This window comes from Pinus tabuliformis, chromosome 6 (assembly GCF_031772625.1).
Source record: "Pinus tabuliformis cultivar Carrire ecotype Pingquan chromosome 6, CPIR1, whole genome shotgun sequence".
NCBI classification, from domain to species: Eukaryota; Viridiplantae; Streptophyta; class Pinopsida; order Pinales; family Pinaceae; genus Pinus; species Pinus tabuliformis.
Window position 1 is genome coordinate 1,536,911,543 of NC_142292.1, and position 144,179 is coordinate 1,537,055,721.

Sequence of the window (144,179 nt, forward strand, 5' to 3'; positions counted from 1 at the left end):
CAGTTTTGATGGATTTACAAATACAATTAGAAACTTGCAACTACATCTCTTAGAACAAAAAATTTCTCAAGAAAAAAGGTTATCATAGGAAGGAGAATGGTTTTTTAAAAACATGCATCTCAAGTAGAAAATATGGACTTCCTTTCTTGAGAATTATAGAAAAGTTGTAAATTGGACCAATGGTGTTTCAAGGAGCTGGCTTCAACACCTCTAAAATGAATTAGTACATTTTATTATCAAATATATAACATGTGAAGGAAGATACACCATTGTTTACTTGTATCATAATAGATTACTTTAGCACCTTAGAAAATATAGTCCCATCAATTTACCCTTCCACCTCCACAACCATCCTATGAAGATGGCCAAGAATGTACAAAGATAGACAACAAATGAAGAAAGGAGCTTATACCACTATATATTGATCAATACGATTGATGGTCCCCATTAATAGGTATATTATAACACTCATTCTTTTATATGATAGGGCTTTCGGAATAAATCACATTATTAATCAATTGTCGACGCGTTTCGAACCAACAAGTGTGGTTCATCATCAAGACAAGTTGAAGAACCAGATCATGGTTTCATGTTAAATAGAGAGAGAGAATATCATCCAATAGCTAGCTATATTTCACTAGAAACAACTATAATAGACCAGGAAACAACCATATTTGACTAGATTGGACCAAAGGATAGGGACAACAGCTATATTTGACTTGACTTGACTGAGGGATAGGGATCAAGTAAAATATAGCCATTTTCCCTATCCTTTGGTCCAGTCTAGTCAAATATAGTTGTTTCCTAGTCTATTATAGTTGTTTCTAGTCAAAAATAGATGTTGGATGGTCTTCTCTCTCTCTATTTAACATGCAGCCATGATCTGGTTCTTCAAATTGTCCTGACGATGAACCACACTTGTTGGTTCAAAACGCGTCGACAATTGATTAATAATGTGATTTACACTAAAACCCCTATCATATACTTGTTATGGATCACATAAGCCTCAATTCTACAATTACTCATTCTTTTATCCTCTAACCTATAATTTCTTCTTTTCTCACATTAATAAACATATTTTTGTCTATAATATGCTTAATAGGGAGACTAAAGGATGTTTGTCATACTTCGTAGCCTAATGTGGTTAATGTGAAGGAAAAAAGAGAATTTTTGAGTGCATTTACTATGAAAAGGCACGTTGGAGGCATCTAGAGGAGATGTAGGAGGCTTCTCCCCTACATTTACTTCCCTTCAACTCGACTTGATCCCTAAAATCACTCACTTACAACTTGAGGTATACTAGTAGCCAATGCACTCATGTAATTGTGTGCATCTAAGGGATATAGATCCACTTTTTTTTAGATTATGGATGGAAGAAGTCCTATTTCCAAGGAGGTTTCTCCTCATTCATCTTTGAATAAATAAACAAGCCTAAGGGATCAATAGGATTCAAAGTTTTGAGTGGGGAAGAGCTACTAAGAGCTAGGAGCTTGAGACTGACATTTTCATTTTCCTTTGCATGATGTACCTGAACTTTATCTTATGTCAATGAAACATTTATTGTTTTCTCACATCTGAGTTTGTTTCAAAGGGCTGAGTCCCCTTCGGTTAGGGCCCAACCCAGAGGCTCCATCCTCTCTTAGTGTATACTATCTATGCATTACTTTTTGTAGTAGTGTTTATTTTTTTCTTAATAGAAGTTTACTCACAAAAAATTTTGTCGCGGGACTGGTTAACACCTCTCTTGTGGGAAGTGTGGTTGAAGAGTATGCAGTAGAAAGCCAAAAGTATGTCGTTATCTTTCTTTGTAGATTGTGAAGCAAGTGACTTCGTTGGGGTACTAAATACGACCTTTATATAAGTATTTATATAACCTTTGATATTGGTTTTCTCACTTTATATTATACTCTTATCCTTTCTTTACTCTATTGGATCAATAAGAAAATGTTAGTTACTTACAATACCAAGTTATGGAATGAGGATCCTAGAATAGATATGGTATTTACAGTTTGACCAAATGCTTTCTATTTGAATGGATTGTATTTTCCACTCAAACATCATTTACTTTAAAGATATGTAAACCTAAGATAGAGAAGAGGTAACAGATTAGCCAGGCATTGTTCATCATCACAACTTCCCTTTTCAAGTTTTTCCACATTGTCGTTTGAGACAACAGGAGCATATTTCATGCAAAGTTTTACTAAACAAAACAAAAGGAATATACATTACAAGACAAAAAAACAAAACCGAAAAACAAAGTAAATGCAGGCATGGCTTAAAACAACATGTAGAATATACAATAAGAAAACAAACAAATGCAAAGACATGATGGAGAGTAGGGTAGAGGGTGGATGCAATGCAAGGGAAACTAAATGCAACTAATACTATTCCTAACCTAACAGGATAGAAGGTCAGGGCTAAGTGTAATGATATTTCCAATGAAGCCATCGTAATTGGTCCTGACCTGCAAACAGAAAGATAAGAGAAATTAGATATGATACATAATAATGTGCAACAAACAAAATAAGAACTTCAAAAGCTTGCACAAAACACTAAATGGTTTTCTTAAAGGAAGAAATATGTGTCATATTACCTTCCTTTACCCAACCTGCCACCTTACCTTTTTTATAAGAACAAAGATCATACAAACCTCTACAACTCCTTGTGAAATCACTTGCATCCGCGTTGTTCTCCTTAGAAAACATCAAGAAAAATAGAATTATGTTATTAGCGTAAGGGCTTGCTAGGTAATATGGTCTTAACTAATGATAGATTGGATCATGGAATTCAAAAAAAATCTCTTGAATATCATGAAATCCTTGAGAGAAATAATTTTCAATTAATATTGCGGAATTAGGATGAGAAACTTGCGAGGGAAAATAAATCTGATCATATTCATAAATCTTTTCAAGATAGTGAGGGGCTAACATAACCATCACTGAAGGATGAATTTCCTCAACTACTTGATGAGTTTCTAAATATTGATATGATGAAACATAAAAACCAGCTTATGTAAAAAAACCATCATTAGGTACACTAGTGGGAAAATAATCAATTGAATGATAGTTGTTAGCACAAGAACCATGATCAGATGGACTAATTAAGGCATAATATTCTCGGTTAGGAGACATCAAACATACATCATTTTGAAGAGCTCTACAAATTCTTTGAATGAAATAATCATATTCCTCATATGTTGAATATGAAAAACCATCTACTTGTGACTGGATACAACCAAGACTAACATCATAATCATTAAAAAGGAATGCCAATATGGCAAGCACATGAAACCAATCGAGATGTAGTGGATGAAAAGGAGAAACTTGATCCAGCAAATAACACAATCATTCATTAACATTGAAGAGGATAATTGGTGCCATGAAGAAAATAATCAGCATCAAAATATTCACAAGAAGGATTAGGAGTTTTTTACTTTCAAAAGAATATGACATGTAAGAATGTGGCTGCCAAAGATAATTTTTAGCATGATAAACTTCATAGCTTCTCTCATCCATGAAAGGTATGCACTCCAAGCTCAAGTTTGATACAAGAGATTCACTTGAGGAATGATCAATTGAAGTAGAAGCTTCAATCTAGCTGGAAACAAAATATTGAAAGTTGAAAGAGCCATATTCAAAATAACAAGAACCTTTCAAGAAGGGATTTACATGTAGTGAAACCATGCAAAGAAAAGAACAGTGTGAGAAATTCTAGATTTGACTTAGCTCAGGGATCCTACCATAGTCATGAGAACCTAACATAAACATCAATAGAAGTTGAAGTGTCTCGACTCCCTGATGAGTCCCAAAACTTTCAAGAATTATAGAATTTCATTTTGAATATTGAATTAGACCATGCATAATGTATGGACAACGATCATCGGTAGTTTCAACAATATCGCTATTATCCAAATGGCATACATCTACGTCACTGATTTGGTCAAAATCTACATCTTTGACAAACAAATTACCCAAGTCAAAAGATACTTCTAATTGCACATCTAAAGATAGATAAGTCATACAAATCTCATGAATAACCTGGATAGAAGAATTTTCTTCATGCAAAATTAGAAATGATAAGGAATGGAATGGATACTTGATAAGCTGTTTACTTTCTTCTGCATCATGGATGACCTCACTACCTTGTGTTAATTCAAAATCCAACTCATTCTATAATAACTTTGAAGAGCATGGAGTATCTCCTTCAAAATTTAATGCATTAGAAACAGTAGAACACAAGGGATAGTGAGATGAAGAGGAAGTTTCCATAAGAACATCTTCTTAGACTGAACCAGGTTTGAGGTCTATATCTTGCAAAACAAAATCTTCTTGAGAAATTGAGGGATAAAATTGTGCACTTTTTCAACCATCATCACATACATTAATGAATTCAAAATCAATAGAATGAAGTTTATCCAAGCCTGTAGATTGATTGGGAAAATCAATTCCATTTTATTCTTCACCAATATTCTTAGATTCAAAATCACTCAAGGATGGAAGAACATCATCTTGATAGGGAGAATTTTGAAAGAGAAAAGAAAGATCAAAATAATCCTCGCTCTCCTGCTCCTCTACAGTGAAGAGTGATTGCCTTGCACCTTATCACTATTTGGATTTGGAGTAGGTTGATAAAGAAAATCATGGGGCAAGGGACCATGAGAAACAGATGATAGAGGATGACATGAATTTAAATTAGATTTAGGACTATAGTTAATAGTGTCAATACCTCCTCGATAAATCAAGGGATTAGCCTTCACCTTGGGCTCCATGAACCATTCCAAGGTTTCCTCCATTAGATCTTAATAATGGAAAGTGGGAGAAGGTTGGAAAGATGGATTAGGAATTTGGTTTCTAGATTTCCCAACTTCAACATTATCACGAGGAGGCACCCAAGTTGGTACTAGAAAAGGAGGAGGATAAGGAACAAAAGGAATAGTAGGTTCCTATTCTGGAATTAGAGGTGTCTCACAGTTTACAAAAGTTGGTGGAACATAAACATTAGGGGGTTTAGATTCACCATGTAAAGAGATTCGAACCAAACTTTCAAACTTCCTTTTAAGGAAATCCCAATCCAAATATTCCCCAAGAAACTCATAACATAAGTGAATGAATCAATTAGAAAATTCCTCAATTGATTCTTTAGGGAACATTCTTAGTTGATTGATCCTTTTAAAAACATCTCGGTAATTAGACCTATCAAAATCTTGATGAAGATTCTTGAGGAATTGATGGAAGAATATGGTAAGGTATGACAACATCAATTAACATGACCTTCAAGGGTGAGGAAGAAAATAACACAAACAATATCTTCATCTTTGATTCCATAAGATTCAAAAAAACTTTAAAAACTGAAAGAAATGCTCAATTGTGGATATTTTAACCTCACCATTAAACTTAAAATGAGACAAGTCATAAAGAGAATCATCGGGTATTAAAAGTTGACCATTGGATAAATTAGAGAAACACCCTAAGAGTATGATTTGAGGATAATCCATTAAAGATAAGAGATTCAAACATACTCAATGGGCACAACTTGTCATTTGGCCCTCCTTCTATTGCCGGAATGTTGATAGTTTTGGATACCGCCAACATACAAGGGGTCTACCTGATGTGAAGTTCTAATTAGACCTCACATCTTTTGGAGTAGGAGCCCCATCCAGAGTATTGGTCCAGCCATCGTAACTGTAAGGTTTTCCTTGGTTTCAATGAATAACATAAGAGATTATATACATAACCCTTGAACAAGCAAGTAAGTTGACATTGTGAAACACCAATTGTAATGTGTAAAAGGAGACTTTCACGAGGGGGGAGACAAAAGTGAGCCTCTAGAAGGAAGTAATAGTACTAACCTAAGAGAGACATGCGAGCAAATAAATATTTGTTAGTTATCTAGCGAAATAGTTCACTTAAACACAACAATCATTAAACCACATACAATACACCTTCAACAAGATAAGTACCGAGGCCAACGAAATAGTTCAATTTCCTTAGAGCATGTGAAAAAAACATATATAGAAAAAATCCAAAGAATATTCCTAAGATATTCACAATACATGCATGAAAATGTGTTGGCTCATTAAGCTTCAATTATAAGGTGAAATATCTAAGTACAAAGCTACAATGATGAGACATTGTTTCCAATAGTGGAACATTAAGTCACTTCTTACTTCTCCAAAGAATAGTTTTATCTCCTATGCCAAGTGGAGAAGAAAAGACTAGCTTTCCAAAGCTTAAGCCTCCAAAATCCTTTTTCTTGATTTATGAGATTGGTTTTATAACAAGAGGCATGACCGTTCATATCCTCAAGACTCTTGAACTTCTAGTATGTCCCTTGGACTTCTAAAAAACTCTTGAACTTCTAAATAAATTTTAGACTTATTCAGTCTTTGTCCATATATGATTATGCGACTCTTCATGTTCCAAATATAACTCTTAGACTTCCACTCATCACATTTTTTCCTTTCTTGAGAATACATCATTACATTCCACATGATGTGTCATGACACGTAGACACATATTGACCATTATGATGATACTTTTACAAGTTATAACTTGACAATGATGGCATGGAATTCATGATGAGGTGGCAACGCCAAGTTTCCTTCCTTGCTACTTCATCTTGCATTCTTGATCATGAATCTGATCTATGCTTCATCTTCATGGATGATCTTCTATGTTTCTTATCTTCACCCTCCAAAGGGTATTTGATCACTATCAGAATCCTCTGAGTCATCATGAAATTTCTTCTTTCTGTCTTGGTCCATGAACTGCTTCATGTCTTCATGATTGTTATTTTTTGTTCTTCTTCTCCGCAAGTGTTTCTTTATGCTTTCTTCTTGCTATCCCCTTGAGCATCTCCTTGTCATGTTGATATAGTACTCCTATGAATGAAGATCATTCATGGAAAGTCAAAATCAGACTTAAAACATCTGTTCTATCACTACTGAGCTCATGGAATGGTCAACTCATGATAGGCCTATGAGAGGATTAAAAGAAGAATGCTTGATTAAGAGGGCATAATCAAACTCATCAAGCCTCAGAAGACGCCTTCAAGGTGAACTTGTGCACTCAAGAAAGAGAGAGAGAGAGAGAGAGAGAGCTCAAGGGCGCAGGGGCGCACTCCGAAGAGATGAAGGAGTGAGGCTTCAGGCCTTCAGGCTTTCAAGGTGCACTCATGCACTCAAAGAGACTAAGAATGTGCAAGGGCACACTTTGAAGAGACAATGGAGTGAGGCTTTGGGCCTTCAGGCCTTCAAGTAGTGCTCAGGCGCTCAAAGAAACGAAGAAGGTGCAAGGGCGCAATCCAAAGAGAGAAAGGAGTGATGCTTCGATCCTTTAGGGCTTCAAGGTGCGTTCATGCACTCATGAGGAAAAGGAGGGTGCAAGGGTGCATGCCAAAGAGATGAAGGAGAAACACTCAAGACTTCAAGGTGTGCTCATGTGCTCAAAGAGGGCACAGTTCTTCATTTTGAAGGAGTGCGCTCAAATGGAGCCTTTGTGCTTCGTGATTGCGCCATGCGTTCTAAAAAATATATTATTTTCATATAAATATATAATCATTTTTATTAATTTTTTCATTCGTTTTCTTATTTACATTTATTTTCACTATTTTATTTTTATTTTTTCCTAAATTAAATTTCTATAATGCATATATTCTTAAATATATTTATTCTATATCATTTTAAAATGAAAATACAATAATATATTGCTAACTAAAAATAATTTGTATTCTCATTAATCAGTTTCCTTTTTACATATTCATCCCCTAAGTTATTCTTATTCCTTTTTCCTTTACACATTTACTATTACAAAAAGTTGTAATATATAAACTAATTTAAAATCATATATTCATTAATCTTTCATTTCCTTTATGCATCTATTCCTTTAGTGTTTATATTTCCGTTGTACAGAGATGAAATCATTGTCCAGAAGACTCACAATAGAATAATTCGGACTTCATAATTGTAATATTTTTATATGTGTTTGACAGCCACTTTAATTTTGTAAGGATGAAAAGGAACAATAATGCGACCTCTTTATTATGCTCTGACCCTCATCCTCGAATAAACTTTACCCTTTTTTTAATTCAACCGCCGACATAGTATCGTAAGGATTAAAAAAACAATAATGCGACCTCTTTATTATGCTCTCACTCCATGCTCGAATAAACTTTTCAGCACGAAAAAAGTTATATGGTTATATTATATTCCTCTAACACATATGTACAGTAATGTTGATATGGAAAATATCTAATATGGAAGATGAAATGTGGCTCATCTATATTGAGAAGATATATAGAGCCGCATTAGATCTATTACATAATGGTTTTAAGGAAATATATAGATAATTCGGAAATTCAGTCCCATGAGCCAAGATTATGTATGGAAAAAAAATAGACAAAAATATGAGTCAAATGTTGGGGAAACAGAAAATCATACCAGATTTGACTACACAAAATAGAAAAACTATGTACCCGACATGGAAAAGTCTTGGATCTGGTGGGTGATGTTGTCCAGTGTAATTTGCATCCTCCATATACCCTGTGGCCCTGTTTAGATAAAGCATCTACTCTCCGATTTTTATCCCTAACAATGTGGGAGATTGTGTAGTCTTTTATGTTGCACCATAAAGCCTCAAGCCTATTCAACCAACCGGTGAGATGTATATTTTTTATAATATGTTTAGACAACACATGGTCGATGGTGACTTTCGAGTCTCCAAAAATATGAAGGTTTTGAAGGCCAAGGAAGGCAGAGATAGAAAGGAGTCCAGCCAGGGCCATAATTTCTGCTTTGTTGTTTGTTCCAGGTCCTCCATTCCAATGAATGTCAAAAGACTGTCCTTCTTCTGGGATTATGAAAACTCCACAGGCGCAAGTATCCTGCTAGGCAGCACCATCAAAAAAAGCGCAGGGATATCCATAGGCATTGTTGGGCTGATTGTTCCTTCCTTGTCTGTTTTTGGATTGTCGTGGCCAACCTAGCTTTTCATATAAACAGAGGATTGATTCGAAAACTTTAGAAATCGGTTCCCTTTTGGAATCGAAAATCATCCGGTTTCACCATTTCCATATGGCCCAGATTGTTAGCAATGGAATGGGTCTCCACTTGCAGTACATATTGCTCCATGCTTTGAATGCCTCATAGATAGAAGGGGCGCTGACGTAGGCGAAACCAAAATGAGCAGTTAAGTTCTGCCAAATCAACTGGGCTTGAGGACATTGTAGAAAAATATGCAAATTATTTTCAGAATTTGTTCTGCAAAGGGGGCATATGGCTGGCCCACACCATTTGCGCTTCTGGAGATTCTCCCAAGTGAGATTCCTGTCATGAAAAACCAGCCAGGCAAAAATAATGATTTTTAAAGGGCATCCAGTTTTCCAAAAAGCTGGCGGAAAGATATTATCACTTGTATCAGATTCTGATAATAGAATTTGGAGATATATATGCTTTGCATGTACAACCGATGAGCCACCGAGGCCTTTCCAAGTGAGGCAATCCCTATCCGACGAGCGAAACAATCCACACGATTGCAGAGAAGCAGTGATAGCATTCCATTGGGATTCCAAAGCACTGTGTAATTGCATTTCTGTAGCAGATTTCCAGATTGGAATCGCACCATCCCATTTTTTATAACACTGGCCCAAAAGAAGTATCCCCTTCAGTGTAAATTTCTCAAAAGCTGCGAGGTAATATGGATCTTTTCTCCCACACCTGCAAATTCATCTAATCCAATGATAATATTGGATCGAGATTGGACTTTCCAAATCAAGTTTTCTATAAAGAACGGCTCCAATCTCTGAAAACCTCTCCATATATATGAGCCGATGGAGGATCCTGTGGAGCGCAGTCTATACCAATATGTCATGTCTTGATCGTCCATGTACTTAGCTCTAATGGTCTTGCTCCAGTTGGATTCACCCATGATCGCTTTCCACATAGATTTACATAGAAGGGCTCTTCTAAAAGAGTGTAAATCTAGTATACCCCATCCCCCCATATTTTTTGGCCGTGTCAGCGCTCAAGTGATATTTTTTCTTTTCTTTTTGTCCTCACCTAATTCTGCCATTGACATAATATCTTAAGGACTAAAGGAACAATAATGTGAACTCTTTATTATGATCTCACTCACATGCTCGAATAAACTCTACTTTTTTAAATTCTGCCGTCAAAAATTTTGACATGGTCTAAAAATATGTCTTTTTACTTTGAAAATTATAGAAATTTTGGTCATATTTTAAAAACTTTCAAAAATTTTTTGTAAATCTAAATAAAAATTGTTAAAATTCAATTTTAAATATTTTAGAAAAAAATTTCCAGTAAAATTATCTTTAAACCACGTATTTAATAGTTAAAATTTTCAATTATTGTATACGTCAGCTATAAGTAAATGTCACTTCCATGTGAATTTACTTTCAAGAGAATGCAGACGATTCCCTTGCTTTCGTCTCCCGAAAACGCTCTACTATAATCAAGCATCTGTTATTTACTAGCTATTGTCCCAAAAGGTACAAAGAGAGGCCGATAGGATTATTAAATTGGAATTGTTGAACTTTTATAGAAGAGTTAATTGGTTTGTGGAAAACCTTGTTTTCTTGCACTGGATCATTGTGCAATTACTTTTTTTTAGATGTTTTGTTTATATCTATATTACAAAGAACACATTGAATGTCTTATTTCATTTTAGAGTAAGTTAATTACCCAAAATCAAGAAACCTCTATAGATAGCCAAGCATATACGAAGCTTGCTAGTGACCAAGGCAATAACCACCATGACTATCCCCTACCAATATATTTCATTGAAAACCATAATTGTATAGTGCATTTAGAAAGTCAAAACATAACATTAGAAAACATGTTGATATATTGCCATTAAAAAGTTAATTCCATTAGAAACCATGATATTATTATTATATTTTATAAAGAATAATAAACATATATAGAGTGATACTACATTGAAAACCATAATCGTATATTGCGATTAGAAAGTCAAAATATAATATTCGAAACCATGCTAAATATGACATTACAAACCTTAAATGTCAAAGGGAGAACTTAGAAGTTGGAAATTAAATGACCACAGCCATTTCGAAGACCATGTCTATAGAGACGTTAAAAAACCATGGTCAATGCCAAATTAGGAGGCCGGAAGGCAAAAACAAAAATAAGAAAATACCAAATCGTTGCTAACATTACATGTAGCAAGAATAAAAGAATCACTTCTTCCCCATAGACGCCTTACAAAACGATGCGTGATACTATAATTTAAATGTGCAGATTAGCTGGGCTTCGCTTCCTCTCAAACAACCTGAAATTCGAGATTTTGCCTAAAATAAGACATTCAAATCCAAAATTTGAAAAATGTTCTATCAGTTTAGTTCAAATACGATAAGAAGACTAAATATGGAACACTCATCCCATAAAAGTATCCAAACTGGAATTCATCATAAACAAAGCATATTATAAATAGAGACTTTAGGATATAAGTATTTTTAATGAGGCTTTCTGACAAAGTTATCCAAGGGAATTGCTTCCTTGCAATAGTTGCAATCATGAAATTGTAATTCCAAAGGGAAATGTAATATGATAAAAGATCATGAGTAACATTTTTTAAATCGTTGTCTAGCCTTTAGTGACTTTGAAGTATAAATCTCAAGATGAAGGTTGGAAATCAGAAAAAGAATATTTTGAATAAAATACTTGGTCTGTGTCCATGAGAGCATGGTTTACCATGTATAAAGCCTCAAATAGGAAATGCAGTGAGCGCTTATATATTAAATGGGCAAGTGGCCTGTAATGCCTTTTGGGAGGAACCTCATTATGGTTAAAGTGGCTTTAAACATGGTCAATTTGGAGACAATTTCAAGCAAATGAATGTGAACAGGGAATCCCCGTCATAGCTTAAACAATGTTTTATAGCATTACTAACGTGTTATTAATAATAATTATAAATACGTTCATACAAGTGAATGTGAACATGCAATCTGTACTATAGCTTAATGAGTATAAATACAATAGATGATACATACTGACAAGCTAGGCATAATGTTTTTCGATTGTGTTTCTCTATGATTAACCATGCAATGATTATAATAAATTAAGACTGAGATTTGTATACCCAACAACATGCTATGCTTAAAACTTGCATCATTTTTGGCATACATAACAAAAAAATCCGATGTTTACTCAAACTCAATGTTACAATAAACAGCTTACTGTTCTTGGTCTTTAGAACTATTACAAGAACAGTGCAATACCTTTTGATTGTGAAGAAGAATGAATACAAACACTCAAATTGTACAGAACAGGCAAAAAAACAAGGACGCATTCTCTGGTACAATGTCCTAAAGAGTAAAAAGGAAAATGTCAATACCAGGTAGATGAGATGCTATTTGAACTTGAATTTTAGACAAAAAAACACCCCAGCTGGCTTTGCCCTCGTAATTTTCAAGCAATAATCTTCAATTTGTCAAGAATGCTCGTAATCGTAGATAGAAAAGCAATACTAAGAGCTAGTTCTGGCGAGTTGCTCCAACCATGTAGCCACATCTGACATGGTTGGTCTTTCGTTTGGGTCTTGCCTCACAGAAAGCTATGCAATATCAGCCATTCTGAGCAAAGGTTACACATTTCGTGGTAAATCCACACTACGGTCTAGGATGACTGCTGCCTTTCCCTGGCTGATCACGGGTGCTGCCCATTCGACAATATTGGGTGGATCAAAATCTGTATCATGTGCTTTTCTCCCACTCAGAATCTCTAACAAAACCACACCAAAGTTGTATACGTCACTCTTCTCTGTAAAATTCTGAGACTTGTAGTAATCTGGATCAACATAGACAACATCCCCTTTCTGGATAGGGGAAGGAAGACCTCTTTCTCCAGATATAGTTAACCCAAAATCTGCAACCCTGGCTCCCCATTCTCCATCCAAAAGAATATTGGAGGCCTTAATATCTTTATGGATGATCGGAGGCGATGCATCTTTTTGAATGTACTCAATGCCTCGTGCTGCTTGCATGGAGATTCTCAACCTCAATGTCTGACTGAGAGGAGAGAGATCTCCATGCAAATGATCGTGAAGAGTTCCATGAGGCATGAATTCATACACAAGAAGCATTTCCCCCATCTCCTCACAATAGCCCAAAAAATTAACCAAGTTGTCGTGGCGGAGTTTGCATATAATTTCAAGCTCTGTTTCAAAATCTCTATTGTTGCTATGGATTCTTCGAGCTGCATTAGCTCTTTTAACAGCAGCCTGTCTTCCATCTGGAAGAACAACTTTATAGACAAATACATAGCTTCCTCGACCCAATTCGTTGAACTCTTTGAACCCATTTGTAGCATCTCGAAGCTCTGCAAGACGGAAGGCTTGCATCCGTATTAAGTCATTTGCAGTAGGCCAAGAAGTGGTAATTCCAGACGAGGGTGTTTGGACATTAAGATTTGGCTGATTTTCAGTATCTGGTTGCCCTATGCAAAAGGCACATTCACTTTGCCCCCTTTTTCTCCTTATTATCAAACAGAGAACAAAGCCTCCAATGAAAGCTAAAACAAACCCACAGGAAATTGACACCCCTAGAATAGTAACAAGATCCATATGCCGCTCCTTTTGCTTTGCAATACTTATTTGCTGTTGCTCAGTTAAACTAGATGGAGAGACTGCAGAGACAGGTCCATGAAATCCATCTCCACAAGCTTCTTGACAAGAACTATTTCGACATAGAGAGCATGCCGTGCAGACACGATCAGCGTTCTCAGAACAAAGATCTGAGAGAAAAAATCCATTTGGGAAATTCTCCACACAAGGGGAACAGATATGCTCTTCTTTCTGAAGGCACAAACTCATCAAATCAGGCAATCCCATACCGCTAGCATTGAAGAAAAACTCCCCACTATGACAAGGCTCCCTGCTGCACAATCCTGGGCTGAAAAGCTGCAAAGGAGGATTATAACCCGATCCATTTCCCCAACAATCCACGATCAAGTTATCTTCCCTAATGCCACAAGTCATGATATTTGTGGAAGCTATGCCCAGAAACCCGACATCTTTTGGAATTGAAGACTGATTGAAACTTCCCCAGCATTCCACGCAATGATTATCTTGGCGGATACCACAAGAATGTTTTGAGCCTCCTGCGAGGGCTATAAACCGAGTTTTCTCTGGTGGGCTTCCCTCGTTCATGGAATTATCCCCCCAGCATTTGACTTCTGAAGTTGTTTTCACAATTCCGCAGACATGATTTCCTCCAGATACAAGGTTTTGAAATTTGTAGGGGGGAGGGGCAGTGATATTGAACTGTGGAGATGGGGATCCCCAACAGAATGCCATTCCGTCCTGGTCTAATCCACAGGTGAGATCATCGCCTACAACAATGGATTGCAGGGCGATATTGGGATGCGGCCAGAGTGATCGATATAAGGATCGTTGTTTTGTTGTATTTTTCATAGACCAACAGTCCATCATACCGGGATATTGATCCAAATGACTACGGATTCCACAAGCATGGTTTTGCCCAGATTCAATATTTGAATAACGCCTGTTTTGGTTACTTGGGGGCACAAGATTAGTACCTGTTTCGTTGTTCATCCGGTAAAATGGTCTGAAAGTGTTAGCCTGCAGTCCACAAAGGAATCCACCTCCACCGGAGAGTGCAGCCAGAGATGGGCTTGAAGTAGCATCGGTAGCTGGTGAAGTGTTGTTTCTCCCCCAGCATGTTATATGCTGCTTCCCACTTGCATCAATGGTACAGAACACGTTCTCGTCTCTGAAGGATGCTGCTATGGGAGACATGGCTCCATTTCCACACACGCCGTCAATGCAAATGAGCAGAAAACAGATCAATACTGGTCCATAGATACTGCTACATGACCACCCACATGACTGAAATTGCCCTGATAGGCCGAGCGATCGCTCAAAAAGAATGGGAAACAGCAGTAAAAATATGTTGCCATGCTAAGAGATGCTAAGAGGGCAACTCAATCGATATTTGGAAAAAGCAGTCACACTTCAAAATCAACGGTGGAAAGTGTCTCCCCTGATCCAACGGAGCAGGGTAAAAGTGTTTTATATTGATAATGTGTTTTGGCAGTGTTTCAACAGGAAAAAGCTGTAAAAATATCTTGCCATGCCACAGAGGTGAAAAGCAACTCAACTGATATTTGGAAAAAGCAGTGACACTTCAAATCAACGGTTGAAAGTGTCTCACTTGATCGAACGGAGGAGGGTAAAAGTGTTGACAATTGTTGATGATGTGTTATTATTTGTTTTTAAATTTTATAATTAAATATTTATTTTTAAGGAGATTTTTTATTGGTGCTCCAGCACACTAATTTATACAGGCCTTCGGAGCTTCATAAATTTGCAGGATAACAACCCATCAACCAGATGACTAAATCTATACTTTCAAGTTTCTACCAGACTAATTATCAATTTAGTTGTTTTTGTGTGGTTTTTTTTGAATAGTTTGGTGTTGGAATTTAGTTTAAAAATTTAAAGAGAAATTTTGATTTGTATTATTTATATTGGTTTTTTGTTATGAATTTAGTATTTTGAAATTTTTTGGATTTAGTATTTTGAAAAAAATTTGAGCACTTCCATTAATAGTGAAGGATTAATGATCAAACTTGTAATTTCAATAAATTCTTATCATATTTTCAAAAAATTAAATAAAAAAACCGGAAAAAAAATTCTTTTATATACCTTTCCACACTATTAAAGAATAATTTAAATGCACATTTGTCTAGTGACCTCCTCAGCAGAGTTCAGCCAACAAACAAAATTTTATGAGTCCGATTGATGTGTATTTCAGATTTTTTTAAAGTTGTGAATGGTACAAAATGTTTTGCTAACCACGTCTGCCACCATGTCCATGTCCACCACAGCAGTGGGCCTTTATTCCGAACGTCCCTGACATTTGCATCAGCGTCTGTGCAATAACTTGGACTTAATACAGAGAATGCTACAAACAAAACAACTAGTTAATCCTGGCAATGCAGCAAGCGGAGTATGCTAAAATATCCTGTTCAACTCTCTGACTTGGATAAAAAAGACAAACAACTACATAATGCTGCTAATGCAGCAAGCGGAGTATGTTAAAACATCCTGTTCAACTCTCTTGGATAAAAATGACAATGATTATCCACTATAAATATCAATTGGAAATTCTAGTGTTTTGATATGATCATATCATCGAGTAAGAATGACAGAATCAAGATGACGGAGAGGTCGCACCGACACATTTGCGGGCCAAAGAAATTGAAACGACATTTAAATCCAAAATAGTATCTTTTTACAGTGAAATCAAAACAAAGGTCTCAGTAGTTTGGAAGCATTAGACACTTTTCAGTAGGAAAAACTGGGGGAAGGAAATTTTAAGCGGAAAGTAGTAAAAAAAGAATACCTAAATCTTCAATGGAGTTCAAGAAAGCAGGCTTCTGCACAAGAAATATGAATCTGAGCATGATTCTCTGCCTGAATTTGAAGCAGGCGTTAGCCTCATTGAAAGCCGGAAATGACATAAGCCTCGGACTTGACAATAAAAAAATTCCATGAAACTGCCTTCTCACGGCCAAGATAATAGAAACCTACTAGCTAAGGGCTTCGAGCCTCGAGGTTGAAAGAAAATATTTCTTGCATCAAGCGTTCTATTCAAAATAAATTCCTACCGGGGTTGAAGCCGCCGGATTTATAAACTATTTAAAACGTCGATTGAAGGGAAGAAGAAGTTTCTCGGTATACAAGAATTTAAGGCGAATTTAAAGCTATCGACTCAGCTTAAAAACTTTTACAGTATCAGAATCAAGCATTGCAAACGTGTTCCGGATGAAACATATTGAAAAGATCGGTCTGGATATGGAAAGATTAGAGTTCAAACCGGGAGTGCTTAAAAAATAACGGAAAATGTATCTTTTGCAGAGCTCCGGCTTGCATTCCCCGCCGAGAATATATATATAGAAAGAAATCCGATTTTTCGAAGAAAGAAGTTAAAACTTGCAGGCATCGACCAAATGTCGAAATCGATACTTTCAGCCGGACTAATTCTTAAACCTTTTATGCATAATTTTGCGCATTGTTAAAGAATAATTTAAATAACGGGATACGCATAAAACATAACGGCAAATGTATCTTTTGCAGAGCTTCGGCTTGCATTCTCCGGCGTGTATATATATATATATATATATACACACACGATTGTTCTGCTTCTGTTAGGTCACTCAGCTTTCGCTCGCCGAAATCGATGCTTTCAGCCGGACTAACTACTAATCCTTTTATGCATAATTTTGCGCATTGTTAAAGAACAATTTAAATGAACATTTGTCTGGTCACCTCCTCGCCAGACTCCCGCAAACAACCAAAATTTGGACTCGGATTGATGTGGTGCATTTCAGCTTTTTTCGAAGTTGTGAATCAGTCGAGAATTGTACAAAATGTTCTGATAACGACGTCTGCCACTATTTCCACTTTTGAAGTCCCCGGTCTACGAACAAAGAAGACGAAATCGGCGTGGGATATGTGCATAAACTCTGCATCGCATTTCCACCAAATTTTTGGTCTGAATCCGGTATGAAAATTGTCAAATCCATAACTAGTAATTTTCCACAAATTGTAATTTTCATACACAACAGTAACAGTGAAATTGGTTTATGGATGGATTCAAATGATGAAAATCACGATCCTGTATGATGGATACAAACGATGCTGAATTTGTCACATTTTAGAGAAATCCGTTAGGGCGAAGCCATACCGACAACCAATATCAAACACCGACAAAACAGAGCTGGAAAATACTGTAGTAAAGTCGATCCCTGGCCTGGCATCTCTTGGGAAACGCTCGACTATGATCAAGCATCTCTTGAGTAAAATGTATTTTTAAATTTCACTTCCGATGTTTCATTATTTTTTATTTATTTAATTTAATAATTTTTTTTTTAAAAGGTAGATTATATATATATATATATATATATATATATTTTTGTTATTTTTGAAATGATTTAAATGGTTATATATAATTTTATGTACACTTGAGATGGGTATTAAATCGAATTTTAAAATTTAAATCTTAAAATATTAAAATAATATTTCATTTTTTTAATTATTTTTTATAAATATTGTTTATTTGGAAGGCTAAAATTTTCACAAATTTTATTAGATTCAATATTTGATAAATAGAATTTTAATCCAAATACAGAGTGCAAATAAATATTTATTTGACTAAATAAAGTATAAAAAAGGAATTTTAACAATATGAAACACCTTTAAGCATTATAAACTTTTGAAGAAAACCAATATAAAAAAAATAATTTTAACCATATGAAACACTTTTAAGCATTATAAACTTTCGAAGAAAACCAATATAAATAGATATTTTTTGTCTAGTTATTATAATATGGGTGGAAATTAGAATTCAAAAAATTTATAATACAATCTAATCAATTAACAAATTTTAACATTGAAAAAGTTTAGAATAGTCTCCAAGCTTCTAATCATCCAAGTAAACATGTTAAACCTTCTATAATCTCTCCAAGGAGAGTCATTAAGAAGCATGCACACTTAATATTTGTATCCATCAAAGTGATCTCCATACAAGTTTGAGAAAACATTAACATAATTTCTTCAATAAATAACATTGCCATGGAGAGGGTTGCATATAGAGTTATGCAATGTTAAACATCACACCTCAAACATAATATTTACATTTCAAAAATATTTAGATCATAATAATTTGTAAGATATTCAAAATATAAAGATAAATGATGAAATAGAAAAATATTAAAAAATAAATATAAACCGGGATTAGAAGTTCGATAGGGTTTTTTTTTCCTAGTTCTTTTTTTTCTTAAAGAACTTGTACATACTCTTATGCTTGGGGCCTAGGGCATGGAACTAATAATCAAGAAGAATTATACACCCTCTTGGAATGAGTCAAAATGGCAACCTCTTTGAAGCCTCTCTCATTATCCTGGATAAGAAAGAAAGAGAATAAGGAGGATTAATTAGACATTATAAGAATAAAGGATACCAAAAAAATGTGAAGGCTTGGGGGGTGGGTGAAGAAGGGTTAGGATTGACATTAGAGGACAAAAAATGGATAGTGGGCTTCCAAGAATGACTTAATTGAAATCCATTTTCTTGGTTGAAGTTGTTAGGGTGCCTTTTTATTTCAGGAGCTTCCCTAATGACACAGTTTGAGTAGAGGGAGGCAAAGGCCAACATTTTAGTTTTGTCAAAGCAGATTAAATGTTTGGTATTGTGGGAGTGTTCCATAATGGAAAATTTTACGATTCAGTTGTGGTAGGTGTCAACCATATGCTCTTTAAAGAGCTTGAAGAAAACAATTCCCTCCTATTCCTTGATGTCCTTGTCTTTGTTGGGTGTGGGTTTTTACCTATTTTCTGCACATTCTTTCCCCAGTTTTGACCTTTCTGTCTTCCAAGCCTACGACTTTACATGATCAAATTCCTTGTTTTCTTAACTTTTTAACCTATTCTACTGTCATGTTACTTTGATGTATTTTACCAAATAATACGATGCTTTATTCCATTTTGTGGCTAACTAGGAGAGTATTCAAGAAGTATTTTGGGAAGCTCTTCTTTTCAAGAGATGGCTTGCAAAAACAAAGCTGTGAAGCAGACAGCTAGTGTGGATTAACTGCAAAAAGGGGTAGAATGGTTCATTGTTACACCCTGGATGGTGTTACAGGTTGTTGTTACATATCGGATGATGTTACAGGTTGCTGTTACACATTGGATGTTGTTACCGGATGTGTTTACACCACACACTGATACAAGAATCCGTCGTCACACCAAAAGTGTTGTCGCCAGTGATGTTGTGTCATCCCGAACCACCATTCCCTTGATGTTGTTGCACCGAAGCTAGCAAATGTAGGTACTATTCCACATAATAGTTGTTGGCAATAGGGATTGTTTATTTTTGAAGCAACAAGGCTCAAGCAGTTGCAATCATAGTTGATGTATATTTGTATTTAGCAATAGGTTGTAACTACTTTTATTTTTTATCAGCATGAGAATCGTGAGATTCTCATGACTGATCTGTTTCTAATTTTGGGTTGTAATTACTATAAAAGCACTCATTTTTTCATGTATAAGGACATGGCATATAGAAGAGCACCGTTAGTTTGCTTCTATAATTTCGAGTTTATTTTTAATATCAATCAGCACGGGCGTTATTATTGTTCTTTAGTTAATTTGTTAAGCACTTTTGTGTTATTCCTACACCCTGTTAAGGAGGAAGGGCCCTACTCTTTGGTAGGGATTGCAGTGATATAGGTAGTGTACATTCTAGTTTAGTTAATTGATTTATGGTTTCTCATTGTTGCTGTGCAAATCGTGGATTACATGCGCTGATGTTTCCATTTATATTATGTTGTTACACTAAGTTAATCAACAGAATGGTAGTAACCAGGTGGAGTAGATATTAGTTCCTGTGTGGTGCGCCTTTACTTTGATAGTTGCGACTTGTGATTTAATTTTGTAGAGTGTTTTTATGTCTACACGCATGGCTTGATTCATTAATTTAGATCGGCGACATCTTTTACAGTTTTCTACATTTTCTTATTCTTGGCTGGAGAGTATCGGCACAAATTGTGTGAACTCCATTGAAACAACAAGACCTACCCTGGATTGACCATTAACGTTGCAGTCTCATTCAATTAAGATTGATTAAAACAGCACTACATTTTGGCGTTGTTGTTGGGGATGGCAATTGACGATACATTCAACCAAGTTGTTTGTTTGATATAAAGTGTTCCTAGTCCACATTTGTTGGGCGGTAAGACGAGAGGTAAGAACCTGCGCATTGCTCTAACATACCTGGGTAGGCTCACCATTGTGATTACTAGGACACTTAGGACATTTTGATGTTTTGTTAGTGTGTCTTCAGCTCTTTAGTCGTTGGGTAGTAAGACGAGAGGTAAGAACCTGCACATCGCTCTAACATACCTGGGCGGGCTCACCACTGTCGAATACTGAGACACTTAGAGTGTGATTTAATACACATAGGGTCCATGTGTGCACTTGTAGGAATTACAGAGATACTGAAATCACCCCCACTCTAATAAGTCACAGGAACGATGGGTCGTAAAAAGGAAAGGAAGGGTGAAGATTTGGGAAGGAAGACATTTATCCAGGAACTAATCTCCAATTCAGAAAAAGAACAGTTTAGCTCTTAAAGGAATGCAAGGAAAATAGGGTTGTAGAAAGTTGTTACTCCCATGGAGAAAGCAGAAAACTCTAATTCCTCCATCTCGGGACCATATCATTCTAAAGCTAGCACTCATACCCCCAAGACCAAGGATTCAATTCATGAGCAAGAAGGGGAAGCTAGTAGCCAGAATTTGAGGACTGAGGGGCAAGGGGAAACTGAGGGGGAACATTGGACACCTGAGACAGAAAAGCACCTATTGGTTTATCAATATCTAGATACAGGTAGTGCAGTGAAACAACTAGCCCCAAGGGTATCTGAGGCACTAATCACATCTACAGGGCCATCACAAAAACAATTTGAAGGACATCTACTACAAAAAGGGTTAGAAGAATTAGTCATGGGGGACAACAATGATAACAATGCTAAAACAAATTCCACTGTCACCACCTTTGAGTTCCCAATCGGGAATATCAGAGGTGAAACTCCTATGAAAAATATTCCTCTATCATCCTTACCATCCTTTAAGGGGATGACTGTGGAAGATTGAGACACCTTTCTATTTGAGTTTGATGTCTTATGTAGAAGCTATGATTATACAGCAAATGCTCAGAAATTAAACCTATTTCCTGCTACGTCAAAAGGGGCAGCCTTGAGATGGTTCATGGGATTGGGCTTCGCTTCTATTTCAACGTGGAATGATATGAAGGAGACGTTCTTATCAAAGTACTAGGACTATTGCAGGACCAGGGACTTAAGGGAATAAATATTTAGAATGACATAGAAGGAGGATGAAAGCCTAGAAGATTATATGCAATGGTTCCACTATAATCTGCACAGGTCTAAACACAGTTATTTAGACTAGGAAAACTTGAAGGCTATATGCATCAGAGGAATGAGGGATGACTACCTTGACACCCTGAGCATATTGGGAAAAGGGGATATATTGCAAGAGCCATTCATTGAAATTGTAAAGCTTTGCTAAGATGCTCTTGAGGATCATCCAAAGGAAGGAGTACAATTCGGGATGCCTTTGTTCACATACAAAAATCTGCAGGCAGAGGAGTAACCAAAGCAGAGCTCAGGATTTGTTCGAAAATTTCAAGACCGATATCCTCAGTACTCTCTCAGTCCAGATAACGACAACACAGATCAAGAAGACACGAGCAGAAGCTGACACACCCCTGGTTGTGTTATGTCCAACTTGTCGGAAGAAACAACCTTTCAGGAAATGCGAATTGAACAACATCAACCTATGTAATATCTGCAAGCTAGATCATTCGACAGAGCAATGTCCAGAGCTTCCTAGACTAAAGGGAGTACTCAGAGAATCAAGTGAAGAGGTGCAGTCCTCTTACTTCATCGCACCAACAATATCCATGATAATATTCTACCCCTCCTTCAACACAGTTTCCTTCACCTTGGAACCAATGGTCTCCATCTCCTCCTGTTCAATATCCTCAATCCCAACCATACCCTTGGAACCAGAATTGGAGAGGAAATGCCCAGAATTTATCTCTACCTAGACCACCCATGCAACAACAGCTGCAGTTACCTCCTTTCTAAGCTCTTGCTCCTCCACCACCTATGCAAATCCAACTACTTGTGCAACCTAACCCAAACCCAAACAATAAAGCAGCTCAGGGTGTAGAGGTTACAACGACCTTCCAGACCTACCTTATTACCCCCGTGGGACTTAATGAAATAAAATTATGATCGGGCACGGTAATTAACCCAAGTCACTCCCCTATCATTATAGAGGAGGACTGTGAACCATCCAGAGGAGATGTTGGAGGCTCTGAGGCAGCTACTGTGCCTACAACAACTGATATAGAGGAAGTTGTTACATCTGTAACAGCCAACCTATGAAGAACTGTTACTGTTGTAACAACCAATTCGAGGAAGGTTGATACACCTGTAACTTCTGATTCGACTGTTGTAATGCAGGACCCCCCGTATCCTCAGAGATTGGTCGAACCTAGGATGACTTCATAGCCTGAATCTGATTTTCTGAGGGAGTTGCAGAATTTGCATGTACGAATTCCTCTGTTGTAAGCCCTTAAAGAAGTACCCATCTATGTGAGAGATTTGTGCATCAAGAAACCTGGGAGGAAGCCTAAAGACCCTGCCACCATACATGTGATGGGAAAATTATCTGAATTAATGTCTGCTCAGCCTCTCCTAACTAAGTACAATGATCCAAGAAATCATATGGTCACTGTCTACATTAATGATCAACCCATAGCCAACACATTGGTCTATCTTGGGGCTATCATTAATGTAATGACAAAGGATCTCTTTATCGCTCTCAGGCTACAGGGACTCAAACATACTCCTACTGTGCTTGAATTAGCAGACAGGTCCCATGTTAAACCTGAGGGGATGCTAGAGGATATAGTGATTAGAATAGCTTCTTGGAGGTATTCGGATGATTTTCTTATCCTACAGCCCAAATCCAATTTGGGGGCGCATCCTTTGGTCCTAGTGAGACCTTGGATGGCCACTGCATGTTGGGTGTGGAGCCTGATTATCTTTTGTATTCAAAGGTCTCAACCAGATGTATACCCCAAGAAGACTGTACACCCCTCCAAGCAAGGGGTGCGGGGGGGGGGGGGGGGGCTTGTCCCCCCCGTGGGGGTTTGGGGGGGGGGGGGGGGTCGATCCCCCCCCGGCTAGGGGGTCCGAGGGCCAGCGGTCAGCCGATGGGGTTTTGGGGGCAACACCCCTGAAGCTAAAAATAGATGTAAAATTGCCTTGTAAAAGTCTAGTAATTTCTAGTCAATCTGCGTCGTTCATTAGGCAGATGATCTGACGATCGAAGTTATGTTTAATTTAGGGTTTTTTTCCCTAGAAGGAAACCCCCTCACTATATATGAGGGAATTGTGTTGCGTCTATGTATATCTATATTCTAAGTGAGGAAGAGAGAGGAGATTGAGAGTGAAGAGGGTGTTACAGTGGACCGGTTGTAGGTTGTTTCTCTTCAGTTTGCTAGATAATATAATAAAATAAGGATTGGTTGTTTCTCCGTGGATGTAGCCCAAACTAGGTGAAACACGTATATCTGTGTCTCTCTTGTTTTATGCATTTTCTGTGTTTATATTTCTGCAATATTTTATCTGTTGCATTGCTCTGCAATATATAATTTTCTAACAACTGGTATCAGAGCTGAAGGTCTATTTGGTTGATAAACTCGCAGGAGGTAGAAGGGTTCCTAGTTCGAGTGGGAGCAATGGCAGAAGATGGTAGGTTTAGGGTCGAAAAATTTAACGACCAAAACTACCAGCTGTGGAAGATGCAAATGGAAGATTATCTATATCAGAGACATTTGTACCTACCATTGAGCAGAAAGACAAAGAAGCTGATGAGTATGACAAACACAGAATGGAACATTCTTGACAGAAATGCACTTGGAACAATATGGTTGTGCCTAGCGGCATCGGCAGCGTTTAATATTTCAAAGGAAACGACAACAAAGGGTTTAATGTCGACATTGGCCAAACTATATGAAAAACCCTCGGCCTCAAATAAGGTATTTCTTATAAAGCGTTTATTTAATATGAATATGTCAGAAGGTGGATCTGTTGCAAACCATTTAAATGATTTTAATACAGTTACAAGTCAATTAAGTTCTGTAGGGGTAACTTTTGATGATGAAGTTAGGGCTCTGTTATTTCTGTGCTCATTGCCAGAAAGTTGGAATGGTTTAGTTATGGCCATTAGTAACTCTGTCTCTGGATCTAGTACTTTAAAGTTTGATGATGTTGTCAGTGCAATCTTTAGCGAGGAAATGCGACAGAAAAGTTCCGGTTAGACATCAAGTAATACTTTGACTGTAGAGACTAGGGAAAGAAAAAGGAAAGAGGAAAGATACCAGATATCACAGTAAGTCAAGAAAAGGCATATCCAAGTCCAAATCAGGGATAGTGTGCTGGAAATGCGGGAAGAAAGGACACCTGAAGAAAGACTGCAAGTCTCGGAAGGGAAAAGAAGGAGACGCACAACAAGAAACTAATCATGAAGTGAATGTAATAGGTGATGTGTTGCAAGATGCTTTGATTCTTTCACTAGAAAATATTATTGATGTCTGGGTAGTAGATTCAGGGGCCTTGTTCCATGCCACAACTGATAAAAAACATTTTCATGATTATGTTCAAGGAGATTTTGGACAGGTTCGATTGGGTGATGATAAACCCTGTAAAATCGTTGGAATGGGTACAGTTTTCATAAAACAGTAGAATGGAAATCAATGGCTATTAAAGGAGGTAAGGCATGTTCCAAATCTGAAGAAAAATCTAATTTCAACTGGGCAGTTAGGAGGTGAAGGTTGCGTAACTACTTTCACAAATAAAACCTGGAAGGTCACTAAAGGATCCCTAGTAATAGCGAAAGGAGAAAAGGTTGGTACATTTTACTTATGCAATGGTATTTCTAATTCTGTTAATGCTTTAACCTCTACATGAGAAGATACGGCATTGTGGCATCATAGGCTCAGGCACATGAGTGAGAAGGGGATTCAGATTCTTCACTCAAGAAATTTGTTGCCAGGTTTGAAGCATGTTGATTTAAAATTATGTGAGAATTGTGTTTATGGAAAACATAAGAGAGTTAGATTCCTTAGAGTTGGGAAAGAAAAGAAGACCGAAAAATTAGAGCTTGTGCATATAGATGTATGGGGACCTGCTCAGGCATCATCTCTTGGTGGCTTTTGTTATTATGTTACTTTTATTGATGATGCAACCAGAAAAACCTGGATTTATTGTATTCGAAATAAATTTGATGTATTTGATACTTTCAAGAAATGGAAATCTTTGGTTGAAAATGAGACAGGAAAAAGGTTGAAGTGTCTCAAATCAGATAATGGAGGTGAATATTGCAGCAAAGATTTTGGTAGTTACTATTCAGAGAATGGAATTCATAGAGAGAAGACAGTTCCAAGAACACCACAAGAAAATGGCGTGTCAGAAAGGATGAACAGGACAATCATGGAGCATGCAAGGTGCATGAGATTGCATGTAGGATTGCCTTTACAATTTTGGGCAGATGATGTAGATACTATTGTTTATCTAATAAACAAAGGGCCTTCAAGTTCCTTGGATGGTGGTATTACAGAGGAGTCATGGACAGGTAGAAAGGTAAACTACTATTTTTTAAATAATTTTGGTTGTGAAGCCTTTGTCCACATTAACAAAGAAAATAGAACAAAGCTTGAGGCAAAATCAAAGAAATGTACCTTTATTGGATATGGTGTTAACGATTTTGGTTATCGCTTTTATGATTATGAAAAACACAAAATCATTAGGAGCAGAGATGTCATATTCAATGAAAAGGTTTTGTATAAGGATCAGCTGCATGAAAAGAAACAGGAAAAGGAAAACAGAGAATACACAGCACTTGACGATATCACAGGAAAAGTGATGGTGCCTGAAAATCATAATTATCAACAGCCATAACAACAACCACAAGAGAAACAAGCACTTCAAATACCTGAAAGTGGTGTTAGAAGATCTACCAGGATAAGTAGACCCCGTGAACAATACTCTCCTTCATTATATTATGTATTGTTTACTGATTCTAGTGAACTAGAATGTTATGAAGAAGCAGTGCAGGTAAAAACTTGGAAGACGTGGGAGCAAGCCATGAAAGAAGAGATGGACTCCTTAGAACATAACCAGAATTGGGACTTAGTCAGGTTTCCTGCAGGTAAAACAGCATTGCAGAATAAATGGGTTTACAAGTTGAAGGAAGAAGATGGAGGGAGGAAAAGGTATAAAGCTAGACTTGTGGTGAAAGGGTTTGCACAGAAAAAGGGCATAGACTTTGATGAGATATTTTCTCCTATTGTTAAAATGACTTCAATTAGAACTATTCTAAGTCTAGTAACAGCTAAAGATTTGCATCTTGAGCAGTTAGATGTAAAGACAACCTTTCTCCATGGGGATTTGGAGGAAGAGATATATATGCAGCATCCACAAGGATATGAGGTAAAAGGGAAGGAGAAACTAGTGTGTAGGTTGAAGAAGAGCTTGTATGGCTTAAAACAGGCTCCAAGGTAGTGGTATCTAAAATTTGACAGGTTTATGTCTGAACAAGGTTATACTAGGTGTCACTCTAATCATTGTGTTTATCTCAAAAGGCAAAATGATGGAAACTATATTATATTGTTATTGTATGTAGATGACATGCTTGTTGCAGGTTCTAACATGTAGAAATGAATGTGCTCAAAAGGAAATTGGCAAACTCATTTGCAATGAAGGATTTGGGTGCTGCAAAACAAATCCTTGGTATGAAAATAACTAGAGACAGGAAGAATCGCAAATTAACATTGTCTCAAAGTGAGTACAAAGAAAAGGTGTTGAAAAGGTTTAATATGCAGAATGCAAAACCATTTAGTATACCTTTGGCTAGCCATTTCAAATTAAGTAAGGAGGTGTGTCCCAAGACTCGGGAAGAAATGGCTCATATGTCTAAAGTTCCATATGCATCAGCAGTTGGAAACTTAATCTATCCAATGGTCTGCACAAGGCCTAATATTGCACATGCAGTGGGAGTTGTAAGAAGATACATGAACAATCCAGGAAAAGAACATTGGATGGCAGTGAAGTGGATTCTTAGGTATTTGAGAGGTACCACAAACCAAGCATTATGCTTTGGTGGTTCAAACATTTCTCTACAGGGATATGTTGATGCAGATATGGCAGGTGACAGAGATAATAGGAGGATCACTATAGGATATGTATTTACTGTAGGTGGAGCAATTGTCAATTGGGTTTCAAAAATCCAAAGTGTTGTTGCACTTTCAACAACAGATGCAAAGTATGTTGCTGCTACAAAGGCTAGTAAAGAAATGATTTGGTTACAAAGGTTTCTAGATGAATTGGGTAAGAAGCAGGAGTTGGGCAGGTTATACAGTGACAGCCAGAGTGCCATACATCTTGCACAGAACTCTGCATTTCATTCCAAAACTAAACATATACAGCTCAAGTACCATTTCATACGGTTAGCATTTGAAGATGGAGAGTTGAAGCTGGAAAATATACACACTAGCCAGAATCCTGCAGATATGCTAACAAAAGTTGTAATCAGGGAGAAACTGAGAATCTGCTCAGTTTCAATTGGTCTTCAAGTATGATGAAGAAGATAAGAAACAGCCAGGTCCAAAGTGGAGCCGTTTTCTAGTAAATGAAGCAGTGGTGGAGTTGCTATAATCAGTCTCCAAGTGGGAGATTGTTGGGTGTGAAGCCTGATTATCTTCAGTATTCAAAGGTCTCAGCCAGATGTATACTGTAGGAATACTGTACACCCCTCCATGCGGGGGGGTGCGGGGGTTCGGGGCAGAGCCGATCCCCCCCAGCTAGGGGGTCCGGGGGCCAGCAGTCCCCTGGCGGGGTTTCGGGGGCAACACCCTTGAAGCTAAAAATAGATGTAAAATTGCCTTGTAAAATTCTAGTAATTTCTAGTCAATCTGGGTCGTTTATTAAACAGATGATCTGACGGTAGAAGTTATGTTTAATTTAGGGTTTTTTTCCCTAAAAGGCAACCCCCTCATTATATATGAGGGTATTGTATTTCATCTATGTATATCTGTATTCTGAGTGAGGAAGACAGAGGAGGTTGATAGCGAAGAGGGTGTTACAGTGGATCTACTATAGGTTGTATCTCTTCAGTTTGTTGGATAATATAATGAAATAAGGACTGGCTGTTTCTCCATGGATGTAGCCCAAACTGGGTGAACCACGTATATTTGTGTCTCTCTTGTTTTATGCGTTTTCTGTGTTTATATTTCTATAATATTTTATGTGTTTGATTGCTTTGTAATATATAATTTTCTAACACTACAAATGCATTTATAGGCTCCAAGACAAGATCTATGGTGATCTCGGATGGCTAGGCAACATAGAACCTTAATCTTATCCCCCAAAACCAAATATGGATGTGTACAACCCTTGGTGGGATGAGTTTGAGCCTGACTCGGATCTTTCCCTACCACTCCTCACTCTAGGGAAAGCCCAGTATTTCAAAAATGAGACAGAAGATGATGTCATTAACGGTTTTATTAGTAACTCACTTTCAGTTACTTCTGTTAAAAATTCAACCGAGGAAGAAGAGGTGGAAGATATAGATTTTGAAAAAATGAGAACCGCTCTGAATATTGCTAGCAGTCCAATTGAGATCGAATCTAGAAAGTTTTTGAATGTTAATCCCAACCTGATTGTTGAACAAAACCAACAGCTATTACAATTTTTCCAGAAGTATAAAAATGCATTTGCATGGGATTATACGGATATGAAAGGGATCCACCCTAACCTATGCACTCACCGTATTTATTTTAAGGATGGTTGCAAACCAGTCAGATAGCCACATCGCCACATGAGCCCTACACTAAAGGAGGTGGTGAAAGAAAAACTACAAAAACTCCTGAGTTCTAATTTTATTTATCGAATATCTGACACTCAATGGGTGTCATTGCTTGTCATCGTTCCTAAAAAGAATGGCAAGTGGAGAGTCTATTTTGATTATAGAGAACTCAATAAGGCCACTCAGAAGGACCATTTTCCCTTACCATTTATAGATCAGGTCCTTGATACTCTCTCTGGAAAGAAATTCTTTTCATTTTTGGATGGATTTAGTGGCTACAATCAGATACAGATTACCCCAGAAGACCAGGATAAAACAACCTTTACTTGTTCTTGGGGAACCTACGCATACAGAGTACTTCCTTTTGGGCTCTGTAATGCACCAACAACCTTTCAAAGGGAAATACTGGGAATTTTCTCTGACTTGTTGAATGACTGCCTGGAAATCTTCATGGACGATTTCACACCTTATGGAGATGCTTTTGAAACAACATTAGTCAATTTGGAAAAAGTGCTGGAAAAATGTGTACAGACTAATGTTGCTTTGAGGACTACGAAATGTCACATGATGACGACTGAAGGGATCGTTCTTGGACACTACATTTCTGCTGATGGAATCAAGGTAGACCCTACAAAAATAGAGGTAATTCTAAAAATTCCAACCCCCAAAATGTGAAAATAGGTACGTAGTTTCTTAGGGCATGCAGGGTAATATAGGAGATTTATAGAAAAAAATTCAAAAATTGCATCGCCATTATTTTCCTTGCTCATGAAGGATGTTAATTTCTTGTGGACAAGGAAGAATGAGCAGGCCTTCTTAAAGCTGAAATGTTGTGTATCAGAAGCTCCGATCTTGCAAGGACTTAATTGGGAACTATCATTTCACATAGCTACGGATGCATCGGATATTGCTATAGGTGTTTTTTTGGGCCAACTGGAGGATAAGAAACCTTATGATATTTACTACATAAGAAAAAATATAACCCCAGATGAGCTCAACTACACAGTGACCGAGAAGGAGTTCTTAGCAGTCGTGCATGCCATCAATAAATTCTGACATTACATCACCGAGTATCAAGTATTTGTACACACTGACCATTCTTCCATTCATTTTTTAATGAATAAGCCAATTACAAATGGTAGGATTACACGCTGGTTATTGTTGTTACAAGAATTTGATATCACTATTGTAGATAAGCCTAGAAAAGACAATGTAGTAGCTGACTTTCTTTCTAGGATAACTATTGATGATAGTTGCACTCCCACTGAAGATTCTTTCACTAATGAATATATTTTTTCTATTTCTACTTACTCGTCTTGGTATGTAGATATAGCCAATTATCTTATTGCAGGGAAGCTTCCACAATATTTGTCCTCCAAGGAGAAAAGTAAATTCATACAACAAAGTGCTACATATATCTGGATAGATGGGAACCTCTACCACACTGGACCAGATTTCCAGATCAAATTTTGTGTTAGAGAAGATGAGGTCTTTGATATCCTTAAAGCCTGTCACGAGGAACCCTATGGAGGACACTTCACAGACAAATAGACAGGATACAAAGTCCTTTCAACAGGGTATTATTGGCCAACAATATTTCAGGATGCCAAGAAGTTTGTGAAGGGATGTGATAGTTGTCAAAGGATGGGACAACCACTAGAATCAAATGAGTTGTCGTGATAGCCCCAAATCGTTTTAGAACCTTTTGAGAAGTGGGCTCTAGATTTTGTTGGACCAATTAATCCTTCATCTAGAAAAAAATCTTACATCTTGGTCTGCACTGACTATGTCACAAAATGGGTTGAGACGAAGGAACTAACCAAAGCCACAGAGCAGGTTGTCTCAGACTTTCTGTTTGAGGACATCTTTGTTTGGTTTGGCATACCCAAGGAGATAGTCATAGATGGAGGGCCCCAGTTCACATCTCATAAGATCCAGGAGTTGGTTGAGAAGTCTAAAATCCATCACGGAATCACAACACCTTATCATCCACAAGCAAATGGCCAAGTAGAAAGCACTAACAAATTCATTGAGGGGATCCTTACTAAGACTCTGGTCATTCATCGAAGAAATTGGGCTGACAAACTTCCAGAAATGTTATGGGCATACCGGACTACATGGTGGAATACCACTGGATTCTCACCATAAGAATTTGTGTATGGTAAGAACCCTTTATTCCCCATTGAATTTGAAATCAAGACACTAAGGACAGCATTGCAGGTCAATTTGGATTTGGCTACAGCACAAAGGCAGAGATTGAACCAGCTCAATGAATTGGAGGAGAAATGGTTGGCTGCTATCCAGCAAAAAGAGATTATCTAGCAGCAAAGAGCTAAGTGGCATGACAGATTTATAAAGAAAAATAAGTTCCAGAAAGGAGATTGGGCTTTCTTATATGACTCAAGGTTTAAATACTTCAAGGGTAAGATCTGCACCAGATGGCTAGGTCCTTATGAGGTAGATGCAATCTTTGACAATGGGACTATAAATTTGGTGACCATTGACAATGTGAGGACACCATTACTTGAAAACGGGCACCACCTTCGGTTGTAACACAAACCTACCTTAAGGGATTCATTTGTCAACATTGTCACAAATTCGGATCTACAGATTACGGGAGCAGGGGAAAGCCCCCTTGTGCTGCAAAAATTTCAATTTTTCCAATAAGTGTAACAGATGAAAATCAACTTCGGTTGGCAAATATTACATCTTCAAACTTATATATATATATATATATATATATATATATATATATATATACCTGGCTGTGAAAACCACCCGGTGGCGGCTGTTACACACTCTGTAACAACATTTGTTATTCCAAATCATATCTTACAATAAGTACTGTTACATGATATTTTCTTCTTTATATTTTTGTAGAAATTAAACTAATATATATCAGTCATCTTGGTTGTTACACCTGTAACAGCCGACGACTTTTCAGGAATAGATGAGATATTTTATTGTAATAAGTAGCAGAACATCACCATGGTCCTCGTCATCAGAATTAAGTTGCGCATCTTGTTGCCGAAGATTGGTTCGCGTGTCGCACCGCCTATTACTTCGCCCCATGTCACTCGAGTATGTCGTCAAAAGGTAATAATGAATTCATTTTATTTTGTAATTTTGGAAACTTAACATGACTCTTGACGACCGAGGATGGTTTTCATATTTAAGCTAGGGGGGAACGAATCATATTGCGATGTGACCGTCGCATGATTTTTTATTATTTGAAAAATATTTCAATCAAGGCATGAAGACCTGGTAGTTATTGTTACTTAATGATGACCATACCATAAAGGGTAAGTGTACCATCGACGAGAACTCCCCATGACTCACCATTAAGGAAAAATTCATTGTGCAGTATGAACCATGCGTGCCAAATCCCAATTCGAAATCCTCACTTGCGCCATCGTCCCAAACCTACCATTTACCCCTACTGGAAGAACTGAATCCCCATTCAGACTACTCAGAGAATAGGAAGATAGCAGTGTAGGATGAAACATCTAGATTGTGTGTCGACTATCCCAGAGAACTTAAAGGGAAGGAGGAGCAGGTGGAACATCACTGAATTGCATAAGAAATGGGAGGAAGAGCAATACGGCACGAGCCAAGGTCCACAGAAGCCATGGAGGTTGCCTAGAAGCATGCCATATTTTCAAGGATGCAGACTAGTTCGAATTCTTCCAGAGGTTGGAAGGATTAGATGGTGGTGTTGCCATGGAATTTGCAAATAATCTGGAGAGAAACTAGACAGAGGTCAGAACTTTGAAGTTGGAGGTCACGAAAGAGGTGATTGCTAGAGTAACAGGATTGCTAATGGAAGGGATGAGATGGTTCAATAGGAAGGTCAATGACCCCTCACTGAAAGGGGATTTCCTCCAAGAAGAAGAGTCGCTGGTAAAGAAAGGAAGGGGAATTGATAGACTGTCACTCCCTCAGCCATGGGCAGAGGTTGCCCTCTACCTCATCAAGTACATTACTTGCGAGGGAAGGGCAACAATTGTGTTTAATTATCATTTTCCATTGTTGAACCACCTCCAACATCAGAAGCTAATCAACCTTCCTTATTTCTTGCTGGGCAACATTAGGCACATGGCCACAGTTGTGAAAACAATTGTGCATCCATAAACATGTGTTACCAAACATGGCATTATCAAACTCATTGTGTTGAATGCTTTGAGAAGACAGGGCAAGAATTGGGAACAATTCATGCATAAAAGGCCCAGAACCAACCGCAGAAGGAAAACCGAGACATTTGAGGAAGCTCCAGAGGTGACAAAGGAGTAACCCCAACCCTCGACCGTAAGGGTCAATAAGAGGCTAGTTGATAAACCAATTGGTGACAGGAAGTCGAAGTAGAGGATAAGGGTTAGTGGGCATCCAGAGTCCCCATCCATGTCAAGAAAGAACAAAGAAGCAGTAGAGCAGAAGGATGAGGAGTAAGCTCAGCCAGAGGAACCTTCTTCACCTGGTAAGAGCGAAACCCAATCCTTGCTGTCAAAAATTGAAATTCTAGAGAAAGAAATTAGAGAATTGAGGGAACAACTAGCAGAAGTAAAGGCAGAGCCAAGAGCCCCAAGGCTAGATAGTTTTTCAGAGGCTGTAGTCGGGGCTAGAAGGGGAGATGTCCTGGGAACTGTGTGTGTAGCCTGTGCTGAGAAGTTTGTGGCAATAGGATTTAAAGTCTGTGCAGTAGACACTACCTCAATGGAGACTCAAACTAAAATCTGGGAAGTTGTACATAAGAACCCGTCAAGGATGTTGCTGTTGCACAAGAACCAACAACCGAGATGGCACAATCCATAGGAAGTGATCAGGTAATGGATACACAAGAACCCTTGGCTGATACTGTTGTTTCAATAGAACCAACAATGGAGGAGGAATTTAGCCAAGGGTAGGAAGGGAAAGATAAGATCCATGAGCCTACAGTCAACACTACTACTACACAAGAACCAACAGTGAAGACGAAAGCCGATCTAGAGAAAAACGATGTACAGATTTATGTGGATAACACTGCTACTACATAAGAACCGGCAGTGAAAATGGAAGCTGGCCAAGAAGATAAAGAAATTGTGACAAAATCCACTGACAAAGTTGTTGTTACAAAAGAACCAGTAGCCGAGGTGGAACAGTTTCACCCTCAGGAGGTTGCTACACCCTCAATTGATAGTGCATGTGGAAGAACACCAGGTCCTGATGAAGGATGGTGTTATGAGAGATTGTTGTTGTTGCCAGAGCTGCAAAAGTGGAAGAAGTTGGTGCTCTCTCTACAGGAGGGAGTGATTTCACTCAAAATGCATAAAATAATGATGGATTCCTTGAGAGAAAAATGGATAAAAGAAGAATGGGAAAGAGAAGAGGAGGCACAGAGGCACAAGGAAGTTATAAAGAAGAAGGATGAATAGTTGTATCAGCTGGATCGACAAGTCTCAGACTTGATGAATGACAAGACCAAACTCTGTGACCTTGCTCTAAACCTACTAGAATTCAAGCGATCGTCCCTGTCATACCGAGTGTTCCTTTGGGACTGTATTACTTATTTCAATTAAAGGCAATTTTTGAGAATATGTCCTATTTGGGTTCTTCAACCCGTACTTTTTTGGAAAATTTTCGCTCCTGTGACTTTGATGACTAGAGCTTGTTGTGCGAGTTGTTCTTGCACAATATCATGTGTGAATATGTTAGCATGAAGATGGTGGCGAGTGTCCTATCCTACATAGGTGACTTGCAGTTGCGGGCTTCATTCATGAGGAATCAGATTAAGTGGCACTGGTGAAGAAAACAACAGAAGCCAACGACGAAAGGACATCATTGTGGGTCAAGGCTGAACCAGGAATGGCTTACGAACTCCGGCGAGAGTTTAAACTATTCCTAAGTACTCCAAAAATCAAAGAACAATCAGCGATCTACAAAAAAAGAATCGTGGGGATCTGCCTCGACCTATTTACAAATATGAAAAGCCGAGCACTAGCCGGATGTCTCAAGCACACTGAGGCCTGTAGCGTGGAGTTACAGGAAGGGGACCCCTTTGAGTATAGGAACTTCATGGTTGTTGTTACACGGATGCCGGAATATGCTCAGAGTGTGCAGACATTGGGGGCGTTCTGGATTGGCCTCGTGTTCAAATTTCCTTTGATATGGTTGCCATTAGATGAGTATCAGCCTAATTACCATTTATGTAAATACAAAGAGGAATCTTGGCGATGTCAATTGATGGCCATTCAAGGACTCAAAGATCCAGGCAATGATACTGTTGGTGCCTACAATTTCACAGACATGCATCGGGGGTACAGTAGAAGGAAATGAGATTCTGCATGGGGACATGAAGTTGCTTCAGTCGGGGGGAGATGCTGTGTGTGGTTTTTTACCTATTTTCTACGCATTCTTTCCCCAGTTTTGACCTTTCTATCCTCTAGGCCTATGACTTTACATGATGAAATTCCCTGTTTTCTTACCTTTTTAACCTATTCTACTGTCATGTTACTTTGTTGTATTTTACCAAATAATACGAGGCTTTATTCCTTTTTGTGGTTAACTGGGAGAGTATTGAAGAAGTATTTTGGGAAGCTCTTCTTTTCAGGTGATGGCTCACGAGAACAAAGATATGAAGCAGACATGCAATGCAGATTAACTGTAGAAAGGGGTAGAATGGTTCATTGTTACACCCTAGATGTTGTTACAAGTTGTTGTTACATATCAGATGTAGTTACACATTGGATGTTGTTACCGGATGTTGTTACACCACGCGTTGATACAAGAATCCATCGGCACACCAAAAGTGTTGTCACAAGTGATGTCGCATCATCCCAAATCGCCATTCACTCAATGTTGTGGTTCCGAAGCTGGAAAACGTGGGTACTATTCCACATAACAGTTGTTGGCAGTAGGGATTTTTTATTTTTGAAGCAACAAGGCTCAAGCAGTTGCAATCATAACTGATGTATATTTGTATTTAGCAATAGGTTGTAACTACTTTTATTTTTTATCAACATGAGAATGGTGAGATTCTCATGACTGATCTGTTTCTAATTTCAGGTTGTAATAACTATAAAAGAACTTGATTTTTCATGTACAAGGACACAACATATAGAAGAGTAGTGTTACTCTGCTTCTGTAATTCTGGGTTTATTTTTAATATCAATCAGCACGGCGATGTTTTTACTATTCTTCAGCTAATTTGTTAATCACTTTTGTGTTATTCTTGTGCCCTGCTGAGGAGGAAGGGGCCTCCTCTTTGGCATGGATTGCAATGATATAGGTAGTGTACATTCTAATTTAGTTAATTGATTTATGGTTTCTCGTTGTTGTTGTACAAATTGTGGATTACATTTGCTGATGTTTCCATTTATATTATGATATTGCACTGAGTTAATCAACAAAATGGTAGTAAATAGCTGGAGTAGATATTAGTCCTTGTGTTGGATTCCTTTACTTTGATATTTGTGAGTTGTGATTTAATTATGTAGAGTGTTTTTATGTCTACAGGCATGGTTTGATTCAACAATTTAGATCAGCAACATCTTTTACATTTTTTTGCATTTTCTCATTCTTGGCTGGAGTGTATCAGCATAGACTGTGCGAACTCCATTGAAACAACAGGACCTACCCTTGGTTGACAATTAATGTTGCAGTCTCAGTCAATTAAGATTTATTAAAACAGTACTACAATCTCTCACCTCCCCAATGGCTCTCTTACCCAACAATTCTATCGAAAGAAGACTTATGCCAATAGGTACCTCCATGTCAACTCTCGCCATCAATATCACCATCATCCTTCTCAAACTTCTATTGTGCTTAAAACCCTCGTTACCCAAGCCATTTAGATCTCTTCTTCTTAATCCTTTCCCAATGAAAAAGAGCATCTCATCAAAGCCCTTAAAGCTAATGGGTACTCCCCTTTCGGGATCAAGCCAATCCCATAAACCTTTCCAACAATCTTCCCTTGGCCAAAGTCCCCCTTCTCTACATTCAGGGAGTTACTAATTATATTTCCAAAATCATTTCTAAAAGGAACATCAAAACTTTGTTCAAGCACTAGAATACCCCTAGCCAACTCTTCAAATCGACAAAGGGCAAGAATGATCCTATATTAGGCCCTCGAGTCTATGAGATCCCTTGCTCCTATGGAATGTCCTACATAGGAAAAATTGAGAGGTGCTTCAAAATCCACCTTAAAGAGCAGATGGTTGACACCAATCATAACTAAATCATTAAAAATGTCATCACATAACACCCCCACAATACCAAACATTTAATCTATTTTGACAAAACCAAAATATTGGCATATATCCCCTTCCACTTTAACTATGTCATTAGGTAATCTTTTGAAATAAAAAAGCACCCTAATAACTTCAATCATGAAGATGAGTTTCAATTAATTCATTCTTGGAAGCCCACTATACATTTTTTGTCCTCTATTATCAATCTTAACTCTTCTTAAGCTCTCCCCACTTTACCCTTCTCCCAATATTCTTTAGCCTTCCTTTTTTCTTTTCTCCCTCTCTTCTGTTGTTCTCTTACCTATTGAATCCATGTCCCCCTCCCTCATTTACCCTTCTCCTGAGCTTATTTTGTCTTCATTTTTTCCCTCCCCCCTCCCACCTTCTTCTAGTCTCTTAACTATTGAGCCCCCTCCCTCACCCTCCCATCCTTCTTCTGATCTCTTACCTATTGGAAACCACCCCCCCACCCCCCATTGTGAAAAATACTAAGAGGAGGGGATGAATCAGTATTTTCAATTTCATATCCATATTTATGTATGCGACTTTATTGAAGGGAAACCTGCCTATGTACCGATTATTATTTAGACAACTAGCGTACATCCAGTAAACTTATTTTTTCAATTAATTAATCTTTTGTTTATCTTTAGCCAGTGCATTAGTACTTCGTTAAACATTAAACAGATAGTAACCATGTGCAGTAAGAATAAAATAAACCATCACACATAAGCAACACACATGAACACCAGGATTTAAGGTGGAAACCCAATGTGGGAAAAAACCACCATTGTTGTCATCTTTGTCTTCTTTTTAATATAAAGAAAAACTTCTTACAATCTTGTACTAGTTCAGAATCAAACCAGCACGCAAGTACCCACCTGCAGAAGACTACAACTTTCGCTCATTCTCCAACACCTACTAGAAGGGAGCTCCAACTCCCTGATCTCGTTTACTAGCACCCACCGAAAGGGAGCTCCAACCCCCTGATCTGATTTACCAGCTACCACTGGAAGGAAGCTTCAACTCCCTCATTGAAGGTTCCAACCCTCAACACCTTCGGGGACCACGTTTCATAAATTTTCATACTGGATCCAAGTGCTACAACACATCACAACTTGTAGGCCACATTTCATCATATTTTCAGACTGGACCCACTAGCAACATTTAAGCTCAAAACCAATTATCAAAACTGAAACTAATCTTAATACTCAATCATCAATTTATGACCCAGATGAATCAACCATCAACTGAAACCCAATCACTAAATCAACTAAATCAATCAAAACTAAACCAATCAACTGAAACCCAAATCAATAAATTTAAATAACCAGAACAATCAGATCATTGTAACGAGAATACCAATCAACATACTGCACATCACAGAACCAGATTCTGTTACTGCAAGCCCTGATCAACCATATGTCAAAATATATATGCTACTTTAAGGTAGAAAACATGTGTGTGTATGTGCTTTCCATGAAGCATACCTGCGTATATATCTTAAATCACTGATTTCTGAAAAATGAACTACTGTCATTCTGAAATAAACACTATGTTATACACAGAACCATTACATCATTCTGAAATAATCACAGAACCTTCACTAAACTTCAATCACAAACATAAGTTATCATCATCATTCTTCAATCAATCAATCCTTAATAAAAACATCATTGTTCAAGCCTAGATAATCAAGAAGACTTCATTGATAGACAACATAAACACAGTAAGACTGAATAAACTATTCAGACATCCTTCTCATCAAAAACCTAGTTTCTGTACATGCTTTCCTTAAATCATATCCGTGTCTATACGCTCTTTTCAAGAAATAAACATGCGTATGCGCAACTTACGAGTATCACACACATGTGTACACGCCTTTTCAGCTATAAAACCCACATACATATATGCAATTTTTGATTCAGACCTTCACTGCAACACAGAACTTCAGACATACCCAGATCTTGACATACACAGAAAATCGCACGTTAAAACACTATCAACACAAATCAAATTACCTCATAATCAAGATTGTCTTCTCATATCTATTAGTTCTGATCCATCATCAAATTACTGGGTGCATACTTATTTTTAGATCGAGCAAAGAATCAATAGCCCATTACATGCATATTTTCTTTAGTTCTAACTATTCATAAAATATTCATCACTTGCACACTTCACTACCACTTTGATCTTCATCTCCTTATATAGCTTAGCCCTTATCCAATACCACGGGTCAAAAGCATACTCCAGTTGATGGTTTTCTTAGACGATATCAAAAAATCCATTGTTGGGCTCAATGCCACAGGGCAATACCATGGTAAGTACCCTTGGTATTTGTAATACCATGGTGCAAAAATTGTATGCACCTTTGCTTCTTCATACCCACATGTGTACGCGGTTTTTCTTAACAAAACATATGTATACTTCTTGAAATTTCAATTTTGTAATTCCTCTACCTCTGAACTACTATGCCTTTGTCAAAAATATCTGTCACATCTATAGACACATCTTGTTGACACCTGTATCAAGTAGGTTTACATCCAAGGATAACTCATCAAGTAGGTCCTTTGATCAAATTCTCTGTCATGTGTAGACACATCCTATTTTACATCTTCATCAAGTAGGTTTCCATCAAGGACAACACATAATTCATAATGCCAACAATCTCCCCCTTTGGACTTGATGGCAACCACTTTGGTGTTTGGTCACCACAACCTAAAGATACATATAAAACAAATCAATCCAAGCACTAAGATTTTCAAACACCAAGTTACTCTCCCCCTTTGACATCAAGGGAAAAGGGTTGACCAATGTTGAATGAAGGCTTCTCTCATGAGTGATCTAAATCTAAACTGTTGAGTATTGAATATTGATCACAGCTACCCCTGAGCACATGCTAAAATTTCTGAAGGTTGTACAATGAAGTACATGACTCTATGACTCTATGACCCATATGACTTGTCCTATCACCAGGGTGTTATGAAACCAGCTTCAAAAAAAGATAGAAAAGATAGATCCACGCCTTAGAATTCAACGTCTTCAAGGGGGCATCCTCCTTTACATTATATAAATGAACAATTCTTGGATGATTCAAATGACAAAACCTCCTTTCTATATATAGGAGTCTAAGGAGTCACAATATAACCCAGCCGACCTAACAATAATAATATAAAGCCACAAAAATAATAATAGAGGGATTCTATGGGGCACAGTAATAACAATATGGGGACAATAGGGTCACAACAATATTAATAAGGAGTACAACTACAATAGTAATGGGGTAATCACTAGTATTATAGGGACCCAACATTCCCCTCTCCTTCAAAAAAGTGTTGTCCTCAACGCTTGAGTAGTTCTGGATGCTTCTGTATAAAATTCTCATCCTTCCATGTGGAATCTTCAGCGGATAAGTTCTTCCACTTGATAAGATACTCTGTAATTGATCGATTTTGTAGCTGTCAAGTTCCTGTTTCTGTGACTGCTTCTGGTTCCAATATAATTTTTCCTTCCTCATCAAGTTCTGGCAATATTGCTTGAACTGGGAGCTTGTTGCCTATAACCTTCTTTAAACATGAAACATGGAAAACTGGGTGCAATCGAGAAGCTACAAGAAGCTCCAATTTGTATGCCATAGTACCAATCTTTTGCAACACCTTATACAGACCATAATACTTTGATGATAATTTATTATCCTTCTTAGCTTGCTTGACAGACATTTTCTTATATGGTTGTAGTGGTAGGCATACCCAATCACCTACATCAAAACTTCTTTCACTGCGATGTTGATATGCTTGTTGTTTCATTCTATTATGTGCCAACACGAGGTTATCCTTTAAGAGTTGGAGGACTTGTTATTGATGTTCGATGTGATGTTCCACTGCTTGAACCTTATAATTTTCTCTTAAATATGATGTGATGGATGGTGGCTGATATCCATAAAGTGCCATAAATGGGGTCATTTTGTTGCTATATGGAAGGAAGTGTTATACCACCATTCAACCAGAGGCAACCATTTGACCCATTGTGTCTATTTATTAGATACAAAGCAACGAAGATATCCTTCCAAACATTTGTTTACTATCTCAGTTTATCCATTGAGACCTCCTCCCAATGTTGGCTTGGAATGGATAAAGGTTGTAATAGACCCGGTGTCTTAATTGTTTCAACTTTATTTTGTTGTCAAACCAAACATTCCACCACAAACTTTTGAATATCTGATTTAAGGACATCCCAAAAAAATTCCTTCTTAACCCTGTGGTAAGTGTTAAAAAATCCTGAGTTCCCTCCTAGGGAGAAGTGTGCAATTCCATAAGAATATTTTGTTTTAGTTGGGAATTCTTACAGAGGTATAAGTGATGTTTGTACCATAACGAATCATTTTGCCAGCTAAATGTATCAGACGTACTAGAATCTTGTTGTAACTTTCGAATAAGTGCCCACACTTCTTCGTCATTCTTCCATTCCTCCCTTCCTTCGTTTATCCAATCTGGTTGGATAATAGAAATGGTGCACAACAATGCTTCCACATCCTTATTCTTTCTTGAGAGTGCATCTACCACCACATTTTGCTTCCTTTTTTTGTAGATGATTTCAAAGTCATATCCCAACATCTTTTTGACCCACTTTTGTTGCTTTTCAGAGGATAATCTTTGTTCTAAAATGTATTTAAGGCTATCATGATCCGTTTTACCTTGAAGTGTCTTCCCATTAGGTAGGGTCGCCATTTCTTAAGTGCATGGAGTATTGCCAACATTTCCTTCTCATAAATAGTTTTTTGTAAAAACTTTCCCTTGATTGGATGACTTTCAAAAGCAATGGGTCTTTCATCCTACGTTATAATAGCACCAATTCCATTTCCTGAAGCATCACATTCCACAATAAAGGTTTTTGTGAAGTCCAGTGTAGCTAAGACCGGTGCTTTTCACATTGTCTCTTAAAGATGTTCGAAGGCCTTTGTTGCTTTTGGAGTCCATGAAAATGCATCTTTCTTCAATAATGTTGTTAAATGTGTTGCTATTCTCCCATAATTCTTAACAAACTTGCGATAATACCCTGTCAACCCAAGAAATCCTCGAAAATTCTTTATGGATGTGGGGATTTTCCATTCCTTAATGGCTTTGATTTTGCTAGGGTCTACCTTAACTCCTTCATGAGATACAATATGACCTAGATATTCCACCTCTTGTACTCAAAGAAACGTTTGGATCTTTTTGCATATAATTGTTTCTCCTCCAATAGTTGTAGCGCCCTGTCAACATGTTCAACATGATCCTTCCAAGACTTGCTGTAGATTAGTATATCATCAAAAAATACTAACACAAATTTTCTAAGGAATGGTTTGAAAATGGAATTCATCAAAACTTGAAATGTTGAAGGTGCATTGGTAAGGCCAAAAGGCATGACCAAAAATTCATAATGACCCTCATGAGTTCTAAATGTTGTTTTCGGAATGTCTTCAGTCTTCATTCTGATTTGATGATATCCTGAATGAAGACCCAACTTGGTGAAGTAAATTGATCCATGCAATTCATCCAATAATTAATCAATGACAGGAATGGGAAACTTATCTTTAATAGTGAGATTGTTGAGCTCCCTATAATCCAGACACATGCACCATGATCCATCCTTCTTGTGCACCAATACTACTGGAGCAGAGAAAGAACTTTGACTCAGTTGAATTATACCAGCCTCTAGCATTTCCGCAACCATATGTTCAATTTCACTCTTTTGGGCATAGAGATATCTATATGGCCTGATGTTTGGAGGAACACTTCCTGGAATCAGATGAATAGCATGATCATGATCACGAATAGGTGGGAGACCTTTGGGAGTCTCAAATACCTTGGAATGGTTGTCCAAGACTTTTTGGAGATCTGGAGAAATAGATGATTCTAATGTGGAAACATCTAGTGAACATAATTGGCAATTACCCCTCTTTGTTCCTTTTTTAGAAGCTTTGTCATATCGTTAGAGTTGATTACCTTTCCCGGTTTCCCTGTAATACCCCTTAATTCAACTTCCTTTCCTTCCATAGAAAATTTCATGAAAAGTTCTTGAAAATTGAAAGCTATTGTACCCAAGGATTGTAGCCGTTGGACTCCTAGTACAACATCAGCACCTCCCATTGGAACGGAAAGCATTGGGCTAGTCAATATATATTCTCCCATGGATAGCTTGATATTATGGCACTTTCCAGAGAAATTTATTGTTCCTCAATTTGAAAACATCACTTGACACTCTGGTGCTCGATAAAAGAAGCAATTCAATTTTTTTACTACCTTACAATGAATAAAATTGTGGGTACTTCCTGAATCAATCAACACTATTACCTTTTTCTTCTTGATTTGTCCTTCTATCTTGATGGTTTGAGGAGTGGTAATTCCCACCAATGCATTACAAGATATGGTTGGAATCATTTCTTCTTTATCTAGGCTTTGTTCCTGGAGTATATCCTCTTCTTTTGACCTTTCTTGCTCCTTTTCTTCTTCCTCTTCACAGTCTATGTAGAATAATTTCTTCTCATCACACTTATGACCTTTAGTGTATTTTCTATCACAACTGTAACAAATCCCTTTTGCTCTTTTTTCTTCCAATTGTTGTGGTGTCAACCTTATAGGTTGTGGAAGGCTAGGGGCAACAACACTTCCATCTTTATAGTTGTGAGTGGTATGCTTCCGGGTTGCCATAATTTTGCTTTCCATTTTTCTTGCTAACTTGAATGCCTTCTCTAATGAATCGGGTTCCCAAAGGCAAACATCATGTTGGATATTATCCTTTAAAGTCCCTATGAACACATCAATCCTATGCTCCTCTGGAATATTTTTTACCCTTATGTTCAATTTTTGGAACCCCTCAATGTGCTCCATTATTTAACCCTTTTGTTTAAGACTTATCAATTGGCTAAAAAAAGTGTTTCTTTTTGTATCCTCATAATGTGCTGTCAATTCTTCTATAAAAATTTCCCAAGTGATAATTTGTTTACGAGAGAAAAGCCATTGATACCATACAAACTGATTTGGTTCCAAATATAAAGTTTCAATACATACCTTTTGTGTGTTTTGCACATTATTGAGATCGAAAAATTGCTCCATCTGTAATATCCATGTTGCGGGATCCTTGCCATCAAACTTCCTCATATCGATTTTTGGAATATGGTGGGTCTTTGATCCCACATTAGAGTCTATGAAATCATGATTAACATTTCTTTTGTTTGCATCATGAGACCATTAGTAAGTATTTCTTGTAGAAAATTTGTCAAATCTGTCTTCAAATCTTCCATGTCTATCTTCAAATCTGCCATGTCTCTCTTCAAATCTGTCTTCAAATCGTCCATCTTAGCTTCTGTTAGTTGTTGTAAGAGTGATATTTTTTGCACTTGGTCTTGTAATTTTGATATATCATGTAGCATTTCTTCCTCTTCTTCATGAGTCATGCTAGAGATTTGATGTTGCTTGCTAGGTGTTAGCATTTTCTTTCCTCGGGGCATCAGTTACTGATAATAATGCTCTACTATGCCCTTTGAATTCCTTCAAAATAAATTTTTAAACCAAGCTCAAGCAAAAATTAAAAAAAAAATCTACACACCTTTTTTCAATTTGTAGGAGCTCGATATTGCCTCTGATGTATCTCTATACTTTCAGGTCATCCAGTTCTGAAATTGTGATTTTTAGTAGCCCTGTATTTCCTCTTTCCAATGCCACCAGTCTAATCCAAATTGGATTCTCCAAGGAAGAGTTATGCGAAATCTCCCACAGTGACCTGATTATAGACTAGTTCAGTAGAGCGAACTTGTACGACATGCCACAAGTCACTATTTCGACCTTTGGCTCTGAAATGTTCGTCCTCTTTCTGTACCTTCTTACGAAATTTCAATCTGATGCTCAGAGAGAAAGTTATTATGATTTTCCCCAGGTCACCTGTTTGGAATGTAATTCAGGAGTCTGCAAAAAGACCAACTTCCTCAGATCATATCTCCGCAAATATAGTGCGAAAGGATCTTAAATTCGAACCCAAGGTTCAGCATGATTTCTTCTAAAATGGATATTTTTTTTTTAGCTTCTGAAACATCGCAGAAAAAAGTTATAGTGAAAATGCCACGATGACCTATTTGGAGCAGCGAAACCCTAGAATCCAAAGCTTTGATACCAAATGTTATGAAACCAGCTTCAAAAAAGCTAGAAAAGATAGATCCACACCTTAGAATTCAGCCTCTTCGAGAGGGAAACCTCCTTTACATTACATAAATGAACAATTCTTGGATGATTCAAATGACAAAACCTCCTTTCTATATATAGGAGTCTAAGGAGTCACAATATAACCTAGCCGAGATCTAACACTAATAATATAAAGCCACAAAAATAACAATAGAGGGATTCTATGGGGCACAATAATAACAATATGGGGACAATAGGGGCACAAAAATATTAATAAGGGGTACAACTACAATAGTAATGGGGTAATCACTAGTATTATAGTGACCCAACACATGGACTCAAACTTACATCAATCACCCAATCGCAGTGGGTTTACATATTTGTCTGCAATATTACATCAACTTCCCAAGCACAGTGGGGTTACAAATTACATCATATGTCCAGAAGGACTTGACCATAATAATCCATACATGACTGAATTTTACAATGATTACATCATAGGTCTTTACATGAAATTACATCAAATGATAGATATGACATTTATAACCAAGATATAGAAGACCTCAATAAGACCATGATTGTTATCGGCAACTATACACCATATATAATCTACACCACAAGCATCTGTCAACATCACTAAGAACAACAACATGTATATTTCCATCATCAATTTGCAAGATAAGACAATGTAGCCTCAATATCATCAACTTGTGACCAAGTATGCAGCACAATATTTTCCATAGATATATGTTATCAACTCATCCTCTTGACCTCATCAAGGCCAACTTGTTATTTTCCCTTGGTAGGAAAAATCCTTAATCCATGTTCATTAGAGCATAGATTTTCATGCATCAACTAAGCATACGCCATGTCTCCAAGTAGTAAGGACCATGTCATATCATGTACATGTGTAAGTACCATAGTCATCATCCATGACAACAAAATTATCATCAAATAATCAGAGCAATAACTACATGCTCTAACATACATGTATCATCACTAGGGAGTTTTCTAACATCCCACATCTGATAAGCATCAACCATGATTATCAACTCATGCATAAATCAACATATGTGAGAACCAATAATACCATCATAAAGTAAGATAGGGATAAGTATCATCATTCCTTATCATCATCAATGTGTGGTTAACTATGCCATGTCTCCAAGATGTAGCAGTAGAATTAATATCCATGTCTTCATGAAAGTTGCAGTAACACCATTCTTCTGGCCTATTTTCTTCATACAAGAATAACTATCACACCAACATCACTTCATCAAGATGAAACTTAAGTAATCATCCATAAGATCCTTATATGTAATTCAACCATCGTAGAGATAGGAGTATATATCTAGCTTCTCATCAATGAGAAAAGCAAACCATGAGCTCACAATCATAACTCATCGCCTTGATAACATCAAAAGCAACAATCCCCAAACAACATACCATGTGCAACTTATCATGTACATGTTAGAGCCAAACACTATAGGCATCATCATCCATAATTGCACCATATGCAAATTATGCATCTTTGAAGGCATAAGGAAAACATCATAAAAGTAATGAGTGACACTCATCATAATCAAATAATGAGGTTGTATAATCAAGCTTTGTTTATCTCCTTGAAATTATGAAGATCACCATGTAAGAAACATAACATATATACCATATGCATCATCAAAAATTAATGATCCATAAATATGATCAGTAGTATTATAACAACTATGTGGCTCAAGAAATATATAAGTATCATCCATGATTTCATCATAGGAAACTTATGACCATAACATAACATGATGCATCATTTAAACACTTCAAAAACATAAGCATCATCACCATTGATAAGCATCATTACGTACCAAGGACTTCTAAAGAAAACATAATGCCAACAATGCATTATTAGAAGCATAGCAAATGCTCCCCTTGAACCTATGCCAATTGTTCATTGTTAGATCTAATCACATAAACTCATCCATTAGTTAGGACATCAAAGTATCTTCTTCAATCGATTACTTATCAAGCCATCAAAATAGAAAAGTCAATCAATAATTGACTGAAGCATATTAGACCTTTTTCCTGAGTCTGTCCCACTGTTTCTTTCTCATACCAATATATAAGCAACTGTTCGGTTTAGAACTCGCGTATACACACGACTTTTTTTTATAGGATTCATGCACAAATAATGAAATATTGAAATTTCACACCTTCAGCTCCCCCTGAGTCTGTTATGTCTGTCCATGTTTGCTGTTACTACACCAGAGGCACTGTTAGTAGTATAAGCAACATGAAAATATAAAACAACCATGGGAATTATCATCGAGACAAAACATGTATTACTCCCCCTACATCATTGATTCTAAGGACTTGATAATCATCTTCTATTTTCATGAGGTCAAGTACCCCTCACCACTTCTGAAATCAATGTTAGAAATATTCATTTAAGAATAAAGGACTAAAATAGGCACCATCTTCTTTTACTCTAAGTCTGAATCTTTCTCATATCTATGAGAATTTTGTCCTTAAAACACACATAATTTGTTTGGGTTTCTATATCCTCTTGATATGAATTTTCCAGTTACTTCATTCATAACCTTACATTTGGTTGATGTAAACACAATTATATTTCCTTTATCTGCCATTTGACCTACACTTAGAATATTCTTCTTTAACCCTTGAACTAATAAAGCATTAGTTGATCCTCTAGTTTTATTAATTCTAGATTTACCTTGTCCTAGAAATTTTTCTAAAACATTAGTTCTAAGAATACCATTAGCATGTTGGTTCTTCCTGAGAGACTCCATTTTACTCTTATCTCCAGCCATGTGATGAAAACATCCACTATCTATGTACCATTCATCTTCATCTTCAAATGAACAAAGAGCAAGACCACACCTTATATGTTCTTCTTTTTCCTGCTTATTATGAAAAAAATTGGTGGATCCATCTTTTTCAGGTCTTCTGACATTAATGTTCTTATCTGGTTGCTTACCATGATGTCTACAACGATCCATAAATTTCCTTTTCTATTCTTTAGCTACATGCCCAAATGATCCAGGTGGATATTGGTGGCCACCCGCTTATTCCACTTGGACCCCTACCATTGTTTCTTTCAGTTTTTCAATTTCCTTATTTGTAGCACAATTTACTATTTTTGGTAGTTTTTCAGGTCCCGAACTTCCGGAGCCATTTTAAGGCCCTAAACAATGTTTTCTGGGAAAATCGTGAGCAACATGGGTCATAAACCAATGTTGCTCACTCAAAAGTTTTAGTCCTCAAATAGACTTTTCTAACGGGGTATTGTGCGCATCAAACAAAGATCGTATGCCAAAGTTACGACCCCAGGAAGTTGATGCACCAATTTACCCAAACGGGGCCCATAGTTTGGCGCTTCATCTCCTAGGGTTAGATTTTTGGAGTTTTAGGGTTTTCCATTGTTTCTCAATAATAAATAGGCCTTGGAGCCTCATTGTAACACAACCTAGAGGCATGTAGCTGCCACATCTCTTCTCAGAGATAAGCTACCATCACCCGAGCTAGTCTTATTTCCATTCTGTTTGTAAGCATATTTCAATATTTGATATTAATGAAATGAAGCGTTATTTCTACTGCATCTTTGTATTTATGGTTGTACCTGTAATTTGTTTCATTCTTGTTTAAATCCGGATCACCAAACTTGTTACAAGCATAACATCTTATATGTTTCATATTCCTTCTATTGTAATCAATGGATTTGTGACCAAACATATTGCAAGCAAAACACTATCCTTTAAAGTACCTGGAAGCTTATGACCTTTCTGTGAGATGGTTATTAGCTTGAAACATTTTACTTTTGCAATTGGTTGCAACATGTCCATAATTATGACATATAGAACATTCAATATTATTGTTCATAGGAGAAAATCGATTAGCACTTCTATAGTTAGGAGTAAATTATTTCCTTTGAAGATTGTATTTCCTTGGTTGTTGATGAGGTTGACTTCTTAGCTATTTGTTGAGGATTTCATATTTTGGATTAGAATTCCTTGCCTCATCTTGTGAACTAGATTCTCCTTCAACAGTTTCATGAAGACCAAGACCAGATTTTATGGTAGGAGACCTTTGACTACTAAGAATATTATCCAAAATATTAGTACTATCTTGAAATCACAAATGTTTATCTTTTTCTTCTAATTTACCTTTTAGGATATTTACCTCAACCTTTCTTCCTTCCTCCATTTGTTGTTTTAATTTGAGATTTATTATTATTATTATTATTATTATATAGATAGATATAGATATATATATATATAGATAGATAGATAGATAGATATAGATATAGATATAGATATAGATATAGATATAGATATATATATATATATATATATATATATATATATATATATATATATATATATATATATATATATATATATATATATATATATATATATATATATTTCTCGGTAAAAAACTAAACTATTAAATTATGTACAGAGGTCGAAAATACATCATGGTGAAACCAGTGAGAAACAAGCTCTGGGTATGACACCCGAGAGCCGATGATGCACCAAACACAAAAGCAAGAGCACGCCCACGCAGGGGCACCAGACTAAAACCGAAACTGACCACAGGAGCAAGCCCATGCATGGGCACCAGACTAAAAACCGAGACTGACCAAAGGAGCAAGCCCACGCAGGGGCATCAGACAAAAAGGAGATTGACCACCAGAGTAAGCCCACGAAGGGGCATCCGCCATTTCATCCCTTGCAGGGGAGACTGTCCTTACCCGATCCATTAACAAAAAATCCAATACATAGATGACAAAACAGAAAGCAAAAGAGACCATAAGCTTTGAGGTTAAAACTGAACGAAAGACAAACAGCAAATAAGACCAGTAGACCAGGCGAAAAGCCAAAAGAACCTTGTGTGCGGGCATCTTCATTCGTCCATTTGCTCTTCCTCAATCCGGCACCAGCCATAGGCTTCTCTTTCAGCATCGGTGGGAAAAGTCACTACCTCTTCCCCAGTTTCTGTCCTTTGAACATTCTGAGTTTTCTTAGCATTTTCCGGGTCTGAAGCTGGTCCCTTTACCTCCTGCTCCTTTTCAGCTTCAGGAGCCTGCGCTGCTTGCCCCGGGTTGACATTCATCCGCTGCCTTTGTTCATCCAAGGAGTCTTCATCGTCTTGGGAATTTTCGATGAACAGGATAGAGACGTGCGCGCTGATCCGTGAATTATTTGTGGAACTGGTGAAATTGAAGATGGCGGAGCCGAAGGCTGGCAAGGTAGCCGAGCTCGAAGCCCCTGCATCCAAGAATTGACTGGAATGGAGGGGGTTAGCTCCAGTAGAGCGAGCAATATTGCAGTGGCAGCAATGGCCAACATTGTCCCCGTCATGCCTGCAAGAGACTCCCCCTCTATAAGTGCCTCGACGGCTAAGCATACGCTGTCGAGGTCTCACCATTGAGGGAAAAGAATTCCAACAAACCTCGGGATAAACCAGACTCTCTGCTACCAGAGTCGAACGAGTGATGAGACCGTCAGACAGAGAAGATATCCCTACGAAGACAGAGAGGCCAGTCGTCTGCATAACCACCAACATTCCCTGTTCATACCCTATTTTATCCCTATCGTCCTCACCTACCCTACTCGGGATCACATCCGCCATAATTGTTGCCATCATCTAGGTCAAATTACCTCTCCAGGCATTTACTGTCCCATGCCTCTTTACCTTAAACCGCCTGCGTCCTTTCCTGGTGTTTACCGCGGGTGCCACGTGATGGCCGAAGGTTGACATGTGTCCAGCCACCAATGCCTGTCCCATCTCATATATCACCCGCATCCGGGGGAGTTGCATCTTTTTGGACCAGTCGAGAGCATTCTTGAGCTTCAACATGAGTTAATATAGTGTTCAGCTGCCCTGTGATTAGAGAGTGATTATTCACCACCCCCACATTGGCCATGAAGTCCGCAACCCTGTTGCCCTCCCGTCTTGTGTGAGTGAAGGTGATGGCTCTATTGTTGTGAAGCTCACGTTCTATGGCTTCCAGTCTTGCTTCAAGCCGCCAACTGGTGGCTATTTTCCTAGCCTGAGATCCATTTAGGATTTTTTTGGCCATGTAGATGAGGATTTGAGAATCTCCTTCCACTTCCAGAGGGTGGAAGTTGAGTTCCCCAGCAAGTTGTAGTCCCTGCCATAAACCTTCTAATTCAGCTGAGTTGTTGGTGTCCCATCCGATGTTTCCGAAATAGAGTATCAGGGGATCACCTTCATGATTCCTTATTATTCCGCCAAAGCCTGCTAGACCGAGATTCCCTTTTGAGGCACCATGAAAGTTGAGTTTGAATGTGTGCTTTGGCGGGGGCTTCCATGCGACCTGATTTTCAGCGCTGGTTTCAGAGTGGTCCTGCTAGTGTGAGCTTTCGGTGCAGCGTATTTGCCAGTTATCCATGATAGTTTTCCCGTTGGCTAGTGTAGGCCAGTCCTCCTCCTTCCAGGGTCTTAGCATCAGAGTTTCTTGAAGATTTCTGCACAGCATGTTCCAAATATTGTCCAGCGAAGAGCGCTGATTTTTAAAAATGCGCTTATTTCGCTCCTTCCATATGCTCCATAGAACTAGCCCGGGAATCAATCTCCATAGATGATTGAGGATTTTGCTCTTGTACGGGTCCTGTTGCCACTGACGCATGGAATTCGTGATTTCATTTTCAAGTCTGCATCTTCTTTGACATCGAAAGCTTTCCTTTTCCCATAGCTGATTGGCTAGGGGGCAAGAGTCCAGCAGATGTTGGAGAGTTTCCTCATGGGCGTTGCAGTTGAAACAGATGGATGGGCCATGAAAGTTTCTTCTTCTGAGCTTGTCCCAAGTTAGGATTCTCTGATGCCCTACCAACCAGAGAAAGTGACAGATTTTGGGCCAAGAGCCAGAGTTCCATATTTTGCTCCAGATTGGATCCTGGGGAGCCGAGTCATTGCACATGATTTTGTATGCCTCAGACGTGGTGAAATCTCCTTTTGGTTGATATCCCCACCTTAGGATATCTCCACTTTCGTCATACCTGATTTTCCTTTTGCTGAGTTCCATTTCCAACGCTATGGAGATTTGGTGATGTTCATTTGTGAGGATTTGGTTATCCGGTTTCCAGATCCTAAAGCCCTTCTCAGTTTCCTGGGTCCAGTATTGCCTGATTTTAACTTGTTGTATTTCCTCCTCAATGATGTTCGGGGGCAGGTTCAGAACATTGCTGAGAGTAGGCATTTGATTCCATGCGTCTGTCCAAAATATAGTAGTATAGTCATTTCTTACCTCCCAAAAACTATGTTGCTGGATCATTTGATAGTGTTCTTTGGCTGCATTCCAAATTAGCGATCCTTTATCGCTGGGCTTTAATCTAATAAGCTCTTCCCGGGGTCGATGATTGGCATACTTTGCCGTCCATAATGTGACCCATGGCTTACCTGGATTGGTAAGCCATTGCCACCATATTTTGGCTCCCATGATGGCGTTGCTGTGCTCCGAATCTCTTAGACAAATTCCTCCTTTTTCCTTCAGTTTGCATATTGTGCTCCATTTTACCAGAGCCCATTTGCGGTTAGTTGCATTGCTTCCCCAAAGGAAACCTCTCTAAATATTCCTTAGTCTTTTTAGGACCCACTTTGGCGCCGCCAGGATGGAGAAAAGGTACAGCAGCATTGCTTGAAGAACGGCTTTTATGAGCACGGCGCGGCTGACTAAATTCAAAGCTCTGTGTGTCCATTGGTTGAGATGGGATTCAAGCTTTTCGATAAGATTGCGCCAAGAGGAATGTTTGATGGCAGTGTCAGTGAGGGGAGCTCCGAGATACTTAGAGGGAAGGGTGGCTATGGGGAACCCCAGAATGCGGACTATGGCAGACTTGACGACCGGGGGGTATTAAAGAAGAAGATCTGTGATTTGGAGCAGTTGATGCTAGTTCCAGAAGCTTCGGTAAAATCATTAAGCACTGCTTTATATCTGGAGGCTTCTTGAACATAGGGGTAACCAAAGAGCATAGTGTCATCAACAAATTGCTGATGGGAAATGGCAGGCAATTGATGGATGGAGATACCTTTAATCTGGTGTGAGTGGAGGGCGTTTTTAATGTGACGTCCCAGGCCCTCAGCCATTAATACAAAGAGGAAGGGGGAAAGAGGGTCACCTTGCCTGATACCACAGAAGGGGGAGAAGGGGCGAGAGGGGATCCCATTCACTAGAATGGAGAAGCTGGTGGAGGAGATAAGGCTCATAATCCATCGAATCCAAGTGGGGCTGAATCCGAAGGCAGCTAGCATTTGTTGTATATAATCCCCGCTGAGTTTATCAAAAGCCTTGGAAAGATCAAGTTTTAGGAGCATACCTGTCTGCCTTGAATGCTTGAGAGTGTGTGTGATCTCATGCGTGAGGATGATGTCATCCAAAATCTGTCTTCCTTCCACATATCCTGACTGTTCCGGAGAGATGAGCATTGGAAAGAGAGGCTTTAGCCTGTTTGCAATGACTTTAGAGATGACTTTGTATATTACATTGTAGAGTGCAATTGGCCTGAATTTGTTCGGTTTGAGCGAGTCCTCCTCTTTTGGGATTAGGGCTATGAAGGTGGAGTTGAGCGAGGGAAGCAGCCAGTGAAAAACGCGCGACTCCTCCGCCACTTCCCAGACTTCCAACTTTATTAGTTCCCAGAACTTGTGAAAGAAAGTAGTGGTAAAACCATCCGGGCCGGGAGCTTTTCCTTCTTTAAGCTGAGCCATTGTTGTATCCACTTCCTGAGTTTGAATTGGGTTGAGGAGAAGTTCATTGTGCTCCGCTGTGATTAATTTTGGTACATTGTGAATGATTCTTTCAATTGCAGGATGTCTGTTGATTTCAGGCTCTTGATGGACCTGCTTAAAGTGATTGAGGAATTCCTTCTCAATTTCCTCGTGTTGTTCCACCCTTTCTCCTCCTGATTTTTGAATGTAAGGGATATTGTTGCCCATTCTGCGTTGCACAGTGGTTCTATGGAAGAATTTGGTTTTTCTTTCTCCCTCTTTCAACCATCTGATCCTGGATTTTTGCTTCCAGTATATTTCCTCCTGCTTTCTTCTTTCCTCAAGCTGATTGTGGATGCGCTGCTCCTGTTCAAGGGTTCTCTCTGTGTGGCCTCCTGTACTTACTTCTCTTTGCAGATCCACCAGGGCTATTTGAAGATCGTGTTGCGCCTTGAAGATGTTTCCGAAGGTCTCTCTATTCCATCGCTTGAGGCTAAGCTTTATATGTTTGAGTTTCTATTGAAACTGGAACATCTTGGATCCTTCTGGAGGGCTGAAGGATGTCCACGTAGAGTGGACGAAGTCTTTGAGTGAGGGATGGGTGAACCAAAACTCCTCAAAGCGAAAAGGTCTTCTTATGTTGTTGCTTGGATGTTGCCATTGAAGGGCAACCGGCCAGTGATCAGATCCAGAGTGTGGAAGGATGGCCGCCGAGAAGTCTCCCCCTAGGTGGACCGAATTGTCTGAGATTAGAAAGTGGTCCAGTTTTGAGGCTATTTGATGTTTTCCTGCTCTGCGATTGCTCCACGTAAAAGTGCCATTGCAAAACTGCAAGTCTATCAGGGATGCATTCTGAATAAAGTCTTTAAAGTGGGTGTTTTCATGTTCCAACCTGTTTCTGCCACCAATCTTTTCCTCTAATTTTGTTATCATGTTAAAATCCCCTCCAGCGATCCAGAGCGGGTGCCTTCTATTGGAGTTAAGAGCTTCTAGGGTATGGAGGAGAGCAATTTTTTCCCTGGCTTCCTGAGGGAAGTATACATTCGAGAGATTCCCATGAATATTTGTGCCAACTATGTGGAAAGCAGCCTGAATTAGACTGTGTGAAGCATGAAAGTCTGACAGAGTGAGTGCTTGAGAGTTCCACGCAATAGCTAGTCCCCCAGATCCGCCAGATGCATCTACAGCAACTCATTGACATCCTAGCCAGGCTTTAGAGAGGATCATTTCTAGAGTTGTGCTGTTACATTTTGTCTCTTGGAGAAAGCATATTTGCGGCTTTTCCATTTTCACCATATTTTTTAGCATTCTGAGTTTTCCTGGGCTGTTGAGCCCCCTTAGGTTCCATGAAATGATCTTCATGAGTCACTATTGGTAGAGGGCTTGTAGTACTTCGTAAGCTTAGCATACCTACCGGAGTCTACCAGGATCTTCCCGACCGCTATTGTTCTTTGGAGGTCAGTTCTTCTTCCCCTTTTTTTGGAGTCTTTTGGGGTTTGGCTTAAATCCCATTGACTTCCTGGCTGGATGCCGAGCTAACTTTGATGGTAGGCTCTGGAGATGACCATTTCCAGTTTGTTGAGCTGTAGCTCTGGGATGCTTTCATACGCTTTCTTCTTGCATGCTGCTTCTAGTTCGAGTATGTCTAATCCATTTAGATCTATACTTTCCGGTTCTTCCTCCATTCGTTGCACCTGGTTATCTTCTTCCGTGGGTATGTCTGGACTCTGGAAGGGGCCTGAGGATCCATCAACCTCCATTTCGATGTCTTTTTCCCGCTGCTTTTCCTTGCTTTTCGTAAGGTGGTCTGGGGCATCTTTGGTAGGATGGGGATCTGTTGAAAGGGCTGAGGGGGGTTGCTGGGTGGAGGAGGAGGGGAGATTAGAGTTGGGAGGAGAGGATGTGGTATGCTCATCCGTGGAATGAGCCAAGATTTCAAAGTTGTTTCTGACTGCATGGTCAGAGGCGCTATTCTGTTTGGGTTTCTTCCCTGTTGATGGTTTTTTATGAGCTCGCTTGCAGGTAGGGGCTTTGGTGAAGCCATCATGGGTCTGAGAGTCGGAGGGGGAGGGGGCTTTAGCTTGAACATTTAGGGGGCAATCTCTAAAAGGATGCCCTATGGCATGGCATTTACGGCAGTGAAACGGGACATGTTCATAGTCTAAAGGTTGGATCCATTCATAGTCACGGTGAGAGAGACTTACCGATTCTGGCAGAGCTTTGTCCAGGCGCATGAAGACGCAGATGTGGGCGTAAGATGTATATCTTCGCAGTTTCGTTTCTTCAGCAACCTTTATGTATTCCCCCAAACCATTTCCAATGTTTCTCAGAATTTCCTCATCCCAGTACTCATCTGGCAATGAGTATAGTCTTATCCAAACTGGAGCCCATGTGAGATCCTCCTGATCCGGGTTGAATCTGGGAGCCCAGTCCCGTAAGTATAGGCCAGCTGAGTTGAAGAAGTAAGGTCCCTCAACCAGGATTATGTATTTGTCTTCCAGAAAAAAGAAGATCGTTGTGAAGAATCCTTTTGGGCCTAGCTGCAGAGTCACATCGCCCTTAGGCTTCCATTTCGCTGCGATCCAACTGTGCAGGGCTTTTTCCGTCAGCCAAAACCCTATGAATTTTCCAATGAGCGCATGATCCATCATATATTGGATTCTTGCTTCTATTTTTTCCCCCGGCAATTCGATTTTGGGTCGATTTGTTGCTATTGGTTTGCAGGTGGTCGAGGAGACCCTCGGGGTTCTGTCTGGTTGGTTATTCCTCCCTGTTTCTCCATCCACCTTAGTTTCTAGGTTTTCTTTTCACTTGCGCTCATTTTGGCGCGGGATTTCTTGATTGATGACATTCTTGTTGATCGATCCAAAGAGAATTGTTCTCTCATTTGGTGCTGCGATTTATGTGCTTTGGGGGAGGTTACCGAAGCCCCCCCTGGGGGTCGCCCATTTTCCCTGCGACCTCTTACAACGCAGTTGAGAGATTCCTGGGCGCAGGGTCAGGTCCTTGATGATTGTCTGCGCAGATCAGTCTGCGCCGTCTGAGCGTGGTGCAGAACCCTAGCAGTCGTCTCCAGAGCTCCGTCCTTACCTCTCCTTCGTCCATATATATATATATATATATATATATATATATATATATATATATATATATATATATATATATATATATATATATATATATATATATATATATATATATATTTATTTATTTATTTATTTATTTATTTATTTATTTATTTTTATTTTCTTCAGCCCATTTTCTTGTTCTTCAAATGCTTGAAGTAGTTCTTCATTCCGCTTATCTGACTTTTCAAGATTTTATCTTAGAGAGACAACCTTAGCTTCAATACCTTCACAATATTGGTTAGATATTATACCATCATGAGCCTTGTTATCATAAGCCTGCAACTTATCTTTAAGATTAACAATCTTTTCAAAGAAAGAAGATCAAAATTTTCTTTTAATATGTCTTCTTTTGAATCAGCAACTCCATTTGTCATTTTGGACACATTGTTAGATATAATATTACCTGAGAAATATTCCTTTGGGAATTCTTCATGTATTTCTTGTAGCTTATCCCACACTTGCTTTGCAGTAGTATAATGCATAACCTTATTCAATATTGAATCAGATATGCTACAAAAGATGTTACTCAAAGCCTTATTGTTCTTTTGCACTTCCTTATCTGATGGAGGAAACTTGGTGTAACCATTGCACACTAGATGCCATAAATAAATATTCATTAGATTATACTTCATCTTTCCTTTCCATTGTTAATAATTATCTTTGCTTAACATAGGCACATATGCTTTGTCCATTGATTCTAACTTGTCTTGATCTGTTGCTTCAAGAGACATCATTTTTGAATTTTTTTTTCTCTTTAGAGTGCTTACTTTCACTTTTACCCATAAGTGCAAGCTCAATGGTTTCACTATCATCATCACTATCATTGTTGCATAGACAAGAAAATGGATCACATTTTGAACAAAAACCCATACCTGATGATGCTTCATCTTCTTCATTCTTGATTAATAGAAAGTGGGTTTCTCCCAAGCTTGAACATTTGCTGACATCTGTAACTGTCACTGCATTTGATATATTCCTATCAAAGTTTTCAATAAAAGTACCCTTTTCTTCAAGGTCATCAAACTCATTATTACTTTTATCTTCAAATTCCATAAGTGAGTGGCAATCTTTATCAGACTCACCTTCTTCATCATTTGAAATACCATCATTGTCTTCATGTGTATAAAAACTTCTTTTGTTTTGAAACCTCTTCCTATATATTTTTGCAGCTTCTTTTCCTTTCTCCTGATTTTCTCTATAGGGACACTTAGCAGCATAATGACCAACTCTAGGAAAAACAAAACATTTGAAAGGAAGATTACCTCTGAATCTTCCAGCACCCACTTGGAGTTTATTTACGAAGTTTGCCTCTTCTTCTTCTGATAAATAACTTGATTCTTCCTTTTCTTTTCCTTTTGTAGCAGCTTTGAAGGTTGCTTCTCTCATGTTTGAAGGACCAGCTTTCCTCATCTCAGATGCTATCAATATTCCATGGAGTTGATCAAGTGTGATACTTTTTAGATCATGCATTTCTTCAATAGCAGAGACTTTGGAGTCAAACTTCGGAGTGATATATGTCAAAATATTTTCAATAATAGTAGCATCTTTTATTCTTCACCAATATTTCTCATGGAATTAACAATTTCATCTACTCTAAGAAAAAATGCTACAATGCTTTCATCATCATGCATTTTCAATGTCTCATACTATATTTTGAATGTTTGATGTTTAACACTTTTTACCTTGGTGTCGCCCTCATAACTTTGGATAATCTTATCCCACATTCCCTTTGTTGTGTTCAGCTACATTACCTTCACAAACTCAGACTCAGCTAGACTTCCCAAGATGTCATTTATAGCTTTCCAATTGGTTTCATACTGTTTCTTTCCTACAGTATCTGAAGTAATAGAGGTTGGATATTGATATCCACTTTCAATGATTTCCCATACATCAACTCCTAGTGCCTGCAAGTATGCTCTCATGCTAACTTTCAAAAAGACAAAGTTAGTTCCATTAAATATAGGAGGTCTGATAGAAAATACTCCTTCGTGACTACTCATGTTGACAGATCTCCTTCAAGCGATCAAGCTTCTTCCAAAGGACCTTATCTGATACCAATTGTTGGGAAAAACACTGAGAGGGCATATGAATCAATATTTTCAAATCATTAAAATTTTCCATTTCATATCCAGATTTATGTACGTGACTTTATTGAAGGCAACCTATGTATGTATGTGACTATTATTCAGACAATTAGCGTACATCCAGTAAACTTATTTTTTTAATTAATTCATCTTATTTTTATCTTAAGACAATGCATCAGTGCCCCTGGCAAGGTAACAATATCCAAGAGGCTTGGAACTCATGGTGCCTTTCTCATAAAGGCAAAGCCCTGAACTTGCCTCTCCTTGTCAACTGGGCCATTTGGATAGCCAGGAACCAATCCATTTTCAATCTCAGAGAACCGCACTGGCCATCCATCATTCAGCACATAATCGTTGATTATGATCTCCTTCCAGAAGAGGACCCTGTTGCCCCTCAGCGCATCATTTCCCCGGAAATTATTGACAAATATAAACCATGGGCTTACTTTGATGGCTCTACCCAGGAAGCTGGTTGTGGAGGGGGACTGATTTTACACCTGTATGATAATCACAACTACAAAATACAGGCTAACTTGGGGATGGGAATGAACAACTTTGTCGAACTATCCTCTGCAAAACACCTCATACATTTTGCATTATCTCATCATTGCACTCATCTGCAGTTATTTGGTGATTTAAAAATCATTTGCAATTGGCTCAACAATACATCTCAATGCAATGCATATACTCTCAGACATATTCTGGAGGAAGCACACATATTGATAAACATTTTTTACTCTTTTTTCTGTCGTCATATCTACAGGGAGCAAAATACGGAGGCTGAACAACTTTCAAAAGAGGCAACGCATCTTCAGAACAATGTATGACTGATACAGGAAGAGATTGATGGTATCCACCATCAATATTACCACAGACCGTTTATAGAACAGGGACAAAATTGAGCTCTAAGCTCAAGTTTTTGTTTGGGTTAATTATATAAATATGTATTAGTTTTTTTTCTATCAGTCGACTGTAAAAACAGTTTCATATGCAGACAGTCTTAGCACTCTCAATGTACAGAGGACAATATATAATTTTTGTGCTTCTCTTTTCCCTCTAACTGTAGAGGGCAGTTATGATTAACACTGAATACAGACTCCCTGCGAGGAGATCTACCACTCTGCAGTCAAATTTTTGTAATCAGACCTATATGTCTCCTGATAAGGCAAGTAAAGCCTCCATATGCATATGCCTCGGCATCTAAAAAATGTAATTTCTTAAGTTAATAGAAATTACAACTTTTTCCAAGGGAAAAAAAAAAAAAAGACAATGCATCAGTGCTTTATTAAACATTAAACAGATAGTAACCATGTGCAGTAAGAATAAAATAAACCATCACACATAAGTAACACACATGAACACTAGGATTTAAGGTAGAAACCCAATGTGGGAAAAAAGCACCGCTATTATCATCTCTGTCTTCTTTTTAATATAAAGAAAAACTTCTTAGAATCTTGTACTAGCGTGGAATCCTACCAGCATGCAAAAACCTACCTACAGAAGGTTGCAACCTTCACTCATTCTCTAACACCTATTGTAAGGGAGATCCAACCCCCTGATCTCGTTTACCGGCACCCACCAAAAGGGAGCTCCAACCCCTTGATTTGATTTACTAACTACCAATGGAAGGAAGCTTCAACTACCTCATTGAAGGCTCCAACCCTCAACACCTTCAAGGACCACGTTTCATAAATTTTCATACTAGATCCACCTACTAAAACACATCACAACTTGTACACCACGTTTCATCATATTTTCATACTAGACCCACTACCAACATTTAAGCTCAAAACCAATTATCAAAATTGAAACGGATCTTTGTACTCAATCATCAATCTATGACCCAATTGAATCAACCATCAATTGAAACCCAATCACTGAATCAACGAAATCAATCAAAACTAAACCAATAAACTTAAACAACTAGAGAAATCAGATCACCATAACCAGAATACCAATCAACATATTGCATATCACAGAAACCAGATTCTTTTGTTGCAAACCTTGATCAACCATATGTCAAAATATATACGCTCCTTTACAGTAGCAAGCCCACGTTTGTACGCGCTTTCCATGAAGCATACCCACGTACAAATCTTAAACATTGATTTTTGAAAACTGAACTATTATCATTTTGAAATAAACACTATGTCATACACAGAACCACTACATAATTATGAAATAATCATAAAAGCAACAAGTATCATCATCATTCTTCAACTAATCAATCCTTAATCAAAACATTATTGTTCAAGCCCAGATCATCAAGAAGACTTCATTGACAGACAACCGAAACACAGTAAGACTGAATAAACTGTTCAAACATCCTTCTCATCAAAACCCTAGTTTCTATATGTGTTTTCCTTAAATCATATCCACGTCTATACGCACTTTTGAGGAAATAAAAATGCATATACGTGACTTACCTGTATCACACATATTTATGTACATGCCTTTTAGGCTATAAAATTTGCATACATATCTAAAATTTCTTATTCAAACCTTCGCTGCAACACAGAACTTCAGCATACGCAGTTCTTGGTATACACAAAAACATCATGTGTTAAGATGCTATCGACATAGATCACGTGTTAAGACGTTATATACAACTGGAGAATAAATGTCATAATTTAGAAGTCCAAATTAAAAAGTTTCACAAAAAATTTAATTCATTACATGTAAAAGGACTTCCAGGTCTGCAGGGTATAGGTGATAAATTAATTCCACTGGAAGAATATCAGTAGAGATTGCATGATATAGCAATAGATAAAGCTAAATTTGCTAAAATCAAAGGAACCATCATTGGAAAGGCTTTCATGGAAGGTCTTAGTTATGATTTATTAATTCAGCATGAGATCAAGCATATGTTCATAACTAAGCCTAATTTTGATAAAATACACTGAAGTGGATGAATCATACAGAAAATTATTAAAATTTTCTATTCTTGATGAAAAATGATGGGACAAATTGTGTGAACTCATCGAATGAGAGACAACATATTTTTAGCAGCAAAATACCAAGTTTTCAGGGAAAAAGAATAGATTTCCAGGAACAAGAAACAAAACAACAACTTTATAGCTCCAGTCACCAACAACAATCCTCAAATTCTGTGCAAGATGTCAAATCAGTTTAAATTTCCTCTTTTCTAGTTCTATTTTTGTAATAAATCCAAATTAGTTTGGAAAAGATATTTTGTAATAAATTTTGATTTTAAGTCTAGATATTTTGAGAAGAAACTCTATAAATACTTTGTAATTCGAAGTATGAAGGGTTGAACCCTTGTGATAAGCCATTGAGCATGATTGTAATTCTCTAAACTATTTCTGAGATTAATAGAAGGATTATGGACTCATTTTGAAGCAGCTTGTGTTTTCCTATGAGTTTTCTAGTTTCTTATTATGTTTCCATCTTTATTTATTTCTACACATGTTTAAAGTTAATAGGAAATCTGGGTAAGATAAGATTGAATATCAATCTTTCTGAAATCCCCTATGAAGTTATAATCAATTAAAGAGATTAATTAACTAAAACTATTTGTTTGAGTTAATTCCTGTACATAATTTAATTTTTGCTTCATGTTATCTTTAAATATGCTTTGTTTGGTTGTAAAAGGATTTTACACGCATCATCTATATATGACAAGTTAAATACTCTATTTGAATGTTTAAGGAATCATATATATCATCTTAAAATTCTACCTTTCATAAACATTTTAAAGCTTAATTATGTTAAATGTCAAGAATAAACCCTCTTATTATATTAGAAATAATTAAGATTTGCATTTGTTTAATAGTTTAAAGAATTGGTCATCTAAACCCAAATTAAAAAAACATTTTAGACACTTTGACATAGTTCCATAGCCTAGAACTGTCTACAAAGGACAACAATGCCCTGGTACCTTCTCTATTTGGTTTTGACAATGGATACGGCCTCCCTAGAACTCCACTATTTCAAAAAAAATTAACTCATAGTCCCAGGTTCACACAAAGTTTGGGGTTTCTGAAAGTTTGGGAAGGTATTATTTCGGAAATGAGGTGGGCTCCTAATTTCCTTCTTTCGCCCACATATAGTTCTCTCTGTTTCTATTACAGGGTTTGTGGTTCATACTGTATTGGGGTGTTACCATACCTTTTCTCTGTCCATCTCCATCACTCAATTTTCTAGGGTCATCTCTTCTTGTTCTGTTTGTAGGTTATATGTCTATATGGCTCCTCGGCAGGGATCTCACAACTAGGTCATCCTCTTCATGACGCTAGCATCTATTTGTTTGGGTATTCATGGTGAATTTTTTCAAATCGACTCCTCTAGAGGTCAGAAACGAAATTCTCCACTTGGAGTCCAAGGAGTTCGATGATCAAGAATATTATTCTAATTCAAAGATAGGAGGCAGTAGCCTCAAGTGGGTTCCTGATCCAGGGAAGCTTCATAAGAAAAGACTTCACTTCTCCCATTCTCTCACCTTGCATCATCAGTAGGAATCTCTACTAAGCATGGTAATTCAAGATAAGCAATAGACAACTATAAGTTGTTTGCAAGTCAGGAGGAAATTAAGAGAATCCTGAGGGATATCAGGTATAACTTGGATGATATTGCGGTTAGGTTGACTCGAGTGGAGTGCTTTGTAGTCTCTTATTCTGAGAGTATTTCAAATGACCATCAGGACTTTCCTGCTATGATCAATGCTCCAACTCAGACTACTACTCACATAAACTCTTCTCCTCATTTGCCAGTTATCATTTTGGACTAGTAAGTCCACCATGCACACCATATTTGTGTTTACTATGGGTCAAAACAAGCTTTTTGCAAACAATCTTTTGATGTTTTGTCAGTATTGGCATTGGCATGGATATGTATTACTGCATTTGACTTCAAGAATTTTACATGGATCAGTCAGAGCCTTAATGAAATTGGAAGCTCGTAGTTGACTTTGTTGTAGTTTCTAAATTTCCTGTAGCTGAGCAAGGTAGTGCCATAATGCTAATTTGTTCTACTTTTAGTGTAATTTGTGTTTTTGGTTATCCCTAGTGACAGTTATGATCTCTCAGGTCACTCATTTGGAGGTATGAAAGGTTACCAAAGTAACATCTTTTGCTTTTAATGGAAATCAATCAAAGAAGCTTACAAAAAAAGAAAGAGTTTAATCCAACATTCACAGACATGTTTTTTTTGTTTCCCTTACTTGGAATCATGGATAACTTGAGGTACATTTGGTAATTGCTAATGATTTTATGTTAACATTTTACTTGGACTCAAGGTACATTAGTAATTACAATTGAACCGCTAAGTTATTTTTTCTTGTTTTTTTCTTTTAAGGTTAACACCTACATGGGATTTGAACCTCTAACCATTTCTCGAGTGCCTTAACAGTACACCAATTCACCATTAATCCAAGTCATGTGAGTTATTACAATTTGTATTTAATTTTACTTTTAAATTCCAATTATTTAATCAACAGCAAAAAATTAAAACTTTACTATTTATGTGAATTGAATTTTTTAATAAAAAATAATAAAATTCATTAAAAAATTAAATATTTTAAAAATAATATTATATATTAGATAATATATTATATTTAAATTTAAATTATTAAATTATTTCTTTCTTTAATACAATTATGAAATAATTTTAAAATATATGTAAAATTTTAAACTTTATACATAATTATGTTGATAGATATATTATTTTTTGGAATAGGGGTTCCAAAAATTATCAATAATTAGTAGGTAGATGGTATAGATTTAACCTCCATAGAACATTCTAAAATATTCTCAATAATATACACAAATCAAAGGATGGGATTTGTTTTCAAAGTAGTTATGTCTTTTTCCCTTTTAATTAAATTCATTAATTAAAAAAAAGTCATATGAACAAGCCTCATATGAAATAACTTATGGTTTTATGGGTATATAGTGTTGATAAGCCATAGTATTGGCCCATGGTATTCCAACAAAGTCTATTTACAATTAAGAATCTCCATAATAATGTGGAGTGAATCTCCATAAGTAAGAATCTTGCTACATTTTCTTTATATATATATATATATATATATATATATATATATATATAACTTTTTTTTCTTCTACATGGTTCACAAACCCTAGAGATCAATGACCGCTACATCCACAAAATATTTGTACTAGACATGTCTACCTGAAGGGATCGCTTCATGCTAGCTCAACCACAGACCCTAACCTTGAGGGTGTCAAGAGAATTGAACCTCTGACCCCTCAATATCAAAGGTGCTTTAATTACGGGGACTTGACCAATGAAGCTAACGCTCGGAGCTCTATATGTTTAACTTATATATGAATTATTCTTATCATTCTTCTTCTTTGTAGGGTTTTTGTCCGGATGAAACGTTGACAAAAATATGGCTACTGTGGAATTAATCCCAAACATTAAACATACCCAAGATACCCACAACAGAAATCTTCAAACAATAATAAAGTAGTTATAATATAAGTAATTCTTATGATTATTTTAATTTTAGTAACTCGAAATATGTAATGAAGTGTTTTGGTGTTTATAATGAATTACCGACCATTTAATTTATATGATTGCACTAGTTATTTTCATTTACACAAGAAATCAAAGTCATAAATAGTATAATAAAATTATTCTTCTAATTATAAATATTTCAATAAAATTACTTAAATATATAAAAGAAATTACTTAATTATCATAATAACCAATATGTTCAAAGTCCATATTACATAAACCAATTTGTTATCGAAACCTCATCTTCCATTTTCATCTAAGAGTCTCAACTACGATTAACATGGCATTTGAAACCAATATGTTTTCTTATATGATTTGGTATATGCATTATTATAAAGTTTTTAATTTAGGTGTTTCGATTTATTTTAAATAATTCATATAGAGCACTAGATGGGGTAATGGGGCAACATGCTTGATAGAGGCGGGAGCATAGAAATGCAGCCCCACCTAGAAAATGTATGTGGTAACATGGTGTTATTCCCATGGGAATGAAACATCATGCATGAGAAGACTTGGTACTAGACAATGTGTGGAATTATGGCATTAGATATGAAGAAGTATGTGCGATATGAGTGTGATGATTTGAATCGATGTGATTGTGTGAAAGGGTAGGAGGGGAATTATGTCAAACCTGCATCAACAATTACAATGGGAGATGGAGAGTGTGAAGTGAAGTGGATCTAAATGGCCATGGAAGGGTTATGAATCCATTGAACCATAGGGAGTCTATTACCTGCAACTTGGGAAGGGGAGTGCTGGTAGAAGTTGTTTGAAGAGATTTCGGGATTCGTGGTTTGCAGTTTCCCTGGTGATTGGGAGTTCCAACGTATTTTCTCACTTTGTATGTTAGTAAACTTTCCAATTGGATGGACTCGTCTAGAATTTTCTTTGCATGTGCCTTAATAATCCTTCTCTCCCCTATAAGAAAGCTATACTCATCCATTTAATTTTTAGGCTTTGGGTCCTATTGCAGAGTTTTGGTTTTGGAAAGTGACGAAGTTAGGACCGTGGTGTCGATAGCAAGTATTCTGCTGCAGACTTGATAGGTGACACATATCCCTTTGTTTTTTTTCTATATTAATGTCCTTTCTGGGTGGAAGTGTTTTTCTAGGTAATTTTTAGACGAGTTTCGACACCAATGTATTATGTAGGGGGAAATGTTGTGAGTGGGATCCTAGAGGGAAGAGGACATTATCTTCAATGATTTTTGTACTGAGTTGGGTGAGGTTGACTGGGTATGGTAATTGTAATTTTTAGGGTTGCATCTATGATGACACATGGACCCATCTCTATCAATTCTTTCAAATTGGGCCTAAATGTGTTTGCCTTCATAGTTAATTGGCTCTATCTAGTTATATGTGAAGGTGAAAGTCAACTCTTTGGGGTTTGTTTTCATGTCCTCATAATTTTGCATCAAGGGCATGCCCACTATCTCAATAAAACGGAATTAAATGTTTTGTGTGTTATCATTTAAAATTTTCTGATTAATACAGAGGTTCATCCTATTTTGTTGATGTGGAGATGCGTTGGGTGCCCAATGGGAGAATGAGCATTGTTTGTGCCACCTAGGGGAGTCAAAATCCAAGTCTCGTGAGAATTGGATAAACCATGTTGGAGATGTTGTGTGGAGGTGTGTTGTTTGGGTTCTGGGCTTAATAGCAGTAATTATGTCTTGTATTTGCCTCACTGGAAGTTTGGATCACATAAAACGGAAGAAAACCTAGCTAGGGAACTACTAGTTCATATTGCTTCATGTTGTTAGAACAATATGGGCTAATATTGGGAGGTCTAGTTATCTAGCATGGACAATATATTGGAACCACCCAACCATAGAAATTATGTAATTTAAAAGGGTCAGAGTTTGAAGGGACATTTCCTATTATCATGAGAGCCTATTATCATGAGAGAGACAAAAGGGGGCATCCTCATAGGAAGCAGAGGATACAGGACTTTGAAGGCCAATACAGGGCACTTACTCCATGTCTGATTAAAGAGGAAATTACTAGAGCATAGAGTGAGGCCCCTTCCCTCGGGCCTCTCCCTAAGAGACTGAAGTGATATTTGAATGGGCCAAGTGGATTCCAGATACAAGGAAAAATAGAGGGTGCTTCACCCAATATATGCATACTATTGATTTATATCAGCAGTTGTTCATTTTGGTGCATACTCTGATGGAAAAGCAAGAGAATATGGATGATGTATTCCACTCTCTCAAACATATGCACAACCGTCTAAATATCATGGATCACATATTCATGTGAATCGAGCAACAACTTGGCCTTCCTCATATGGGAATATCGTATCAGGAGAAGGGCAAAACACCTATTAGGATTGTTGTCTCTAATTTAAAGCCTTCAAAGTAGCTTTTTATGTTAATCTCTAACATGTGTTTTGTTATTACTTTATGTAATCAATCTATTTCAGGGTAGTACAATGGATATAGTGAGTTTTTTGTATGGATTTTTTTTTTTTTATATCTCGAACCTCCCTTCGAAGGATTATATTTTGGTTGTGGTCAATTCTCCCTAGTGACACACTGACATTGACTTTGCATTTAACAATGTGATCTCTTGTTCCTCTAGTTAATACAATATTCACCATACAAAATAAGTTTGATGGTTAAAAATATGTATTTTTCTTTTAAATTTATAGGCTCAAATCAAAAGGAAATAGAGTATATAAAATTTTATAAATTTTAATCATCAAAGCATTAAAGTGTTTGTGATTTGGTTTGCTTACTCTTACATGAAGTTATTGGTATATTTGGCTTGTAAGTTGTTGAATATAGTCTTGGTGTTATAGTGGTAACATAAAATTTTGATTTGAGTGAGGCCATATTACTCAAGTTAGCTATTCATCATGCTTATAAAAGAACAAAAATAAAAATTATATCATATTATATTAATTTAATTGTAGATTACTTTGAAATTTATTAAGTATTATTAGGAATTCAAGTATAATTATTTAAGGTGTAATGAATTAAAAAAGATTTATATTTTTAAGGATTTATTTTTCCACAACTTAAAAATAAAATGGATTTAAATTATTATTATATTATTTTTATTATATTGAAAATATTAATCATTTAAATAATTATGACATATTTGTAATGTTAAAACATTAAAATATGTAAAAATAAAAATGGAAAATTACAAATTTTAATAACAAAAAAATTAAAAATGAGAATTTGTCAAACTATGTTTAGATGTTAACATACCATGTTTTTCGCAGTTGTTTGACTTATGTGTTGTTGAAACCCTAGGTGAACCTGCGAGATGGCATCCTTGGAGGGGGCTCCTCCCCCTCTACCTGATGAGGTTGCGGATTTTCAAACCCTGGTAGTCGGTCTCCCCAAAAAACATTGACGAAAAATGTGTACACAAAATTCGTAAAAAAAGAAGAAGAATCCATCCCATTTGTAGCTCTTCTAATGAGGTTCCGTATAACTACATTTGCCTTATTTTATTGTGCATTGGTCGGGAAGCTCATCGAAATGGGGTGATCTCTACGATCTACGGATCTCTAGATAGAGAAGACTTGAAATTTGATGATGAAAGGGAATATTGGACTATACACATGTGGAAATGGTTTCTTCACTTTCCTGTTTGAAATCAAGGAAGAGAAGGATGTGATCTTCAAGAATGGACCTTACCTTTTCGGAGCTAGAGGGATGTACCTGAGCAAATGGAAATTTGAATTTGATCCATATGAAGACATTCTGATTGTTATTCTGATTTGGGTTAATCCCCCAAGCTTCAGCTCTCTTGGTGGATTGATAATTGTTAACGATCTATCATAAATGGGGTGGAAAAAAACTTGAACAGGGTTGATCCCAAATGATCGTAGTTTGAATGCACTAATATCTATGTGGAATTGGATGTGGATAAGGGTATTCCCTTAGAGATAAAAGTCACTCAAGGAGATTAGACTCACTGCCAAAGTTTAAACTATGAAAAATTATCGTTCAAATGCAAATACTACCATAAGTATGGCCATTTGCACAAGATTGTAAGAAGGCTCAATTTAGAAAAAGGGGCAGAGACATCATCAGGGTGAGAAGAACAACGGAAAATATAGAGGAGAGGAAGAAACAGGGGGAAAGGGGTAATGACCAAACCATAATATTCCTAAGATAAATGTGTGCCCTCAACTTCAACAAGCTTGTTTGGTGTTCTGTAAAACTAGGAAGATAATAAACCATAGGAACAAGCAGCAAATGTCATAGAAGGGTCTCCAAGGAAGGTGCAACAAATAATAAGAAGAGGGGCAAATAATAGAACAAGATAAATATTTGATTCTAGCACAAAACAATAACATGCAAACCTTAGAGTCGATAGAAGGGTCTCCAAGGAAGGTGCAACAAATAATAAGAAGAGGGGGAAATAATAGAACAAGATAAATATTTGATTCTAGCACAAAACAATAACATGCAAACCTTAGAGTCAATAGTTAGCTTAAACCAAGAGGTAATACATGGAAATGTGGATGGCCAAACTCCCAAATCTAGAAATGCTCCAGGTGGTTTTCAAAAAAATAAAGGAGTTCACCAAAGGATAATCACAAGAAATATGGCTTAATCCCTTGCCTAGGCAGACAAAGGAAGCAGTCAAGAGACGGAGAGAAACAAAAAAGAAAGGAAGGAATTTCAAAATGACAGCAAGAGAATAGGAAGTGAAAAATTATAAAAAGTTGGGAAACTAGACAAAAAATAATGGATATACTCAAGCAAGTCACGCCCAATGAGAAGGAATATTTAGAGGAATGAGGAGGTAAGCCTCAAAATCCCTCTACAAAATGATGAAAATCCTATCTTGGAATGTAAGGGGATTGGGAAGCCTTTCAAAATCCCTATCAATAAAAGATATAGTGAAACAGTAGCGGTCAAAGATTCTATTACTCCAAGAAACCAAGTTAGAAGAAGTTGAAACTTTAAAGATGGCAAAAATTTATGGAGAGAGAGCACTGGAATTTCTCAAAGTTCTCATGGAGCATATGGTGGATCAGGTATGTTCTGGTCAGAGGCTATGTTCAATTTAGTAGACAGTGTGAAGTCCTAGTTTTGGATAGAAGTAATTTTGGAAAGAAAAGACTTAGGAGAGAAAATCCCTATAATTAATGTCTATGCTCCAGTGGTATATGGGGAAAAGGCAGAATTCTAGGAATCCTTGATCTCCCTCGGAGAGAGATTAAGACATAATAACAACATTATAGGGGGTGACTTCAACACCATTCTCAAATCCTTGGAGAAGAGGGGGAAATCTAGCGTATGATCCATTCAGAGAAAGAATGGAAGATCTAATTAAAGATGGGGATTTGATGGATATCCCACCTAAGATGGGTAAGTATACATGTACCAATCGTAGAAGCAGTGAGAACCACATCGCTAACTGATTGGATCATTTTCTTATGCATAGTGATTGGATTCTAAAAGGGAAGGATTGTTCCTCCTCCATCTTGGACTAAGGGGAGTCAAACCACAGACTAATCTTGTTGACAATAGACCACATGGAAGACCTTAGCCCAATCCCCTTTATATTCATCCTTAATTGGCTAAAGGAGTAAGGAGTAGTGGAAATAATCAATCAAGATTGGAAAACACAAGTGTTTGGTTCTCCCACTTTTGTGTGGGAGACAAAGTTGTGAGTGATGAAGCTTGCACTAAGGAAATGGGCCAAAGAAAGATTCCAACGTCCAAGGAAAAAAAGGATTGAGCTCGTAAGGAAACTAGAAAATCATCAATGACTTATTGAAAGTAACACAGTGGAGGACTAGCACCCGAATAAAGAAAATGAATGAAGAAAACAATCTATTATGTTAGCTGACAAGAAGAAGAACATTGGAGGTTGCAGTCTCAAAGCCTACGGTTACAATTTGGAGATCAAAATATGGCTTATTTTCATAAGCAAGCAAAGGAAAGGAAGATGTGAAATAGGGTAAAGGAGATAGTGCTTGAAGGAAGACCAAAATTGATTGATTTCGTAGATATAAATTAAAAGGCCTTTCTTCACTTTCAAGCATTATATAGAGAAGACAAGGAAGTTGACATGGAAAAAATAAAGGAGTTTCTTCAATGTGTAGCCTATGTTATCTCAGACTCATCCAACCAACAATTAATCAAATAAATAGAGGAACTGGAAGTCATGGATACAATATGGTCCTTGGATCTAGACAAGGCACTTGGACCAAACGGGTTCACAATAAGTGTTTATCGATCTTTTTAGCCCATGATCAAAAAATATTTAATGAAGATTTTGAATGGATCACGATGGAAAGGAAAAATCAAGCATGGCACAAATTCCTCCTTCCATGCTCACATACCGAAAGAATTGAATCCATATAACTTCTCAAGATTTAGGCCTATCTCTCTTTGTAATGCTACTTACAAAATCCTAGCTAAATTTATAGTGAATAGATTGAAGAAACTCTCACCCAAATTTATCTCAGAGAATCAAGGTTGCTTTATGCATAAGAGACATATTTTGGACAACATAATTCTAGTACAAGGGGCAATCCATTCCTACAAAGAAACCCCTGGAGTAGTTATCAAATTTGACATGGAAAATGTGTTTGATACGGTAAGACATCCCTTCCTTTATTTAATGCTTGAAAAATTGGGCTTCTACAATGAATTTGATGAATTTGTGAGGTGGATCAAGGCCTACAAAAGCTCGCAATGGCTCACTCCTCTTGTAAATTGTCGACCCACCAACTTCTTTGAATCCTCAAGGGGGCCAAGATAAGGATGTCCCCTTTCCCTCTATTGTACATTATCTTGGCTGAAAGTTTGAGCAGAAATTTAGAAAAGGTCAACTAGGAAGGCAAGTTATTTGGACTAAATATAGCTATCAATGTTATAGGGGTAAACCACTCCCAGTTCGCAGATGACACCCTCCTTCTTAGGGAGGGGTGTCGAGAATCATGGTATGCCGATTTAAAAATTAAATTAATTAATTAAATTAATTAATTAAATAAAATAAAATGGATATTTATGTAGAGGTTTCAGGGGGCTGGTAAACAAAAAGAAAAGTTAGCTTTATGGTTGGAATTGCTCAGAAGATACATTGTCCTAGCTTTGTCAGGTTTAGAATTTCCGATGGCAATGGAATGTAGGTCCTTAAAGTATTTAGGCATCCCAATTTCACTGGGAGTAACAACAAAAGAAGATTGGGAGGAAATTTTGTAAAATATTAAAAACAAAATCCAATCTTGGGGAGCTTAGTGGCTCAATGTTGCAAGGAAGGTAGTCCTAATCAAGGTTGTTCTATCATCTTCCCATGTATACATTGGATCTAGTTTATTAGCCCCAAAAGGGGTGACCAATAAGATGGGAGGTCTTATTTAGAAATTTTTGTGGCAAGGAGGAAAAAACAATGAGAATATATTTCATTTAGTCAAGTGGAATATAATAAGGTTGCCTAGAGAGAATGGATGTTTGGAAATTAAATACCCCAAATTCATGAACCTGGCCTTAAGGAACTAAAATAGTGTGGTGTCTCATTTCAGACTCTAAAGAGTGGTGGAAGAAAGCATTTCTTCATAAATGTAGTCTACTCAGGTCAGAAAATGAATCCTAGACAGAGAATGGGTCGAAAATCTGGAAGTTGTGCAAAGCAGTGGCACCGATCATCTTGGATCACTTAGGTTGGCAAGTTGGAAATGGAATTCTTTATACAAATATGGAAGGATTGCATCCCATCAACAAAGTTACTAAAAGAGAAAGAAGAGATTCGGGAGCTGGCAAATTGGATGGAAGCCACAGGTTATACCTACCTTGACAATATCTCACAATGAAGCTCTCAAGGCATTTGGATTGGATGGACTTTCCACGGCCTTCCTCCCAATCTACAAGTGCACTGGAAGGATCCAGTCATTTCATTAAAAGGGCTCGCCACAAGAGAAGTCTCCAAGGTTGATCGTCACATTTAGATGGAAAACAGGAAAAATGTTTACACAATTAAAGAGGGATATAAAATGTTGGTGAAGCAATTACCTCATCCCCCTCTAGATAAGATATGGAATAGGATTTGGCCCAAGGATGGACTGCCAAAAGTTAACATATTATGATAGGCTATGGTGCAAGGTCAAATTCTAATAGTAGAAAATCCTTAAAAAAGGAACATTTCAGGACCTTCTCACTATGCTTTATGTGGAAAAGAGGAAGAAAAAATCGCCCACGTTTTCAAGAAATGCAAATTCTCATTGGATGTCTAAAAAAGAGATGTCTAGAAAAGAGAACCGGCCAATGTTGTATCAATCACAAGCATCTTGGACAGTTGGTATGACATGTTTGATACCTGGAAAAGTAAAAATACCTGGTAGAAGAAATCTTCTTCAATGACTATGAGGTGTTGGATGCCTCTCCCTAAATACTGGCCTAAAACAATGCAATTTTTAATAATGCATGCCCAAATGCCTCCACATCGGCTATTAAAGTGTTGAGTCTTCTATTTGAATCAATCACTTCTCAAGGTTATGATTCGGCTGAAATGCAAGAGTTTACTCCAGGTGAGAAGGATTGGATTAAATTGGGCATAAATTTTCATCATGTTGGAAACTTCAATAAAATACCAGAAGATCAAAAGTCTTTTTGTTTCAGAATGGAGAATGAAGAATCAATATTCACTATTTTTCGATGGTGAGTTGAAAGGCAATCTGGGGGATGTAGGAACGGGAGGGGTCATCTTTCGAATAAAGAAATTGAGATTCAATTTGCTTGAGGGTTGGGGACCGCTATAAATAACCAATTTATTGATATTCAATTTGCTTGAGGGTTAGGGACCGATATAAATAACCAATTTGAATTCTTGGTCTCATAGTAAAAATTGGTAATAATTATATCAAAAAAATTAAACATACGTTAATATTTAGAGATTCAATAGTCATTCAACAAGTGATCAAGTTAGAGGAGATCTCAGACCGTGATTAAACCCCAATCTTGCAGAGAGCATCAACAAGCATATCAAAAATTTTGAGTCTATTAAATTCTTTCATATTAAGAGGCACTTGAATGTCAAAACAGATGCCTTAGCAAACACAGGTGTAACCTGGCAACAAGACACGTTAGCCCAGAATAATGAAATGAGCTCTTTTAATCCATTGCCATGAACATTGGAAAAAAATATTTGATATTTTATGACAAGCTTATCACCTGAATATATGGAAAAATGAAGGACCGTGGGGAGCTACCATGCATGCGGATAAAATATATGGATCGTAATCTCGTCATTCCAATCAGTTAAAGATTGGAGGCCAATAATGAAAGAATGTAAGGATATTTAATCAACACTGGGCACTGAGCTATAGGAGATTTATAAATCTGAGGATGACGACAGATTGTGGCTAAGAAACATACCAAAGTAAATGCATGCTGAAGAGGTGGACTAAAAATCCCCAATATAAGCTAATACTTGCATGTTCCACCTATTGCAGAGTAATGGAGGAGATATGGAACAACGGGAACAAATATTTAGGCCAGGGAATAATGGAAAGGAGCATTAAAGAGGTTTACCAGCCTATAAAAGATCGTGAATGGAAACTCGAGATGAAGAAAGTGGCATTTGTAGATTCTTCATTGCAAAAAGCTTCCAATCTCTCTCTCCCTGGCACAGTGGTGCGGGTTTGGATCAGTCTCATTCCTGGAGAATTCCCCGGTCATAAAATTGCCTCAAAGATGGCATATTCATCGCATACCTCGGCAATGCAAGCAAACAATGGCATCCCAAGTCAGTTGGACTATATGACTGGCACCATGGAGCATATCCTAACTCTTCTGGATAGACAATGGGAAATGTTGGCCTCAGGAATCCATGCTGAAATGCAACTAGTCAATCAGAAAATTGGTTTCCTTCAAGCCAAAATTGATAGGCTGCAAGTGAAAATGGATACATTGGAACTAATGCTGGAAAAGCTGGAAGACGTAGTCAAAGCTGGAGCAAAGGAAGACAAGGAAGGTCCGGAGCAGCGCATAGAAGTAGAACCTCACCATCCTCCCGTCCTTGTTCTGCTAGAGAGAGAGATCGAGGAAGATATTGGACAAACTAGGGAAGAAGGAATATGAAGAGTAGGCTAGTTTTTCTCACGAAAAATATTTTCATTTTTCATTAATCATATAAGAGAAATTACATATGGGTTTATAAATGGCAGAAACTAAGGAGAAGTAGGCAAATCATTAAATCAGACCAAAGAAGCAGAGAGGAGATCACTAAGCATTAATATTGGTAGCATTACGAAAAAAAAGAGTCAAGGCCAAGACAGAGGTGAAAAGATAGCTCAGACTAAGATACAAAGGCATCCCAAAAGAAACAAAACAGAGAATCAGAAAGAGAAAGAGCCATCCCAAAAGAAACAAAACAAAGAATCAGAAAGCGAAGGAGCCAGCTTCCTGTACAATGTCATCAACCCAGAGCTCAAAAAACATCAAACAATCCCTCTCTTAGATAGAACATCAGCCACCAAGTTTTTCTCTTTGTACACATGCATACCTTAATGTTGACCATTATCTAATGGTGAAGCTAAGGAACCTTTCTCTTATCATTTAGATAAATGTTTTGCAAATATGTACTAGTGCTAAAAATATTTTGGAAAATATGTGTATTAAACTTTGGAATAGAGTTATGAAAAAGTGTAATAAGGAATAAAGATGTTTCTTCAATAAGATAAAAGAGTGACGTGAAGATTTCACTGAAAATGGAAAAAAAACTAGCTTTGAAACTAAATTTTTTTAATATAGTTATAATTATTTTATTGAAATAATAATAATAACAATAAATTAAAAATATATAAAAAATTAATTTCAAAAAAAATTAATCATTAAAAAAAACTATGGAGAAATTTGAAACCTTTGCTTGAAATCTAGAATTGACATCAGACAATAAAATTGAGACCAAGAATTTATTTCGACTCATTTTCACAATATTTTAATGCACTTTTAATCATTAAAGACTTGAAGACTCAAAATTATGTCATCCCATAACAGTCACCCTTCCTAAAAATGTGAATATGAAAAGGCACATCCTTGGCCTTGGAGAAAATATTAATCGATGACCAAGAAAAAAATGCCTCATTCCTTAATGAACTTGTCTTCGCTTAAATATGGAGTTGTTCATTGAGGGAATCGCCCGGACAGTTAAAAGTGGTCAGAACAAAATTTTGTAGAAGCAGTGTTTGAATAGTATTTTTGATGGTGGAAATGGATTCAGCACCATCAAAAAAGTCTAAAACACCTAAAATTTTGAAATTTAACAATAATAACTTGGATTTACAAAAATCCTTGCCAAATTTTCTCTAAATATAACTGGAATTTCTATAACTTTTTGGGCAATTCCTCCTAGTAATTAGATTAGTAGGCCTTAAATATTATCAGAAGTTAAGGGATAGTTTGAGATTTTGGTACGGTGATCCACACCAGCAGCATGTAAGTGGTCAGCTCAGATCCTCCTCGTGTTCACTCTCCTGTCCAATTCCATTAACTCAATGAATAATGTTTCAACCTGGTCTCACTGGCACACTTCACAGTTCGTGGGTCATGTCCGATATTGGGTATGATTTGCATCGTGGCAATAGGACGGGAATTGGGCATAAAGTTTTGAAACCTGATGGAATTTCATATATCCAAAATGGACAGCATTTCATTGCCTAAGCACCTCGGGGGATGGGGTCTAATGGATCTAAGGCTTTTTGGGAGAGCCCTGGTATGTAAATCGCTGTGGAGGGGTGTTTCTGGGGATGGTCCATGGAGTATTACGGTAAAGCAAAAATATATGAAAGGCAAAAGTCTAGAATATTGGTTCAGAACAGGTGCTATTGGAGCTAAACAAGGTTCTGCTATCTGGCTCAGTTTCAGAAAGGTTGAGAAATACTTTTTGAAGAATCTAAAATGGAGGATGTTCTCTGGAAAAAATATCTTAATTGGTTTGGATCCTATTGCTTGCTCTCAGGGAAGTATATCTATTCCAGACAATCTCATCTTTATCTTTCATAGAATGGGTTATTTTACATGGGACAAGCTCATTTCTGATTGGAGAGGCCTTTCGCCCTTATGGAAGGATGCCTCTGATATTGGGCTGCCAGCTGATTTGTGTTCATCCTGGAATAATGTCAAAGTCGCCTTAGCAGTAAGCGGGATTAAACGTGCAGGGTTAAAAGATCACTTAACATGGTCTCTATCAAATTCTCATATGACAGCACAAGTTAAAGATATTTACTCTGATCTTGTATCTGCAAAGGCCTCGTCTTCAAGATCAAAATTCCCGATGGCTTTCTGGAAAGTGGGTTGCCCTCTTAAAATGATTCTCTTCTCATGGTTAGTGTATAACAATAAAAACTTGACATGGGATAACTTGAGGAAGAGGAGCTGGCATGGCCCAAGTAGGTGCTCGATGTGTGAAGCTGATGAGGAGACAAATCTTCATATGTTCTTTCATTGCAAGGCCTCCCAACAAATCTGGTATGACTTAGCCACCTCTTTTGGCTTTCCTCACACTGTTTTTATTTCTATCCATGCAGCGTTCGAGTGGTGGGGCAGGCAAGAGGAGTCTACGCGTATCCTCCTGGTCATTATGTTATGGAGTGCGTGGAAATGGAGGAATTTCAAGATCTTCAAAGACTCAAAGATCCCTTACAAGTCTATCCTGCATAATATTTCTGCATTCTATGATTCGATCCCAAGAAAGATGCCCAAATAAGTATTTGGAATGTTTTATGGACGTTGTGTTTTTTTGCTCTCGGCTTATCTGTCGCCTGGGCTTTATCAGGCTCATTTTCAGCTTGCAACAAGTCTCTTCTAGTTTTTGCTATTTTGTGTATTTTGCCTTGAATCTGTGCTTGGCTCCTCTCAGTCATTTTGTTATATGTCTCATGTGTCCGGTGTTCTCCTGCATATCTGTAAACTTATGTCTGTTGGTTTTTTTGAGGCCTCACAGGCTGCTCCCTTTTGTACCTTATCAGGCTTCTTATATTGTCTTAATATAATCTATATCGCTTTTTCTTCTGAAAAAAAATGTGATAGAGTTCTTAAATATATTTACAATGGATTTGTTGGGTTTATTTGGGAAAGATAATTATGAGTTAATATTTTTTGTTTGTTAAGTTGTGTAAGTTTTACGATGATTGTATATTTAATTTTTTGTTTGAGAAATCGTGATCCAAGGGTTTTTAAGTTGTTAAAATCATGCGAGGATTGTACTCTGCCTGGACCATACTGGCTAAATTTTCGATGACGGAGTTTCAAACAGGGAACTTGTACATCACTAAGTGTGTTAAGAGTACACCCAATCTGGTTGAATTTTTGCTGAAAGAATTTCAAACATGAGACTTTCACATCACAAAATGTCTTAAGAGTACACTCAATTATTTTCTATTCTATGTTTGGTGTCAATACAATAAAATATTGGTAATTATTGGTAAAAATTGAAAGACAAATAAATGCTCTAACCATAATTAATGAATTGCTAAATATGGAAATAAGATTAGGTAAAGATTGAAAAAAAAGTAGATGGTTTGAGATGCAATTTTAAATAATAAAAATATTAAGGTAATAATAAGAAAAGTCATAAATTAATATTAATAATATTAGAATAAGATATAATATTAATAATATTAAGATAAGATTTAATATTAATATTCTCAAAATAAAATCTTGTATAATTTTAAAAATGGTGAAAATGAAAAAATATAGTTAAAAATTAATGTTAATAATTTTAAAATAAAATTTAATATCAAAATGATAAATTAAATTTGGAAATGTATCCATTATCTAAATAAACTACTTCTTTTTCCTTAAACTTTATTTTAAGTAATTCTTAATTTATTTTTTTCCAAATTAATTTAAAAAAATTAATTTGAATATAATTTAAATAATTTATATTTCTTTATTTTTTATATTTTATTTTAATTTATTTCTCTTCTCATTATTTAAAACAATTAATTTTATTATACTTTAAATAATTTTACATTTCATCCCTTGACTTTTAATTTTAATTATTTATTAATTTTAATGGTTTATTTACAAGTACCTATTTAAAAACTTACCTATATATATATATATATAAACTTTTTCCTTAGATTTTTGAATCTTCTTTCTTTCTCCTTGGAATTGTTCCACTAAATACTAAACTATTTCATTTCTTTATGGATTGGCTTGGTAAATTTCCTAGAGTCACTCGTTTTTTTTCATTTTTAATTTCTCTCCAATCTTTATACATAATTATATTCAGATTTATTTTAATATTATATTAATTTATCACTCTTTTCATTATTAACATCATCTCTTTTCTCTTTTGATTTTATTAAATTTTATTTTAATATTAAATATTTTTTTGGAAAATTTTATTTATTTATAGAAAATTTGTGATTATAATATGCATTAGAGTCAAAAAAAAAAAAAAACTATTAAGGTTAAATATTTAAAATAGACTAAGGAATCTCTCAAAAAAAGAAGAGCTCGACAAAAACGCAGGCTGGAGTCCATGGAACCCTAGCTGTGTTTCGATGCATGTGCCCTTGCTACTCCCGGGGCTTTGGGCTCTCTTCCCTCCTCCTCTGCGTTCCCCTTTGTTTCTCTACAGATTCAGAGCGCACAGCCTCTGCTGGGTAGGATGTTTAAGCCGGGCCCGCCATGGAGGCCCCGAGCTCGCCCCAAGCAAGCCCGCCTTCAGCTGCCGAAGCTTTCTCTCGGCTCTTGGCCGGCTTGCCACAGAAGAAGAAGAGCGAAGCAGCCAAGTTTGTCAAGAGGCTGGATGACATTCCTAAAATCTCCCTGCCGCCATAGACCACGATTCAAGTTGCCCTCTCCTTAGCTGAGTGGGCTCTCGTGGGCCAGTTCACAGGTCTTTGGCCTTCTCCTAAGACCACGGAGTCCTGGGTAAACAAGAATTGGGCTCCTTTGATCAAGGGCAGTGTCACTTCATATTTCCTAGGGCGATGGTTTTTCCTCTTCAAATTCTCCTCACAAGAAGATAAGGATCTGATATTTCAGAATGGCCCCTATTTCATGGGCCCCCAGGGTTTGTACCTCAACAGATAGACGCCAGATTTCGACCTGCAATGGATGTCCCCTTGGTTGTTCATGTTTGGGTCAGACTCCCTAATCTCCCAGTCCATTATTGGAACTGGGATTTGCTGAAACACATCGGAAACGCCCTTGGGAAATTCATAGATAGGGAAAACAACAAAGATCAATATAACTGTGCTCGTATCTGCGTAGAAGTAGACCTAGAGGTGGGTCTCCCGAAAGCCATCGAAATCAAGGTAGGAAACTGGACCCATTTGCAGAAGCTGGATTACGAGCAGCTGCCTTACAAATGCCAAAAATGTCATGTATATGGCCACTTCGCCAGAGGATGCCCAACCAATGTGGAACCAGATAAGAGAAAAGAAGAAGGTTGGAATCAGGTCAAGTGCACCAGGAAAACCCAAAAGCAGGCTGGACCAAACGGAAAAGGTACTCAAGCCCCCCCCAGCAACCCCCTCCCAGAAAGGATCAAGAAAACAAATATGCCCCTCTAAGCTCGCGAATAGATGAAACTCAAGAACCAAAAAATCAAAAATCAACCCCTCCCTCTAAAGCCCCCAAAGATTCTGGAAATGGAGTTGACCAAGCTGGAAGTGGTGTTCCAGCAAAAGAGGCAATGGCTGAAAGTGGTGTTCCAGCAATAGATTTGGCAATGGCTGAGAGCTCCAAAGGAAACACTATCGCAGCAGAGGAAGAGGAGCATGAATCGGAGTGCTCAGAGGAAGAAGGGGCAATAAGAGAATCCCAAGCTTCGATAAGGAGATCCATAAGAGGCCACAAATCAGACTGGGAAAAAAGAGAGCAGGAAAACTTTAAGGATAAGCTTCAAGGTAGCCAACCAACTCTTGAGAAGCTCCTAGCATCAAAAGCAAAGATGACGAGAAACCAGCCCCAAGGCTCCAAGGGAGCCAACCAGAAATATAAATGATGAAGATAGTCTCCTGGAACTGTAGAGGTATGGGGAGCATAATCAAAGAAGAAGCCATCAAAAGTTTAATAAGAACAGAAACTCCTGACATACTTCTCATCCAGGAGACCAAACTGGAAGACTCTGTCTTCCTTCAAGCAAGCAAGAAACTTTGGAGAAAATGTGAGGCGAAAGCTATCTCAGCTCGAGGGGCTTCCGGAGGGCTAGCCACTCTTTGGAATGCTAGCAAACTATCTTTCGTTTCTGAATCCCTCAATACTCACTGGCTGCTCTTAAAATTGCAGCACTTAGACTCAAAAGAGATTATCAGCCTCTTCAACGTGTACATCCCTGTGAACGTTATGGAAAAAAAGGCCTGTTGGGACTCCATAAGAACCCAAGCAGATCTAGTTAATCTAGAGAATATCATCATAGCAGGAGATCTCAATCTTACTCTCCTTTCAACAGACAAGAGAGGAGGCAGCATTGTTCGAGATCTAGCAAGGGAATGGACAGAGGACCTTATGCATGACTGGGACCTCCTGGACATCAAGCCAATCTCTGGTAAGTTCACTTGGACTAACAAAAGAATTGGTCCTGGCCATATTGCTGCTAGATTGGATAGATTCTTAATTCAAAACTCTTTTCTTATGCTTGGATTAGAAGCTAGAGTTCATATTCTCCCTTACAGCACTTCGGATCATAAACCCATCAAGTTGGAACTGGTGTTTCAGCTTGACCTTGGTCCAATCCCCTTCAGATTCAACCCGCTCTGGACTAATGAATCAGACTTCATGCATTTAGTTAAGGACATCTGGAGGCAGCCGGTAAAAGGCTCCCCCTTTTTTGTCTGGGAGGAGAAGCTCAGAAGAGTGAAAAGGGCTTTAAAAAGTTGGGTCAAACTCTGCCCAATCCAGCAAATGAAAGAAAAATTCTTCAGCGCAGTCTGGAAAGTCACCACCTCCAAGCTGAAACAGTTGAAATAACCAAAGAATTTCTAGACAAAGAAGCCCAGCTCCAGCAAATCTTCCACAAGGCTTGTCTAGCAGAAGAAGAGTACTGGAGAATTAAGTCACGCAGTCTTTGGCTTAAAGCAGGGGACAGGAACTCTTCCTTCTTCCATAAACAAGCCCAAGCCAGGAAATGCACCATTGCCATTTCCGAAATTAAAGATGGCACTATTACTCATAAAGACAATGCAAGCATCAAAAAAGTTGCCTCCCTTCATTTTAAAAGCCTGTATAGCGAAGATAAAAATCAAGATCAAAGCTCTGATATGATTGACGTGGTTCCCTCCTTGATTACTGTTGAAATGAATCACCTTCTTGAAGCTAAAGTCACTAAGAATGAATTTAAGGATGCCCTCTTCACCATGGACCCAGAAAAAGCCCCTGGACCGGATGGTTTTACAGCTAGATTCCTCCAATCTTGCTGCCAGATTGTGGAATATGATCTATACAAAATGGTTATCAAGTTCCAAGCTTGCCAGAAAATTGGAGGCAGCACGAACTCTGCTTTTCTTGCTCTCATTCCCAAAGAGAAAGGATCCAATACTTTCAACAGGTTTCGTCCGATATCGCTGTGTAATATTGGATATAAACTTATTACTAAATTTATTGCTAATAGACTTAAGCTCATCCTCCCAAAACTCATTTTGGAAAGCCAAGGAGGATTCATTCAAGGGAGACAGATAGTGGACAACTACATGCTGGTCCAAGAGGCAATCCACTCAAGTATGAGTCGCAAGGAAAAAGGTATGGTTGTCAAGCTTGATTTAGAAAATGCTTTTGATAGAGTCAAGCATAGTTTTCTGCTGAAAGTCTTACACAAATTTGGATTCGGGGAGAACTTTATAAATTGGATCCGGGCTTGCATTTCAGAGCCTTAGATCGCTCCTTTAGTAAACAGCAGAGTTGCTGACTTTTTCAAAGTCACGAGAGGACTCAGGCAGGGGTGCCCACTCTCACCCCCTCTGTCTATTCTTCAAGCCTCTATCCTCAGCTTCTATTTAGACAAAAAAAATGATGGATCAGGAAATTGTTGGGCTCTGTATAGCAAGAGGTGTTAAAAACATCAACCATGCCCTCTTTGTGAATGACACCTTGTTATTGGGAGCTGCCTTTGTGATTATAGCCTCCAAATTTAAAGGAGTCCTGGACGAGTTTTGTTTGATTTCGGGAAGCAGTTTAAACAATGGCAAATGCCATATCTATTGCTGGAACACCACTTCCAGCATGCTCAATTCCATTTCCAGAACCTTTGGTTTCGCAGCCTCCTCAAACTGGACTTCCTTCAAGTATTTGGGCCTTCCTGTCTTTCTTAAAAGAGCCTTCAGTAGAGATTGGCTTCCCCAACTGGAGAAATTCAAGAACAAGTTGCTTGCCTGGGGCTTTTCCTGGCTCAACATTGTTGGTAAGTCTGTCCTCATTAAATCTGTGCTTAACAGTCTTCCCTTGTTTCAATTTTCCGTTCTTCTTGCTCCCTCCGGGATTCTCAGAAAAATGGAAGAGATCATTCGGAATTTTTTTTGGAAGGGGGGCAAGAAAAATGAGAAAAAAATTTCGTTAGTCAGCTGGGATTCCATCTCCAAACCGCTCTTGGAAGGACGCTTGAATTTCAAAAATCTTGGATTTCAAAATATCGCCATGGGGGCTAAGCTCATTTGGAGAAGTATAGCTCTGAACCCTGGCTGGGCACATCTAGCTCTTTGGAAAAAATATTTTAAGGGCAAACGCTCCCGTTGTCTAGACCATCCTCTACCGCTCCTGAATTCACCCTTCCAGAAGCTCTGTTCAAAAGCTTGTCCGCTTATAAATACTTATGCCTACTGGGTCCCTGGAAATGGAAAAAGGATCAACCTTTGGACAGATAGAATTATGAACAAGGAGCCGCTGGGAGACTGCTCCTCTCTCCAAGGGTTGGGCAGGTGGATGAACGATGTTGGAATGCATTCCCTGTGGGATATCTCAGTCTGGCAGGAATCTCGCTAGGTTGGCTGGAAAATTGAAATGCCCCCAGATTTGGCTATAGAACGCGATGAACTGCTCTCCAAGCTTCACGAATTAGCTCCATCGCGGATGCGAAGCAGGGATTCTAGAGGCTGGGGTGTGCAGGCTGGTAGTTATTCTTTTTCTCAGGGATACGCCAATCAGCCACGAATCCAGAGCCTTGGAAAGGGATTTGGTACCACCCTTCGCTGCCAAAAATTGATTTTTTCAATTGGCTGTTATGCCATTCGAAAATCTTAACTGACGAAAATCTGCAGAAGCGTGGCTTCCACGGCCCATCAAGGTGCAGACTTTGCAAGACAAATTAGGAAAGTGTTTCACATTTGATGCTAGATTGTTCCTTTACTTTGTAGATCTGGTCCGTGATGCTGAATACTCTGAGTCCCAGCTTCGAGTTGCCTTCCTCCACTACTGATTTTTTTTACAGATGGCTGCAAAGGTACCCTGGTCCTCCTCCAAAAAACAAAATTATTAGAGCTGCTTGGTTTATTCTCCCTAAAATTATCTGCTGGCAGATCTGGCTAGAGCGAAACAAAAGGATTTTTCGAAACTGCGAGCAGGACGTCAAGCTAGTGGCAGTTAAAAGAATGCCTAAGAGACCACAAAGATGATTTAAATCTCACCCAGAAAGATGAAAACTGGGGCTCTTCTCTCGACCTACAGCTCCAAAAAATTGGTAAAGAGTATCTCCCTCCCAAAAGTTTGGCAAATAAGGGTTACAGCAAACGAGCTCCATGGATGGATTGCAAACCAGCAGAGGCACTCCTTATTTTTTCATGGGGCTGCTAAGGGCAATCCTGGAATAGCTGGTGCTGGAGGAGTTATTTTAAACCCAGCTGGTTCTAGAATTCGTAGCTTCACCTGGGGCTTGGGCATCGCTTCCAGCGTCCAAACTGAGGCTTTGGCTCTTTTTCAAGGACTCAAGATTCTGAAAGTGTTGAACATCAGGGAGGTTAATGTTATTGGAGATTCTCAGGTTATTATCAACACTATGGTTACTCATTCTAAGCCAAAGGACCTAAGGCTAGTAAGGCTGATACACAGAATTTCAGATCTTGGTGACTCTTTCCAGAATTTAAACTTCTATCATGTGTTGAGAGCCAATAATAAGGAGGCGGACACTGAAGCTAACAAAGCAGCCCTTCTTACGGCTGGTGCTCTGCTCAGAGGCGGTCAGGAAATATGGGAACCAATTCCTTAATTTAGATCATTGTCATCTTTTATTGCTTTCTGTTAAATCGGTTTGTTTGTACCCACAAGCTTGGGAAAATATCTGAAATCGACCATATAGTTGCAGCTAAGAAAAGATGTGAGCTAATCATAAATGTCACGGTCTTGCAAGGTTGTTCGGCACTTATCGTTTCAGACTCACCCTTTGTAATCTGCTCTTTGGCATTAAGGCCAAGTTTCTAATATATCCACTACCCGTTTCTAAAAAAATAAAATAATAATATATATATATATATATATATATATATATATATATATATATATATCAGAGGGTGGACTTTTTAGTTTTATTTCTCGCATCATTAAGGTCGTCCAATCTCTAAAGGCTTAAGTAGGTTGATATTTTATCTTTTTCTTTTAGGTCTAATGTATCATATTCTAACCGGCTATAAATTGGGTCAAGTCCCATGTCCTTGGCCTAGCCAACCTAAGGATTTGAAGTGTTGATGTGGTGTTGGAGCAACACCTAATCACTAATCATCAACATAATCACTAATCAACATTTTCTAGCGACCATATTGTAGAGCGCCTAGTTTTGCTCCCTTTTGTTTTTCATTGCAATGTTTTTATTCAAGTATGGTAGTTATTAACTGCTTTCTACCTTGTCGTGGCATGCCAACCACTTCCTCTTCCAACCCTGAAAAAATCATTTACTAACAGGGTATCTTTATGTGGGAGGAAGACAATAATCCATATCCTTGGTTCACATCTTCCCTTTAAAACTTGTGCATCCAATCAAGCCTCTTCCTCCCAAATTCAAACAACATCTCCCTCTATTTTATGGTGATGGGGAGGTTATAGTGAAGGAGCATTTTCACATGTTTTCCAATGAATGCATGATCCTCGGGGTCAATGAAAACAATAGTTATATGGTTTTTTTTTTTCGAATTCACTTCAAGGACGCGTTTCCTCCCCTCCGTTGACCTCCCTAATGAATGTTTTTCTACCTGGGATGAACTTTCTTACTAGTTTGCTTGTACCTTTGGTATGTTGGAGAATCCCTATGAACATCTAGAAACTTTAAGTAGTTGTGCATGAAAAAGGGCAAGAGCATTCTTAATTTCAATCTCCGATTTTTCAAGCTTTACAACCTTATTCCAGAATCCATTCGACCGACTAACCTAGCTTCATATCTTCATTATTATAATCTCATACCTCCTCTATACAGGTGGCAGCTAGAGGAAAGAAATATTCAAATTCTTGGTCACCTTTTTGTCACTTGCCTTGATTTCAAAGAGAAAATTCGTAGGATTGGTTTCTCCCCTAATCTTGATGTCACACATCTTGATCCTTCTTCCTTAATGCTTACCTTTTAGGACTTACAAGATCGGATGTGTCATCTTGAGGACAAATAATCTTGCAAGTCTTTACTTGATTTCTCCAATGAACCCTTTCTTTAGAAACCAATGTAGAATTTTAATGTAGATTCAAAATTGCTCATGTAATTTACTAAAACATAAGACTCAACTATACTCTACTCATCTGTGGAAGAAAATTCACGATGGAGAACACATATCAGAAGCATGCATCAAGATTCAACACACATACACATAGATTTATGTAGGGGAAAGCAACTGCTCAAAACCCCTTCCTATATGTATTACATTAATCAAAGAATTTGGATGAATACAATATGCTTTCTCAAGCTTGAGCAAAACCTACACCTGTATCTTCTATCCTCTTCCTGATTGACTGACTTTGGCCAACACTTAGCCAATTTTTCAAGGCCTCCAAGCTCCTATTTCCTTTTGTTGTTCCTCAAGGAATTAGCCCCTATTATTTAGGAAATTCCTTAATCTGTATTGTGCAATTCCTTTGGGCCAATCTCTGACTGCATGCACCACCTGTACAACTTGGAATTTCTTACAACTGATAGTACACTTCCCTTGAACTCCAATCTCAACTGGGTAACTCGAATTATATGCATGCATGAGTTAATTTAGGTTGATTGATCAGTTAACTAGTTAAACACCAAAGTTACATTCCATTGCTAGACCTTTCACTAGTTCCTCCAACAATTGGAACCAGTTTAACTGAACATAACTCAATTTAACTTAACTGAATTGTTACAGCTGAAATTAACTCAACCTAGGCTCCTAAAATTTAGGAATCAATGTACACAACCCAAGTTCATGCCCCCAGCTCGAATTAACTAAGCAATAACAACTATATCACCTCAGTTAACTCATTCAAGTTGTTTATTGATGTGGAATTTCAAATTTCTCCTAATTTAATCAAGGGAAAACTAGATTAGGAATTTATTGTTTCATTTTCAACACTCCCTCTAAGCAAGAAAGGGGTTATCAACCACTGTTATCATGCATCTGAGGAATGTGTTGCATTCAACACCTCTCATTGTTGTTGTTTCTCTTGCATCATCTGCAACTGGGAAGCATCCAAAAAAATAAATTGAATCAACTATGTCTACAACTGTCTACTGGGAAAATTGTTTTATTGATGACTTTGCTATTGAGCCTCTTGCTATGTTGTCAACACTCCTCGATATTTGACTGACACTAGTCCTCCTTCTATTGAATATTGTGGGCCCCTGTATCAAGGTAATGATCCATGAGGATCTACATCATTCCACCTCATTCCTGGAGGTATAGTTGCATGTGCTCCCTCTACCCACTTGGCTTGAACTCTCCCCCTGCTAGAGGTCTTTGATTGAGTAGATTTCTCCACACTTCCTTCTCTCTTCCTTTCCATTTTTAGTTGCTCCACAATTTCCTAAGGCTTCTTCTGAGCCTGAATGTTGAGAGGTCTTATTGAAAAATGTGTAACTAGGTTTGATCTTCATAAGTATGAAATGTATTCTTGTAAATTATAAAATGAAAAGAAATTATTATTGAAGCATGGGTTTCATGCTCAAATTCTTCTATTTTATAGGTCAAACACCCATTGAGTGCTTCTAGGGTTTATCCTAGGTCTAAGAGTCATTATCATATGTTGAAGACCCCAATGGGCACATTGTATCCTGTAAAGAAAAAATATTTTTGTCTTTGAAGTATCAAAATTCCCTCCAAGATCAAGTCGGCCTAGGAGCTGTCAAGTTGGCCTAAGTGAATAGCCATGTCTACCCCTTAAAGAAGCCTATATAAAGAGAGGAACTCATCCTCCAAAGGATCATTCACTCATCTCTCATTCTATGAAAAGAAGAGGACGAAGAAGAGGTCAAAGGAGAGGATGAAGAAGAAGTCGAAGGAAGTCGAAGTGTTTGTGCTAGTTCTCTTTGCCACGTACAAGATGAATCTAGTGTTTCTGCGCAAGGTTCATCTCTGGTTTGATCTTGGAAGGAGGAGAGGAAAGAAGTCAACCGAAGGTCACTTAGGGTATATCTCTAGTCATAAGTCTCAAGGCAAGGAAAGTGAAGGGAAGAAGATGATCTAAGAAGAAGATCAAAGTCTTCTAGTGGGGCAATAACAGTTGTCGGGTAATCAGAATTTCGGATCTGCAGTAGGAGGTTGAAGTTCTTGTTTCAGGAGGCTGAGTTGATCTTGATCTTGGAGGGTACTTTTATGAGTCACAATGTCTTGTTATTCATCAATTGAAGAACCTATAATAAGATAAGATATTTAAGGGTTTTCCCCTCAAGAGGAGGGGTTTTGGCCCTGACTTGCAGCCTATATATTGTGTCATTGTTCTTATTATTTTGGTAGATGTTTGATGTATCTCACACTATAATAATAAGGAACAAAGCTAATAAGGTAAAAGATAACACAAACAGTTATAGAGTTAAAGAGAATTAATGTATTCACCGCCCTATTGAATTCTCAACATGGCATCAGAGCTACGGTTGGCAAAGGGCATCATGAAGATCTCTACAAAGAAGAAGTTCATCAAGAAGCGTTCCAAGATAGCAAGCCATCTCAAGGAAGGTATCAAGAAAGCATGGAGTCTCTTATTTTCTTCAAAGAAGGTATCAATCAAGGAAAAGGATGAAGCTCTCTTCTCGGCTTTCTCTGACACATTCCAAGATGAAGACATTTGTTTAATTGATAGTGGTGCATCAAGACACATGACTAGTCATTCCAAAAAATTGAAGACCTTATCAAAATGAAAATCCACCTATTTAGTGGAACTTGGAGATAACAAGAGCTATCGCGTAAAGGGTATTGGATCAACATCCATAAAGCTAGAGAATGGAAGCAACATCCATCTCAACAACAATATATTTGTTCCAGGTTTGCATAAGAACTTACTTTCCATTTCAAGCTTAGAAGATAAGGGTGATATAGTAGCTTTCATTAATGGAAGCGTTATTGTATGGAGTAAAGACTCGAGTATAGAACAAGCTAAAGTCATTGGCATTCAAGAAGGAAGACTCTACAGACTAATCTCTCTTGTGGCCTAAGCCCTAGTTCACATTGAAATTATCCCATGTGAACTCTGGCATAGAAGTTTTGGTCATCTACATTTCAATATCCTTCTAACTCTAAGCTCCATAGTAGATGGAATAATTGAACTAAAGGAAGATCATGAAGGAGTATTTAAGGGATGTGCATTGGGTAAGAACACTAAGAGACTATTTGGAATCAGTGCTCATGGTAAAAAAAATCTTGGATCTCATTCACTCTGATGAATGTGGCCCTATGAATCCTAAATCACTTGGAGGTCATCTATATTATGTCACATTTATAGATGATCATTCAAGAAAGGCCCGAGTTTACTTAATGAAAACTAAGTATGAAGTATTCACAAAATTTCAAGAATTCAAAGCTGAAGTGGAGAACCTTATAGAGAGAAGAATCAAGATACTAAGATCTGATAATGAAGGAGAATATACATCCAAAGAGATTATAGCACTCATTAAGGAGTCTGGGATTAAGAGGAAGATGATAGTCCCATATAATCTTGAGAAAAATGGAGTGTTGGAATGGAAGAATAGATCCATTGAAGAAAGTGTAAAATCAATGTTAAATGATCATGATCTACCTAAGTTTTTGTAGGGATATGCCATGAAGATAGTTTTTGTTATTCAAAATCAAAGTCCCCACATGTTCCTAAACAAAAAAACTCCAGAGGAAGTGTTCACTAGAAATAAGCCACTTGTAGATTGTCTCCAGATATTTGGGTGTCATGTATATATCCATATACCAAAGGAAAAAAGAAAGAAGATGGTTCCTTCAGGCATGAAGGGAACATTTTTTGGGTATAGAAACTCATCAAAATCTTATAGGATCTACATAAAAGAACGAAATCACATAGAAGTCAGCCTTGATGTCATATTTGAGGAAAGCATAACATTCAATAAATCAAAGTAGCTTTCCATAGACTTTGATGATGAAGAAATTATGGCATTTGAGGAAGAAGTCGACAAGGGAGAAGAATCACACCATGAAGAATAAGGTCCTAGTGAGCCTGTTCAACCAGTGGTCATCCCTGAAACAAGGAAAAGACCAAATGGGTTGAAATCTACACTACTTGATGCAGAAGGTCATGGGGTAGCAAAAGGATCATTTAGAGAAAGTAATAAACCCAAAAGATATTATCAGTATGCTACATACATGACGAAAATAATAGAAGAAAAACCATCCACTTTTGAAGAGGTTGTAAATAATTAGGAATGGAAAGATGCCATGAATGAAGAGTATCGATCTATAATGAAGAATGGAGTCTGGGAGATCGTACCTAGGCCCGAAGACAAATCTGTGGTTACTTCCAAGTGGATCTACAAGATCAATCATGTGCAGATGGAAGTATAGATAAGTATAAAGAAAGATTTGTGGCTAGGGTCTTCTCTCAACTAGATGTAGGTTTTAACCCCATATAGAAATTACCTGCATACGAATTCTAAAACACAGAAAATAAACAATGTGAGAGCATAACACATAAAACACTTATACATAGAGATTTTCCCTTGGATCCCAAAACCGAGACTACCAGCTTGATTTTTCATTATGCTCCTTTCAATGTTACAATACATATTTATACATGTCGAAGCATCCAATACCATGGACCAAAAACCATCGCGTCCAAAACAATGGACCGAAAACCATCGCGTCCAAAACCATGTGCAAAAATCATGTACAAAACCATAGGTAGGTCCGCCCAACCTAATATAGGGTCCAAAAACAAAATTTTATAGTGCGCTGCCCCAGACCCAATAGAAGGGGGCTACCTGCACCCCTCAAACCCCATGTGACCCCCCCGCTACGTAATCGGCGCAACAAAGGGTGGCGCTCTGCCCCCCCCTAACCCCCCAGTTAACTATATGGGCTAGTTGTGGAAAGAATATAACACAACCCAACTTTATCCCACTTGTTGTTTTCTTTCCACATGGCACCACAAGAGATCTTAGTCATTTATCCAACCCTGCAACGCCCATTGTTTCTCTACACCAAGAGAACTTCTCAGAGCTCGCAGATTTTTTCAATGCATCTTTAGTATTCTTCAAAGTGTCCACCTTTACCAAAAACACCTTTTTGTCTTCTATCATATCCCTCACAAAGTGATACTCAACATCAATGTGCTTTGTCTTTGAATGATATGCAGGGTTCTTTTCCAAGAAAATTGAACTTTGGCTGTCACAACCTATCCTTATAGCTACCTGTACTAACCCCATACTTGAACACAATCTCTGCAACCACACTTCTTCATTGCTTGCATGAGTGGCTGCCATGCATTTTGCCTCTCTAGTTGATAGTGCCACTACAGATTTTTTCTTACTCATCCAACTAACTGCACCTCCAAATAGGTTAAACACATACCCACTTGTAGATATTCTCTGATCCAGATCTCCAGCCCAGTCTGCATCAACAAAGCCACGAATATCCAACACTTTTTCCAATCCTAGTCTTCCTTGGTAGCACAAACCATAATCACTAGTGCCACGCAAATACCTAAAAACCTGCTTCACTACTGTCCAGTGCTCCTTCCCTGGTTTTGACATAAACATGCTCAATACTCCCACTGCATGTGCAATGTCTGGTACAGCACAGACCATTGCATACATCAGGGTACCGACTGCACTTGCATATGGAACATGGGACATGTCCTCTTCCTCTTCTTGTGTCTTGGGACATTGTTCAACAGATAACCTCACACCTACAGGAATAGGAACCTTCACCAATTTACTATCCTGAATATTAAACGTCTGCAGTATTGTCTCGACATGTTTCTTCTAGTTTAACCAAAGCTTCCTCTTTGCCTGATCTCTTTAATTTCTATGCCCAAAATATAATTTGTAGCACCAAGATCTTTCATGTCGAATTTGGAGGACAATTGGGTCTTCAAATCCTGGATAATTTCATTGTCATTTCCAACGAGCAACATATCATCCACATACAAGACCATATAAATAACACGGTCACCAATTAATTTAAAATACACACAGTGATTTGCTTTGCTTATAACGAAGCCAAGTCCTCGTATAAATGTATCAAATTTATGATACCACGTCCTTGGTGATTGTTTTAACCCATACATAGACTTCTTTAACTTGCATACCATTTATTTCTTACCCTTCACCACAAAACATTCAGGTTGCCTCATGTAGATCTCCTCTTCTAGATCCCCATGAAGAAATGTTGTCTTCACATCCATCTATTCTACCTCAAAATCAAAAGCATCAACAACAAATAAAAGTAATCTAATAGAAGCTACCTTGGCAATAGGAGAAAAAATATCGCCAAAATCAATTCCCCGCACCTGGGAATAACCTTTTGCTACCAACCGAGCTTTGTATTTCTCCACCTTTCCTTCTACATTTGTCTTCCTTTTGAACACCCATTTGCTGCCAATGGGTTTCCTTCCAACCAGCAACTCCACTAGATCCTAAGCCTCATTTTTTTGCAAACATGTCATTTTATCAACCATGGCCTCTTTCCATAGTTTTCCATCCTCTGAATCTACTGCTTCCTTCACAGTTCTGGGATCATCATCAGTAACAGATAAAGAAAAATTTGAACAGAAATCAAATGGACTATACCTTTCCGGCAGCCTTCTTTCTCGAACTGATCTTCTCACACTCGGAGTTTGTGGCTCTTCATCTTCTGATTCCTCCCCTGTTGTAGAGTCTGATTCTTCCTCCTTAAGCTCAAACTCTATCTTCTCAGGTTCCTTTGGTTGGACTTCATGTTTACTAACATCTTTCACCTCTCTGAACACCACATCTTGGTTGTACACAACCTTCCTTGTCACTGGGTTCCAAAGCTTATAGCCCTTTAAACCATCCTTATACCCAATAAAGATGCACTTTTCAAATTTACTATCCAACTTGGTTCTTTTCTCCTTCGGAACATGTACATATGCATCACATCCAAATACCCTCAAATGTGAAAGAGAGAGTTTCGTACCAGTCCATACCTCTTGTGGAGTCTTATCCTCCAACGCTGATGAAGGTGATATGTTGACCAGGTAACATGTTGTCTCCACCACCTCTACCCAGAATTCCTATCCTAAGTCGGCAGCACTGAGCATGCTTCTTTCCCTTTCCATCAACGTCTTGTTCATTCTTTCTGCAACTCCATTTTGCTCAGGTGTGTATGGAGTAGTCTTCTGTCGTGCTATACCACACTTCTTACATAATTCTTCAAATTACTTGCTGCAAAACTCTCCACTGTTATCTATCCTCAACACGTTTATCTTCTTCTCTGTCTGGTTTTCCACCAGAGCCTTAAATTCTTTAAACCTATCAAATACTTCAGATTTCTTCTTAAGGAAATATATCCATGTATTCCTTGAGAATTCATCTATAAATGATACATAGTACACAGATTTACCCAGTGATGGAACCTTCACAGGTCTAAACACATCACTATGCACAAGTTCTAATATATGTTTCACCCTCTTACCACCATAGGGGAAACTCACCTTATTCTTCTTCCCATATATACAATTTTCACAGAAATCAAAATCCAGAGAGATATTACTCATAGCTTCTACCATACCTTTACCATGAAGTATTCGAAGGCCCTTCTCTCCAATATGTCCAAGCCTTTGATGCCACAACATGGTCTTCTCTCCAGAGAAAACTAGATTTTCTGCTCCACTTACAGTAACCACAGAACTGTTGCACTGTAGAAATTCCCACTGTAGATCAACAGATTATGCAATAGACTAAAGAAAAATACAAGATATACTTCTACAACAAACTTTGCAGAAGCTTAATCGAAGATGAGCAAGATCAATGAGAACACATATAACTGAGAATGAAAAATCAATCACACATAACATAGAAGAAATAACACGAGGAAAGCCTCAGCCTAAAACCCCAATCTTTGTATTATCATACAAGTGGAAATATGTTTGAGTTATAAAAAGAATCAACTCTCAAGCTATCTTGCTCTCTCTGCAATCAAACAATGCTACTCATAGATAGTCAAAGGCTTCTCCAAACCTTCTCCTCTGCCCTCCAAGCCTCCTATTTCGTTGCGCAGTTTTCTTTGGGGTCCAGTGTTGCCACCTGGGTGAATTGGCCTCTTCACACACTCACTAACCTCTGATCTAACTGTGCATCCTGAAGGAGATAATTCCTTCTGCATGGATGAGTTTCCTATATAGGAAAAATCCTCCAACTGATAGTACTGTTAGGATATTTCGACACATAGGAAATAGTTAAGTACAACTTGGTCTAGTATAGAGTTAGGTATAGAGTTAGGTAAAGTGTGTTTCTTTACCGTTGTACATTTTGTAACTTACAATACGACGATCACGATATGTAGTGATCCGACGGTTCATTCTCTCCTCGGTATTACCGACACTTGATCCGTGGCTTGACACCCGATTGGTCCATGAATTCTATTTAAAGCGCATGGAGGGTCATTTGTAGGGTAATCCGTGCATGAGAGAAGCTTATGTAAATTTTCATTCTTTGATTAATAAATTGCCTGAAGTGGCCGCGTTGGCTCAGGCCGTGGACTGTTTCCCTCTTTGAGGGTTTTAACCACATCAAAATACTGGTGTATTGATCTGTGATCTGGTTGTGAGCGATGTCCTTTTGGTGTTCTTTCTAAGGAACATACCCTGTAAATTCCTACATGGTATCAGAGCTATTTGAGGGCCGCGTCCGTTGCTGATCCAAATCTGAAGCCGGTAGAACTGCATCTGACTGCTGTTTCCTAGATCTGCTGTTTATGACTGCTTTCAGGCCGAGAGGACTGCTCTGTTGTGTTTGGAGCATCTGTTCCAGTGAGGAACCCCTTTCGTTTCACGCGAAAAGGTTTCCGGTAGCCCTAGCTGCGTCATTTTTAAGATCTGGAGGTATACAATGTTTATTTGCAGTTTATTGTTATTTTCTCTCTGCTTATTTCGGTTTCGGTTTATTTAGCTTTTTTTTTTAACCGGATCTATACCTTTCATTTCTACGTATGCTCTTTGCTCTGCGACTCTGTGCGATCTGGGCAAATCAAAAACAGAAAGGAAGGATTTTTCTCATGTGTATGCTCTTTTCCCTGCACCTTAGTGTGATCTCGGAAAATCAGAAACATTGAGAAAAATATTTAGTTTTTCGGCTAAAGCTAACTTTGAGCCGCAAGGTTCAATTTTTGAAAATATTTAGTTTTTTGGGTAAAGCTAACTTCGAGCCATAAGGTTCGTTTTCTTTGCATGTCCGTGTTGGGTTTTGTGTTTTTTGTTTTGTAGGGAAAAAGAGTTTTCTCAAAGCAAGCACGCAACCCAAGGCCCGCCCCCCTCTCTCTCTCTCTCTCTCAAATTTTTTGTATAGATCAATTGGTTCAAAGCTATTTTAAGAGAGTAGAGGTCTTGGGTTCAAGTCTCCATTTTGTGGGGGCGGACTTTTTCATTCCCGCACTTCGTCGGCAACTTCAACAACTTTTTTTCAAAAAGCCATAACTTCTTCATCCAGAAGCCTTTTTCAGAGCCGTTTTTTTTAAACCAGTGTAATTTTTTGAGATCTATCCATTGGAACACTTACTTTCAGCATCTTCAGCTTCAGTTTCTATTGAAATGGAAAGTCAATACCAAGTTACCCTTGACAGCACCAACTACTTCCAATGGTTGTCCTACATGGAGGATTTACTTAGAAGTAAAGGTCTCTACCGAATAGCCACAGGCCAAGAAAAGAAATCGAAAGATGAAGACAAGGCTGCTAAATGGGAAAATAGACAAGATCAAGCACGTGGTTTGATAGGGATGTCTATTTCTCCAGATCTTAGATTCTATATTGCAGAACTTGAAACTCCTCATGAAGCAATGGAACAAATCAATAAAGTTTTTGGGATTAAAAATGAAATTAGAGCCCATCAACTTGAAAATGAGTTGCTCACATTGGACCCTAATAATTTTTCTTGCATTGAAGATTTCTTGTCTAAGTTCAAGACCCTTAGATATCTTTTGGAAGGTGTTAAGGTTAAGAAAGAAGATAGTAACCTTATTTATTCCATCCTTACTAAGTTGGGACCAGCCTACTCTGTATTTGTTTCCACCTTCCATTCTACAAGAGAAGCCTTCATTTCTCAAGGAAAAGACTACAAGCCCCCTTCCTTTGACTCTTTTTGTGATTCTTTAATAAGAGAACAAGAAAAACTCTTACACCTTGGTCTTCTTAATCTTGGAAACTCTTCCAAGAAAGCGTTAGCCACCCAGCAGCAACCAAATTCAAAGAATCCTAAAAAGTCATATCCTAAAAAGAATGGTCCTAAACCAAACAAGGGTCCTAAGCAATTTCAGCCCCAAAATGAAAAATCATTTCAACAAAATGATAAGACAAATAAAAACAAAGGGAACAAGACTGATAGACATTGCAATTTTTGTAATCGAGATGGGCACTTAGAATCAAAATGCTTTAAGAAGATGGAAGCCTTGGAAGCAGCAATGAAGAAGCATAACATCCATTTGGGGCAATCTTCAACTTCAACTTCAACTTCAGGAATGGCACTTTCTGCATGTGGTTGTCAAGTATCTCGGTCTGGCTATGCATTAAATGTATCTTCTTCTTCTCATTCTCATGAATGGCTCATTGATTCTGGAGCTTCTTATCACATGGCCAAAAACAAAGCCATGTTTTCTTCTTTAAATGATTGTAACACCAAAAATATATATGTTGGTGATGATAGATCTCTTAATGTTGTAGGGATTGGAACTGTTCATCTAGACAATGGTCAGTTTAATGATGTATTATGTGTTCCAACCTTATCCTGCAACCTTCTATCTGTATATCAGATAACTCATTCAGGTGAAGGTAAAATCGTTGAATTTTCACCTCATGATGTTGTAATCAAGGACTTAAAAGATCCCAAACAGATTTTGGTTACTGGCATTGCTGATGATTCTACAAGGTTGTATAAGTTTCACAACTTTGGGTCATCAAATCTTCCCTTAGTATTTGTTGCTCATAACGATGAAGTGAGCAAACTTTGGCATGAGCGATTTGGTCACTTAAACTATCGCTCCCTTCAGCATCTATGTAAAGAAAATATGGTGACAGGTCTTCTTATGGTATCTTGCAGAGATGGTGTTTGTTCCGGATGTGTACTCGGAAAACATCATCGGGAAAGTTTTGAAAAACGTGCCTCTTGGCACGCCTCAACCCCTTTACAGCTTGTGCATAGTGATTTATGTGGTCCACTTCCAGTTGTGTCATTCTCTGGTTGCAAGTATTTCTTAACTTTCATTGATGATTTCTCCAGACGCACTTGGGTATACTTCTTAAAACTCAAGAGTGAAGTATTTAACACTTTTTTGGCCTTCAAGGCCTTTGTTGAAAAACAATCTGGACATCAAATTCTTAAGTTAAGATCTGATAATGGCGGAGAATATGTTAAAAACACATTCATCAACTATTGCACTGAGAATGGAATTCAAATGCAACATACTGTTCCATATACTCCACAACAAAATGGTGTAGCTGAAAGGAAGAATCGCACCTTAAAGGAAATGGCTAATTGTATGCTGCAATCTAAAGGACTTGGTCTTAGTTTTTGGGCAGAAGCAATTAACTGTGCAAATTATATAATAAATCGCACTCCTACTAAGGTTCTAAAGAATATCACTCCAGAAGAAGCATGGAGTTCAATCAAACCAGATGTAAGTCACTTTCGTGTTTTTGGAAGTGAAGCATGGGCCCATATTCCAGATGAAAAGCATAAAGCTTTAGAACCTAAGAGTGAAAAATGTAATTTTGTTGGATATTCTGAAGATGTGAAAGGCTATAGACTTATTCCATTTAAGTCCAAAAACGTTATCATTAGAAGAGATGTAAAATTTGATGAAAATATATCGGCCTGCGAACCTAGTCCGACGGATGTGCCACCTCTCCCTATCTCTTCTACCTTTGAAAACATTTCTTCTTCAGATGATGAAAGTGAGGATGACAATCCTCCCCCACCATCTCAGGATCCTCCTTCAGCTCCTGAGCTTCCAAAATGGGTTCGTGCTACTCGAGATGCAGCAGGTGATCTTGCCGGTGATCCTACAGATCAGCGACGCACACGTTCTCAGTTCGAGAGAGCCTCTTCTTTACTGGCTCAAGCTCCAGTAAATTATGATCTTGACACCTTTGCAGAAGCTTCAGGCCATCCAGATTGGGAAGCAGCTATGACTGAAGAATATCATTCATTATTGGCAAATGACACATGGGATCTTATTCCTTTACCAAAGGGACGAAAACTTGATCGATGCAAATGGGTTTACAGAACCAAGTATGGACCAAATGGGAAAGTTGATAAACATAAAGCTCGTCTTGTTGCTAAGGGATTTTCACAGGTTGAAGGCATTGACTACACTGAAACCTTCTCCCCTGTTGCCAAAATGAACTCTATCCGCCTTGTTCTTTCCCTTGCTGCCTCTTTCAAATGGGAAGTCCATCAGATGGATGTTAAATCTGCCTTCTTGCATGGGGACTTGCATGAAGAAATCTATATGGAACAACCCATTGGCTTCATACAAACAGACTCCAGCCTTGTTTGTCGACTTAAGAAATCCCTTTATGGTCTCAAGCAAGCTCCTCGGGCTTGGTATGCCAAAATGGATAGCTTTCTTTTAGAATCTGGCTTTTCTAGGTGTCATTCTGACAATACTGTCTACACCAAGAAAGTGGGCAACTCTCTTATCATCCTTGTTCTTTATGTTGATGATCTTATCCTTACTGGTAGTGATCCCAACCTTATAAACCATGTGAAGTCTAGCCTCAAAAGGAAATTTGAAATGACAGACTTAGGACACTTACACTATTTTCTCGGTCTTCAAGTCTTGCAATCCAATGAGGGTATTTCCCTTTCCTAGTCCAAGTATGCTTGTGATATTCTTCGTCATTTTCACATGGAAGACTGTAAGCCAGCCCCTTCTCCCTTTCAGTCTGGAGTCAAAATTTCAGTCACTTGTACTTCCCCTGAAGTTGATGCTACCCTATACCGTCAACTTGTAGGAAAACTCTTGTATTTAAACCATACTCGTCCTGACCTTTCCTTTGTTGTTGGCCTTGTTGCTCGGTTTATGCAAAACCCACGTGAAAGTCATTGGAAAGCAGCTAAAAGAATACTTCGTTATGTTCGAGGTACAGTTCAGTTTGGGATTCATTACAGTGCCGAAGCATCTCCTCTATTGGTTGGTTTCACTGATTCTGATTGGGCTGGTGACCCTGATGATCGGAAGTCTACTGTCGGTTATGTCTTCACTCTTGGTTCAGGACCTATTACATGGGCTTGTAAGAAACAAGCTGCCATTTCTCTTTCATCAGCAGAAGCAGAGTATCGTGGTGTCGTAGAAGCTAGTAAGGAAGCCTTGTGGCTTCGTCAGATCCTGTCAGAATTTGGCTTTCAGCAGCAGTATCCGACTACACTTTGGTGTGATAATCAAAGTGCCATTCAGCTATGCAAAGATCCAGTTCAACATCAGCGTAGCAAACACATTGAACTGCACATGCACTTCATCAGAAATCTCATTCACGACCATGTTCTTGAAGTGCAATATTGTTCAACAGATGATCAAGTTTCAGACATCTTCACAAAGGCTCTCACAGAGGCGAAGTTCACTAAACTTCGATTTATGGTTGGAGTTCAGGAAGTTGTCACTAAGGGGGGATAGGCTCTAGTGCCTCCTTCCTTCTCCTATTGTGTCATATTTGTAAATCCTTCAATCCTATCCCAAGTTTTTCTTAAGGGGGGATGTTAGGATATTCCGACACATAGGAAATAGTTAAGTACAACTTGGTCTAGTATAGAGTTAGGTATAGAGTTAGGTAAAGTGTGTTTCTTTACCGTTGTACATTTTGTAACTTACAATCCGACGGTCACGATATGTAGTGATCCGATGGTTCATTCTCTCCTCGGTATTACCGACACTTGATCCGTGGCTTAACACCCGATTGGTCCATGAATTCTATTTAAAGCGCATGGAGGGTCATTTGTAGGGTAATCCGTGCATGAGAGAAGCTTATGTAAATTTTCATTCTTTGATTAATAAATTGCCTGAAGTGGTTGCATTGGCTCAAGCCGTGGACTGTTTCCCTCTTTGAGGGTTTTAACCACGTCAAAATACTGGTGTATTGATCTGTGATCTGGTTGTGAGCGGTGTCCTTTTGGTGTTCTTTCTGAGGAACTTACCCTGTAAATTCCTACAAGTACATTGTCCCTTCCTCTGATCTCAACTAGGTCTCTGTCTAAACTGACATGCATGAGTTATTTATGAGAGAATATTTAGTTATCTGAAGTGCAGAAGTTACATGCATGCATGCATTAACTAATTGACCTCACAATTAATTCAACAAAGTATTTGAATTAATCTAACTTGACTTGACTCAGTTAATTGAGCCAACTAATTACAACTCATCCTTATCTCTTTAACTGATGGATAAATTCCTGAATCAATGGACAAATTGTTGCATTTCCTCACATAGACTTCATGTTTGATTTTCTACAACTAATTAACTCAAGATGAATTAATTAATTATTTTACAAACAACTGCTAAGATCGAATTCGAATTTTACTTCTCAATTTTAGTTTAGGGACTAACTAAAATTGGAATCCATCACAAAATTCTATTTATAGCCATGTTATTTTTAGCACTTCCATTTTTCATTCCTTGTTGCTATGTCCAACACTGGTACCTGAACGGCTATTTATAGCAATGCTATTTTTAGCATTTCTTGTTTCCATTTTCAACACTCCCTCTCAACAAGAAATGAATTCAACTCAAACCCGATCCTGAACCTTTGGAATGTTCTGCATGCAACACTTCTCCCATGTGTTATTGCTCTAGCAACTCTAAAAACAAAAAAACTCCCAACTGACCTCCCTGTTGAGCTAGAAACATCCTCTGATGCTGAAGATCCATCTGCCGCTGACAAGTGCTCCCTCTCTAACCTCTGAGCTGCTGCAACACTCCATGCATCTCACACCGTTGCACACCTCTATGTACCATCCTGCACTGGTGCAACATTCCTGTGCCTCTCGCATTGTTGCAACCTGATAGCTCTGCACTGTCTTGGGATTCCTACATTGTAGCTCCCTCTTCTAATCCATCCGCATCTGCCTCTACCCACTCAGCCAGTCCTGCTACTCCTCGTCGGGATCCCGTGGCAAGGTCTAATCAAAGAGGTTGGATACCTCAATGATCATGCCCCTATTCCAGCCTTCTTGGGATTGTCACTTCACATCGCCCCACCTCCGACCTGGAGGTATGGATGCATGTAATCCCTCTGCCCACTTGGCTCGAAATTTCCCCTATTAGAGGTGTCTACATGAGTAGATGTCTCTACTCGATCTCCTCTCAGCTTCTCTAGTTGTGGCTACTCCACAACCTCCTGAAGCTACTTCACCAATTGTGGCTTCTCCACAATTGTCTGAGACTTCTTTTGGCGTTGCATGTTTTAGAGGTAATGTACTCTCCCTATCAACCACCAAGTCTCCATTAGTTTCCTTGCTCCTCAAGGCTTTGCATGCATCTTTAACCTCAAGAGCATACAGGTTCTTGACTCGTGAACCAATCTACTTCACCTGTCTCGTGGTGATGTGTCGAAAGAAAACCTTTCCCTTACTGAAGACTACATCATAGCCTTTGTCTTCTAGCATTGCGATCGACACCAAATTTTTCTTCAGTCCTGGTACATACTTGACATTAGTCAAGGTAACGCGAGCTCCATGCTCCCTCTAAAAACCAATCGTGCCTTCACCTGAGACACTATACTTTTCATCATTACCAATCGCTATGAGTATCTGGAGATCTTTCTCCTCCAAGGTACTGAACAAACTCTTGTCGTCGGTCATGTGAAAAGAAGCTCCACTGTCAAGAAAGCAACCACATCCCACCATGGATGAAACTATGCATGCGAAGAGGGTGAAATCCAATTCGAACTGTGAGCCCAATGCCTCACCTTCAGATCCTTCCCTAGATCTGATCTTGGATTTCTTCAGTGGACGATTTGTAGCAAAATGGCCCACCTCATGACAACGAAATCATCGCACTTTTGATTTGTCAAACTTCTTCCCACCATGGGAAGAACTCGATTTGGAATGAGAATCCTTCTCCTTCCCTTTCTTTGCCTTACTCACTAAGGCGTAGTTTTCTTCATCCTCCTTGGATGAAGAACCATCTCTGTTGCTTCTTCTTATCTCCTCCTACATCAGATCCAACCAAAGTTTCTCCCAATATGGCAGTTTCTCTCTTCCATTAACCGAGTCTTGGTAGCTATGCCAACTCTTAGGAAGACCGAGGAGTGCAAGACTCACCATGTCATTATCGACTATCGTGATCCCTACACTTCCAAGCTCATCCCTGTGGGTGGTGATCTTGTTCAGATATGTAGAGATCGTGTCACCCTTTTCACACTTGATTTTCTGAAGCTTGTCTTTCAGCGCGAGCTTCCTCTGATCATTATTGTTCAGATATAGATCTTTCAATGTTTTCCACATCGAAAATGGTGTCTCCTTCTCATGGATACTCGAGATTATGCGGTCTCAAACTCCCTCCAGAAGGATTCTCCTTGCTCTAGCCACACATTTCTTCCATTCCGCCAATTTTGTAGCATCAGTTGGTTTGGGGACTTCTTGATCAATGAAGACCTTTAGATCATTATCCTCTAATACTGCTTCCATGTGATCCTTCCAGGCTATATAATTCGAACTACCATCAAGAGCATATTCGAGTCTTAAATTGTTGAACGCCATTGGTAAAATTAAGATTTGATAAGAACTCGATTTCTATATTCAGGAACCTCAAACTTTGAACTTCTCCCTTCTTGTATACTATTCTTTGCTTTGATCACCTTTGCTCTGATACCATGTAGAAATTCCCATTGTAGATCAATAGATTATGCAATAGACTAAAGCAAAATACATGATCTTCTTCTACAACAAACTTCGCGAAAGCTTAATCGAATATGAGCAAGATCAATGAGAACACATATAACTGAGAATGAGAAATCAATCACACATAACACAGAAGAAATAACCCAAATAAAGCCTCAGCCTAAAACCCCAATCTCTGTATTATCGTACAAGTGGAAATATGTTTGAGTTACAAAAAGAATCAGCTCTCAAGCTATCCCGCTCTCTTTGCAATCAAACAATGTTGCTCATAGACAGTCAATGGCTTCTCCAAACCTTATCCTCTGCCCTTCAAGCCTCCTATTTCCTTGTGCAGTTTTCCTTGGAGTCCAGTTCTGCCACTTGTGTGAATTGGCCTCTTCACACACTCACTAACCTCTAATCTAACTGCTCAATCCTAAAGGATATAATTCCTTCTGCATGGATGATTTTCCTAAATAGGAAAAATCCTCCAACTGATATTACACCGTCCCTTCCTCTGATCTCAACTGGGTCTCTTTTTGAACTAACATGCATGAATTATTTATGAGAGAATATTCAGTTATCTGGAGTGCAGCAGTTAATTGAACTCACAATTAATTCAACAAATTGTTTGAATTAATCTAACTGGACTTGACTCAGTTAACTGAGTCAACTAATTACAACTCAATATTACAACTCATCCTTATCTCTTTAACTGATGGATAAATTCCTCAATCAATGGAGAAACTGTTGCATGTCCTCACATAGACTTCATGTTTAATTTTCTACAACTAATTAACTCAAGATGAATTAATTAATTATTTTACAAACAGCTGCTAAGATCAAATTCGAATTTTACTTCTCAATTGTAGTTCAGGGACTAACTAAAATTTGAATCCATCCCGAAATGCTATTTTAGCACTTCCATTTTTCATTCCTTGTTGTTATGTCCAACACTAGTACCTGAACTGTTATTTTTAGCATTTTTTTTTAGTATTTCTTGTTGCCATTTTCAACACCATCAATAACAGTTCTACCTTGCAACTTGTATAGAGTTCCAATCCGAACTCCTTGCATTAATACCAGTGCTCCCCAAACAATTTTGCAGGTATCCTTCTCGAACACTGTTTTTACACCTGCATCATCCAGCTTGCTTACGGAAATCATATTTCTGGCCAATGTAGGAATATGCAGAACACCCGGAAGTGTTCTAACCCCTCCACCTTGCAACTTCAACTTTACTTTTCCACGACCAATGATTCTAGCCTTCCTGTCATCCCCCAATAAGACATCACCATCATCATATTTCTCATACTCGCAGAACCACTCTCTATGGGGAGTGAAGTGAAAGGATGCACCTAAGTCAATCAACCATGCCTCATGATCTACATGTGTAATTGAAGAAGCCAAGTACACAACCCCACCTTCATCTAAGGTGGTTTTCGCCTCTGCAGAAGGAGCATAATCAGATCCCTTTCCTTTGTCAGGAGCTTTAGGTTTACAATCCCTTTTGTAGTGCCCTTCCTTTCCACATTTCCAGCACACCACCTTTACAGGTTTTCCTAGAGATTTAGATCTCCCACTCGATGACTTATTTTTGTTTTTGCTCTGGGACCATCCTCGTATAGACAAGGCATCACCATTTTGGCTCTCCATATTTTTTCGTCTCATCTCCTCCGTCAGCAAGGATGAGATAATTTCATCAAACTACAAGGCAGTTGCATTGCTACCTATTGCAATAACCAGACTATCCCACGAATTTGGTAGAGAACACAACAAACTGATGCACTTATCTTGATCTGAAATTTTAATATCAATAGATAATAACTGACTTACCACAATATTAAATGTGTTTTGATGTTCTGTTACCGAGTCTCCATCTTTCATCCTCAAGTTATACTTTTTTCTATAGGAACATATTATTCACCAGAGACTTAGATTGGTAAAAAGTCCCTAACTTGTCCCATAAAGCCTTCGTCGTAGCTTCCCCTAATACATTCAGCAATACTGAATCTGAAACACACAATCGTATTGTGCTCTTAGCCTTCTGATCCAACTTCTTCCATTCTTCATCGGACACTCTTGTTGGTTTAGAACCTGTATCTACCACGACCCACTGATCTTTATCCACCAACAGATCCTCCATCTTGAGTTTCCATAACTCAAAAATCTGCCCATTAAATTCCTCGATCTCTATCTTTCCATTACTCGCCATCTTCTTTTACCACCAGAATCGATCCTGCAGATCTCCCACTGAACAGGGTCTACCATAAGCCAGAGCGAAACCCCTCAACAACAAAGGCTTCCCCTTGAAACCAAAACAACTCTGATACCAAATGTAGGTTTTAACCCTGTACAAAACTTACCTGCATACGAATTCTAAAACATAGAAAATAAACAATGCAAGAGCATAACACATAAAACACATATACACAAAGATTTTCCCTTGGATCCCAAAATCGGGACTACCAGCTTGATTTTTCATTATGTTCCTTTCAATGTTACAATACATATTTATACATGCCGAAGCATCCAATACCATGGACCAAAAACCATCGTGTTCAAAACCATGGACTGAAAACCATCACGTTCAAAACCATGTGCGAAAATCATGCACAAAACCATAGGTAGGTCCGCCCAACCTTATATAGGTCCAAAAAAAAATTCTTGGGGCGGTGCCCCGGACCCCGTAGAGGGGGACTACCCACCCCCCTCAAACCCTCTGTGACCCCCCCCTCTAACCCCCTGGTTAACTACGTGGGCTAGTTGTGGAAAGAATATAACAAAACCCAACACTAAAAGGCATCGACTATGAAGAGAAATTTTCTCCAACAACAAGATATACACCGATTCGATCATTAGTCTCTATGGTAGCATCGATGGGATGGAACATCCACTAAATGGATGTCAAGACTACTTTTCTGAATGGAAAGTAGATGAAGTCTATATAGAGAAACCCTTGCATTCAAAGTTAAATATAGGAGGCCATATGTTTGTAGATTGAAGAAAGAATTATATGGCCTCAAGCAAGCACCAATGGAATGGTATGCCAGAATGGATGCATACCTATAAAGAATAGGCTTCACAAAAAGTTATGCTTATTTGAACCTTTATATTAAGGTTGTAGATAGAGAACCTATAATCATTCTTCTATATGTAGATCATCTTCTCTTGACAGGTGTAGAAGGTTGAATTGAGGAATGTAAGAAGCAACTAGAAACATAATTTGACATGGAGGATCTTGGGCTGATGCATTACTATTTGAGACTAGAAGTCTGGCAAGAAGTTTATTTGGGTCAAGGAAAGTACGTGATCAAGATGTTGAAGAGGTTTGACATGATGGATTGAAAACCTATAACAACTCTGATGATCATAAACGTGAAGAGACTAAGGAGTTTTGAATCAAGCCCTGTGGATCCTTCCAAGTATATGAAACTTATTGGCTCATTATTGTACTTGGTGAATACTCAACCAGGCATATGCTTTGTAGTAAATGTTCTCATTCAATTCCAAGTGGAGCCGAAGCATGAACATTGGATAGTAGAAAAACATATTCTGAGATATCTATGAGGAACCATCCACTATTTATATGAAGTATGATAGAAGGAATGATGTCCAACTGAATGGATATACATATTCTGAATAGGGTGGCAGTGAGAAAGATGGAAGGAGCACCATAGGATGATGTTTTAGTTTGGGATCCCCCATGGTCTCATGGATGAGCAAAAAGAAATAAATAGTTGCTTTGAGTAGTGTCGAGGCTGAGTATGTTGCAGCTTGTGAAGTAAGAAAATAATTAGTATGGTTGAGGAAGCTACTACCTAAACTATTTGAAGGACTGATGAACCCTACAGTGATACTTTGTGATAACACCAATTATATATGTTTTTTTGAAGATCCAATGTTTCATGGAAAGACAAAGCATATAAACAACAAATATCATTATATTCGAGAGCTAGTACAAAATGGTGTGATGTAGCTACAATATATCTCCATTGATGAGAAAATAGCTAATATATTGACGAAGTCACTTTTGAACAAGAAGCTTGTGTACTTGAGAGACAAGCTTGGTTTGGTTGATATATCCCCCATATTTGAGAGGGAGAGATAGACACTACATTCTCGTCTTCACCTGGGAATAAATAATGGACAATTGGATAACCATCTGGCATTTGATACTCTTTGAGAATGTGGTAGGGCATTCAAGACAAGAGTAGTCATGGACCAATATTCTTTTAGGTCTAGCTATCCAAGATAAGAATAGTCCAAAGAATGTCATACTCGGTGAACACCCAGGTGGAGTATGTACCTTGAGAGATAATGATGATGGTGTATATAAATCATTGGTCTCATCAGCATTGGTCTCGCCATTGATGACCATGAATATAATATTTTGCAAGATAATCAAAATTTTGTATGTGGAAAATTTGTGTCACTTTTGTTACATAGCACAATATATATCCTAGCTTCAATAACTGAAGCAATTGGGCCATGCAAATGTGCATACGAGTTCTCACTTGTACACTTTGACATATTGTCAGTTGAGAAAATCTTACTTGAAAAAGGTTTGTAGATCTATGGACAAAATATCAATGATTGTGGTGACTATTTGTTTGAGTCTATTTTCACACTTGAACTATGTTTCGATATGTCTAATATGAAAAAAAAAATAGTTTCACAAGTTTTCTATAATTTTTTCATTTGCAGTAAGAATATTGATACCAATTGCTTAAAACAACACATGGATACTAGAAACATTGAACAAGAGAAATGTATCAATGATTCACATGCTTATGATATAAACTAATTAATTCCATATGCATATCGACATATAGAGGAAAAAGGTTTTTCAATACAAAAAAAAATTGAACTATTTGATGTTAACATATATATCTGCAATACATAAACAAAAGATATTTTCTTGAAATTTTGTTCATCAAACACTTGCTTCAAATTCTTATACATTATGTATATACCAATATCAACTACAATTCTCATCTAACAAATGATTTAAAAAATCTAAATACTAGCAATTGAAGGGTTTAAATGAGAGTAAAAATACACATAATATCATGAAAAATAATTTCCTAATTGGAATTGAATTCAAAATATCGAACAGATAAGTTTTGGTTGAACATCTAAATAAAAGATCCAAAAATATTTTCGAATTTTGATACTATCTAGCCATTTTTTTAAATATTTTCTAGAATATCTACAGATGCATAATTTAAAATAAATTAATAACAAATTCTATGTCATAGAGGAGAGAAAATTTGCCTATATTTGAGTATTGTACTCCAATGATAAACTAGGAATAATTCAATCTACATTTTTCTAATTTTTGTTTATAAAAAGATGTAAATTGCAAAATTTTCATAAGGAATCTTAAACAAAGTCATCAAACGCTTATTGAGAATCAAACATCACAAGTCATAGAATAAAATCAGAAACATTTATTAAATTAAAACCATGCACCGACATAAATGCCACAATTCATTATACATGAGCACTGAAAATGGTATTTAAAAAAGATGGCAATTCAAAATGGATTAAAAACATTCAAGTATGCAGTCTTCACTGATTCTGGACCCTTTTCATCAATGCATAAAGGTCTATAAATACAAAACACAATAAAATAAAATAGGTCTTGGAACATGAAATTGAACAATTTTTCTGAAACTAAAGACTAAATTCTAAGAAGTTGTATGTTCAATTGAAATATGGCTGGAAAGCAACGATTTTCTCCTCATCTTTAGAGTCTTTGTAATTGATACTAAGTCGCAGGCCAGCTGCATGTACTTCGACATAAGCTGCCCATTGTGAATATACATCGTACAGTGCGGAGAAATAAATGGGAGGAAACTAATTGATGGTTATCTGATAGTTGGAAATTAATCCTTGTGCCTCTTTCTTCTTCCTTGATATTTGACCTCAAACATGGCAATAAGACTAATTTTCTCAAAAGGCAGTTGAAGAATTTTTTGGAAACTTTGTCGTGTCCAAACTGTAATGTTTTTTATTTATCCTTGGTCCTTGGCAACAAGATCTTCTATAGGCAGTTTTAATTCTCCTGGAACTGCTTCCTTTAAGGACTTGCTACCTGATAGGTCAAATTTTTCTATAAAGTTTATTCCCTTTTCCAAAATTGATAAACATTTTTCATATGTCATTTGTATGCATGCTCTTATTTCTTTTTGCTCTCTCTCCCTGCAACTTAGCAAAGAAAACATCAATATTTTGTCTATCTTAGAAACTCTTGGACTTTCAGTAGATTGAAACTCGTTTTCGTAGTCAAGTATAGAGTGAAACTTCCTTGTAATTGATTTGTCTTCTTCTATCAATGAATCAATTCTTTCACTTAAATCTTTAATTTCTTGATAAACCATTGAGATTTTATCCATTTTTTTTATAGAACTTTGTTTGATTCTTCCTTAAAATTAGACAAATTTGTAAATCTTGATCTTTGAAAATATTGAGACTTTGTGTTTCTTGTTGATTCTCATTCACTTGATATTTAAGAGATTCAATTTCCTATTGCAAAGTTGTGACAATAATGGAAGAAATTATTTTTGCTTCTTCTTTCTAGATGCGGATTTGATCTTCATGTAATTGTCTCAATTGTTGATCTCTTGTTCATGTTTTTCATTTTCTTGTTCCAATTGTTTTTAAAAATCTTTTTGCAGGTTTTATTTTTCTATAGTAAATCCTTGAATTAAATTAGTTGAATGTTGCTACCAGTTTTTTTCACTTGACAATTCATTTTTCTTCAATTTTTCCTCCAAAACTTTAATTTTCTATAATTGTCATCATATGAAGCTGCAAGCTCATTCAAATGATACTGATTGTAATTGACAAAAACTCCTAAATCTTGGGAAGATCCTTGAGCTTTTTTTTTTACGTCTCCCTGAGCCTGCCAGCTAAATTCAGATACAGTTTTCAGAGTATCATGCTTTGTTTTCTTTGTTCTTCGTACAACTATTTTGTCTTACTATTAAAATAATAATTTGTCAAAGATGGAATAGTATCTGCAATTGGATCTAATTCAGAAACAATTTAAACAAGAATGATTCCCAAGGAATCTTAGTAGAAATAGGTGTTACTGATGCCTGAGAAGATAAATTAGATACAATATCCACTTTGCTATATGATTCCATTTTTTTCTTATTTTCCTTGCGCTAGTTTAAGTAGATACATGTTTTTCCTTGTCCTTAGGTACTTCCAATTCTTTGACTTTTGCACTTTTTGATTTCTCTTGCTATGTTTCCTCAGGAGAATTAATGATAATAATATCTTGTTCAGTTTTTTTTTTGGGGGTCTTTTTTCTTCGTGTAGTTTCCTATTCCTCCTCATATTTTGTATTGTGGATTCATCTTCTTCATCCGTGACAACAAAACCTTCTAATTTTTTAGTTTCTATTGTTTTACCCTTTTGAGAAACAATAGAAGCCTCTAAAGTGATTTCATTGAAATTAAATTGCAAAAAATCAGTAGACTTTAACTCTTTGAATGAAATGTTGAGATGTAGAGCCTTTTCCTTTAGAAAATTTGCGTAGATTTCCTTTCTAAATTCTTATAATTGTCGTCTTGACTCACTATGTAGGACATTTCCTCTTTGGACAACTTGCTAAAAATCATCAATGCATATAAAAACCACATCAAAAGGTGGTTCCTGATGAATACAACTAACTGATATATAATGATTAGGAATGCAAGATTTAGGATCATAGTCATAACAGGGCAAAGTAAATAACCAAATTTCCTCAAGCTCTTCGGCTTCTTTGATTCCATGCCCTTTGTCTCGAATATTAATGTCACCAAACTTTATTGGGAAATTAGGCTAGAGTTTCTTTTACATCTTACTCAACTTTTTGGCTTGCCCCTATAAAACAACTTGATTAACCACTTCTCTCAAAGCAAGTCCTTCCGGAATATATCGGGGCAGAAGATGGGGACCAACTTCATTGCTAAAGACTCTGATGTAGGAAAATAATTCTTCAACAAAGCAACGATCTATTAATTCTAGGTCTTCTTTCAGATTATCACTAACTCTGGGAGGTATTGTTCCAAATAGGAATTGATGCAAAGGAATCAAAACATAGTGGAAAATATAATAAAATTGGTATTTAAAATTAGATTCCCACATAATAGGAGCATAATTTTGAATCAGTAGCTCCTAGTAAGATAGGTAATTACATTTCATGAGGGGAAATGGGACGGAGGAAATAACAACGTCTAATAAATAGGCAGACATACAAAAAATATAATTGAACCCGAAGGGAGATGACACTGAGAACTTCAGTGAATCTGTGATATTTTGTGACAACAACTCAACCCAGTTTAAGTGTTTCCCCTTATTCAAAATGCTATGGATTATTGTGATCCATTTAATTTTACAATGCTCAGGATCTTATTCCCCATATAATATGCTTAGAATTTTAATAAGAAATATAACAGGATTCTTAAAAATAGCTATTGGATATTCCATTTTTCCTTTGAGCTTGAAACCTTCTGCTTCTTCTCTCAACCATTCTTCATTTACTTCAGATTTCCAGGAGATTATCACTAGTTCTTGATGGTCAGATATTGTTCAGATTTTAATATCAACATGAGAGATAAACCATGAAATCATGTCATAATAGGGAAAATTTATGGTTCTAATTGCTACTTTATGTAACTATGTTCCTCTGATTCTTTCAAACAATTTGTTCTTTGTTTCGGTAACTCTTGGATATTTTAATCATTCCCTTTGCTTAAAGTATTCAAATATCTCCTGTCAGGTCATCGTACCAGCCTTTTATGTCTTGTAGGTTGTATGTGATATGAGTAATGTGCCAAAGTTCACTTGTTCTGTTGGTCCAACATCAATGCTCCTAATATTTTTTTCAACCTAGTCTATTTGTTATTTTGCCGCCACAGATTTTCCCTTTTTTCTCATTGTATAACCTGTAAACAGTAACATAGGATATACAATTTTTTTTCTTATTTAAAATTTGAAATCAAATTCAAGAATGTCTAAAAGAAATATCATTATGCTTAGACATAATTTTTTGAAACTACTGATGTGTTTCCTTAATTCAATGGGTCATGTAACAGGACTTAAGAAACAAGCATGCAACCAGAACACCCTAAAATCTTAAGTTTGTAATTCACTTTTTTGTGTTTTTTGGCATTTTAAGAGTTATAAACATTAAAAAATAATATATAAGTTTTTGAAAACTCAAAATTTGGAATTGAATTCAAGAATTTTCCAAAAAAAAATAACATTATGCTTACACAAAATATTTTGAAGCTAGTATTGCATTGCCTCAATTCAGTTCTTATTTGAACAAGAGTTAAAAGAACAACATGTAGGAAAAAGGCTTTAAAGTCTTAAATTTGACACTAAAGAGTTTCCTCTTTTTTTGTTATTTTATAACTTGTAAATGTGAATACAACATACATTAGTTTTGCTAATTTAAAATTTGAAATTTCACTCAGCAACCTCTAAAACAAATGAGATTATGCTTATAGAGAGGCTTTTGAAATTGGTACTCAATATACTTACTTCAAATTATCTTCGAACAATACTCCAAAAAAGAGCATTTAGGCACAATAGCTTAAAATCTTAAAATCCCGTTTAGAAAAATGTGAAAATTGCAAATGAACGTGTGCATTAATTCCCTATAAGTGGGCCAACTATTTTTTTTTTCGAGAATCGCAAAAGAATTAAAAAAAAAAAAAAGTATTATTGATCTAACAAATAATCAATTGAACATGAAACAAAAAATTTTGAAATTCGTTATTAAAAAGCACACTACACACAAATCAACAAAAATAGTATTTTATTTGCATGATCAGATGGATTGGAGGTCGGGCGGTCAACTTTTATTTTATGATTAATTTGTTATATCTCGATTCTAACTATATCATAGTCAGTTATTCACTTTATGCACCAATCGTACAATCGAGAGGTTAGACAGCCGGTAGTTTCCTTTGTTTTGTGATTCACTTATTATAACCCGACGACTATACCATAGTTGAGTGGTTTCATTATGCCTTTAGTTTGAAGGTCGAGCAATGCTCTGGAGGTCGCTCAAATTATTTATAATAAAATTCCTAGTCATCCTGACTTTCTAGTTGCATGGTTGGAAGGTCACATAGTCTAGAGGTTAATTTGTTTAACGTTTTTTGTTTTTGTGATGCATAAAATAAAAAAGGCTCCTTGTAAACTGGATAACATGAATGCAAATTATTTCCTGGATTTTTAAATTATATCTTACATAGCAAATAATTACAAAAAATCCATCATGGAACGAATGAGTATCGATTTTTTTTTATTTTGAATCACAAAGAACATTAGCAGTAACACAGAGAATTTTTATTCCTCTTGTGTACAACTAATTTATGCAAATATTTTAACTACAATTGATAATGAAAAATCACTGAAATATGCAAATCTACCTTTAGCTCTTCGTGTTTTATTTACTTAATATTAGTAATAAAGACTCGGTTAGGAAATGTCTAAATAAATTTTATGATTTTAGTTACTTGAAATTAGCGATCGAGGCTAGATTCAATCATTTCTAAATAATTATTTGCATGTATCATATTTAAAGTTACTAATGTAGATTGTGTTTAATAACCACAAAGTAAATTTTTCAGGTATATGAAAGCATATTATAGAATTTCTTTACATAGAACTATTCCTTCAACTAAAATAAAAAATTATTTTAATTTTTTTTTCCAAAGCAATCAAAGGTATTTTTGCAACAAAAATGATTTAAAGACACTTGTATCATGTGTAGCAATATTGCAGTGAAAGAAATGAATAAAAACCATATCAATAGTAGGGACAAATGATTGATGAACGTTATGGATTTTGAATCTTTGGACAAAGAAGAGTATGCCTAATATCATCATGTATATCATAGTTATCATGTTTTTCATTGTCTTCCTTTTCGATGGCACATATTTCTGACTATCTTTCACAATGCATAACTGCAAAATTAGCAAGATCATATCTATTAACATTGAATAAGTACATGAAAGGAAATAACAGTGATAACTTTTGTCTTTATTTCAATCTGATTCTTGAAAGAGTAGCAAATGGAATATTTCTGAATGATTGGAAGAGGTACATTGTGTCCTTTGCTAACAAAAATCTATTAATAAGCACTATGATTAGGGTTGCATAGAGATGCTTTGTATGTCCAAGGATCCTTAGATTGAATTAATGTTAATCAATGTTTTTTTATTCATAGCTCACTCACGAAATAACATTTATACACCTCTAATTAAATTGAATGAGAAAATACAAAGAGAGATGCAAACCTACAACTTTTGTTATGCTAACAACAAGAGAAATAGAAGAGTATCCAGGACACATGGTGTTTCTAGTATTCGAGAACCATGAAATTTCCTGCCATGTTGGTAACTAAGACAACCTAAGCATGGGTCAAACATAACCATGCATATATTTCTTAATATGTGACAAAGAGCATTTTTTCCCTTGTACATGAAAGTATGTCTTCTTTTTATTGTTACATTACAATAACAATAATTAGAATTCATTGGATATCAATATTAAGCCAAAGCACATAGGGAGATCTTGTAGAGGCCAGTACAAAAATCAATATATCATAATTCATCTTGTGAAAAAAAGGCTTTACTATCAATGCAGAGAAAAAAATTTCAAAAAAACAAAAAAGTAAAAATTTCATTTATGACTCCCTCGTTTACCTAGAAATGATTTTAACATCATTGTTGTTTTCTTAGTTTCTGGATTTAGTGACCAAGTGTAGCAAATTGTAGCACTCTTCAAACAAAAGAACAATATAATACAAAGCCCATAATAAAGGCAACAAAATGAACTATTTTCAAAGGTACATGATGAAACAAATACTAAGATTGGAAATCACAGAATTATAGTAAAAACTATGCATTGTGATATTAATTATCATATTAACATTAAAATATTAAAATATTAACATGTATACTGGTTTCAGTTTCATAAATGAGTGCATTATTAATTGTATCATGCTTATGTGGATGCACATTACTGATATATTGATTATCTCAAATGGTAAATGAGTGTACTCAAATATTATTTCATAACACTTCCCAACAATATTAAATAATAGGTAATAAGTGCTTAAAAAAAAATTCTTTATCCATAAATTTATGTTTTCCTTCTCTCTCGGTCATTCCATTGTTTTATGTGTGTGGCATGTGTTTTGGATCGTCATGGACCTCAGTTTTTGATATAATAAGAACAGGTGACTAGAGAGCAATTTTAGACAAATTTTTTGTTATATTTCATAACTTTGTTTTAACATGTTAATCTGACATATGTTTTTTATTGGTGTATTGATGCAAATAGCAGTTTCTGCCTCCAATTCAAGGCTAAATGAAACTGAATTAACATTGAACATAGTTCTACTATGCTTAATGAATACAAGAATAAAAGCATTTGATTCAACGATTGAACAAACTTCAAAACTTTGAAAGTAGGTGCGTCGAAATATACAAGTTTAATGTTATTTTTATCAATCATAATGAGTTCCATATTGTTACAATGAAAGCATTGACTCCAAAGTGACATGAGAAATTGAAAAAAAACAAATCAAGGTACTAATGATTGAGAGATTATTTTACATATTTCTCAATATCTTGTTTACAATATATCTGGAGAACTAGATTGAATATGTTAAATAATAAATACATAAAATACCTAGAGAAGCTAAAATTTGTCATAATTTCCATGTTAGATTGATTACGTAGACCAATGAAAAAATTATCATAACAGCTCATAGTTCAAAATAACTAATATTTTTATTATACATAGCAATGACAGTGTGCTAAAAAAAAGTGAGCATTGATTTCAAATAGTACATATATCAGTCAACATCCATCAAAGAACCATTATCACAGACCAAACATTTGAAACTATTAACATGTGCTATGGTAAACAATAAACTATTAGCTTGAAATTGAAAAATAAGTGGCTACAGAAACGATGAATTCATGTGACCATGCGTCACTGATGACAAAGAGCCAAAATAAATATCTGACATATTAGATAATAAACTTGCAATTATATATAGCTTCAATGCAACATTTTATAGTTTAGCAAATAAAAAACTTTGTGCAAGAAATCCAATCAACAAAAGCACACAGTTTGTGAAAAACACTTGTGTAAACATAAAAATAAGGATGATTTGATCTATAGAAAAATAAATTGAAAATATAGGTACCTCAATTCTCTTGTACTACCTTCTTTTAACAAAGAACAATCAATTGTGCATATGTAGAAATGAACGCATTGATACACATGCAACTGTTTTGTTTCCTTCTTTTTTGTTTTTTTTCCCTAACATAACACAGTTCCAGAATTTACAACAAATGTGAAACCAAGCCAGTATTTTAACAGTGGAGAGAAAAACACTGACAAATATATAATTTGGCATACTAACTATTCTAGAGTTACATCATGCTATTGTGGAGCTAAGATCTAATGTTCTTATTAACCAAACAATGAGACCATAGTCTTATAGAAATTTTGATAACTAAAATATCATATTGCATGATGTGCAGTGTTCTCTTTGTTTTCATGTGGAGCGGGGAAAATTACAAGAAAAAAGAGAAACAAGAACTAGTTATATATATATAAAAAAAGTATTATTGATTGAGATATTTCAGCATATATCTAAAAAGCACTTAACTAAATGTTTTTTTGTGTTTTGTAATTATGCAACCTACAATAAAAGAAAAAGCATTTATTAGTATTTCTGCAACTATTTTTCAATTATTAATTTGTGCGATACAGAATATAAAAAATGACAAGAGCAACGATAACTTAATTGTCAAATAGTATGGAGTAATTGTTAAAGTAAAAATTCCTCGAATACAAATTTTCTTAAATTGAAAACTGTAGATGATATGCTTTACATGTATTCCTAAAAACTTGTCTCAGCGATAACTAGGCAATGTTCTTTTAGTTGTGGCATCTGTAACATACAATCAATTTTGCAATTCTCTATTTCCAAAATGCATTCAACAATGTGCTCATATGTAAATGTTATGCCATATTTACAAATTGTGAATTTGTTTATGGTTGGATGGACAATTTGTTTGCATTTATCATAAATTTGCTGAAAAGAATGAGGGAAAACATTTATGGCTTTCAGCACTCCCTAGATCTGTTTATTTTTATTTTTATTTTTGCTACAAGCAAAATTGAATTGTTAAAACCAATATGTAATATCAAAATCCAAGATTTTGCACATCAAACTATAACTATTTGTACTTTAACAAAGAATCTATTGGTAAATATACCTGTGCTCTTGACATTACAAAATACAATAAATGCACTTTTACACATTCATCATTTAATGGCTCAAGAAAAGTTGTTGGTCCATAGCGTAACTGTTGACTCCCTTTCAAATCATTTATAACAATGTTTTTGAACAAATAGAGCAGAGTCATCTTTGATGCCAATTCATACTATATTTTGAAAAAATGTTCTCCATGACTATCGTTCAATAGAAGTTGCAGATAACTAGGCAACACGTTTTTGGTTAAAAAGACGATGTAAAAATAATAATGAGATAATTGATACCTTGATAACAATGCAAAACAAAGATACAATAACACAGTTTCAAAGAAACTATTAGCCTTTTTCTTCGAAATGCAAGTATAGTTATTCTAGCAACAGACTTACAATTACATTGTCCTCTGCAGCTTCACCATCTTTTATATTGAGTTCTAGTTTCTTGTTATTTTGGTGGTAGCCGATTACTATTTCTCCTATTGGCCCAGTTGCATATGTATCAATTGAAAGAACGAGACTGTGTATTGTTGTATCTGAAGCTAGTCTACGCTTTTTACAAACTTGTGCAATTGATTCAACTATGGTTTTGTCTTGTAACACTATTCAACACTTTGCGCCTCCTCGTTCATAAATACCCTTGTTCCTTATTACAAAATCTATAATTTGAATATTATTTCCAACAGTAAACATGTTTTTGAAACACTCTATAAGATTATTACCCATGTTCATTATGATAGTCAATTGACTGTGGCTATCAACCAAATCAACGTGGAGCAGTTGTGCCTTTGCAAGAGAGATAGGACTTTTAGTTTAATTTGGCCCATAAATAACCAATCTATCGCCTTCAAAAGTTTTTTCATATGATCCTGAGCATATGATTGACGAGGATACTGCTTCCATTGTTTTTTCTATGCTTATATGAAAAATCCAAACAACATTCTTCAAAAAACAATAACATTGATTTAATGCAAATATGTCATTTAACTATACAAACATTTAGTGCAGCATAAGCCTAACCTTTTTGGATTCTCATTTTCCACCATTTGTTCTTCCAATCTTTGTTTGCTAGAGCTAGATGTTTCCATGATATTGTTCCAAATGATTGACCCAATCGTTGTCATAAAACAAAAATGCAAGCCATAAAGTAAGTGACAATTGTACAAAGAACATTTAAAACAATGCATACTCTACAATAATAAATTATATATACATGAATTATGTTTTTATAGTACTATTAGCCATTGATTAGTGACTATGCAGTAAATGTACATAAGTCACAATGAAGAAAATGTTTTATAGATTTCATTGGAAAATATACATATAGTTCACTTTTGGAAATGTGTTATTAAGAAATACAATAAGTACTTTTTCTTCTTTTTTCTAAATCAAAAGAAGTCACACAAGAAATAATGAAATATGAACTACAATCTAAAGCAAATAATATTATTCAGTATATGGAGCAAACTGCAACAAAATGGAAATGAAAATGTGTAGATTGCATACCAAGCATTGCATTAAAATTTATAGTTATACAAGAGAAATAGAACAAATTTATGTTCATGGTTTAAAGACTTGCCGGAATTTGATATTTCCATGTTTTCATTGTTTTCTTGCTTTTTGTTATGCATAATTTATTTGTTTTTCAATATTTGCAAATCAAGGCATATGTCAAAGGTGCATATTTGCAAATGTGACAAATATTGTGACAAGTCAACAATGAAATTCTAGAGTACAAACATTGGAAAAATGACTCAAGGTGACAACAAAAATATGGTGAGACAAATTGTATGATGATATGTCCAATAAGCATCAAAGACATGGAAAGAAACAACAATAGCTGAAAAGTTTGTCCAAAAGTGATCTAGCATTGAGCTATAGTCAATTGTCATTTTTTTTGTATCAATATTGAAGTCATTATTTTGAATAAATGAAAGTAGTTTTTTTTTATGGCTAGTTTGCAACATGTCCATATTGAAATCACCAACAAGCACAATTGGCTAGTTGTTGCATGTGTGCTTTAAAATGAGTTTGATGAAATTAATTATCTCTTCAATTTTTACATTTGGTGCTATATAGATTTGCAACTTTATTGGGTTTTTTTTTTCAACATGGAATGTTGCAATTCTTGATTCAAATTTGTCTTTTGTATAAGTGATATGATTCACAACCACAATATTTTTTATATAGCATGTGAGAATTGCATGTAAATGGTATAAATGTGAGTAGTCATATTTTCTAGACAATAATGGATTTGATGGAGATGATTTTGATTTTGTTTCTGTTGACGGTGCTAGACAGGCCAACATGTCAAGGCGATCTCCCGGTAAGAAGTCCCAATTAGACCTCAGATCGTTTGGTGTAGGAGTTCCAATAATGGGTCGTAAGGTAATGCCTTGACCGCGGTGTCGAACAGAGGCAAATAGAATAACTTTGTCAACAGCAAGGGTGTGATTGATGCAGTGAGTCAAGAAAGGTGTATGAGAGGTTCCAACACATCGAAAGAGGAAGGAGGTGAAGGTGAGTTCTAGGTTGAAAGGGATTAGTCCAAACTTGGCTAGGAACACAAAACACAAAGGACATGCACAGCTTCCGGTGGAGCAGTCCACTTGGATGTGATAGTCACATCATACAAGGTAAGATAACACATACAACACTCATGGATCAGTCTGAGACGAGTGCAACGGTTATTATAGCAAGGTTCAAGTGAAAGGTCTGTCTCATGTCTGGCAAAGCAGTTGACATGGACGGTGACAACATTAACAACATATGCAACATATTAACAACAAGATTCATATAATTGCATGTGAATCAGTTCATACACAAGTATGTAAGTTAAACAACACATATCATTAAGCAACCGAAGCAATCCAACTACAATAACAACATATGCATGAAAATGTGTTGGCTCTTATTATATAAAGAAGTGTAAGTCAAAATCATACAATGCATCCATGTAAACCTGCTAGCCCCAACAATGGAATGTTACAGCCACATCCGCCTGCTCCTCCAAAGAGATGTACTAGGTCCGTGCAGTGGAGAAGCCAAGGCGTGTTACAATATTGTCCAAACCTTCTTCAAAATAGTCTTAGTAGAAACTTCACTGACCAAAAGCCTATATAATGAGTTATGAGGGACTATTTATAGCAAAGAGTGGGGTGACCCTTAACATTCCCCTTTGTGATAGTTCAAATACCCTTATGACTCTTCACTTACTCTATGACTATTAAATCCAGCGATTGAAACTTGACTTACACTTGACATGACTCAACATTTCAATGCACATGTACTCATGTGAGATAGCATGGCTTGAGAAAGCCTTGCAAGACATCACTGGCAGTCGGTCCGTTGTGATGAGACTAACTCTTTAACATGCTTGTGATGGTGAAGGTGGTGAGATGATGCCAAACTTGGTCATCCATGATGGTATGCATGCACCTCATGGTGACATCTTTCTAAAGCAAACTCTTGCCTCCATTGCAACCGGTGCATTGGTTCAGCAACTTCATCCAAATCGTCTGCTAACATGCGCATGGTATTCTTGGGTATGGTTGAACCAACAACACATTGATGTATAGTGTCCATGTTGTTCTTCAAGTGTGTGCTAGTGGTCATGCGCATCAACTTGCTGAAGTACATGTTCAGCCCCAGTTGGACTCGCTTCTTGTCTTCACCTTGGTGAGTGTGTTGAATGGGTTGGATTGCATGCATGCGCTTAATGACATGCATGTTGTTGAATCCCTTGCATGCGATCAGCAACACTTCTCACCATGTCTACTTTGTTTCAGCTGTTGGGATGGATCCTTAACTTGTACGGGCGCACTTTCATCTGTGAATGCATGTTGCACCCACTGTTGTTCCTATTCTCATTGTAATTCATTTGTCCGTCTTTGCAGCTTCATGTTCTTCCTGAGTTGCTGCTTTAGCACATGCAACTCCTTCTTTGTTCCATTTTCTTCCTTCAGGCGATCTTCATGTCATTCTATCACTTCATACCCGAAGTCTCCAAAGTTGCTTTCATCATCGATGGACCTGCTTGAGCTTGAAACCTTGTTCCGCCTCTGTGTTGTTAATAAACCTCCTCTTGCATTCATTGCATTTGCTATGTTGTCTTCAGTTACTATTCATGATGTTGCTCATTGTGATGTTGTTGTTGTCATATCTTCATGTCATTTTCTATGAACAACTTGATGTATTTGTAGGTAGGAAAGTCCATGGACACTTGATCGATTGCATCCCCAAGTGTGCTCTGAACGGTGTCTTCGTCTCTGCTCTCTTGGGAACCATTGTACCTGTACTGCTGAGAGGCATATGAACACCTCAGATACCTGGAGACATGGCAACACTCATGGCAAGCAATCTGTTAGTTGAAAACCAAAATTAACATGAGAATTGACTCGCAACATACCTGGGTGCATGATCATGAAGGTTGCGCAATTTCGATCGGGAGGTTAGGAGAATGAATGCACAAGGCACAGTATGGGCTACTGGGAGACTGAATCACTGCTGGTAATGCGCAATGCATAGTCCAGTCTGGCTAGTGACTTCTAGGATTGCGCAATGTGAAATTTCAGCTGGGAAGGACTATTGGCCTAAGGGCAGATTTGCGCAATTTCTTGGGCCAAGAAGCCAATGTCCCCCCGAAATGTGAAAAACAGTTCTGGAGGCTAGTACTAGGCAGGAATGCACAAATATGGAGAGGAAGGTGAGCCTTCCTTTCCCATATTGCGCAATGCAGCCTTGGTGAAGGCAGAGCCTAGGCTAAGGTTGACCCGACTTGCCGACGGGCAACTGAAAGCAAGAAAGACAATAAATGCATGAAAACACTAAGTGATAGCAGAAGTGATTAACAGTGCATGAAAAACATGAATGAAAGATTCAACAAACATATCAACATGCATGTGGGTGAGTTAGTTCGCCGGTTGGGCAAACGTCCATGCAAAACAATTTCATGCATGAGACAACAGTGAGATAGCAATGAAAATTGAAACAGATCTAGGACAAGCTAGCATACATGTAAACAACAAAAAGGTTCAAATAAATAAAGAAAACAATAATCTCACAAGAAAAAACACAAAAAGCGACATAAATGCAACACAAGGCATGGGAAGCGGGCTTACCCCAAAACAGCTAAGTTGAATGTGTTGACTGCTCCTAGATGTGATGTGGGATGTCAGAGCTGCAAGGTTGATGTGAGGAATGAGCTCTGCAACGCCTGATTGATGAGTTTTGATAACATTGAGGTTGTGAAGCGCATGCCACAAATCTAGGGGAAGCGACACTTGGTGGAAGCTTTCTGAATGGCTCCTTGCATGTAACCTCCAACTGCTAAACATAGATCCCTGAGATAAGGGATTACTTTGCATGCTACCTTAGGAGAAGCAGCCTATGCATGCAAGTCTTCTTTGCTCGGTCTCGGAGGGAACCAGTCAACTCAGCTACACATGCAAGAGGTTGTTCGACTACTTGAAGGAAATGCGCATTTCTAGCTGGGAGTTGGGCTGACTACCTAGGAGATTTGTGCAATTTCTTGGCAGAGTAGCTGACTGTTGCCCAGATTTATGTAAATTTTGCATTGAGTAGCCTTGGTGGGGAAATTTACACAAATCCTGCTGGGAGTGTTGGCAAGCAGGATTTCACAGCCCTGGAGCCCAACAGGCTGCTAGAGAGGATTGCGTAATTTATGGAGGGAAGGCTAGTTTCCCTCAAGATATACGTAATTTTCAAGGGTAAGTTGCTCAACCTATAGCTTGACCAAGTCCGGGTGAACATCCTGTGAGGGGAATGGATCAAGTTGTGACCAACAAGCTGCCTTCGTGCAAGAAAGACACTGAAGCTTGTGAATTTGACGAAGCAAGGCAAGATGCTATGAAGGTTGGAAGGGGGGCTCCAAAACAAGGTGAAGGAAAAATTTTGGAGGGTGGTTGTAGCCGCTACGACACTTGGTGACACACTGGTAGAACTCCAGCTCTCTGAATAGACCTTGTTCGTGAAAAGCAAGTCTAACACCTCTGGAAGTATTGTTCAGTTCTCAGCTCATCATGGTTTTACACTAACTTGATTGAAAGATGTAGCATCTACCAAATGGTTGGTCGATTGAAACACATTCAAAACCAAGGAAACAAGTTGTTTCAATTGGGGTTGAGGGGTATATAGATGCACAATCAATACAGTCGTCAGAGTCTTGGTTTCAACTCTAGTATTGCTCCACTGCTAGCAGGCATGGATAGTACCCTGGTGGAGTCACATAGGAACACAAGCATGGATTTGCTACCAGCGAGCCTTGTCAATACCCCGTCATAGTTACTTGCATCACCTCCCTGTGTAGGAAGCCTTTCTCTTCTTTCGCCTTATTCATTTTTCATTTTAAATTTTTTGACTTTTCATGTTTTTTCATTTTTCATTGTGCATAGCACTTATTCATTTCAGAGGTGGAAGAGGGATCCTAACTTATTGAGAGAAGAAGAGGTTGTTCCAGCAGAGAAGTAGTTTATTGTTATCTGACATGCCTGTTAAGGTTCTTCCCCTCACCTTACTCTACTTGACTAGGTTGACGAGGGTTAACCCAAAAACAACCGACTAGAGAAGGTGACACTAGTTAGCGCAAAAGCATTGTGTTTTCACCAAGGTTCACTTCGAACAGTACGTATTTTCCTTTGACGTATTATGGACTAAAAGTAACAAGCTCATCATACAAAGGCAAGATGATAGATAGCAAAGTAGTGATAGTTGTACAAACCCTCTTTTACTTTACCCAACTCACTTCAAGATTCATACATGGTTTCATGCAAAACTAACCTATGAACGAAACAAGTGAATGGACTAACAATCAACAAAGAAAAGCAAGAGCAGAAGCATAAATGAGAGCGAAGCAAGCAAACAAACAAACAAGCAAACAAAGCACGTAAGCAAAAAAGCATGCAAGCAAACAACTGAAAGAAAAAACTACTCATATTCCTACACTAACGGTACATGGGCCTAATCACGTGAAGTGATACATCCAATGTAGCCACTGGCGCATTGGTAGACCCATGTTGGTGAAGGCTTGGTCCGCGAGCAACCCAGTTGTGCCAACCAACAAGCAAGAAAGATATAACAATTAAGACAACCACACTTCATGATTTAAAGTACCCACGGGACATAAGTGAGTGCATGTGCATGACGGGCAGTCTGCAGACTTATCATGGTGTTGTGTGACACTACGTGCAACTTTCAAGCATAAGCACACTCTTGACTGTGAAATGCAAGCAAACGAAAGAAACAAAGATAACTTGCATCATGCACGAGTGCTTGCAATGTAAGATTCCTCCAATGCATGAGAAATGGGATCGTGTATTTCAAGTGGAGGAAGTAAAATTTGAGTGTTAGATTGATCTTGAGTGCATACAGATGACTAATGAGGAGCCTTGAGTGTTTGAATAATTTCCTGATCAAAATCGAAACCAACCTTAAGATAGTGAGGACCTAACATAACCATCAGCTTGGGCTGAAGTGCCTCGACGGTCTAAGGGGTTTCGACTTGAACCTTGAACCTTGAGCCTTGATGGGGCCCCTCCTTGAACCACCCATCCTTGATGGGGCCCCATCACTCCACCTTCCAACCAAACATCCACCAACCCCACCCAACCTTGTTGGGTTATCTTTTTTATTTTTCCTTTCCTCAACTCATACTGAGCCATGGGCTTCAACCAATTCAGCTTCACAAGATTAAAATTTAATCTCCTATCTCCTCGGCCCTCGCCTTGACCCCACCAGTGTGTCATTTTTCTTTTTTTAACTTCTGGTTTCGGCCTACTAGCTTCGGCCTACCAGCACCCTCGGCCCCTTCGACCCTGCCCTTCGGCCCCTCGACTTCGTTCCTTGAACCTTGAACCTTGAGCCTTAATGGGGCCCCTACCCTCCTTGATGATGGAGACATCTACTCAAGGCAGATTCTTCCAGAGAGGGGAGAAAGCGCACTAAAGAGACTGACAGATTGTTGGATGATGCATAGGAGAATGTGGGAGCACCCACTTCTCAGCACAGAAAGAGGAGGTCATCAGAGAGGTACATTGTATATATGCCACATATGGGTGCATGTGTTCTGACAGAGCCATCTTCATTTTAGGAAGTAGTGCAGAATCCAGTTTGAGTTGATGTAATGGTGGAGAAGTATGAATCCATAGTTTGAAATAGTGTTTGGGATGTGGTCCCAAGACCAGAGGACAAGTCAGTTGTGAAATCTCGTTGGCTTTACAATCATAGGTCGAGGGGATTGACTACGATGAGACCTTTTCTCCTATTTCAAGGTACTCGTCAATCAAATCTATTTTGGCACTATCAGCACAGATGGGTTAGAAAATCCATTAGATGGATGTGAAGACTCCCTTCCTCAATGGCATGATTGAGGAAGAGGTGTAGAGCAGCTCGAAGGTTTTGAAACCTTGTACCATGAGTCGCATGTGTGTCAACTCAAGAGAGTGTTGTATGGGCTGAAGCAAGCACCTCGTGCTTGGTACACCAGGATAGATAGCTACTTCATGGGTTGGGCTTCACGAAGAGTGAAGCGGATGTGAACCTGTATCACATAGTGGTGAAAGGTAAGTTGTTGATCATTATACTTTGTGTAGATGATCTTATACTAAGAGGTGACAGGAAGCTCATCAAATATTGTGAGGACCTTGCAAGGGAGTTTGAGATGAAGGACATGGGGCTCATGCATTGCTTTCTTGGGATGGAGGTATGGCAGGTAGATGACGAGTTGTTCGTATCTTAGGGAAAGTATGCCAACAAGATACTCAGGAGATTCTACATGGAGAGCAGTAAACCCATGGAGACTCCTTTAGCTGGTAACTGGAGGAAGGAGGATGCTACTTCAGGGGAAGTAGTGGAAGCTATTGTTTATAGGAAGCTTGTGGGTTCACTAATGTACTTGGTGAACACACAACTAGATATGTGCTATGCAATTAAATAGCTTAGTCAAGCGATGGTTAGGCCTACCAAGTTGTATTAGAAGGTGATAAAGAATGTATTGAGATACCTCAAAGGCACTACTCAATTTGGGTTATGGTACAGAAGGATAGAGGGAGTGAAGCTTCAAGGCTTCACCAATATAGATTGGGCAAGGATTCCATTCGACAGGAAGAGTAGATCAGGGGGGACCTTTAGTATTGGGTCAGCGGCAGTTTCTTGGTACAACAGGAAACATAAATCGGTTGCACTCAGTTCGGCAGAGGCAAAGTACATGGCTTCAAGTCAGGTAGCATGTGAGGCTATCTGGATGAGGAAGATCCTATTTGGCTTATTTGGTCAGCAGATGGATCCGACTGTGATTTACTGTGATAACCAGAGTTGTATCAAACTATCTGAAAACCCATTTTTTCATGATCGATCCAAGCATATTGATATTCGGTATCATCATCTCAGACATTGTGTATTGAGGCGGATCATATTGTTAGATTACATTCCCAAGGAGGAGTAAGATGATGACATCTTGACAAAATCATTGTCAAGATGTAAATTCGAGTTTCACAAAGATGGGATCGAGGCATTTGATATTCCCTTTCTTGTTGAGAGTGAGTGTTGAGAAATGGCAACAAGAAATTCCAATTTAATTTGTGCTTGAATTAAACTGTGAATTAAATTCAAATTCTATTCTCATAGCAACTTAAAATAGTTAAATTAAGTGTATTAAACTTACTTAACTTAGGAAATTCGATTTGGAAGTCTTTTGGTAGTCATGTATATGTTCTCCCTACTTTGTAGGAGTCCATTGTGAGGGAATTGTGAGTTGTAAAATAGAAGACTCAGTTTCATGAGTCAGTTCAGTTAAATTAGTTCTCAAACTGATTGAGAGAACTAATAGTGAGTTTGTTATAAAACCAGCTCACAAAAAGATAGAAAAGATAGTTGAACGCCTTAGAATTCAGCCTCTTCGAGGGGGCAACCTCCTTTACATTACACAAATGAACAATTCTTAGATGATACAAATGAAAAGAGCTCCTTTCTATATATAGGAGTCTAAGGGTTCATAATATAATTAGAGTTGACATAACAATAATAATGTAAGGGCACAATAATAAAAATAGTGGGTTTCTATGGGGCACAATAGTAACAATATGGGGACTACATGGGTACAACAATATAATAAGGGGGTTGTACTAATAACAATAAGGGGTTACACTAGTAGTATAGGGGCCTAACATGCCCCTCTCCTTCAAAAAGTGTTGTCCTCAACGCTTGAGTAGTTCTTGATGCTTCTGGATAAAATTCTTGTCCTCCCATGTGGAATCTTCAGCGGGTAAGTTCTTCCACTTGATGAGATACTCTGAAATTGATCGGTTTTGGTAGCTGTCGGGTTCTTGTTTCTGTGACTGCTCCAGGTTCCAATATGATCTTTCCTTCCTCTTCAAGTGCTGACAATATTGTTTGAATTGGTATCTTCTGCAACTTTTGAATGAGTGGCCATACTTCTTCGTCCTTCTTCCATTCATCCCTTGCTTCATTTATCCAATCTGTTTGGATAATAGAAATAACACAAAACAATGCTTCCACATCCTCATCCTTTCTTGAGAGTGCATCTGCAACAAAATTTTGCTTCCCTTTTCTATAGATGATGTCAAAGTCATAACCCAACATATTTGTGACCCATTTTTTCTGTTTTTCTAAAGATAATAGTTGTTCTAAGAAGTATTTAAGACTATCATGATCCATTTTTACCTTGAAGTGTCTTCACATTTGGTAAGGTCGCCATTTCTTAAGTGCACGTAGTATTTCCAACATTTCCTTCTCATAAATAGCTTGCTTGAGATGTAGCAGTAAAAATACCTAATCACCTACATCAAAACATTTTTCACTACGATGTTGATCTACCTGTTGTTTCATTCGATTTTGCACCAAAGTGGCATTATCCTTTAAAAGTTGGAGAACTTGTTGTTGATGCTCGATGTGATCCTTCACTGCTTGAACCTTTTTCTTCTTGATATGTCCTTCTACCTTGAGAGTTTGAGTGGTAATTTCTACCAATGCTTTACAAGATATGGTTGGATTCATTTCTTGATGCTCGATGTGATCTTTCACTTCTTGAACATTTTTTTCTTGATATGTCCTTGTATCTGGATAGTTTGAGGAATGGTAATTCCGGCAAATGCATTACAAGATATGGTTGGATTCATTTCTTCTTTCTTGATGTGATCTTTCACTTCTTGATATGTTCTTCTATCTTGAGAGTTTGAGGAGTGGTAATTCTTGCCAATGAAGAGGATATACTCCAGGAACAAAGCATAGATAAAGAAGAAATGTAATTTGGGAGCCTGCAAAAAGGCCAACTTCCTCAGATCATATCTCTGCCAATATAGTGCAAGAAGCTCTAAAATTCGGCCCCGAGGTTTAGAACGATTTCGGCCCAAATGGGTTTTCTTTTTAGAATATGAAACGTTGCAGAAAAAATTATAGCGCAAGTGCCACGATGACCTATTTAGAGCAGCAAAACCCTAGAATCTAAAGCTCTGATACCAAATGTTATGAAACCAGCTCACAAAAAGATAGAAAATATAGTTGAACGCCTTAGAATTCAGCCTCTTCGAGGGGGCAACCTCCGTTACATTACACAAATGAACAATTCTTGGGTGATACAAATGAAAATACCTCCTTTCTATATATAGGAGTCTAAGGGTTCATAATATAATTAGAGCCGACATAACAATAATAATGTAAGGGCACAATAATAACAATAGTGAGCTTCTATGGGGCACAATAGTAACAATATGGGGACTACATGGGTACAACAATATAATAAGGGGGTTGTACTAATAAAAATAAGGGGTTACACTAATAGTATAGGGGCCTAACAAAGTTAACAGTCAGTGGTGACACTAATGAACTCCAGCAATGCTACTCTAGTTAACTGAATATTTACTCATCTTAAACTCATGCATGTTGATTCTGAGAGAGACCCAGTTGAGACTAGAGTGAGGGGGCAATGTACTATTTATTTTAGATTTTTTTGAGTTGCACTGATAGTGTATGCAATCGGGAATTGATTTAAGGGATTGCGTAGTTTTTAGAGGCTTTATATCCCTTTAAATACAAGCTATCCTTCATAGGAATTACACATTGGAATAGAGACTTTGAGAGCTTGTGAAGAGGCTAAGCTTTGGCCTTGAGCTTGCTTATGAGTTGGAGATTTTATTTGTTGAGTGTTGGGATTGTTCTAGAGAGAACAAGCATTGTAATTTTATCTTGATTTACCTAATTAATACAAAACTGATAATGGATTTTTTTGTTGTGGCTTTCCCCAGATATTTATTGTGTTATGTGCCTTTGATTCTCTTCCTCTATTGATTATTGTTTTCTTAATGTTTATGGGCTTCTGTTGTAAAGAGTAGAAGTAGATTCTTGTCTCTTTCTTTAGCAAATTGGATTAGCTTGTAAATCTACAGGATTTTCTATAGAAATCACATAATTCACGCCTCCAAACTATATTTTGCTAATTAACTAAATCATAGCAATTCTGAGAACAAAATGTGGCCTACGTACATAAAGCGGTTTAGTATAGAATGTGGTTGAGGACAGAATGTGGTCGAGTGCAGAATGCATCCGAGTACAGAATGCAACCAAGTTCTTACTCCAGAAGCTGCAAAGTGAAACCAATAGCAATGCACTCTTTTCCCTCTACTCAAATTGTTGCCCTCTACTCAGATCTACAAAACATAAATGAATCTAAAATACGAATTGAAGTGTTGGAATTCTGAAAACTATTTAGCAAACAATTTGGAAATGAAATATAAATCTATTGACTGAAACAAAACACACTTCCTAAAACTATTCTCGGGATCACACCATAAATCAGGAAGCAATTACATAATCTAAAATGCAGAAATAAATTGACAAAACAATTAAATCTAATTCAAACCATTTGCAAGGAATAAAAATATAAAAGGAAAAATGAAATAAATACTAAAATTCACACTTACATAATCTAAATTAACCCTGCAAACACAATGGGTTCAGGCGGCCCTTCATGTCCATGTGATGCAGATCTAAACTCAATTCATAAAATAGACACCAAATCTACAACAACTTCATCATCCTTTATTCATCCAAAAACAAAAGTTTATTATACAATAGCCTTGTAGTTATGCTTCCTCTACTACGTAACCCCTCTATGTGTAACCAACAACTCTTGTGTGTAACTCTCCTCTATGTAACTCTCCCTCTATATACTATGCTTTCACAATTTGAGATCCAAAACTCAAGGATCTGATCTTAGCCAAATGCCAACAAAATTACAAAAATACATTTCAAATGATGTTTTTGGAATTGGTTATGGAAAATTTGTCTTGGGAAATCTCATGATCCATGCATAGCATGATTGAGATATAGAATATCTTATTGCAGCTCCATATAGCTTGAAAAAGAAACAAAATAAATCTTCAACCTAAAATATATGGAACCGTGGCTGACCCGAAACCATGGCGGACCTGAAACTGTCAAACCCAACGATTATGTACTTAACTTCATAATTCTAACATTGATTCTGTACTCAAAAATTGCGCTAACGATAACTTCTTCATGATGACACCTTTCTAAAAACGGTTTATGGATTACTTGAATGAAGGTACTCTAAACAAGACCCATGTCTCAGAATCACAATATTCTTCTTCATTTGATCACAAATTGAGATTTTAATCTATAGCCATTTTTTTCTTAACCTGTAGCAACTAGTTTAATTGACTTATGAAGAATTTCAGCAATGAATCTATGGAGTAAATAAACTTGGCAGCCATCTCTAATCATTTAAAAGTTAAGAAAACTAATGATAATCAACCACGAAGTGTAAGATATGAATTTGCAGCAAGTTGTGGAATTATGCTATGAAATGAGTTAAAAATATAGGAATTTAGGTTCTGAATAGTGGAATTAAACGATGGAAAAAATTGGCCTATTTGAGGCCCAAATGCCCCCATGCATGTGGATTTACATGTCCTCATGCAAACAAATCCCCTGCTCATTTACAGATTCTTGCCATTATTTTGTAGATGTTGGTTCTTGAGGACAACATTGCTTTAATATTTGGAGGTGTTGGTTCTTGTGGAGCAACACTGCTTGAATATTTGGAGGTGTTGGTTCTTGTGGAGTAGCACTACTTGAATATTTGGAGGTGTTGGTTCTTGTGGAGCAGCACTCTTCACATTTAACATATCATACTAATTTACTAAGCAATACAAATTGAGGACAAGAAAGGGATGGATGAGGAAGAGATGATGGATGAAATGAGGTGATGATGGATATGGTAAGTATGTGGATGGGTGCTTGCATACTCTTTCATCGCAAGGCCAATGCTTATAGGTGGTTTTCCTTTATCATTTCATGGTAGTAATGAATTCATCCTCTGAATAGAATGCTAGGAGAAGACACTATAGAGACTGCCTTTATTAATATATCATAAGGATTTTCTTTTAACATGGTCTTGTAATAAAAGTATAAATCTTTTAATTTTGAGTGGCTAATGGAAGGAAAACAAAAGGATAATTATTTATGAAAGATGAAATGCATGGAATGAGAAGTGGTTAATCATTAAGTTTCTTAAACCTTCTAATGAATTAGAGAATCTTAAGCCAAATTTTACCTCAAGTTTTACCTTTATTGTTGATGTGCTTGGTGTTGCAGGATGAAGTGGAGGATGGAATGGCTGGAGTTGATTTGACTGTTGATCTAGTTTGTTGAAGAAGGATGAAGGATGAACTGAAGGGCTGAAGGATGAATTGAAGGTCCCCTTCTCCCCCATTCCTGAGCAGTTGTATGTCCCCAAACAACTGAGGAAATGTGATTGCTACTGTAAATGAATGGTCAATCTGTTATATGGCAACCTTTACTGAAATAAATATAGTATTGAAAATCAAAATGGTAATGGTGATAAAAAGATCCTAACTGCTGCAAATTTGTGTTGAGATCACAAAACCTTATAGTCTTCAACCGTTACACACCCATGTGCATTCTTGCATATGTGAATAAATGGTGTCGATGTCAAACATAAGCAAGAATCATTGGGTTACCAACCATTGAGGAGGTCATTAACCAATGTGATATCTCCCACCTTCGATGTCAATGGGAATCAAGGACTAGGTACATTCTACCAACCATGTATGGATTTGTCTAAGTCGAGTGGATTGCAGAATTCATCCACTAAGAAAAATTTATGTATTTCCTTAGTAGATGACAAGGATACCTACCATTAAGGCATGCAGGCTCCTAGGTACCTTATCTAACCCTGACCTTGATCCCAGATAATGTGTTGATGTCGATAGGACAAGGCTTTTTGGCAGGTGGGCCTTAAGGGAATCCACATCAACCAACTCGAGTATAAGCATAATGTCTTCAAAGATACATGATTTGAAGAAATCATACAAATTTAAAAACTTTATTGGGAACCTTGCCCACTGATTACCTGGTTTTCAAGCAAAGTCCCTGTCCAGTTGTGCCAAACAAGCTGGTTTTCACAAAAGGACTTATTTATCTCTTTACTATTTTTATTTATTTATTTATTTATTACAATACTAACTTTCTTGCTATACTAGAGAAAATATGTCCTCCTTCAAGTGAAAGAGAACTTCCAATGAAGCCATGTGCATATCATTTACAAAGATATATTCATGTCCAGATTTAACGTATAAACTTTAGAAGGTACATGAGCATGAAAAATCAGTAGTTTTGAAAGATGTGATACAAAGAGTATTTGAAGATGAGAGTGGTACTTTGACTAGATTGTGATCTCGAAGAAATGCTCAATGTAATCCTAGTGGTATTGACCCATTTCTTCATTTGGACCATTCTGAAAGTCCTCCTCGGTCATGCCAGGTAAATTTGGATAATTGGTCTCAGGAATGCATACAAGGCTTGCTGTTGGGAATGGTGAAATTTCCTCGATCTCAAGTTCAGTGGGATGCTCCCCGTCGTATTTGGTACATGAGTTCCCAATCTCCTTGTTAGATAGGAAAGAGGAATCAAGGGAGACTTCCAAATCTTTTTCTAGTTGTGGAGAGATAGATAATTTCTTGAATGTAGTTAGGATGAACTCTTCGTGAGAGGGAGATATCCCATCTACTGTTAGGATTTGAGAAAGTACTTTGAGGGGAATTCTTCAAGATCTCAATCATTCTTGAATTTATCCTGCTGGTTGATGATCCCTGTCTCACAACATGGATTAGTAACTGCGGGTTCTTATAGCACCCCAAACATCTTTTATCTTTAAAGAGCTTGAATTTTTAATCTAAATGAATCAAAACTAATTACAATAAAACTCACCAAACTTTCTTACTTAGACAAGCAAACTATGGAGAAACCTCACGATAGTGGATGCATGGCTCTTCACTCATGTCTTACCATACACTCTCTGCCCTCTAGTTTCCTGCAACTAAGATCACACTGAAAAATTGTGAAAGAAATTATGCTCTAATCCCTTTAGCACCTCCCCAGAAATGGTGCCAAAAATGTTGGGGAAATTATGTGTTATAATTCCAACATTAAATTATCAATTCGGGACTCGTAAGCTTCGAGGCCCAAGTGCGAGTAACACAGGATTAGAGCATCTAACCTAAACTATCATCATGAAATCTGAAATTTGTTCCTAAATTAAGTATGAAATTTCTATTCCTAGTTTGAAACTAATCTATTGATAAGCAAAGGAATAACTCTAATCAAATAATTAATTAATTAAAACTTACTGAGAAATCAGGGAAAATAATGAATGATCTATTCAAATGAGTTCTACTTGATTCAAAACAACTCAACATGTAAAAGATAAAATTTATGCCTAAAGCTAATTGTTCACACAACACAATTTATTAACAAGCGGTCTCGAATTCCATAAACTATAAAATAAACAAATGATTAACTATGATAATTACTCTATTGAAATCACCCAACTCACACTTCCAAACTAGATTTTTCTAATTAAGAAAATCAAAGAAATTGTCAGGCCAGGTTAGCTCATAAATTAATGAGCGCAAAACAACTGAGTGATATTATTCATTCAACTATTATTATTTATACATATACAAAAACGGATCAGTTCATCTTCTAGATGACTGTCCGGCTTCACCTCATCCGTTTCGGATTAGGTGTCAACATTCCCCCCCTTAATCTGAAGGGATGTTGGTGAGTCCAAGCATCGTTCTGAATCTTTCAAGCTTTTCTCTTCCAAGCGCTTTGGTGAAGATGTCTGCAATTTGCTCGTTTGTGGAACAATGACGGAGATGGATTGTTTTGGCCTCAACATGATGTCGGATCAGATGATATTTAGTATTGATGTGCTTAGTACGATCATGGAACTTTGGATTCTTGGCCAACTTTATTGCAGATGTGTTATCAATCATGAGTGGAGTAGATTGTATTTGTTTTACTTGCAAATCTTCAAGAATTTTCCTGAGCCACACAATTTCTTTCGTTGCTTCAGCTGCTGCCACATATTCTGCTTCTGTTGTGGAATCTGCTGGTACTGATTGTTTGCGTGATCTCCAGGAGACAGCTCCTAATCCAAGACTCATAGCATATCCTGAAGTAGATACCCCAGTTTCTTTGTCTCCATCGAAGTCTGAATCAGAGTATCCAATCAAGTTGAAGTCGTCCACCTGTGTATACTTGATTCCAAGGTCTTGAGTTCCCTTCAAGTATCTTAGAACTCTTTTTGCAGCAGACCAATGTCCCTCACAAGGCTTTTGCATAAACCTGGAGAGGATTCCAATAGCAAATGAAATGTCTGGTCTGGTAGTAGTGAGGTAGATGAGACTTCCTACAAGCTGTCTATACTTTGTTGCATCCTCAAATTCTTTTCCTTCAGTAGATGTGAGCTTCAAGTTTTGTTCCATTGGAGTAGAAAGGGGATTGCACTCTGTCATGCCAAATCTGTATAACAAATCTCCAATGTATTTCTTTTGAGAAAGAAATATGGACTTTGGATGTTGGGTTACTTCAATGCCAAGATACTAATGAACATAGCCCAAATCAGTCATTTCAAAAAAATTTCCTAATTCTTTCTTTATGGATGCAATATAGCTTTCATTGTTCCCTGTCATTAAAAGATCATCTACATATACCACAAGATATACAACTGTTTTGCAAACTTTCTTGACAAATAAAGTTGCATCATCAAGATCAAAATGTTTGAAGTTGAGTTTCAGAAGATGCTCAGTTAGTTTTTCATACCAGGCTCGTGGTGCTTGTTTGAGGCCATACAAGGACTTCACAAGTTTGCATACTTTGTGTTCATGTCCTTTCAGAGCAAATCCTTCAGGCTGGGACATAAAAACATTTTCTTTTAGATCTCCATTCAAGAATGCAGTTTTTACATCCATTTGATGGACTTTCCAACCGTTCTGAGCAGCTAGTGCAAAGAGTGTCTGGATGGTGGCCCATTTTGTTGTGGGAGCAAAAGTTTCCTCATAATCGACCCCTTCCTTCTGTGCAAAACCTTTTGCCACAAGCCTAGCTTTTTGCTTGTCAAGTGAACCATCAGCTTTGTACTTGTTCTTGTAGACCCACTTGCAGCCAATTGGTTTGGTTCCAAATGGAGGATCAACCAGCTTCCAAGAGCCATTCTTTATGAGGGCATCATACTCCTTCTGCATCGCTTCTTTCCATTCATCATGAGAAGCAGCTTCTTTGAAGGAAGTTGGTTCAAAATCTGTAGACAAGTTCAATTCACAATCATAAGTAACATCCATATCAACAGGTGAATTAGAGTTATCTACATCACCTCCATCTTGTCGGTTTGAATTTCGGGTTCCTGTTTTTCCAATTTCATCAGGATGAACACTTTCAAGTGTCTTTGTCAGCCACTTTGGGGGACCTTTCTGAGATGGTCCAGGCTGTTCTGTTGATTGAGTTGGGTCTGAATCAAGATTGAGTCTCCCAATTCTATCAATTACATCACTTAAAGCATCATCCGTTGTTGGAGTGTCATGCAGGGGAGGTTGTTCTTCAGAAGAAGATTCCACATGTTGATCTAGTATAGGAATCCCCCCTTCAAGATGTGGAATCTGATTATCAAACTTTTGAAATGATTTCGGTTTTGTGAATCTATCCAAGCGATCAAGTTGCCGCTCAACAACACTGTCAGATTTGGATGATTCAAGAAAAATGACATCTCTAGATAAAACAAACTTTTTATTTACTTCATCATAAAGGCGGTATGCTTTAGATGTGTTTGAATACCCCAGGAAGATACACTTACGACTTCTAGCACCAAGTTTGTTTCTATGTACCTTTGGTATTAAATCATAACAGGTGGAACCAAATATCCTGAGATGTTTTACCGAAGGAACATGTCCATACCACAATTCATAAGGAGTCTTGTTTCTTATAGCACTAGATGGACATCTATTCTTTATATATGCAGCACATAGAACAGCATCAGCCCAAAACATTGTCTTTACATTTTTGAAGAAAAGCATGGATCGTACCATATTCAAAATTGTTCTGTTCATTCTTTCAGCTACACCATTCTGTTGAGGATTATAAGGCACAGTTGTTTGATGTTTAATCCCATGTTGGCGAAGATAGTGTTCAAATTCATTTGATGTATATTCTTTTCCATTATCAGTGCGAATAGACCCAATATGAGATTGTGCATCATTTTCAATCCATTTATGAAAATTCTTGAATGTTTGAAAAGCATCAGATTTGTTCTTCAATAAGTAAACCCAACACATTCTGGTGTAATCATCAATAAATGTCATGATATATTTATTTCCATTTGCAGAAGAAACAGGCATTGGACCACATAAATCTGAATGAATAAGTTCAAGCTTCCTATGTGCTCTTGAATGTGAATCATGAAAAGACTGTTTGTTGTGCTTTCCTAGAATGCAAGCATCACATTGTTTATGTTTTCTAGGAATTGTAGGCAAACCAGCAACACCATTTTTCTTCAACAAGCGGAGACTATCATAGTTTAAATGTCCAAATCTAGCATGCCATAATAAACTTGATGGAAGTGCACCTTCTTCATGATGAGAAATATATGAGAAATGTTGTGCATGAGCAGAGGTTCCTTGCAGTTTAAGGAGTCTTTCTTCTTCTATACCCCTCATGACAAGTGAGTGGTCAGATGCCTTTCTTACCTCAAGCTTGCCATCAAACATGTGAATGGAGTGACCTTGCTGGCGGATGTGGACCAGGGACAGCAAGTTTCTCTTCAGCTGTGGGAGATATAGAACATGATCCAGAAGAAAGTCTGGAAGACCAGGCAGTTTAAGCCTGATTGTGCCAAAGCCCTGATGGCTTGATTTTTGACTGATCTGCAAAGTATACTGCTCCATCAACATTGTTAGTGAAATCTTCAAAGAAATCTCTCCTATGAGTCATATGACAGGTTGCTCCTGAATCAAGCAACCAGTCATTTTTCGAAGAAGCAAGTGAAGCATTAAACAAATCTTCATTTACTCCAATATTACATTGTGCCTCAATATAGTGTGCAGATTCAGGTGCTTTACCTTTGTCTGAGTCATCAGTTTTACCTTTCTGCTGAGTTCTTCTCTGCTCAACTTTGTCCCATGGTAGCTTGCATGTAGAAGCATCATGTGATCCATTTCGTTTGCAGCGAATGCAATGCAGATCTGCCTTTTCTGCTTGAGAATGTCTGCCCCCCCTGCCTCTGAAGTATCTTCCTCTTCCTCTTCGTCCACCTCTTCCTCTTGCAGAATCTTGAGCAGGATGCTTTTCTTTGTGAGCAAGGAAAACAGTATCTTCAGAAGATTCAGGGACTGTTTTCTTTCCAAAGGCTTTCTCTCTTTCAGCAAACTTTTTCACAAGAGAGTCAAAGGTTATATCTTTAAGGTTTCCATTTGCTTGTAAAGACTCAAGATAATTGGAGTAGGTAGGATAGAGTGCTTTGAGAAAGGCAATAAGAGAGATATCCAGCTCAACCATAGTGGATTTTATATCATGCATTATAGACTTTATTTCAGATGCAAGAGCAAGAGGATCATTATTTTTCAGTTCAAGAGTGAAGAGTTTAATCATGAGCTGAACAACTTCAAGTGCAGAATGTGTATCATAGAGTTCTTTCAGCTTTTGTAAAGCTTCAAAGGCAGTGGAATAGCAGGAAATATGACGACTTACTTCCTCATTGACAGATGCTGCGATCAATGCAAAGGCTTTGTTGTTCTTGTTTTCCCAAATGGCGAGTTCTTTGTCTGATGTGGGTTGCACAGGGTCTCTGTCTTCTTCTCCGACACACACACCTTTCCACAGCTCATTGTAGATAAGGGTGTGTTTTACCATCCGGGACCATTCAGAATAGTTCTCCTTGCCAGTGAGAACTATTCCGACCATAGAAATGATTGAATGCATTCTGTAAAAAAATATCTCTGCCAAAAACACTTCTGTTGAGAGGAAAAAAAAATCCTTATATGATTGCCTTATGCAATTTTATTTTTCTTCTAACATTCCAACAGTATATATATATATCACTGCTCACATATCATTGTTCAACAAAGCAAGGGGGCTCAATACACTGTTCACTGCTCAAATATATCAATCAAAGGGCGCTCAAATAGTGTTCACTGCTCAAAGACTGCTCACATATATCACTATATTACTGTTTTAAAAAAAATGAGGGCGCTCACTCCTTTTCCATATATCAATATATATTACTGTTTAAAAAAAATGCAGTTACCAATAGCATTAAGGTCTCAATATATATCACCGCAGGTCTCAATATATATCACTGCAGGTCTCAATATATATCACTGCATTAAACTCAATATATATCTGCACACGCAGGTCTCAATATATATCACTGCATTAAACGCAGGTCTCAATATATATCTCTGCATTAAACTCAATATATATCAATACAACGTAAGGCAGTCATTTTCAATAAAGGAAAACGCAGTTACTCAATGCATCAACGCAGTCTATAAAGGAAAACGCAGTCACTCAATGCCTCCTTTATCTACTGATCCACCCATGACTCATTCTTGGCATTCAACTTTGGCACTTTGAATTTTACACTTCGGATGCAGCAATACAACGAACAATCATCGACCATGAGACAACGAACTAACCATCCACGCTCACACCGACCATGAGACAACGAACAAACCATCCACGCTCACACCGCACTAGCAGATATATCAATGCAGGATTCACCAATGCATCACGCACTAGCAAAGGATTCTCACCACCGTTAAACGCACTAGCAAAGGATTCTCACCACCGTTAAAAGGTAGGTCTTCAATACGTTAAACGCAGGTCTTCAATACATTAAAGCAGCTTCAATAAAAAGGGCAGTCATCTTACAATAAAACGCAGTCATCTTGACGTTCTCTTCCTTGATAGTATTGGTAACCGGGCGGAGACCTTCGTTCTCTTCATGACATTCAACGGTTCAACACGGTCTCAGCATTCAACGCAGCGTTCACAAATAATTGCTCTGTCAGTAAACAAGCCTGAAATTAACGCCCATCTCAAACGCATAGGGAACGGACCTCAACGCAGCGTTATGAGCATTAGTGTTTCAAAAAAAGACCAGCGGAAAGGGAGGGCGTATGCAGCGATGTCAGAAGGGATGTCAGAAGAGCAGAGAGCGTATGCAGCGCTGGTGCGCCAGGGAGCAGAGGTTTCATGAGGCAGTAGAGGAGTTACGCTATTTCTGGAACCTGGGACCTGTGCTCTGATACCATGTCAGGCCAGGTTAGCTCAGAAATTAATGAGCGCAAAACAACTGAGTGATATTATTCATTCAACTATTATTATTTATACATATACAAAAACGGATCAGTTCATCTTCTAGATGACTGTCCGGCTTCACCTCATCCGTTTCGGATTAGGTGTCAACAGAAATTCTAAGTACAAAACATAGCTAAGTACAGAACGCGGCCTGAGTAAAGAATGCGGTTAAGTACAGAATGTGACTGAGTACAGAATGTGGTTGAGAGCAGAATGCAGCTAAGTACAGAATACAGCAAAGAGCAGAATGCGGCCGGGTGCAGAATGCGGTCGAGTACAAAATGCAGCCGAGTGCTTACTCCACAACCTGCAAAGTGAAACCAAAAACAATGCACTTGCTTCCATCTACTCAAATTAGTGCCCTCTACTCAGATCTACAAAACATAAATGAATCTAGAATACGAATTGTAGTGTTATAATTCTAAAAACTATTTAACAAACAACTTGGAAATGAAATATAAATCTATTGACTGAAACAAAACACACTTCCTAAAACTATTCCTAGGATCACATCATAAATTAGGAAGAAATTATATAATCTAAAATGCAGAAATAAATTGACAAAAAAATTAAATCTAATTCAAACCATTTGCAAGGAATTAAAATATGAAAGGAAAAATGAAATAAATACTAAAATTCACACTTACATAATCTAAATTAACCTTGCAAACAAAATGGGTTCAGGTGGCCCTTCTTGTCCATGTGTTATAGGTCTAAACTCAACTCATAAAATAGACACCCAAGTTAAAACAACTTCATCATCCTTTATTCATGCAAAAACAAAAGTTTAATATACAATAGCTTTGTAGTTGTGTTTCCTCTCCTACGTATCCCCTTTATGTGTAACCTGCAACTCTTGTGTGTAACTCTCCTTTATGAAAATCTCCCTCTATATACTATTCTTTCACAATTTGAGATCCAAAACTCAAGGATCTAATCTTAGCCAAATGCCAACAAAATTACAAAAATACATTTCAAATGATGTTTTTGGAAATTGTAATGGCAAATTTGTCTTGGGAAATCTCATGATCCATGCATAGCATGATTGAGATATAGAATATCTTATTGCAACTCCATATAGCTTGAAAAAGAAACAAAATAAATCTTCAACCTGAAATATATGGAACCGTGGCTGACCCGAAACCATCAAACCTAGTGATTCTCTACTTAACTTTAGAATTTCAGCACTGATTTTGTACTTAAAAATTGCGCTAACCATAACTTCTTCATGACAACAAATTTTGACAAACAATTTATGGGTTACCTGAATGAGGATACTTTGAAAAAACTCCATGTCTCAGAATCACAATGTTCTTCTTCTTTTGATCACAAATTGATATTTTAATCTACAACCATTCTGTACTTAACCTGTAGCAACTAGTTTAATTGACTTATGAAGATTTTCGGCAATGAACCACTGCAGTAAATAAACTTGGCAAAACCATCATTACAAAATAATAGCAAAGTCATCTATAATCATTTAAAAGTTAAAAAACTAATGATAATCAACCATGAAGTGTAAGATTTGAATTGGCAGCAAGTTGTGGAATTATGGTATGAAATGAGTTGAAAATATAGGAATTTAGGTTAGGAATAGTGGAATTGTATGGTGGAAAAAATGGGCATATTTGAGGCCCAACAATTATCAAAGTACCTTTTGAGTGGAATCCCACCTTCATCCAAGTGCTAATCCTGAATGGGTGAGAAGAACATTGTTGATGCAAGTGACTGAGGCACATGGTATATCATCATCTAATGGTGGCTAGCAGAGATTGTTAGTTGTCATTCTACCGAACTAGTTGTCAAATGTAGGAGAAAAAAATTGTCCAAGGGGGTTACCTATTTTGGTGTGTAACATGCCCTACAAGAGTGATTAGTACTTCAAGAAACAATAATGGAACCCTCTAATTACTAGTCCCTGATTCTAATAGTTTATCTATTGTATTAAACCCTCAAGGGTCTCAAGTAAGAGACCTCCCTATAATACAACATATAAAGGTTTTCCATTACATCAAAACCCACAAGCATTAATAAACTTCCAAACCATTAACATCACTTTGAGTGTGTGGTTAGAACCATGTTCACAGGGTATCGGTTAGTCCATGTGATATATTTCCAAAGGTGTGACGTTTAGTCCAACACACACCCCCAACCTTTTGACTTAATTTGAGGGGGGAAACCTAGTCCAAGGCTCTAACACCATGACAAATTTTTAAAAGGTGTAAGATGACTATTGTCGTATTTTTCTCTTAATTAGATAAATCAAATCTGAACATATTTAATCACATAAATGAATCTTTCTAAACATGCTATAATCACACGTATGGTTGGAATAATGAACTGATGCAATAAATGAATAACATATGTGCACAGTGATTCTTCCCTTCAAATAAGCTTATCATTCCAATGATCAAAGCTTACAACGTACCTCCACAGTATGTTGTAACTTAACAATTGTATTCTAAGAAAAACAC

At 37.3% G+C, this 144,179-nt stretch overlaps 1 pseudogene; it reads right to left on the reverse strand.

Moving 5' to 3' along the window:
- Positions 1 to 12,161: 12,161 nt before the first annotated feature.
- Positions 12,162 to 15,045, reverse strand: LOC149264582 (serine/threonine-protein kinase-like protein CCR1 pseudogene; annotated as a pseudogene).
- Positions 15,046 to 144,179: the final 129,134 nt, after the last annotated feature.